Genomic DNA, 144179 nt, shown 5'->3' on the forward strand with positions numbered 1-144179 from the left:
AAATCTTTTTTTAAAAAAAAATTGACAAAATGGTGGGCCCTGTGTATAGCAGAAAAGTATAGAAGACAAACACAAAAAGATTAGTTTAATTATAGTAGACAAAAAGAGAAAACTGCATGCTTAACCAGCAAATCCTATCTGGGGCGCCTGGGTGACTCAGTGGGTTAAAGCTTCTGATTCTGGCTCAGGTTACGATCCTGGGGTCCTGGGATCAAGGCCTACATTAGGCTCTCTGCTCAGTAGGGAGCCTGCTTCCCTCACCCCCCCTGCCTGTTTCTCTGCCTTCTTATAATCTCTCTCTCTGTGTGACAAATATATAAATAAAATCTTTATACAACCAACCCAGTTAATACATTTTGAGATATGCGCTTAAATATTCATGTATTTGTGACGGGTATTTATATCTTCTATGTGTTGTACATTCTGCCTATTTGGTGCTGGAATATTGAAATATATTAGTTATGGTCCTGGAGTTGAGATCCTCAGATGCTGGCCAGGTCCCAGGCAAAAACAATAAAAACAACACCAAATCATAATAAAATGAGGAGTCACATATGAGGTTGCCACAGGAAAATGGATGCAAGGAACGCTTGGGAGTAATGACTCCTTATAATAAACTGCATCAGAGGCTGGCATTTAAAAAATTGAAACTTAAGTAGGACTTGATTAGACGAGCAATAGAAGATCATAGTCAATGATCTTGTCATTAGTATTTACATGTTTGGAAAGAGATAATTATTTGGAAAGAAAGAATGATAGGGAAGTCCATAGCTATGGATTGAGAATTAGAAAAACTAGGTAAAGAAGAGACATCATGTCAAAGTCAGAAGTAACAGAGCTAGGATGTTGCAACCCAATGTCATAGTTTACTGAAATAATTCTTTAATCCTGCACTGCAGTTACGTCCATTGATTATACATACCCTCTTATCACAGAATTCCACTTCCTTTTAATTTTTTTTTAATTTTAATTCCAGTACAGTTAACATATAGTGTTCTATTCCTTTCTGGTGTACGACATGGTGATTCAACATTCTATATGCTACTCAGTGTTCCATCGTGATGAGTATGATAAGTATGCTCTTTCATCCCCATCCTCTTTTAGCCATCTCCCCACCAACCTCCCCTCTGCTAACTACTCTCCTTTATATTCTCTGTTCTCTGCAGTTAAGAGAATTGCTCTTCTAAACACAAAACAAAAAGTGCCCATATGTCCATGTATATATTAGTTCTTATCAATACTCTGCGAAAGCTGGAACCAACTCTGCTCATGGAATAGATATGGAATAGATAAATTTGTAGCGTTATAGTCACTCAACAGAATACAATGATTCTTTTTTTTAAATTTACATTATTGCTTCTGTAATGAGTTTCACAGTGAGGATTCAAACCCAGACAGTCTTGCTCCCGTCCTGAGTTTTAGCCTTCACTACATTAAGTGTCTGAAAGCATGCTGAATTCATATCCTGATTCTGAAGAACATTAAACAAAAATCTTTCCTATCTGTCTTCTTCCAACCTCTGTCCATCACTTTCACTAGGACAGCCAGATTGAACCAGTAATCTCAACTCTGGAAGACTACATCCCATACTATACTCTGTCTTTCACAGAATGATGACGTACTTAATTCTGGTGTTATATGCATGGATGAGTGTATTTATTAACTACCCTCCCCCACCAGAACCTACTAATCTCTCTCTCTCTTTTAAAGATTTTATTTATTTGACAGAGATCACAAGTAGGCAGAGAGGCAGGAAAGAGAGAAAGGAGGAAACAGGCTGTGTGCCGATCAGGGAGCCCAATGCATAACTTGATCCTAGGACTCTGAGATCATGACCCGAGCCAAAGGTACATGCTTAACCCACTGAGTCTCCCAGGTACTCAGAACCTACTGCTCTTTAGAGAAGCATCAAATCTAACTATATTCTCATACAAACACAGTAGCTGGAATGTAAGAAAAGCTGCATATAACAGAACCTTATCCCATCTAAATGTCTGTTCTTTAATTTGTTTAAGTGGACCCCATCTATTTTAGCAATCAGTGAAGTAGAAAAGTAAGGGATGGATATTCCTGGTTGATGTTAGCCAATCCCTGGACTTGCCTCCGTTTCGCTGTACCTGCTGTTTGTTCTCACTCCCAAACAACCTTGGCCCTGTTTCAAATCTTTTATCTGATGTTCAACCTCAAGTAAACATCTGGTTCTATAGCCTTATGATTGTTACGGTCCTTTTACATCTCATAATCGCTTCTGATACTATGTAGGAAACTGCAGAAATGGAAGAAAGTTTAGGCCATTAACCTCCATCACACTGTCTTCTGCACATTTATATTCTGACATTTCAAAGTAATTCACAAATAACTTGAACTATTGGATAAAAATTTAACAAGAATATGAGCCATGAGATTCTGCATGTCAAGTGAGCTATCTCAGACAAAAAACTTTCAGAGGGCGTGAGGGAATTCTTTAACAGCCTCAAGACTCGAACTTCTCTGTGTCTTATTCAGTGGGTTCTGGTGATCTAGAATGGTTGGTGCAGTCTCAGGCATTTATGGAATCTTCAGACTTGAAAGGTCATAACATTTAAAGAAAGTGATGAGTTAATATGATCAGGAGTCATAGATGCTTTTCCCAAGACTTTTACATACCAGAGTCTTCTGACTGGCATTACCTGCAAAAAAGATACACTTAGAGCCCTAAGCCTGAATATTATTTAACAGCATCTTTCAGTGCTTCTCTTTCTTTTTTCTTTTCAGGGGTAGCAGTGCTACTCTTCTTGATGATGGACTACGATGGGATGTTTTTCTTTACTTGTAGGTCTGGCCCTGGATGACCCTTACATTGGCAGTCCCAAGTCACATAAGCTCTAATATCAAGCCTCTCAATTCGCATTTTGATGTTCTTTGTAAGAGATTTAATTTTATATTTGTGCTTCTCTACTGTTTTATTGAGGGGAGGATATCTAATCTTGCATATGCTTTTCATATGTTAACACAAAAGATGTATTTTATAATCAAAATTCACCCAAGGAGACAAGATGGATCAGTCTCTCTGCAACCACTTACTGTTGCTGCCCAATTCTCATCACCACCCATCACAGATATCTGCATAACTTTGGGGGCTGCCTATACTCAGTGATTTGCTTTCTGGGTTTACTATTCAGACTTGGCAATAGAAATAGTCAATAGAAATATTGACTTCGAATGGAATACACGGACACTTCGTTCTAGGACACCTAGATGGAGACTGTTGGAACAGACTTTGTTGAAATCTTGACGAATCGCGGACAGGGCTGTAGTCTCGAACGTCCATACCTGTGACCATAGGAAGGTCTGTGTTCAGTGAAACTTCTTCAGGTTGACGCTTATTTGTGGTCGTATATTCACAGATGAAGAAAGATAGAACAAGGATGGACTCTGGACAGGTTATATACTCTGAGTGAAGTGTAGGCCACAGCCCTTAGGATTCCAAAACATGGAATGGCAGAGCACGACCTTTTGTCATCCATTCTACCTTGTCGAAAACTCTTCAAACATATTGAGGGAAGTGTGCTTTAGGACAGACTCCGACAGTTTTAAGAGGGTTGAAAATGGAAGCTGCTGGAACTGACGGAATAGAAAACATGAATAGTAAAAAGCTACGCCCTGGTCTCCAATGTCCATTCCTGTGACCGTTGCAGGTCTGTGTTCATTGAAACCTCTGAAGGCAGACACCCATTCGTGGGAGTGTCTTCCCAGTGGAGGAAAGAAGATAGAACAAGGACGGACTCTGGGCAGGTTGGATAGTCAGGTGTAAGTGCAGGCCAAGGCCCTTAGGCTTCCAAAGCATGGAGTGGCAGAACATGACATCTGGTCATCCAAACTGTCTACATCTGTTGAAAACGCTTCAAATGTGGTGAAGGAAATGTGCTTTGGGACAGACTCATGACAGTTTTGATGGGGTCGAAACATGGAAGGTATTGGAACTGACTGTGTTGAAAACATGAATAGTCGTGTACAGTGCCATGTCTCTGATGTCCATACCGGTGACAATAGGAAGGTCTGAGTTCAGTGAAACTTCTTCAGGCAGACACCCATTTGAGGCACTGTCTGCTCAGTTGAGGAAAGAAGATAGAATAAGGATGGACTCTGGACAGATTGGATACTTTAAGTTAAGTGCTTGCACTGCACTTCCTCAGGAGAACCCCTGTTACTTCAGGATAGGAGGTGTTTCTGCAGGATTAAGTTGCAGGCAGACCTGTTATCAGCAATTGCTCAGGACACGTGCCATTCACTTTCCCATGCTGTGAGGAGGCAGAGTGTTTGTCGCTTAGGCAGCAGGTATCTCCTGACTGCCAAAAACAAAGAGGGAAAGAGAATGATTCAGCCAGGAAAGGAAAGCTGTGGAAACCCTGTCTACCTTAAGATCAGCAATGGTGGTGAAAGCTCAACATTAAGGGTGTTGGTTTCCTAGGGTTTGCAGCTCCGCCATTTCTTTCTGATGCTGCATTCCCTCAGGAGAACCCTTGTTTCTTCAAGAAATGAGTGTTGCTTCAGGGTGAAGTTGCAGGCGGCCCGGGTTCTTGGCCTTTGCTCCAGGACACGTGCCATTTGCTGTGAGGAGGCACAGTGATAGTGGCTTCGGCAGCAGATGTCTCCTGACTGTCTAAAACAAGCAAAAGGGAGAATGATTCAGCCAAGGGAGTCTTGTAGCCCAGATTTTATTCTACGTTCAGGGCAGAGGACCTGAATGGAATGTTTCCTCACAGAGAGCTTTGCTGAGCACAGAGAGGGAAGACTAGGGCCCCTGTCTCCTGCGTTCACATAGCCTTGGGGAAAAGGTAAGTCGTGGCTTTAGTCATTTAGGGCCCTCTCCTGTTGCTCAAGGAAAGCTTTGGAAACCCTACCTACCCTCAGATCAGCGATGGGGGTGAAAGGCCAGTGGTGAGAGGGTGGTGGTTTCCTAGGATTTACAGCATCGCCGTTTCCTTCTGCGGCCGCACTTCTTCAAGAGAATGCTTCTGTCTTCAAGAAACAAACATCTCCAGGAGGGTTCTGCTCCAGCAGGTCTTGGTTCTCGACTTCCACTAGAGGTCACATGCCACTCGCTTTCCGACACTGTGGGGAGGCACAGAGCTTGTCGCCTCAGGGTCAGATGTCTCTTGACTGATGGAAACAAGCGGGAAGGAGAGTGATGGAGTCTAGAGAGCCTTGTAGCTCCGATTGGAATCTACACTGAGGACAGAAGACGTCAGCACTAAGTTTCCTCACAGAGGGGTTTGCTTTGCATAGTGAAGGAAGTCTGGGTCCCTCATCGATCATTCACAAAGCCTTAAGGTAAAGGTGAGGTCTGGGTTTTGGTCATTTTAGGGTCCTCTCTTGTTGCTTAAGGAAAGCTTTGGAAACCCTGCCTACCATCAGATCAGCGATGGGAGAGGAAAGCCGGCGGTGAGAGGGTGTTGTTTTCCTAGAGTTTGCAGCTTCAACCTTTGCATTTGCATGCTGCATTTGCTCATGAGAACGCTTGTGTCTTCAAGAAATGTGTTGTTGCTGGAGGATTAAGTTATAGGCACACTGGGTTCTCGGCATTCGCTAGAGGCCATGTGCTATTCACTTTCCCAAGCTGTGAGGAGGCACAGTGCTTGTTGCTTCAGCAGCAGATGTCTCCTAAGTGCCTAAAAAAGTGGGAAGGAGAATGATTCAGCCTAGGGAGTATTGTAGCCCAGATTTGATTCTATGTTCAAGACAGAAGCCCTGAGTGGAAAGTTTCTTCACAGAGAGAATTGCTTCGCACAGTGAGGAAATTCCAGGGCCCTTGATTATTTGTTCACCCACACTTAGGCAAATAGTCAAGTGCAGGCTTTGCTCATTTTCGGGCCCTCTCTTGTTGCTTAAGGAAAGCTGTGGAAACCATGTCTACCTTCAGATCAGCAATGGGGAGTGAAAGCTCAACGTTACAGGGTGCTGGTTTCCTAGGGTTTGCAGCGTCGCCCTTTCCTTCTGATGATACACTTCCTCAGGATAACTCTTCTTTCTTCACGAAACAAGTTGTTGCTGCAGTTAATTTGCAGGCAGACCATGTTCTCGGCCTTGGCTCAGGACACGTGCCATTTGCTATCCCATGCTGTGAGGAGGCACAGTGCTTGTCGCTTCAGCAGCAGGTATCTTCTGACTGCCAGAAACAAAGAGGGAAATAGAATGATTCAGCCAGGAGTGTCCCATAGCTCAGATATGATTCTACGTTCAGGACAGAAGCTGTCAGCAGAATGTTTCCTCACAGAGAGGTTTGCTGTGCAAAATGAGGGAAGTCTAGGGCCCTTGCCTTGTTCGTTCACACAGCCTTGGAAAAGGAGAGGCATGGGCAGAGATCACTTTAGGGCCGTCTCCTGTTGCTTAAGGAAAGCTTACCTTCAGATCAGTGATGGAGGTGAAAAGCCGGTCGTGAGAGGATGTTTGGATCCTAGAATTTGCAGCATTGCCCCTTCCTTCTGTGACTGCACTACCTCTAGAGAACACTTGTTTCTTCACGAAACGAGTTGCTGCTGCTGGGTGAAGTTGCAGGCGGACCGGGTCCCTGGCCCTGGCTGAAGGACACGTGCCATTTGCTTTCCCAAGCTGTGAGGAGGCACAGTGCTTGTCTCGTCAGCAGCAGGTATTTCATGACTGCCAAAAACAAAGAGGGAAAGAGAATGATTCAGCCAGGAGAGTCCTGTGACTCAGATATGATTCTACTTTCATGACAAGAGCCGTCAGCAGAACATTTCATCACAGAAAGGTTTGCTGTGCAAAATGAGGGAAGACTAGGGCCCTTGCCTCATTCGTTCACACAGCCTTGGAAAATGGAGGCACTGCCTCCATCAGGAAGGATGAATACCCAACTTTTGTAGCAACATGGACGAACTGTAAAAGATTATGCTGAGTGAAATAAGTCAAGCAGAGAGAGACAAGTATCATATGGTTTCACTTATTTGTGGAGCATAACAAAGAGCATGGAGGACATGGGGAGTTAGAGAGGAGAAGGGAGTTGGGGGAAATTGGAAGGGGAGGCGAACCACGAGAGACTATGGACTCTGAAAAACAATCTGAGGGGTTTGAAGTGGCAGGGGGTTTGAGGTTGGGAGAACCAGGTGGTGGGTATTAGAGAGGGCATGGATTGTATGGAGCACTGGGTGTGGTGCAAAAATAATGAATACTGTTATACTGAAAATAAATTAGAAAAATTAAATAAGAAGGGAGTTGGGGGAAATTAGAAGGGGAGATGAACCATGAGAGACTATGGACTATGAAAAACAATAGGAGGGGTTTGAAGTGGTTCGGGGGGGTGGGAGGTTGGGGGGAACCAGGTGGTGGGTATTAGAGAGGGCACGGATTACATGGAGCACTGGGTGTGGTACAGAAACAATGAATACTGTTATGCTGAAAATAAATTAAAAAATAGAGACAAGATGGCAGGGAAGTAGGAGAGGCACCCTTTCAACCTGTACCCTAAAGTGAGCTGATTACCTTCCAAAGATCTCCAATCACCCAAGAAATCAGCCTGAGATCAGAATTATGCATGTCTGGATCTCTACTGGAGCAGAAGACGCCAGTGTGCAGGTAAAGCGGAGTGGGAAAGTCGGACTGATATCGGAAGATAAACCAAAGGGGGAGGGAGCCACTAGAGGCGACCCGTTGGAAAGTAATATCCCAATACGAGAGTGCCCTGTGCCTGGGGACCAGCATTAACTTGGGAGTCTGGTAGAAAGCACTCAAAAAGAGCAAAGGATCACCGGGGGGGGGGGGGGGAATTGTGGGAATCAGGGTGTTAGGGTCTGGTTTAAGTCGCAGGCCCAGGACAGCCACCCCTGGTGCAGAGCCAGAGAGAGTGCGGCAGAGAAACCAGGTCTCCCTCCCTGAACCACCAGCGCACCTGAGAGTGCATTGCGCCGGGCTCCCATGAGGGGCTGGGAGCCTCGCCAGCCAACAGAAGCACAGCCTTTTTGCAGTCCCCACGCAAGTGCCCTGCCATACCATCAGAGTCCTAGTCGTTCCCCGTGCACTCCCCTGAGAGAGATGCACACAAAAGCCAGCCAGGTGCTCTCGGACCTGAAAGACCAAGCACTCCCATCCCAGGCCAGAGGGAAAATCTCAGTGTGAGATCGCTGCTTGGAACTTCTCTGGCAGTCTGGAGCTGCCCAGACAGTGCCGCTGCCTTGATTTTGGGTACAAGCAAATAATCATGAGTCCCCAGGGACTGCGACTGGGAACCTGCTCTGCCAGTGGCCAAGGGGGGATTTATATGGGCTCTACAGACCGAGGCTTCTCTCTGAGAGGGATGTCAGGGTGCAGTTTGCTTTTCCTCTAAATCTACAAAAACCATCAAAAGCGGGTCAGCACGAGAGATAAACAAAAGTGAACAAATCTAAAAAACCTCCAGAGAACAAAAGCCTGAAAACACCAGTTTCCTCAGAGCCCACCCCCTTAAGGGGGCCGGGGAAAACTTAGCTGAGAGAACTTCAGGACTGGAAACCCACGTGGCAGCCCCCCCCCCCCCCAGAAAACCAACTGGGAAAGAAAGAAAGAAAAAAAAAGACAACAAAGAACAACCACCACTACGTCATAGGACAATTTTTATTATTAATTCGAGTCCCACTATTCTGGCTCTTTTTTTTATATAGTTAATTTTTTATTATTATACAGATAATTTTTAACTTATTTACCATCACAGTGAGATGTCCAGTACATCAAATTACATAATAACCTTCTAACCTGAACGTTCTGATACAAACACCAATGTTTTTCTTTTGCATTTTTATTTTTTTTTAATTCTAGTTTAGTATAGTTTATTTTATTTATTTTATTTTTATTTTCTAATATTCATATAGTTAAACTTCAAGGTAATCTTTCCCCAATCAATGCCACTGCTATAGGTAAACCAATTCCTAAACCCGCTTATCTTAAGAAAAGTTGAGTCCTTTAACAAAGATATCAAAATACATCCAGGAAGAATCAAACAACCTTCCTCACTCACACTGAGAATTTACAACCACTCTCCCATCTTTTTCTTCCACCAGTATTTCTGTGTTTTTGTGTTTGTCCTGATAGAATATAAATCTTACACTCAGGGTTTCTTTTTGACAAGGGTTCTTCCTTTATTTGCATACACACACATATATATATGTATGTATGCAAATAAATATATACATACATATATATATGTATGTATGCAAATATATATGTATTTTTCTCTTGTCATATACTTTTATCAGTCTTTTTGTTTGTCTGTGTCTGTTTGTATACTTCATAAATCTTACCTTGGGGGCCTATTTGGGCTAAACCTTCTCTTTTATCTCACCTTTCTTTCCTGCCTCTCTCCCTCTCTCTTTTTTTCTTTTCCTTTCCTTCTTCCTCTCATTGGGTGGGGAACCCTGATTGCTCAGAAGCATTCCAGGGTGCACCTTGACTGCACCACAGTCGATACACCCAGCTACACCCGTTCAGCCATCTCTCACCAAAAATGACTAGGAGGTGGAATGTCCAACAGAAGAAAAATACAGAGGATGGACCTTCTGCAACAGAGGCTAACAGCTATCAACATAGACAATATGTCGCAAAGAGAATTCAGGCTAACAATTATCCAAGCAATAGCTAGGTTGGAGAAAAGCCATGGGTGACCAAATGGAATTGATTAGGGCCGAACTGAAAACGACCTGAGATCATGTTTTTAATATTAGGGAAGAGCTGAAAGCTACCAGGGATGAGCTTCACAATGCTCTCAATGAGTTCCAATCTAATGTAAATTCTCTCAACGCAAGAGTAACCTGAGACAGAAGATAGAATTAGTGATCTGGAGGACAAACAGATAGAGAGAAACGATCAGGAGGAAGCCTGGAACAAACAGCTTAGAAGCCACAAAAACTGAAATCAGGGAAATAAATGATGCCATGAAACGCTTCACCAACGTCAGAATTATTGGAATCCCTGAAGAGGAGGAGAAAGAAAGAAGTCTAGAAGATATAGTGGGAACAAGTTCTTCATGAAAATTTTCCAAATCTCGTGAATGGAAACCAGCGTTCATGTACTATAGGCTGAAAGGTTTCCCCCCCAAGATTACAGATTCTTGAAAGTCCTTGAGACATCTAATAGTATGAATGAAAGAATTATAATTGTAGGCAGAACCTCTTGAAAGCAACTGGAACAAAGAAGATCCTTATGTACAGAGGAAAGCCAATCAGAATAATGTCAGAACTGTCCACAGAGACCTGGCAAGCCAGAAAGGGCTGGAAAGATATATTCCGGGCACTGAATGAGAAGAACATGCAGCCAAGAATTACTTTATCCAGCAAGACTGACATTCAAAAATGGATGGAGAGATAAAGAGTTTCCAAGACCCGGCAAGGCTTAAAAGACTATGCAACCACCAACCCGATACTGCAGGAAATATTAAGGGGGCTTCTTTAAAGGAGGAAAAAGCCCAAGAATAGCATTGAACAGAAATATAGAGACAATCTACAGAAAGAAAGACTTCAAAGGTAACACGATGTCAATAAAAACGTATCTATCAATAATCACCCTCAATCTGAATGGCCTAAATGTGCCATAAAACGGCACAGGGTTGCAAACTGGATAAAACAACAGGAAACCACCATCCATATGTTGTCTACAAGAGACCCATTTTGAACCTAAAGATACACCCAGACTGAAAGTTAAGGGATGGAGAAGCATCTTTCATACCAATGGGCATCAAAAAAAGGCTGAGGTAGCGATTCTCATATCTGACAAATTAGATTTTAAACTAACGACTGTAGTCAGAGATACAAAAGGACACTACATCATTCTTTATTTTTTCATTTATTTATTTTCAGCATATCAGTATCATTATTTTTTCACCACACCCAGTGCTCCATGCAATCCATACCCTCTATAATACCCACCACCTGGTACCCCGACCTCCCACCCCCGCCATTTCTAACCCCTCAGATTGTTTTTCAGAGTCCATAGTCTCTCATGATGCACTACAATCATTCTTAAAGGGGACTATCCACCAAGATGATCTAACAATTGTAAATATCTATGTCCCCAATATGGGAGCAGCCAATTACATAAGAAAACTGTTAATCAAGATAAAGAGTCATATTGATATGAATACACTAATTATTGGAGATCTTAACACAACTCTCAGAAATAGACAGATCATTGAAGCAGAAAATCAATAAAGAAACAAGAACATTGAATGACACATTGAACCAGATGGACCTCATAGATATATACAGAACATTCCACCCTAAAACAACAGAATACTCATTCTTCTCAAGTGCACATGGAATTTTCTCCAGAATAGACCACATACTGGGTCACAAATCAGGACTCAACCGATACCAAAGAATGAGATTATTCCCTGCACATTCTCAGATCACAATGCTTTGAAAATGGAGCTCAATCACAAGGAAAAGTTCTGAAGGAACTCAAACACCTGGAAGCTAAAGACCACCTTGCTTAAGAATGCTTGAATCAACCAGGAGATCAGGGAAGAACTGAAACAATTTATGGAAAGAAATGACAATGAAGACACTTCGATCCAAAACCTATGGGATATAGCAAAGGCGGTCCTGAGGGGAACTATATAGCCATCCAAGCCTCCCTCAAAAAAACTGAAAAATCCAAAACACAGCAGCTGTCTCTACACCTTAAAGAACTGGAGAATCAACAACAAATCAAACCAACTCCACACATAAGAAGGGAAATAATCAAGATTAGAGCTGAGATCGATGAGGTAGAAACCAGAGATACAGTAGAACGTATCAATGAAACTAGAAGCTGTTTTTTTGAAAGAATCAATAGGATTGATAAACCATTGGCAACACTAATCCAAAAGAAAAAAGAGAAAGCTCAAATTCATAAAATTATGAATGAAAAGGGAGAGATCACAACGAACACCAAGGAAGTAGAAACAATCATCAGAAGTTATGATCAACAGTTATATGCCTATAAGATAAGCAACTTAGATTAAATGGATGCATTCCTGGAAAACTATAAACTCCCAAAATTGAATCAGGAAGAAATTGACAACCTGAATAGACCAATATCTACTAACGAGATTGAAGCAGTGATCAAAAACCTCCCAAAAAACAAGAGCCCAGGACCTCATGGATTCCCTGGGGAATTCTACCAAACTTTCAAGGAAGAAATAACACCTATTCTGAAGCAGTTTCAAAAATTGAAGCAGAAGGAAAACTTCCAGACCCTTTCTATGAAGCCATTATTACCCTGATCCCCAAACCAGGCAAAGACCCTACAAAAAAGGAGAATTTCAGACCAATATCACTGATGAATATGGATGCTAAGATTCTCCACAAGTTCCTAGGAAACAGGATCCAACAGCACATCAAAAACATTATCCACCATGTCCAGGTGGGATTCATCACTGGGCTACAAGGACGGCTCAACATTCGCAAATCAGTCAATGTAAAGAACAAATTAATATGAGAAGAGAGAAGAACCACATGGTCCTCTCAATTGATGCAGAAAAAGCATTTGACAAAATCCAGCATCCATTCCTGATTAAAACACTTCAAAGTATAGGGATTGAGAGAACATTCCTGAACTTCATCATACCTATCTATGAAAGACGCACAGCAAATATCATCCTCAATGGGAAAAAACTTGCAGCCTTCACGTTGAGATCAGGAACACGACAAGGATGCCCACTCTCACCACTCTTGTTCAACATAGTTTTAGAAGTCCTAGCAACAGCAATCAGACAACAAAGAGAAATAAAAGGTATCCAAATTGGCAATGAAGAAGTCAAACACTCTCTTCACAGATGACATGATTCTTTATATGGAAAGCCCAAAAGACTCTACCCCCAAACTACTAGAACTCATACAGCAATTCAGCAATGTGGCAGAATACAAAATCAATGTACAGAAATCAGTGGCTTTCTTATACACTAACAATGAAAATACAGAAAGGGAAATTAGAGAATCGATTCCATTTATTATAGCACCAAGAACCATAAGATACCTGGGAATAAACCTAACCAACGAGGTAAAGGATGTGTATTCGAGGAACTACAGAACACTCATGAAAGAAATTGAAAAAGACACAAAAGATGGAAGACCATTCCATGCTCTTGGATCGGAAGAATAAAATTGTTAAAATGTCAATACTGCCTAGAGAAATCTATACTTTTAATGCTATTCCAATCAAAATTCCACCGGTTTTTTCAAAGAGCTAGAGCAAATAATCCAAAAATTTGTTTGGAACCAGAAGAGACCTCGAATCGCTAAAGAAATGTTGAAAAACAAAAATAAAACGTGGGGCATCACGCTACATGATTTCAAGCTTTACTACAATCTGTGATCACCAAGACAGCATGGTACTGGCATAAAAACAGACACATAGACCAGTGGAACAGAGTAGAGAGCCCAGATATGGACCCTCAACTCTATGGGCAAATAATCTTCAACAAAACAGGAAAAAATATACAGTGGAAAAAAAGCAGTCTCTTCAATAAATGGTGCTGGGAAAACTGGACAGCTATATGTAAAAGAATGAAACTCGACCATTCTCTTACACCGTACACAAAGGTAAACTCAAAATGGATAAAAGATCTCAACGTGATACAGGAATCCATCAGAATCCTAGAGGAGAACATAGACAGTAATCTCTTCGATATCAGCCACAGCAACTTCTTTCAAGATTTGTCTCCAAAGGCAAAGGAAAGAAAAGTGAAAATAAACTTTTGGGACTTCATCAAAATCAAAAACTTCTGCACAGCAAAGGAAACTGTCAACAAAACAATGAGGCAACCCACGGAATGGGAGAAGATATTTGCAAATGACAGTACAGACAAAAGGTTAATATCCAGGATCTATAATGAACTCCTCACACTCAACACACACAAAACAGACAAGCATATCAAAAAATGGGAAGAAGATATGAACAGAAACTTCTCCAATAAAGACATACAGATGGCTATCAGAAACATGAAAAAATGTTCATCATCATAACCATCAGGGAGATTCAAATTAAAACCACATTGAGATATCACCTTATACCAGTTAGAATGGCCAAAGTTAGCAAGACAGGAAACAAAACGTGTTGGAGAGGATGTGGAGAAAGGGAAACCCTCTTACACTGTTGGAGGGAGTGCAAGTTGGTGCAGCCTCTTTGGAGAACAGTGTAGAGATTCCTCAAGAAATTAAAAATAGAACTTCCCTAGGACCCTGCCATTGCACTCCTGGGTATTTATCCCCAAAATACAGATGTAGTGAAAAGAAGGGCCATCTGTACCCCAATATTTATAGTAGCAATGGCCACGGTCGCCAAACTGTGGAAAGAACCAAGATGCCCTTCAATGGACGAATGGAGAAGCAACATGTGGTCCATATACACTATAGAGTATTATCCCTCCATCAGAAAGGATGAATACCCAACTTTTGTAGCAACATGAACGGGACTGGAAGAGATTATGCTGAGTGAAATCAGTCAAGCAGAGAGAGTCAATTATCATATGGTTTCACTTATTTGTGGATCATAACAAATAACATGGGGAAATGGGGAGTTAGAGAGGAGAAGGAAGTTGGGGGAAATGGGAAGGGGAGGTAAACCATGAGAGACTATGGACTATGAAAAACAATTTGAGGGATTTGAATTGGCAGGTGGGTGGGAAGTTGGGGTACCAAGTGGTGGGTATTATGGAGGGCACGGATTGCATGGAGCACAGGGTGTGTTGAAAAAATAATGAATTCTGTTATGCCGAAAATAAATAAAAAATAAATTAAAAAAAATAATACAAAGCAATATTTGTTCTTTCAATCCTTGAGTATGGAACAGTTTTCCATTTCTTTGGGTCATATTTGTTTCATCACTTTGTCACATGTTTCAGTGTACTGGTCTATCATCTCTTTAGTTAGGTTTATTCTTAGGTATCTTATTATTTTGGTTGCAATTGTAAAGAGAATTGATTTTTTTAATTTATCTTTATGCCCCTTTATTTTTGGTTTATTAAATGCAACAAATGTCAGTACAATGATTTTATATCCTGTGATATAAGTGAATATCTAGCTTTTCTTTTTTTTTTCGTGGAGTCTTTCAGGCTTTCTGTATTAGATATCATTGCATCAACAAATAGTGAAAGTCTTACTTCTTTTACTTCTGCCTTACCATTTTGGATACTATTTATTGTCTTATTTCTGTGGCTAGGACATCTAGGACTATGATGAATAAAATAGGCTAGAGTGGAAATCCTTGACTTGTTTCTGACAGTAGAGGAAAAGTTCTCTTTTCCCATTAAAGTTGAATATAGCTGTGGGTTTTTCAGAAATGACCTTTTTTTTTTTTTGAAATGACCTTTTTTAAAGTATGTTACCTCTAACCCTAATTTTTTTTTAATTTATTTGAAGGAGAGAGGAACATATGGATGGATAGAGCACAAGACAGAGAGAGAGGGAGAAACAGACTCCCCACCAAGAAGGGAGCCAGACATGGGGTTTGATCCCAGGACCCCAGGATCATGACTGCAACTCCCGCAGGACAACATACTGTTTAAAATATAACCTATAAGAAATTATACTAGTTACCAAGCATGCTTATATATAGCCTTAATAAAAACATGTACTGGCAACAGGGCTTTATGGTAGAGGAAGTTATACATCCTTGACACAGAGCAGCTGGGATTACCAGCTTGCTCAGGGTGGAATGCTACCTGCTTCATAGAAGTTGAACAGCCACAAATGCCTGGCCGGCTTAGGTTGGAATGCCACCTGCTTCATTTTCCTGTTATCTAACTCCAGAGACCACCTGTGGCTAATTAGATTATCAATTTGAATGGGCTTGCTCAATATAGATCATGGACGATGTGACCAGATATATCTTGCCTTTCTTCTTACTTATCTACAAGACATGTGCTAAAGTAACTTCTTTGGCTCCTTTTTTGATTACTGTCTAATAACTAACAAATATGGGGCTGAGGAATTGTTCAGGGTGACAGCCTTTTCTACTGTGGACCTCTGCTCCCTCTCTCTTGCAGCTGACTTGTTAGTGCCTCATTCTTCTCCTGTTCACTGTCAGGAAGTGGCAATGACCTGAATCAAAGGCAGAAGTTTTAACAACTGAGCCACCCAGACATCCATAACCCTACCTCGTTAAGGACTTTTATCAAGAGTGGATGTTTTACTTTATCAAATGCTTTTTCTGCATATATTGAAATGATCATATGGTTCTTATCCTTTCTTTTATTATTTATTTATTTATTTATTTTCAGCATCACAGTATTCCTTGTTTTTGCACCACACCTAGTGCTCCATGCAATCCGTGCTCTCTCTAATACCCACCAACGGCTTCTCCCAACCTCCCACCCTCTGCCACTTCAAATCCCTCAGATTGTTTTTCATAGTCCATAGTCTCATGGTTTACCTCCCCTTCCTATTTCCCCCAACTTCCTTCTCCTAACTTCCCTTGTCCTCCATGCTGTTTGTTAAGCTCCACAAATAAGTGAAACCATATGATAATTGACTCTCTCTGCTTGACTGATTTCACTCAGCATAATCTCTTCCAGTCCCGTCCATGTTGCTACAAAAGTTGGGTATTCATCCTTTCTGATGGAGGGATAATACTCTATAGTGTATATGGACCACATCTTGCTTCTCCATTCGTCCATTGAAGGGCATCTTGGTTCTTTCCACAGTTTGGCGACCGTGGCCATTGCTACTATAAACATTGGGGTACAGATGGCCTTTCTTTTCACCACATCTGTATTTTGGGAGTAAATACCCAGGAGTGCAATGGCAGGGTCCTAGGGAAGTTCTATTTTTAATTTCTTGAGGAATCTCTACACTGTTCTCCAAAGAGGCTGCACCAACTTGCACTCCCTCCAACAGTGTAAGAGGGTTTCCCTTTCTCCACATCCTCTCCAACACGTTTTGTTTCCTGTCTTGCTAACTTTGGCCATTCTAACTGGTATAAGGTGATATCTCAATGTGGTTTTAATTTGAATCTCCCTGATGGCTATGATGATGAACATTTTTTCATGTTTCTGATAGCCATCTGTATGTCTTTATTGGAGAAGTTTCTGTTCATATCTTCTTCCCATTTTTTGATATGCTTGTCTGTTTTGTGTGTGTTGAGTGTGAGGAGTTCATTATAGATCCTGGATATTAACCTTTTGTCTGTACTGTCATTTGCAAATATCTTCTCCCATTCCGTGGGTTGCCTCATTGTTTTGTTGACAGTTTCCTTTGCTGTGCAGAAGCTTTTGATTTTGATGAAGTCCCAAAAGTTTATTTTCGCTTTTGCTTCCTTTGCCTTTGGAGATATATCTTGAAAGAAGTTGCTGTGGCTGATATCGAAGAGATTACTGCCTATGTTCTCCTCTAGGATTCTCATGGATTCCTGACTCACATTGAGGTCTTTTATCCATTTAAAGTTTATATTTGTGTACATTGTAAGAGAATGGTCAAGTTTCATTCTTCCACATATAGCTGTCCTGTTTTCCAGGCACCATTTATTGAAGAGACTATATTTTTTCCACTGTATATTTTTTCCTGTTTTGTTGACGATTATTTGCCCATAGAGTTGAGGGTCCATATCTGGGCTCTCTACTCTGTTCCACTGGTCTATGTGTGCTGTGTACTTTCTTTTATTAATGTGACATATCATGTTGTTTCATTTGCAAATACAAACTGGAAACCCAGGAATAAATCCCTTTTGATCATGGTGAATTATTTTTTAAATATTTTACTTATTTATTTGATAGACAGATCACAAGTAGGCAGAGAGGCAGTCAGAGAGAGGGGGAAGCAGGCTCCCCACTGAGCAGAAAGCCCAATGCGGGGCTCGATCCCAGGACCCTGGGATCATGACCTGAGCTGAAGGCAGTGGCTTTAACACACTGAGCCACCCAGGCGCCCCACGGTGAATTATTTTTTTAAGGTATTATTGAATTCCGTCTTCTCATGTTTTGCTGAGGATGTTTGTATTTATGTTCATCAGCAATAATTGCCTGCAGTTCCCTTTCTGTCTGTTTTGTTTCTGTTTTTGATATTTGGTGTCCCTATTGCTGTTGTTGCTGCTACAATCAGGGTAATACTGGTCACATATATTAGGAGAAGGCAAGGAAAAGTGAATGGGGGATTTGGAGGGGGAGACGAACCATGAGATACTATGGACTCTGAATAACAAACTGAGGGTTTTTTGAGGGGAGGTTGTGGGGGGATGCGTGAGTCTGGTGGTGGATGTTAAGGAGGGCACATATTGCATGGAGTACTGGGTGTGGTACATAAATAATGAATCTTGGAACACTGGGAAAAAAAAACCCATATAATTAATTTAAAACTTTTCTTTCCTGTTCTAGTTTTTGGAATGGTTTGAGAAGAATCAGTTATCAATTCTTCTTCAACTATTTGACAGAATCCCCTTGAGAATCTATCTGGTCCTGGACTTTTATTTCTGATTTTTGATTACTGACTCAATTACTTTCCTTGTTATCAATCTGTTCAAATTTTCGGTTTCTTTTTGTTTCCATTATGGTAGAATAGATATTTGTAGGAATCCACCCATTTCTTCTGTGCTCTCCATTCCAGTGTTTTGGCATGTAATTTTTTCACAATATTCCCTATGTTTACTTGTATTTCTAGGGTGTTTGCTATTTCTCCTCTCTCATTTGTGATTTTATTTAAGTTTTTTTCTCTTTTGTTCTTGATAAGTGTGGTCAGAGGCTTATCAATTTTCTTGACTTTTTTTTTTTTTTTTTTTTTAAGAACCAACTCCTGGTTTCATTGATCTGTTCTATTGTGCTTTTCTTCTTTTTTTTAATCTGTATAACCTTTATTTTGGCTCTAATCTTTATTATTTCCTTTTTTTTTTTTTTGTCTCTGTCACCAGTTCAGATAAAAGCTGCCTCTGCTATGTTATTCCTATGTTAAGGGCCTCACTCATGTCTTCCACTCTTTTCTCTAGTTCAGTGAGTATCCTTATAATCATCGCTTTAAGTTCTCTTTCAGGTATGTTACTTATATCTGTTTTGCTTATATCTTGACCTGTGACCTTCTCCTGTACTTTTATCTGAGATAAATTTCTCTGTCTCCTCATTTTGTCCATCTCTCTGTGTCTATTTCCATATGTATGGAAGCCATCTCTTCTTCTCTTGACATCAGGGACTTTATGAAGAAGAGGTCCTGGAGTGCCCTGCAGTGCCTTATTCCCTGTTCACCAGAACCTGGCACTCCAGGAAAGTATCCTATGTGTACCTATGTGTCTGAGTCACTTTTCCTTTAAGTGCAGTTGTCTGCACTGCCTTTCTGCATGCTGTGGATGTGCTTCCAATCTGTGATGCTGGTGGGATATAAGGACAGGACAACTCTGAGGTGGTATGTCTATTAAGGCAATTGATAGTGGGGCATTAGTGCTATCAAAATTTGTACTGAGCCATTAGTCCTATGCTAGATCCCCCAAAGCACTGAGGTTGCTGGGGTGGCCAGAGATCCAAACCTGGGTGAGCCTGGGTTTGCACACAATGGTGGCTGGTATCGTGTACCTGGACACAATACGGAGGTTGAACTCCTGTGTTGGGTGAGAGTGGTGTTCAGTTACAGCTGGGCATGTGATAGATTCAATTCAAGAGCATATACTTTTGATGTGCAGAAGCTTTTGATCTTAATGAAGTCCCAAAAGTTCATTTTTGCTTTTGTTTCCTTTGTCTTTGAAGACGTGTCTTGAAAGAAGTTGCTGTAGCTGATATCAAAGAGGTATCTTTGATATCAAAGACACTTGCCTAGGGGCACCTGGGTGGCTCAGTGGGTTAAAGCCTCTGCCTTCAGCTAAGGTCATGATCCTACAGGTCCTGGAATCAAGCCCCATGTCGGGCTTTCTGCTCGGCGAGGAGCCTGCTTCCCTTCCTCTCTCTCTGCCTGCCTCTCTGTCTACTTGTGATCTCTGTCTGTCAAATAAATAAATAAAATAAAATAAAAGATACTTGCCTATATTGTCCTCTAGGATTTCATGGGTTTCATGGTTTCAAAGAGGTATCTTTGATATCAAAGATACTGCCTATATTGGCCTCTAGTGTTTTCATGGGTTCCTGTCTCACATTGAGGTCTTTCATCCATTTAGAGTTTATCTTTGTGTGTGGAGTAAAGAATGGTCAATTTTCATTCTTCCGTATATAACATTTTCCCAGCAGCATTTATTGAAGATGCTGTCTTCATTCCACTGGATATTTTTTCCTGCTTTGTCAAAGATTATTAGACCAGATTTGTGGGTCCATATCTGGGCTCCCTACTCTATTTCACTGGTCTATGTGTCTGTTTTTGTGCCACTATCATGCTGTCTTGGTGATCAGAGCTTTGTAGCAAAGCTTGAAATCAGGCAAGAGGATGCCCCCAGTTCATCAAGATCAAAAGCTTCTGCACAACAAAGGAAACAGTCAACAAAACAAAAAGGCAACCCACAGAATGGGAGAAGATTTTCACAAATGACACCACAGACAAAGGGTTGCTACCCAAGATCTATAAAGAACTTCTCAAACTCATCACACAAAAAACGGATAATTATTTTTAAAAAAATGAGAAGACATGAACAAACATATCTCAAAAAAACATGTACAAATGGCTAATGGACACATGAAAAAATTGTCATTTTCATTAGCCATCAGTAAAATTCAAATGAAAACCACATTGAGATACCACCTTACACCAGTTAAAATGACCAAAATTAAGAAGACAGTAAACAACGAGTGTTGGAGAGGATGTGGAGAAAGGGGAACCCTCTTACACTGTTGGTGGGAATGCAAAGTGGTGTAGCCACTTTGGGAAACAGAGTAGAGATTTCTTAAGAAATTAAAATTAGAGCTTCCCTATGATCCTGCAGTTTCACTATTGGGTATTTACCCCAGAAATACAGATGTAGTGAAAAGAAGAGCCCTCTGTACTCCAGTGTTCATAGAAACAATGGCCACGTCCCAAGCTGTAGAAATAACCAAAATGCCCTTCAACTGATGAATGGATAAAGACGATGTGTTCCATATATACTATGGAGTATTATGCCTCCATCAGAAAGAATGAATACCCAACTTTTGTATCAACATGGGTGGGAGTGAAAGAGATTATGCTGAGTGAAATAAGTCAAGCAGAGAGAGTCAATTATCATATGGTTTCACTTATTTGTGGAGCATAAGGAATAACATGGAACACATGGGGAGATGGAGAGGAGAAGTGAGTTGGGGAAAACTGGAGGGGGAGACGAACCATGAGAGACTGTGGACTCTAAGAAACAAACTGATGGATTTGGGGGGAACGAGGGTGGGGCATTGGGTGAGCCTCGTGGTGGGTATTATGGAGGGCATGTATTGCATGGAGCACTGGGTGTGGTGCATAAACAATGAATTCTGGAACACTGAAAAGAAATTTAAAAAAATAGAGGGAAAAATAAAATAAAATAATTTTTGAAAAAGGAGGGCACGTATTTCATGGAGCACTGCGTGTGGTGCATAAGCAATGACTCTTGGAACATTGAAAAAATAACATAAATGTTAGAAAAAAAGAGCATACACATTAACTCTTTACAAAAACAGGTAATTAGGATACAGATTCATTCTCCAGTTATACGTTGGGTCTACAAGCATCTCTTAGAATTAGCTGATCAATTAGAATAAGCCATAAAACCCCAAAGTAAGATGACTTAATCAGGGTTTAAGAGATAGATTATAGCAAGATACCCATTTTTGTTGGAAGGCATTCTAGCTTATATTTATTCAAATTTTAATAAATTTTATTAATAACCAAATGATCTGAGAAAAATTCATGTAAAATGCAGTGACCTGATATGGTACTTGTATGAAGAATGGCAGACACAAAATAATAAAGAAATAATTTTAACAGCATCATCATCAATGTTCTGACTTCTGTCACTGATGCTCAATTATTTCTACCAAATAGGATAGCCTACTTGTTTTAAGATTTTTGATGAAAGCATCTTATTTGTTTCTACTATTCCACGACTTTCTAATTTTTCAACCTAATCTTAAGGTGAATATTTCTGAAATGCTTATTCTGAAGGCAAACTGTAAATATTTTACTGAAAATGCTATATATGTGGAGTGTGCGTGAGTACTGAACTAGGTACTTCAGAGATATAATAAAGTACTATAGGGAGATAATAAAAGAATAAGACAAAATTTCAAATGTTAATGAGAGTACTATGTTTGTAATGCAAGATAGGAGAACCCTATAAATTAACAGTGTCAGAGGACAATTAATTGGAAAGATCCAGCAAGTTTGGAAATCTGTACACAGAGGTCTGTTCAGATAAAAACTGTAAAAGCTGTGTCTTGCTACATGTAAATTATATCCTTTCTCATAAATCTCACTCTAATCATACAAAATATAAAATCGTTTTAAAATTTAAGAAGTGGTGTGTACCTGAGAATCTATATAACATAATTTTTATTTTCATACCACTTCGCCTAAAGTCCCACATAATAGGAGAAGAAAAATGCATCAATACTTGCAGTATCTCTCCAATTGCTACCTCCACATTTTGGAGATACTATAGTACTTTGTGTTTTTATTGAAAAGACAATGTTTCTTTAAGGCTCATGATGCTTAGCTTTCTGTTCTTCCCTGTCACAGTCATTTCTGTATTTGTTAGAGCTTTTGCTGCATAAGAACAAAAACAGTGAATTTAAATAATTATTACACAATACATAATTCTACAGGGAAACTATTTGGATTGTGCTCAACTGGGTTGTTCTTCTGGACTCAGCTGGACTCACTCTTGCTGCCAGGTCTACAAAGGGATAGGTAGACAAAGATGACCTCAGATGGGATGGAATTTTTCTGACTCATGTTGTTGTTGTTGTTTTTAATTCCCCAGTAGACAGGCATGGACTGGTCAGCATTTTGGCTGGGAAGAACTATTGGGGGACAAATAAAATCAGTGAAGATTTTTGAGCCTGGGGTTCCAAACTGGCACATTATCCTTTATAGTACCTTTCATACATCCACTGATACAAATTATGAGACCAACATAAATTAAAGTGGAAGGGAACAGGCTTCTTTGATGTGAATATTTGAAGAGTTATAATTGACAATGTCATAGATACTGGAAGAAGTGAAGGATTGTAGTCATGCTTGCAATCTCTCTGACCTGATCTGGTTCCTTTCCTTCAGTAACTAAAGACTTTTCCCTGGATTCATATAATCATTGATCATTCTTACTGACATTCATATGTCCATCCAGCACTCAATGTTCCCAGGATCTTAACCTGTTCATCACAAAAAACCTTTACCTCCTTGCCACATTGGTCATATGCTCACTTTCCATATACTGGACCTATTCTCAATGAAACAGATCTACCTCAGAAACAGCAGAAGTAAACACTCCATTTCCTGCCAAAATCTCAATTTTGGATCTCATCATAACCTAAATCTTATTCACTGACATTCTTAGCCTTTCTTGTAGCCCTTTAACACTTCTCCCTGTATATTAGTTTCCCTCCTATTTACTTCCTCTATTTCTTAGATTCTACACTAAATCTTTTTATTCACTATTCTGGTTATGATGGTGGGCATTAAGGATGTGATGTGATGTGATGTGATGTGATGAGTAGTGGGTATTACATACAACTAATGAATAATTGCTACATCAAAAATTAATTGTATAATCTATATTGTCTAATGAATTTAAATTAAAAATGTTAACTGGAGGGGGAGATGAACCATGAGATACTGTGGACTCTGAGAAACAAACTGAGGGTTTTGGAGGGAAGGGTGTTGGGGTATTGGGTGAGCCTTGTGGTGGGTATTAAGGAGGGCACATATTGCAAGGAGCACTGGGGGTATGCATAAACAATGAATCTTGGAACACTGGAAAAATAAAGTTTAAAGAATGTTTATTAGAAAAAAATCAAAAATACATATCAGCAATCTTACAGTCTAGATGTTTTTCCTTAAAAGAATAATGTCCACAAGGAAAACTAATATTCAATAAGACATTAGGGACAAAACTGTACTTGTAAAGCCACACAACCTAAAACATGTCCTATGCAACATCAAAAGAAACCTGAGGCGGCAATCCTTATATCAGACAAATTAGATTTTAAGCCAAAGACCATAAATAAGAGGTGAGGAAGGACAATATATCATACTTAAAGGATCTGTCCAACAAGAAGATCTAACAATTTTAAATATCTATGCCCCTAATATGGCAGCATCCAACTATATAAATCAATTAATAACAAAATCTAAGAAACACATTGACAATAATATGATAATAGTAAGGGAATTTAAAACCCTCTCACTGGGGGGAGACAAGATGACTGGGAAGTAGGGGGAGGCATGGTTTCAACTTGTAGCCTAAAGTGAGCTTATTACCTACCAAAGAACTCTGATCACCCATGAAATCAGCCTGAGATCAGAATTATCCATGTCTGTATATCTACAGGGGCAGAAGACACCAGTGGGCAGGTAAAGTGGAGTGGGAATGTCGGACTGATATCGGAAGATAAACAAAAGGGGAAGGGAACCACCAGAGGCAACCAATTGGAAAGTAATACCCCTAATATGGGAGTGCCTTACATCTGGGGACCAGCATTAACTTGGAGATTGGTTGAAAGCCTCAAGAAAAGCAAAGGATTACTGGGTGGGGGGGTGGATTGTGGGAATCGGGGCAGCTAGAGACAGGGACTTAAGTCCCCAGACCCAGGACAGACTCCCCTGGTGCTGAGCCAGAGAGAGTGCAGCAGAGAAATCAGGTCTTGGTCCCTGAGCTGCCAGCATGCCCGAGAATGTGTGGGGTCCGGTTCCTGTGAGGGGTTGGGGCCTCACCAGATGGCAGAATGCCAAGCCATGCTAACAGCCTGAGATGCCCGCACCCCTCACCCTCCCCTGAGAGAGGTGTGCAAAGGCCCAGCCTGGTGCTCTCAGACTCCTGCCCTGCTATCAGACCCTGAGACGTGTGCGTGACCAACACCCTCTGCTGAGGGAGGTGCGCACAAACCTGGCGCTCTTAGACCCAGAAAGACCAGGCACTCCCAGCCCAGACCAGCAGGAAAACCTCAGTGTGCAATCACTGCTTGGAACCTCTCTGGCGGTCTGGAGCTACCCAGACAGCCACTGCTGCAGTGGTTTTGAGTAAAAGCAGAAGATCCTGCATCTCCAGGGAACGTGATGTGGAACCTGCTCTGCCAGCGGCCAAGGAAATTTATATGGGCTCTGCAGCACCCACAGGGGACCAGGCTGAGGATTCTCTGAGATGGAGGTCGGGGTGCAGTTTGCTTTCTTCTAAACCTACAAAAGCCATCAAAAGCGGTCAAGGCGAGAGGAAAAAAAAAAAAGTAAACAAACATAAAAACCTCCAGAGAACAAAAGCCTGAAAAAAACGTTTTCCTCAGAGCCCACCCCCTTGAGGGGGGCTAGAGGACTTAACTCAGGGAACATCAATGACTGAAAACCCACGTGGCAGACCCCTCCCCCAGAAAACCAACCAGGAAAGGATTAAAAAAAAAAAAAGACTACAAGAGAAAAACCACCACTACTTCATAGGACAACTTTTATTTTTAACTTGTTCCCACTATTCTGGTTCTTTTTTTAATATATAGATTTTTTTTAACCTATTTACCATCACAGTGAGATGTCCAGTACATAAATTCCATAATAACCTTCTAACTTGAACTTTCTGATACCTACACCTGGGTTTTCCTTTTATATTTCTATTTTTTAAATTTTTTAAAAATTTTATTTTAGTTTAGTCTAGTTTATTCCTTTTTAATTTTTATTTCTAATATTCATATAGAGTTAAAATTCAAGGTCATCCCCATTCCCCAATCAATGCTACCCCTATAGATAAACCAATTTTTAATTCCCCTTTATCTTATGAAAGCTGAGTCCTTTAACAAAGATATCATGATACATCCAGGAAGAATCAAAGCAAACTTCCTTGCCCACACTGAGAATTTATACCCACAATCCCATCTTTTTCTTCCACCAGTGTTTCTGTGTTTTTGTGTTTGCTGATAGTATATAAATCTTATACTTGGGGTTCTTTTTGACGAGGTTCTTCCTTTATTTGCATATATATATATATTTTTTTTCTCTCATCATATACTTTTATCAGTCTTTTTGTTTGTCTGTTTCTGTTTGTATACTTCATCAATCTTACCTTGGGGCACATTTGGGCTGAATCTTCTCTTTTAACTTCTTCCCCCCCCCCCTCTTTTTCTTTTTCTTTTCTTTTTGCTCTTCTTTGGGTAGGGAATCCTGATTGCTCAGAAGTGTTCCAGGGTGCACCTTGACTGCACCACGTCCGACACATCTAGCTGCATCTGTTCAGTTATCTCTCACCAAAATGACTAGGAAGAGGAATGCCCAACAGAAGAAAAATACAGAGGTTTTTCTGCAACAGAGCTAATGGCTATCATCATAGACAATATGTCAGAAAGAGAATTCAGGCTAACAATTACCCAGGAAATACCTAGGTTGGAGAAAGCCATGGATGACCAAATGGAATTGATTAGGGCAGAACTGAAAGCCACCAGGGATGATGTTCACACTATTAGGGCAGAACTGTAAGTTACCAGGGATGAGGTTCACATTGCTCTCAATGAGTTCCAATCTAATCTAAATTCTCTCAAAGCTAGCAGGGAGCCTGCTTCCTCCTCTCTCTCTCTGCCTGCCTCTCTGCCTAATTGTGATCTGTCTCTGTCAAATAAATAAATAAAATCTTTAAAAAAAAAAAAAAAGCTAGGGTAACTGAGACAGAACACAGAATTAGTGATCTGGAGGACAAACAGATAGAGAGAAAGGATCAGGAGGAAGCCTGGAACAAACAGCTTAGAAGCCACGAAAACAGAATCAGGGAAATAAATGATGCCATGAAACGTTCCAACATCAGAATTATTGGAATCCCTGATGGGGAGGAGAAAGAAAGAAGTCTAGAAGATATAGTGGAACAAGTTCTTCTTTTTTAAATTTTTTATTTTTTATAAACATATAATATATTTTTATCCCCAGGGGTACAGGTCTGTGAATCGGCAGGTTTACACACTTCACAGCACTCACCAAAGCACATACCCTCCCCAATGTCCATAACCCCACCCCCTTTCTCCCAACCCCCCTCCCCCCAGCAACCCTCAGTTTGTTTTGTGAGATTAAGAGTCACTTGTGGTTTGTCTCCCTCCCAATCCCATCTTATTTCATGTATTCTTCTCCTACCCCCTTAAGCCCTCATGTTACATCACCACTTCCTCATATCAGGGAGATCATATGACAGTTGTCTTTCTCCACTTATTTTGCTAAGCATTATACCCTCTAGTTCCATCCAAGTTGTCACAAAAGGCAAGATTTCATTTCTTTTGATGGCTGCATAGTATTCCATTGTGTATATATACCACATCTTCTTTATCCATTCATCTGCTGATGGACATCTAGGTTCTTTCCATAGTTTGGCTATTGTGGACATTGCTGCTATAAACATTCAGGTGCACGTGCCCTTTCGGATCACTACATTTGTATCTTTAGGGTAAATACCCAGTAGTGCAATTGCTGGGTCATAGGGAAGTTCTATTTTCAACATTTTGAGGAACCTCCAAGCTGTTTTCCAGAGTGGCTGCCCCAGCTTGCATTCCCACCAACAGTGTAGGAGGGTTCCCCTTTCTCCGCACCCTCACCAGCATCTGTCATTTCCTGACTTGTTAATTTTAGCCATTCTGACTGGTGTGAGGTGATATCTCATTGTGGTTTTGATTTGTATTTCTCTGATGCCGAATGATATGGAGTACTTTTTCATGCATCTGTTGGCCATCTGGATGTCTTTGCAGAAATGTCTGTTCATGTCCTCTGCCCATTTTTTGATTGGATTATTTGTTCTTTGGGTGTTAAATTTGCTAAGTTCTTTATAGATTTTGGACACTAGTCCTTTATCTGATATGTCATTTGCAAATATCTTCTCCCATTCTGTCAGTTGTCTTTTGGTTTTGTTAACTCTTTCCTTTGCTTTGCAAAAGCTTTTGATCTTGATAAAATCCCAATAGTTCATTTTTGCCCTTGCTTCCCTTGCCTTTGGCGATGTTCCTAGGAAGATGTTGCTGCGGCTGAGGTCGAAGAGATTGCTGCCTGTGTTCTCCTCAAGGATTTTGATGGAGTCCTTTCTCACATTGAGTCCTTTATCCACTTTGAGTCTATTTTCGTGTGTAGTGTAAGGAAATGGTCCAATTTTTCTGCATGTGGCTGTCCAATTTTCCCAACACCATTTATTGAAGAGGCTGTCTTTTTTCCATTGGACATTCTTTCCTGCTTTGTCGAAGATTAGTTGACCATAGAGTTGAGTGTCTATTTCCGGACTTTCTATTCTGTTCCACTGATCTATGTGTCTGTTTTTGTGCTAGTACCATGCTGTCTTGATGATGACAGCTTTGTAATAGTGCTTGAAGTCTGGAATTGTGATGACAACAACTTTGGCTTTCTTTTTCAATATCCCTTTGGCTATTCGAGGTCTTTTCTGGTTCCATATAAATTTTAGGATTATTTGTTCCATTTCTTTGAAAAAGATGGATGGTATTTTGATAGGAATTGCATTAAATGTGTAGATTGCTTTAGGTAGCATAGACATTTTCACAATATTTATTCTTCCAATCCAGGAACATGGAACATTTTTCCATTTCTTTGTGTCTTCCTCAATTTCTTTCATGAGTACTTTATAGTTTTCTGAGTATAGATTCTATGCCTCTTTCGTTAGGTTTATTCCTAGGTATCTTATGGTTTTGGGTGCAATTGTAAATGGTACTGACTCCTTAATTTCTCTTTCTTCTGTCTTATTGTTGGTGTAGAAAAATGCAACTGATTTCTGTGCATTGATTTTATATCCTGACATTTTACTGAATTCCTGTACAAGTTTTAGCAGTTTTGGAGTGGAGTCTTTTGGGTTTTCCACATAAAGTATCATATCATCTGCGAAGAGTGATAGTTTGACTTCTTCTTTGCCAATTTGGATGCCTTTAGTTTCCTTTTGTTGTCTGATTGCTGAGGCTAGGACTTCTGGTACTATGTTGAATAGCAGTGGTGATAATGGACATCCCTGCCATGTTCCTGACCTTTCTATTTTTTGGAACAGTTTCAGGAGAATAGGAATTAGTTCTTCTTTAAATATTTGGTAGAATTCCCCCGGGAAGCCGTCTGGCCCTGAGCTTTTTTTTTGTTTGGAAATTTTTGATGACTGTTTCAATTGCCTTACTGGTTATGGGTCTGTTCAGGCTTTCTAGTCTTCTTGGTTCAATTGTGGTAGTTTATATGTCTCTAGGAATGCATCCATTTCTTCCAGATTGTCAAATTTGTTGGCGTAGAGATGCTCATAGTATGTTCTTATAATTGTTTGTATTTCTTTGGTGTTAGTTGTGATATCTCCTCTTTCATTCATGATTTTGTTTATTTGGGTCATTTCTCTTTTCTTTTTGATAAGTCTGGCCAGGGGTTTATCAATCTTATTAATTCTTTCAAAGAACCAGCTCCTAGTTTCATTGATTTGTTCTACTGTTTTTCTGGTTTCTATTTCATTGATTTCTGCTCTGATCTTTATGATTTTTCTTCTCCTGCTGGGTGTAGGGTTTCTTTCTTGTTCTTTCTCCAGCTCCTCTAGGTGTAGGGTTAGGTTGTGTACCTGAGACCTTTCTTGTTTCTTGAGAAAGGCTTGTACCGCTATATATTTTCCTCTCAGGACTGCCTTTGTTGTGTCCCACAGATTTTGAACAGTTGTGTTTTCATTATCATTTGTTTCCATACTTTTTTTCAGTTCTTCTTTAATTTCTTTGTTGACCCATTCATTCTTTAAAAGAATGCTGTTTAGTTTCCATGTATTTGGGTTCTTTCCAAACTCCCTCTAGTGGTTGAGTTCTAGCTTCAGAGGACTGTGGTCTGAAAATATGCAGGGAATGTATCCCAATCTTTTGATACCGATTGAGTCCTGATTTAGGACCAAGGATGTGATCTATTCTGGAGAATGTTCCATGTGCACTAGAGAAGAATGTGTATTCTGTTGCTTTGGGATGAAATGTTCTGAATATATCTGTGATGTCCATCTGGTCCAGTGTGTCATTTAAGGCCTTTATTTCCTTGTTGATCTTTTGTTTAGATGATCCCTCCATTTCAGTGAGGGGAGTGTTAAAGTCCCCTACTATTATTGTATTATTGTTGATGTGTTTCTTTGATTTTGTTATTAATTGGTTTATATAGTTGGATGCTCCCACGTTGGGGGCATAGATATTTATAATTGTTAAATCTTCTGGTTGGACATACCCTTTGAGTATGATATAATGTCCTTCCTCATCTTTTATTATAGTCTTTGGCTTAAAATCTAATTGATCTGATATAAGGATTGCCACTCCTGCTTTCTTCTGATGTCCATTAGCATGGCAACTTCTTTTCCACTCCCTCACTTTAAATCTGGACGTGTCTTCGGGTTTAAAATGAGTTTCTTGAAGGCAACATATAGATGGGTTTTGTTTTTTTATCCATTCTGATACCCTCTGTCTTTTGATTGGGGCATTTAGCCCATTAACATTCAGGGTAACTATTGAGAGATATGAATTTAGTGCCATTGTATTGCCTGTAAGGTGACTAGTTACTGTATATTTTCTCTGTTCCTTTCTGATCTACCACTTGTAGGCTCTCTCTTTGCTTAGAGGACCCCTTTCAATATTTCCTGTAGAGCTGGTTTGGTGTTTGCAAATTCTTTCAGTTTTTGTTTGTCCTGGAAGCTTTTAACCGATCCTCTATTTTCAATGATAGCTTAGTTGGATATAGTATTCTTGGCCGCATGTTTTTCTTGTTTAGTGCTCTGAATGTATCATGCCAGCTTTTTCTGGCCTGGCAGGTCTCTGTGGATAAGTCTGCTGCCAATCTCTAATATTTTTACCCTTGTATGTTACAGACTTATTTTCCCAGGCTGCTCTCAGGATTTTCTCTTTGTCACGAAGACTTGTAAATTTTACTATGAGGTGATGGGGTGTGGGCCTATTCTTTTTGATTTTGAGGGGCATTCTCTGCATCTCCTCAATTTTGATGCTTGTTCCCTTTGCCAAATAGGGGAAATTCTCCCCAATAATTCTCTCCAGTATACCTTCTGCTCCCCTTTCTCTTTCTTCTTCTTCTGGAATCCCTTTTATTCTAATGTTGTTTCATCTTATGGTGTCACTTATCTCTCTAATTCCCCCCTCATGGTCCAGTAGCTGTTTGACCCTCTTTGCTCAGCTTCTTTATTCTCTGTCATTTGGTCTTCTATATCACTAATTCTTTCTTCTGACTCATTTATCCTAGCAGTGAGAGTCTCCATTTTTGATTGCACCTCATTAATAGCTTTTTTTATTTCAACTTGATTAGATTTTCGTTCTTTTATTTCTCCAGAAAGGGCTTTTATATCTCCCGAGAAGGCTTCTCTAATATCTTCCATGCATTTTTCGAGCCCGGCTACAACCTTGAGAATCGTCATTCTGAACTCTATTTCTGACATATTACTAATGTCTGTATTGATTAGGTTCCTAGCCCTTGGTACTGCCTCTTGTTCTTTTTTTTTGTGGTGAATTTTTTCGCCTTGTCATTTTGTCCAGATAAAAGTATATGAAGGAGCAAGTAAAATACTAAAAGGATGACAACAACCCCAGGGAAATATGCTTTAACCAAATCAGAAGAGATCCCAAATCGTGAGGTGGGAGAAAGGGGATAAAAAGATGTTCAGAAAGAAAGAAAGAAAAACAAAACAAAACAAAGCAAAAACAATACAAAACAAAAAAACAAAAGAATTAAAAAAGAAAACGAATAAAGAAAAGTATAAAAAAGAAAAAAATATATATATTAGATAAACTAGTGAAAAAACGTTAAAAAAGGGTAAAAGTTAAAAAAAATTAGCAGAAGAAGAGAAGAAAAATGAAGAAAAAAAATTAATTAACTGCAAGACTAAAGAATCATAGGGAGAAATCCATGAGTTCCGTGCTTTGCTTTCTCCTCATCTGGAATTCTGCTGCTCTCCTTGGTATTGAAACTGCACTCCCTGGTAAGTGAATTTGGTCTTGGCTGGATTTCTTGTTGATCTTCTGGGGGAGGGGCCTGTTGTAGTGATTATCAAGTGTCTGTGCCCCAGGTGTAATTGCACCGCCCTTACCAGGGGCCAGGCTGAGTAATCCGCTTGTGTTTGCTTTCAGGAGCTTTTGTTCCCTGAGCACTTTCCATAGAGTTCCAGGGGATGGGAATACTAATGGCAGCCTCCTGGTCTCCGGCCCGGAGGAGCCGAGAGCCCAGGTCCCCACTCCTCAGTGCACCCGCAGAGAACAGCTCCCAGTAACTCCCGTGTGACTCACCTCCAGCCGCGCTCTGAGCTCACCGAGCCCGTGACCCGTTCAAGGTAACCCCAAGCTCTGAGCTCACTGTCAGCTCAGTCTCTGTAGCTGGCTTCCTCTTCCTAATACCTGTTAGCTCTGCGACACTCAGACACCCCCGATACTTCTGTGACACTGCAGGACCTGAGGCCACGCTGACCCCACGTGGGTTTCACCCCAGTTTAGCCTGTGATGTCCCTCAGCAGAACAGACTTTTAAAAGTCCTGATTTTGTGCTCCATTGCTCCGTTGCTTTCCGGGAGCCAGACGTTCCCCCCGGGGTCTATCTTCCCGGCGCTTTGGATTCACTTCTCCGCCAGTCCTATCTTTCAGAAAGTGGTTGTTTTTCTGTTTCTAGAATTGCTGTTCTTCTATTCAATCTGCCGATGTATTTGTAGGTGTTTGCAATGTTTAGATAAGCTATTTAGCTGATCTCCTGCTAGCTGAAGTAGTCTCAGCCTGATACTTCTCCGCCATTTGATTCCTCCTCCGTGGAATAAGTTCTTCATGAAAATTTTCCCAATCTCGCTAATGGAACCAGCATTCATGTACTAGAGGCTGAAAGGTCTCCACCCAAGATTATACATTCCAAAACATCATCAAGCCAACTGATAGTGAAACTGAGGAATCATAATTGTAGATACAATTTCTTGAAAGCCTCTAGGACAAAGAGGCTCCTTACTTACAGAGGAAAGTCATTCAGATAACATCAGACCTGTACACAGAGACCTGGCAGGCAGAAAGGGCTAACAAGATATATTCAGGGTGCTAAATGAGAAGAACATGCAGCTAAGAATACTTTATCAAGCAGGACTGACATTCAAAATGGATGGACAGATAAAGAGTTTCCAAGACTGGCAAGGCTTAAAAGACTATGCAACCACCAAGCTGACACTGCAGGAAATATTAAGGGAGGTTCTATTAAAGAGGAAAAATCCTAAGAATAGCATTGAACAGAAATATAGAGACAATATACAGAAAGAAAGACTTCAAAGGTAACTCGATGTCAATAAAAATGTATCAATCAATAATCACTCTCAATGTGAATGGCCTAAATGTGCCCATAAAATGGCATAGGGTTGCCGATTGGATAAAATGACAGGACCCATCCATATGTTGTCTTCAAGAGACCAATTTTGAACCTAAATATATACCCACACTCAAAGTGAAGGGATGGAGAAGCATCTTTCATGCCAATGGGCCTCAAAATAAGGCCTGGGTAGCGATTGTCATGTCAGATAAATTAGATTTTACTAAAGACTGTAGACAGAGATACAAAAGGACACTACATCATTCTTAAAGGGACTATCCACCAAGATGATCTAACAATTGTAAATATCTATGACTCCAATATGGGAAGAGCCATTACATAAGAAAACTTTTAATCAAGATAGTCATATTGATATGAATACATTAATAGCAGGAGATCTTAACACGCCTCTCTCAGAAATAGACAGATTATCGAAGCAGAAAATCAATAAAGAAACAAGAGCATTGAATGACACATTGGACCATATGGACCTCATAGATAGATACAGAACATTCCACTCTAAAACAACAGAATACACATTCTTCTCAAGTTCACATGGAACCTTCTCAAGAATAGACCACATACTGGGTCACAAATCAGGACTCAACTGATACCAAAAGACAGAGATTATTACCTGCACATTCTCAGATCATAATACTTTGAAACTAGAGCTCTATCACAAGGAAAAGTTTGGAAGGAACTCAAACGCCTGTAAGCTAAAGACCACCTTGCTTAAGAATGCTTGGATCAACCGGGAGATCAAAGAAGAACTGAAACAATTGCTGGAAACCAATGAGAAGGATGACACTTTGGTCGACAACCTATGGGATACAGCAAAGGCAGTCCTAAGGGGGAAATACATTGCCATCCAAGCCTCCCTCAAAAAAATTGAAAAACCCAGAACACACCAGCTGTCTCTACACCTTAAAGAACTGGAGGATCAACAACAAATCAAACCAACTCCACACATAAGAAGGGAAATCATCAAGATTAGAGCAGAGATCAATGAGGTAGAAACCAGAGATACAGTAGAACGTATCAATGAAACTAAAAGCTGGTTTTTTTTGAAAGAATCAATAAGATCTATAAAACATTTGCCACAGTAATCCAAAAGAAAAGAGAGAAAGCCCAAATTCAAAAAATTATGAATGAAAAGAGAGAGATCACAACTAACACCAAGGAAGTTGGAACAATCATCAGAAGTTATTATCAACAGTTATATGTCTATAAGCTAAGCAGCCTAGATGAAATGTATGCATTCCTGGAAAACTATAAACTCCCAAAATTAAATCAGGAAGAAATCAACAAACTGAATAAACCAATATCTAGTAACGACATTGAAGTAGTGATCAAAAACGTCCCAAAAAACAAGAGCCCAGGACCTGACGGATTCCCTGGGGAATTCTACCAAACTTTCAAGGAAGAAATAATACCTATTTTCCTGAAGCTGTTTCAAAAAATTGAAGTGAAAGAAAACTTCCAGACTCCTTCTATGAATCCAGCATTACCCTGATCCCCAAACCAGGCAAAGACCCTATCAAAAAAGAGAATTTCAGACCAATATCACTGATGAATATGGATGCTAAGATTCTCCACAAGATCCTAGCAAACAGGATCCAACAGCACATTAAAAAGATTATCCATCATGACCAGGTGGGATTCATCCCTGGCTACAAGGATGGTTCAACATTTGCAAATCAATCAATGTGATAGAACAAATTAATATGAGAAGAGAGAAGAACCACATGGTCCTCTCAATTGATGAAGAAAAAGCATTTGACAAAATCCAGCATCTGTTCCTGATTAAAACGCTTCAAAGTATAGGGATAGAGGGAACATTCGTGAACTTCATCAAATATATCTATGAAAGACCCACAGCAAATACCATCCTCAATGGGAAAACGCTTGCAGCCTTCCCATTGATATCAGGAACATGACAAGGATGCCCACTCTCACTTCTCTTGTTCAACATAGTATTAGAAGTCCTAGCAACAGCAATCAGACAACAAAGAGAAATAAAATGTATACAAATTGGCAATGAAGAAGTCAAACTCTCTCTCTTTGCAGATGACATGGTTCTTTATATGGAAAAATCAAAAGACCCCACCCCCAAACTACTAGAACTCATACAGCAATTCAGCAACGTGGCAGGATACAAAACCAATGTACAGAAATGACTGGCTTTCTTATACACTAACAATGAAAATACAGAACGGGAATTTAGAGAACCCATTCTATTTACTATAGCACCAAGAACCATAATATACCTGGGAATAAACCTAACCAAAGAAGTAAAGGATGTGTACTTGAGGAACTACAGAACACTCATGAAAGAAATTGAAAAAGACACAAAATAATGGAAGACCATCCGATGCTCTTGGATCGGAAGAATAAACATTGTTAAAATATCTATACTGGCGAGAGCAATCTAAACTTTTAATGACATTCCGATCAAAATTCCACCAGTATTCTTCAAAGATCTGGAGCAAACAATCCAAAAATTTGTATAGAATCAGAAGAGACCCTGAATCGCTAAGGAAATGTTGAAAAACAAAAATAAAATGGGGGGCATCACGTTACCTGATTTCAAGCTTTATTACAAAGCTGTGATCACCAAGACCGCATTGTACTGGCATTAAAACAGACAGATAGACCAGTGGAACAGAGTAGAGAGCTCAGATATAGACCCTCAAATCTATGGTCAAATAATCTTTGATAAAACAGGAAAAATATACAGTGGAAAATAGTCTTTTCAATAAATGGTGCTGGGAAAACTGGGCAGCTATATAGAAGAATGAAACTCGACCATTCTCTTACACCATAAACAAAGATAAACTCAAAATGGATAAAAGTCATCAACATGAGACAGGAATCCATCAGAATCCTAGAGGAGAACATAGGCAGTAATCTCTTCGATATCAGTCACAGCGACTTCTTTCAAGATATGTCTCCAAAGGCAAAGGAAACAAAAGTGAAGATGAACTTTTGGGACTTCATCAAAATCAAAAGCTTCTGCACAGCAAAGGAAACAGTCAACAAAACAAAGAGGCAACCCACGGAATGGGAGAAGATATTTGCAAATGACAGTACAGACAAAAGGTTGATATCCAGGATCTATAATGAACTCCTCAACCTCAACACACACAAAACAGACAATCCTATCAAAAAATGGGCAGAAGATATGGACAGACACTTCTCCATTGAATACATAAAAATGGCTATCAGACACATGAAAAAATGTTCATCATCACTAGCCATCAGGGAGATTCAAATTAAAACTACATTGAGATATCACCTTACACCAGTTAGAATGGCCAAAATTAGCAAGAGAGGAAACAACATGTGTTGGAGAGGATGTGGAGAAAGGGGAACCCTCTTACACTGTTGGAGGGAGTGCAAGCTGGTGCAGCCTCTTTGGAGAGCATTAAAAATAGAACTTCCCTAGGACCCTGCTATTGCACTCCTGGGTATTTACCCCAAAGATACAGATGTAGTGAAAAGAAGGGCCATCTGTACCCCAATTTTTATAGCAGCAATAGCTATGGTCACCAAACTGTGGAAAGACCCAAGATGCCCTTCAACGGACAAACGGATAAGGAAGATGTGGTCCATATACACTATAGAGTATTATGCCTCCATCAGAAAGGACGAATACCCAACTTTTGTAGCAACATTGACGGGACTGGAAGAGATTATGCTGGGTGAAATAAGTCAAGCAGAGAGTGAATTTTCATATGGTTTCACTTATTTGTGGAGCATAACAAATGGCATAGAAGACATGGGGAGATAGAGAGGAGAATGGTGTTGGGGGAAATTGGAAGGGGAGGTGAACCATGAGAGACTATGGACTCTGAAAAACAATCTGAGGGTTTTGAAGGGGCGGGGGGTGGGAGTTCGGGGTACCAGGTGGTGGGTATTATAGAGGGTATGGATTGCATGGAGCACTGGGTGTGGTGCAAAAATAATGAATACTGTTATGCTGAAAATAAAAAAATAAATTAAAAGAAAAGAATTTCTTTTATAAATAATAAATTGAAAAAATTGTTTTATAAATAGTAAATAAAATAATGTAGAGCTACATAATAAAAAATTTAAAAAATAATTTAAATTAGTTAATAAACAGTGTAATATGAGTTTTAGGAGTAGAATTTAGGGATTCATCACTTATGTACAACACCTAGTACTCATCACATCTTTCTCCTTAATACTTCTTCCTCTTTCCAGCCTTCCCTCATCCACCTCCCCTCCAGAAACCTTCAGTGTTTTCACTATAGTTAACAGTATGTTTATTGCTTGCCTCTCTCTTTTTTCCCACTATGCTCATCTGTTTCTTAAATCCCACATATGAATGAAAGCTAAGATATTTATCTTTCTTTGACTATTTCACTTACCATTATACTTTCTAGCTGAATCCATATTGTTGCAAATGGAAATATTTCTTTCCTTTTTAAGGCTGAGTAATATTCCACTTTATATATACAATATCTCTTCTTTATTCATTAGTTGATGGACATTTTCACTCTTTCTATAATTTGGCTATTGTTGATAATGCTGCTGTAATTATTGGGGTGCATGTATCTCTTTGGCTCAGTATTTTTTTTTTTACTTTAGGTAAATACCTAGTAATGCAATTGATGGATCATAGGTTAATTCTATTTTTAACTTTTTGAAGCTTCTCCATTCTGTTTCCCAGAGTGGTTCCACCAGTTTCCTTTCCCACCAACAGTGTAACAGGGTTCCTCCTTCTCCACATCCTTGCCAACATCTGTTGTTTCCTCTGTTGTTAATGTGAGCCATTCAGGCTGATGTAAGGTGATATCATTGTAGAATCTATATTTCTCTTATGATGAGTGATGTTGAGCATTTTTTTCATGTTTCTGTTAGCCATTTGGAAGCTGGATTATTTGTTTTTTGGGTGTTGAGTTGGTAAGTTCTTTATAGATTTTGGATACTAACCTTTATACTTTTACCAGACATGTCCTTTGTAAATATCTTCTCCCATTCCATGGTTTTCCTCTTAGTTTTGTTGACTGTTTCGTTTATGTGCATAAGCTTTTTATCTTGATGAAGTCTCAATACTTCACTTTGCTTTTGTTACTTTTGCCTGTGGTGATATGCCCATCAAGAGGTTGCTATGCCTGATGTCATAGAGGTTGCATCCTATGTTCTTCTCTAGGATTTTGATGATTTTTTGCCTCACATTTAGGTCTTTCATCCACTTTTACTTTATTTTTTGTATGGTGTAAGAAAGTTATCCAGTTTTATTCCTCTGCATGTTGCTGTCCAGTTTTCTGAATACCATTTGTTGAAGAGACAATCTTTTCCCAGGGGATATTCTTTCCTGCTCTGTCAAAGATAACTTGACCATATACTTGTAGCTTCCTTTCTGGGTTTCCTGTTATATTCCATTGATCTGTGTTTCTTTTCTGTGACAGTACAACACTGTCTTGGTGACTGTAGCTTTGTAATATAGCTTGAAGTACAGAACTCTAATGCTTCCAACTTTGTTTTTTCAAGATTGCTTTGGTTATTTGGGGTGTTTCGTGGTTCCATACACATTTTAGGATTGTTGTTCTAGCTCTGTGAAGTGTGATGATGGTATTTTGATAGAGAATGAATTAAATCTATAGATTTCTTTGGATAGTATAGATATTTTAACAATAATTTTCCTCAATCCATGAGCATGGAATTATTTTTCATTTCTTTCCTCAATCCATGAGCATGGAATTATTTTTCATTTCATTGTGTCATATTCAATTTTTTTTCATCAGTGTTTTATAGTTTTCAGAGTATAGGGGCTGAAAGCAGAGGGTTAACCCACTGAGCCACCCAGGCAACCCAAGTCTTGTATATAAGTAAGACAAAAGGCAAAATATATCTGGTCACATAGTATATGACCTACAACGAGCAAACTCAAACAGAAGGATTGTCTGACTAACTGCAGGTGCTCTTTGGGGAAGGGAAGATAACAGAAAAATGAGGCAGGTGGCATTCCACCCTGAGTGGGACAGGTATTTCCAGCTGCTTGTCTTCAAGGACATATATTGTCCTCTCCCCCAGAGGCCTATTGCCAGTACATGTTTTGCTTAAAGCTACATACAAGCATGCTTGGTAACTAAGATAATTTCTCATGGGTTATATTTTAATCAGTAAGTTGTTCTGAGGGAGAGTTATATTTCCCCCTTTTTGTTTATGCAGAAGCAGGAAAGTTGACTTCACAATTTCTCGATGCATCAGTCATCAGAAAGATTTTTCCATGTATCTGAAGGCTAAGCATAAAAGGATTATAGCAATAAAAAGAATTATTATGCCACCTATAATGCCCAAACCAATTTGTTTGATCCAAATAAAGGGGTTTAGATCAGACAGAATATCATTAATCCTTTGTGCAAAACTCACTCCTGGAACTAACTGTAATGATGAATGAGTAATGCCTGAAATAGTATCTTGCAGCTGTTTAATATCTAAAGTTGAATTATTGTCATAATGATTGGTAATATAACAGTGAATCTTGCTCCACGATATTTTTGATTCATTATAGGCATAAGAAGTAACACAGAAGGAGAAAACATTCCAATAACATAAAAGATGAAGCCTAAACTTTATATTTTGAAGATCATCTCATATTCTGATGACTGATGCCAATATTCATTGGCTAGAAGTCCTTTAGTGGAGAGTAAATTTAACAGAACTTTAGTCAGACTATTGATAGTAGGAAAGTCCACCAACTATCTTTGATCATCAGGGATAAGACAACTGGAATGATTGCCAATATATATTGGTCTATTTTGATATCCCAGTGTAAGATTAATATTTGTGCCTTCCTTGTGAGGCAATAATGGCCATCTACAATCCAATATTCCAGGTACCCACTTTGAGGCATTCAAATAAATTGGTATTATATCTTCTCCCCACATTAATGGATGGGGAAAAGGAGGATTAGGTTAAAAAGCCCAATAAGTAAAGTTATTTATTTGTGCATAAAATCCAGGAAGACTTATGGCTACCATGATGAGGAACATCAGAGTTACCACTATATTGTTAGGGATGAAATGATGCTGCTCATTCTCCAGAACTTCCTCTGCTTTCTTGGTCAGCTTCTTTATCTGGCCCCAAGTTGGAATCTTTGCTTGGTCCATCCCAGGCATCATGATTCGGGTGTCCTTCAAAGTGAGACCCTCAAAGCCGATATCAGTGGAACAACTTCGAATCCATATCTTTTCCTTTTGCTCATGAAAGACCTTTATGAAATGAGAGGATACCCATATGGGCTTGACAGCCTCATTTGGTAATACACATTCATATCCTTTTACTCAGATAACCAAGTTATCAGTGAGCCATTGATTAGATGTGATATTTTTCTACCAGGTTGGAGGATATACTTTGTCCTGTTTATGTGTAGTGAGATGTCTTTCTACTGCTACAGTGCTTTTATCATCATGATACAGAAAATTAATAGTAAATAAGTGCTGTGCTAATATTTCTTGAGGAGGACCTTGTATTCTCCATTTTTGTTTATTAAGCTGTAATTTTAACATTTGATTAGCCCTTTCTACTATTCCTTGTCTTTGAGGATTATATGGGATGCTAGTAGAATGTTCAATATTCCATGACTTAAAGAAGAATTGTTGCTTATTGAAAACATAAGCAGGTGCATTATTGGTTTTTATAACTCTGGTCATCCCCATGATTGCAAAGGCAGTCTGGAGATGTCTGATAATTTGTGCAGCAGTTTCCTGTTTGGGCTGTGGCCTATATAAAGTGAGAATATATGTCTATAGTAACATGAACAAAAGATTGCTTCCCAAATGAAAGAATGTAAGTGACATCCATCTGCCATATTTCACTGGCTGATAGGCCTTGGGGGTTGACCCATTGACTGTGTAGGCAGATTTATGGCAACACAAGAAGGACAGGATTGAACAATAGAATTAGCTTGCTTTTTAGTGCTAGGGAATTTGTGTTGAAGTCCTTTTTGATTTATATGTGTAAGAGAATGAAAATCAGATGCTTCCTGAAAAGTGAGAAAATGAGAGAGTCAGCTATTTTATTACCTTTGGTTAATGGCCCAGGAAGGCTGGTGTGACTTCAGGTGTGTGTAGCATAGAAAAGGGCAGAACCTTGATGAATGGGGGGTTGTAAATAATGAAATAATGAGTGGAAGGAGACATCATATGTAGAGATAGTGGCAGTTTTGATATGCTGTAAAACATACTCTGAATATAAATAATCAGATAACAGATTAAATGTGGAAGAAACATTTTGAAATAATGTAATAACAGCCATTAATTCTGATTTCTGTGCTGAAAGTTCTGTAGTAGATATGATCTTCAAGGCAGGACCAAAATAACAGGCTTCACCTTTGGCAAGTCATCAGAAAAGTAAGTAGGGGCATTTGTTATTGGATTTTTAGTAGAAATTTTTGGAAGGACAAAAGCATTATGTTTTAAAAGGGAAACAACAGGTAAATAAGGATAATGAGAAGTGATTCCAGTAAAGCCACTAAGGGCAATTTGGCAATTCAAGTTCTCTGGAATCTTGTTTCAATTCGTGTCTTATTTAGAGGCAGAACTATAACCTTCAGATCATATCCCTGTATTTGGCAAGTTATTTTTCTTTCTAATTGAATAATGCTGCCAATATGGTCTGTATAAGTAGTGAGGGTTTTAACAGTATTATTTGAAGAAAAATCCATTCTATGATTAGTTCTTTTGTATAATTAATCCAGTGGGTGTACGTGGGGTATGAAAAATAAGAAGAACTGACAGTATTTCAGGTTGGACTCTATCCGTTTGCATTGATTGAATCTGGGTTTTGACAAATTGTAATTATTTTAAGGCCTCCTTTGATAGGATCCTTGGACTGTTTAAATTAGGATCTTCCTCCAAAGAGGCAAATAGATGTTGTAAATCATAAGTGGGAATTCCAATCCTAAGTCTTATCCAACTAATATCTCCTAATAAATTTTGAATATCATTTAAGTTTATAATTCTATCTCTATGGATCTGAACCATCTGTGGTTTAGTGAGGTCCTATCCAAAATGAACCCCAAATATGAGAAAGGTGTGGTGGTTTGTATTTTGTCTGCAGCTATAATTAGTTTTTGTTTTCCACATTGTAATTGAAGCTTTTTTTTCATTTATTTATTTTCAGAATAACAGTATCATTATTTCTTCACTACACAAAGTGCTCCATGCAATCCATGACCTCTATAATACCCACCACCTGGTACCCCGACCTCCCACCCCCCCGCCATTTCAAAGCCCTCAGATTGTTTTTCAGAGTCCATAGTCTCTAATGATTCACCTCCCCTTCTCTCTAACTCCCCATGCCCTCCAGGCTATTTGTTATGCTCCACAAATAAGTGAAACCATATGATAATTGACTCTCTCTGCTTGACTTATTTCACTCAGCATAATCTCTTCCACTCCCGTACATGTTGCTACAAAAGTTGGGTATTCGTCCTTTCTGATGGAAGCATAATACTCCATAGTGTATATGGACCACATCTTCCTTATCCATTCATCCGTTGAAGGGCATTTTGGTTCTTTCCACAGTTTGGTGACCGTGGCCATTGCTTCTATAAACATTGGGGTACAGATGGCCCTTCTTTTCACTACATCTGTATCTTTGGGGTAAATACCCAGGAGTGCAATGGCAGGGTCATAGGGAAGTTCTATGTTTAATTTCTTGAGGAATCTACACACTGTTCTCCAAAGAGGCTGCACCAACTTGCACTCCCACCAACAGTGTAAGAGGGTTCCTCTTTCTCCACATACTCTCCAACATATGTTGTTTCCTGTCTTGCTAATTTTGGCCATTCTAACTAGTGTAAGGTGATATCTCAATGTAGTTTTAATTTGAATCTCCTTGATAGCTAGTGATGATGAACATTTTTTCATGTGTCTGATAGCCATTTTTATGTATTCAATGAAGAAGTGTCTGTCCATATCTTCTGCCCATTTTTTGATAGGATTGTCTGTTTTGTGTGTGTTGAGGTTGAGGAGTTCATTATAGATCCTGGATATCAACCTTTTGTCTGTACTGTCATTTGCAAATATCTTCTCCCATTCCGTGGGTTGCCTCTTTGTTTTGTTGACTGTTTCCTTTGCTGTGCAGAAGCTTTTGATTTTGATGAAGTACCAAAAGTTCATCTTCACTTTTGTTTCCTTTGCCTTTGGAGACATATCTTGAATGAAGTTTCTGTGGCTGATATCGAAGAGATTACTGCCTATGTTCTCCTCTAGGATTCTGATGGATTTCTCTCTCACAGTGAAGTCTTTTATCCATTTTGAGTTTATCTGTGTGTACAGTGTAAGAGAATGGTCGAGTTTCATTCTTCTACATAGAGCTGCCCAGTTTTCCCAGCACCATTTATTGAAGAGACTCTTTTTTCCACTGTATATTTTTTCCTGTTTTGTTGAAGATTATTTGCCCATAGAGTTGAGGGTCCATATCTGGGCTCTCTACTCTGTTCCACTGGTCTATGTGTCTGTTTTTATGCCAGTACCATGCTGTCTTGGTGATCACGGCTTTGTAATAAAGCTTGAAATCAGGAAACGTGATGCCCCCCAGTTTTATTTTTGTTTTTCAACATTTCCTTAGTGATTCGGGGTCTCTTCTGATTCCATACAAATTTTAGGATTATTTACTCCAGGTCTTTGAAGAATACTGGTGGAATTTTGATTGGAATAGCATTAAAACTATAGATTGCTCTAGGCAGTATAGACATTTTAACAATGTTTATTCTTCCCATCCAAGAGCATGGAATGGTCTTCCATCTTTTTGTGTCTTCTTCAATTTCTTTCATGAGTGTTCTGTAGTTCCTCGAGTACAGATCCTTTACCTCTTTGGTTAGGTTTATTCCCAGGTATCTTATGGTTCTTGGTGCTATAGTAAATGGAATCGATTTTCTAATTTCCCTTTCTGTATTTTCATTGTTAGCGTATAAGAAAGCCGCTGATTTCTGTACATTGACTTTGTATCCTGCCACGTTGCTGAATTGCTGTATGAGTTGTAGTAGTTTGGGGGTGGAGTCTTTTGGGTTTTCCATATAAAGAATCATGTCATCTGTGAAGAGAGAGTGTTTGAGTTCTTCATTGCCAATTTGTATACCTTTTATTTCCCTTTGTTGTCTGATTGCTGTTGCTAGGACTTCTAATACTATGTTGAACAAGTGTGGTGAGAGTGGGCATCCTTGTCGTGTTCCTGATCTCAACGGGAAGGACGCAAGCTTTTTCCCATTGAGGATGATATTTGCTGTGGGTCTTTCATAGATAGATTTGATGAATTCAGGAATGATCCCTCTATCTCTATACTTTGAAGCGTTTTAATCAGGAACGGATGCTGGATTTTGTCAAATGCTTTTTCTGCATCAATTGAGAGGACCATGTGGTTCTTCTCTCTTCTCTTATTAATTTGTTCTATCACATTGATTGATTTGCGAATGTTGAACCATCCTTGTAGCCAGGGATGAATCTCACCTGGTCATGGTGGATAATCTTTTTAATGTGCTGTTGGATCCTGTTGGCTATGATCTTGTTGAGAATCTTAGCATCCATATTCATCAGTGATATTGGTCTGAAATTCTCCTTTTTGGTAGGGTCTTTGCCTGGTTTGGGGATCAGGGTAATACTGGCTTCATAGAAAGAGCCTGGAAGTTTTCTTTCACTTCAATTTTCAGAAACAGTTTCAGGAGAACTGGTGTTATTTCTTCTTTGAAAGTTTGGTAGAATTACCCTGGGAATCCATCAGGTCCTGGGTTCTTGTTTTTTGGGAGGTTTTTGATCACCGCTTCCATCTCGTTACTAGATATTGGTCTATTAAGGTTGTCAATTTCTTCCTGATTCAATTTTCTGAGTGTATAGTTTTCCAGGAATGCATCAATTTCATCTAGGTTGCTAGCTTATAGGCATATAACTGTTGATAATAACTTCTGATGATTGTTTCTACTTCCTTGGTGTTAGTTGTGATCTCTCCCTTTTCATTCATAATTTTATGTATTTGAGCTTTCTCTCTTTTCTTTTGGATTAGTGTCACCAATGGTTTATCGATCTTATTAATTCTTTCAAAAAACCAGCTTCTAGTTTCTTTGATACGTTCTACTGTATCTCTAGTTTCTACCTCACTGATCTCAGCTCTATTCTTGTTTATATCCCTTCTTATGTGTGGATTTGGTTTGATTTGTTGTTGATTCTCCAGTTCTTTAAGGTGTAGAGACAGCTGCTGTGTTCTGGATTTTTCAATTTTTTTGAGGGAGGCTTGGAGGGCTATATATTTTCCCCTCAGGACCGCCTTTGCTGTATCGCATAGGTTTTGGATCAAAGTGTCTTCATTGTCATTGGTTTCCATGAATTGTTTCAGTTCTTTCTTGATCTCCTGGTTGATCCAAGCATTCTTAAGCAAGGTGGTCTTTAGCTTCCAGGTGTTTCAGTTCCCTGGGAATTTTTCCTTGTGATTGAGCTCTAGCTTAAAGCATTGTGATCTGAGAATGTGCAGGGAATAATCTCAGTCTTTTGGTATCGGTTGAGTCCTCATTTGTGACCCAGTATGTGGTCTATTCTGGAGAAAGTTCCATGTGCACTTGAGAAAAATGAGTATTCTGTTGTTTTAGGGTGGAATGTTCCGTTTATATCTATGAGGTCCATCTGGTCCAATGTGTCATTCAATACTCTTGTTTCTTTATTGATTTTCTGCTTCTATGATCTGTCTATTTCTGAGAGAGGCGTGTTAAGATCTCCACCGCTTAGTGTATTCATATCAATATGACTCTTTATCTTGATTTACAGTTTTCTTAAGTAATTGGCTGCTCCCATATTGGGAGCATAGATATTTACAATTGTTAGATCATCTTGGTGGATAATCCCTTTAAGAATGATGTAGTGTCCTTCTGTATCTCGGACTACAGTCTTTAGTTTAAAATCTAATTTGTCAGATATGAGAATCGCTACCCCGGCCTTTTTTTGAGGCCCATTGGCATGAAAGATGCTTCTCCATCCCTTCAATTTCAGTCTGGGTGTATCTTTAGGTTCAAAATGGGTCTCTTGTAGACAACATATGGATGAGTCCTGTCATTTTATCCAGTCTGCAACCCTGTGCCATTTTTTGGGGGCATTTAGGCCATTCACACAGAGGGTGATAGATACGTTTTTATTGACATTGTGTTACCTTTGAAGTCTTTCTTTCTGTAGATTGTCTCTATATTTCTGTTCAATGCTATTCTTGGGCTTTTTCCTCCTTTAAATAATCCCCCTTAATATTTCCTGCAGTATCTGGTTGGTGGTTGTGTAGTCTTTTAAGCCTTGCCTGTCTTGGAAACTCTTTATCTCTCCATCCATTTGAATGTCAGTCTTGCTGGATAAAGTTCTTGGCTGCACGTTCTTCTCATTCAGTGCCCTGAATATATCTTGCCTGCCCTTTCTGGCTTGTGAAGCTCATCCCTGGTAGCTTTCAGCTCTTCCCTAATATTGTCTCTGTGGACAGTTCTGACATTATTCTGATTGGCTTTTCTCTGTACATAAGGATCTTCTTTGTTCCAGTTGCTTTCAAGAGGTTCTGCCTACAATTATAATTCTTCATTCGTACTATTAGGGTCTCAAGGACTTTCGAGAATCTGTAATCGGGGTGAAACCTTTCAGCCTCTAGTACATGAATGCTGGTTCCGTTCACGAGATTTGGAAAATTTTCATGAAGAACTTGTTCCACTATATATTCTAGAGTTCTTTCTTTCTCCTCCCCTTCAGGGATTCCAATAATTCTGACGTTGGAGCATTTCATGGCATCATTTATTTCCCTGATTCAGTTTTTGTGGCTTCTAAGCTGTTTGTTCCAGGCTTCCTCCTGATCGTTTCTCTCTATCTGTTTGTCCTCCAGATCACTAATTCTATCTTCTGTCTCAGTTACTCTAGCGTTGAGAGAATTTACATTAGTTTGGAACTCATTGAGAGCATTGTGAAGCTCATCCCTGGTAGCTTTCAGCTCTTCCCTAATATTGAAAACATGATCTCTGTTAGTTTTCAGTTCAGCCCTAATCAATTCCGTTTGGTCACCCATGGCTTTCTCCAACCTAGCTATTGCTTGGATAATTGTTAGCCTGAATTCTCAACATATTGTCTATGTTGATAGCCATTAGCTCTGTTGCAGAAGGTAAATCCTCTGTATTTTTCTTCTGTTGGGCATTCCTCCTCCTAGTCCTTTTGGTGAGAGATGGCTGAATGGGTGTAGCTGGGTGTATCGCCTGTGGTGCAGTCAATGTTCACCCTGGAATGCTTCTGAGCAATCAGGATTCCCCACCCAAATGAGAGGAAAAAGAAAAGGAAAAGAAAAAAAGAGAGACTGAGAGAGGCAGGAAAGAAAGGTGAGATAAAAGAGAAGGTTTAGCACAAATGGGCCCCAAGGTAAGATTTATGAAGTATACAAACAGACACAGACAAACAAAAAGACTGATAAAAGTATATGACAAGAGAAAAAAAATTATATATATATATATATGCATATATATATATATATTTGCATATATATATATGTGCAAATAAAGGAAGAACCTCGTCAAAAAGAACCCTGAGTGTAAGATTTATATACTATCAGGACAAACACAAAGACACAGAAATACTTGTGGAAGAAAAAGATGGGAGATTTGTAATTTCTTCATGTGAGTGAAAAAGGTTGTTTTGATTCTTCCTGGATGTATCTTGATATCTTTGTTAAAACTCAGCTTTCCTAAGATATGGGGGGATTAAGAATTGGTTTACCTATAGGGGTGGCATTGATTGGGGAAAGGGGATTACCTTGAATTTTAACTGTATATGAATATTAGAAAATAAAAATTAAAAAAAGGAATAAAATAAACTAAACTAAAATTAAAAAAAAAGAAATTTAAAAAAATGCAAAAGGAAAACAGGTGTATGTATCAAAAAGTTCAGGTTAGAAGGTATTATGGAATTTGATGTGCTGGACATCTCACTGTGACGGTAAATAGGTTAAAAAATTATATAATAATAAAAAATTAACTACATAAAAAATGAGCCAGAATAGTGGGATCGAATTAATAATAAAAATTGTTCTATGAAGTAGTGGTTGTTGTTCTCTTGTCGTCTTTTTTTTTCTTTTTTCCTTTTGGGTTGGTTTTCTGGAGGAGGGGCCTGCCATGTGGGTTTTCAGTCCCTGAAGTTCTCTCAGCTAAGTCCTCCCGCCCCCCTCAAGGGGGTGGGCTCTGAGGAAACTGATTTTTTCAGGCTTTTGTTCTCTGGAGGTTTTTATATTTGTTCACTTTTGTTTTTCTCTCTCGCCTTGACCGCTTTTGATGGTTTTCGAAGGTTTAGAGGAAAGCAAACTGCACCCTGACATCCCTCTCAGAGAGAAGCCTCAGTCTGGCTGCAAAGCCCATATAAATCCCTCCTTGGCCAATGGCAGAGCAGGTTCCCAGTCGCGGTCCCTGGGTACTCACGATTTTTTTGCTTGTACCCAAAACCACGCCAGCGGCTACTGTCTGGGCAGCTCCAGACTGCCAGAGAAGTTCCAAGCAGTGATCACGCACTGAGATTTTCCCGCTTGCCCAGGCTGGGAGTGCCTGGTCTTTCAGGTCTGAGAGCTTGGGCTGGCATTTGTGTGCACCTCTCTCAGGGGAGGGCGCGGGGCACGACTCAGACTCTGATGGCATAGCAGGGCACTTGCGTGGGGACTGCAAATAGGCTGTGCTTCTGTTGGCTGGCGAGGCTCCCAGTCCCTCACGGGAGCTGGGCGCCACACACTCTCAGGTGCGCTGGTGGTTCAGGGACTGAGACCTGGTTTCTCTGCCCCACTCTCACTGGATCTGCGCCAGGGCTGGCTGTCCTGGGTATGGGGACTTAAGCCCAGGCCCTAACACCCCGATTCCCAGTTTCCCCCCAGTGATCCTTTGCTCTTTTTGAGTGCTTTCTACTAGACTCCCAAGTTAATGCTGGTCCCCAGGCACAGGGCACTCTCGTATTGGGGATATTACTTTCCAACGGGTTGCCTCTAGTGGCTCCCTCCCCCTTTTGTTTATCTTCCAATATCAGTCCGACTTTCCCACTCCGCTTTACCTGCTCACTGGCGTCTTCTGCTCCAGTAGAGATCCAGAAGTGTATAATTCTGATCTCAGGCTGATTTCGTGGGTGATTGCAGATCTTTGGAAGGTAATCAGCTCACTTTAGGGTGCAGGTTGAATGGACGCCTCCTCCTACTTCCCCACCATCTTGTCTCCCCCTAATTGAAGCATTTTAAATGTGTCCTGCAATTGTGCATTATCAGGGGCTGCACATAATATATCATCCATATAATGGATAAAATAAACTTATGGAAACTGATCTCTGATGGTTGTATAACTTTGGCCACATATTCATGACAGATAGTAGAGCTATTTAACATTCCCTGTGGTAAAACTTTCCATTGATATTGTTTGGCTGGCTCTTTTAAATTCACATTGGGAATGGTGAAAGCAAAATGGGGACAATCTTCCTTAGCAAGTGGTATATATATAAAAGCAATCCTGTAAATCTATGATAATTACTGGTCAATCATGTGGAACTAGATTAGGTGAAGGCAGTCCAGGTTGGAGAGACCCCATGGGTTCAATAACAGAAATAACTACATAAAGGGCTGTTAAAAGTCTCCATTTTCCTATTTTTTTCTTAATAGAAAAGACCGGTGAATTCCAAGGACGGTGAGATTCCTCAATATTCCCTTACCTCCTCTTCAACCAAGGTTTGTAAAGCAAGTATTTTCTTGTGTGTTAAGGGTCATTGTTCCGTGCAAATAGATTTGTCACTGTTCCAATTTAATTTAATGGTTTCAGGAGCGAACCCATCAGTGAAAAATCTGAGTATCCTCCTTAGGGGAAGGTATAACTAAAAATGCTCCCCATTGACTTAGTAAATCTCACTCCATAAGGTTAATGGGCAAGTCTACAATATAAGGTTGCTGATAATCCTTTTGACCCTTGGGCCCTTCACAGAAAAGAATATTTGAACTCTGACACATATTGCTGGCCTGTCCCAATCCCGTAATAGTAATAGAAACCAAATTTATTTGGCCATTTTATAGGCCAGTGTAATGAGCTTATAATAGAGACATCATCTTTGTATTTTAACATGACAGATTGGTTTATCTTGATAGATTTTCTCAGTTAAATATGTCCCAGTTTTTCCAGTGCTCCCAGACTCATTAGAATTTCTTTGCTTGTTTTTAAATTGACCCTGTAAATAGGGTAAAAGCAGCAACTTGGCAATGCAGTCTCCTTTTTGAAAATGGTATGGAGCTGCTGTAGTTAACATCACGAAAGTTTCACCAGTATAATCCAAATCAATAATGCCAGTATGAACTAGTACTCTCTTTGAAGTAAGGCCTGATCTTCCCAAAAGTAACCCAGTGGTTCCTTTCGGTAAAGGGCCAAAAATATTAGTTTTAATTTTAGTGGGAAGCTTGGCAGGCATTAAAAGATGGTCTTTGGGAATTGGAATATCTAATCCAGCACTACAAGGTGTAGCATGTAATAAATTTAAAATTGTACATTTATCTGAAAGCTGGTTGTTAAGGGAGAATTGGCCCCCTTGCTTTTCAGGGCTGAAGTCTTGCCCTGAAATAAGTTTCCCTGAAGGGGGGACCAATCCTTGTAAAATTTGGAATGACGTTGATTTGCCCAGTGGTTTCCTTTCTTATATTTAAGACAAAGACCTGGTTAAATATATTTTTGTCTTTCATGGAGAGAATTTTCCTTCTTGTCCACAGTGAGCTTTATTATGCCCTGCCCACCCCAAGGTAAAACATTGTCCTTTAAATTTTCCTGTGGTCAGAGTAGTTATTGCTTGAGCCAACAAATCAGCTTTATAGGTCTCTGTTCCCACTCCTTGGCATAGCTTAATATAATCTGCCAATGTTCTCCTGCCTTTAAAGGGTATTATCAAATTCTTCCAATCCACATTGGCATTTTCATAGACCAACACTGAAGAATAGTATTAGTAGCCTTGAGATTATTTATCTGTCTCTTAATAGCTTCTTGTAATCTCTCAATAAAATCACTGTAGGGTTCTTTTTAACCCTGTACTACCTTTTGAAAAGAAGAGCAATTCTTTCCTTGGGATTCTATTTTCTCACAAGCTTTCAAACAACAACACTGGAGCTGCTCAATAGCTTGATCATTCATTTGTACCTGATCTTGTACCCAGACACATGGCCCAATGCCCATGAGCTGCTCCATGGAAATAGGAACATTATTAGCTGTTATGGACAACTGTTGTTTCCACATGATCTTGCCACCATGTTTTCAATTGCAAGAACTCACTCAAAGATAGAACTGTTTTTGCTAAGAACGACCAATCAATTGGAATAAGTCGATTGCCTTCTGAATGCTTTGAATGATTTCCATTGTAAATGGAGAATTAACTCCACAATTTTGCACTGTTTTATTTTAACTCCTTCATTAATCTGAAGGGAAATGGCTCATGTACAGACTTGTAGATACCATTAGAGTTGTTAGGATCGTGTCCTGGAGTGACATGTTCTCTAATGATAACTGGGAACTTAAATGTAAGGCATCTAGATCCCCTGCTCACTTTGCTTCGATGACGCCTTTTTGATTGGTTGATAGTATGGATTTTTCATCCTTTTACTAAATGGCGCCTTTTCACAGGATGGCGGAGCTGGTTGTGGTGGTCCAGCAACAATTGTTCCCACCTTTTGCTTTGTTACTGGAGGAGGGAGGGGGGGAGATTCTTCCTTTATGTATCCCTTCACAATTACTTTAGTAGTTTCTTTTCCCTCCAAGATAGCATATTCAGGTTCCTCCTTTTTAGTTCCTCCTGAACATTCATTATCGTTATCCAAATCAAGGGTTTGTAAAGCCTCTAAAAGGGAGTGAATAATGGTACAAGTAGGCCATATAGTAATCGGAATTGATTTTCCTTTAGCATGCAAAAGTTTTAACTCACAACCTACTTTCTCTCATGTCTGTGAATCTAAAGTCCCCAATGTAGAGAACCAGGAGCAATGTTCTTTAATTATTTTTAAAGTCTCCAAAAGTTGGCCCTCTCTGACTTTTGCTACTCCCACCTTTAGGAGCCGTCTCAATAACACACATACGGGCGATACTCGTTTGTGCTCTCTAGATTACCCATACTCTGGGATAAGTTCCCACAACTCACCAGCAGGTAAAAGGCAAGGACATGCAAAAACTCATGTTGGGGTTTCTCCTCCTGTTGTGTCTCTCATCCCATTTGGGTGCCACTCACTGCTTCCCGATAGGGCAGGGGAGAAGAATGAGGCACCAACAAGTCAGCTGCAAGAGATTGGGAGCTGGGGATGACAGTAGAAAAGACTGTCATCCCGAATAACTCCTCAGTCTCTTATTTATTTGAAAGTGGGTAACAATCAACAAAGAAGCCAGAGTGTATTACACATTGACCATGAGTTTTGTAGATAAGTAAGAAGAAAGGCAAAATATGTCTTGTCACATAGTACCTGGCCCATAGTGAGAAAGCCCAAACAAAAGTATTGTCCGACTAACTGCAGGTGCTCTCTGGGGAAGGGTAGATAATGGAAAAATGAAGAAGGTGGCATTCCATCCTGAGTGGGGTGGGCATTCCCAGCTTCTTGGCTTCCATGAAGCAGGCAGCATTCTGCTCTGAGAAAGCAGGGCATCCCCAACTGCTTGGCTTCCAGGGCGTATATCATCCTCTCCCCAGAGGCCTATTGCCAGTACATGGCTTTCTTAAAGCTACACCTAAGCATGCTTGGCAATTAGTATAATTTCTTATGGGTTATATTTTAAGCAGCCCCTTGTTCTGAGGGATGGTTACATTTGATAAATCTTCTACAGATTTTGGGTACTAGCTTTTTATCTGTTAAGTCATTTGCAAATATCTTCTCCCATTCTGTAGGTTGCAGTTTGGTTGTGTTGATTATTTCCTTTGTTGTGAAAAAACTCCTCATCATTGCTGTGGCTGAGGTCAAAGAGGTTGTTGCTGTGTTGTACTCTATGGTTTTAATGTATTCCTATGTCACATTTAAGTCTTTCATTTATTGAGCTTATTTTTGTGTATGGTGTTAGAAAGTGGTCTTATTTATTTATTTATTTATTTATTTATTTGCATATGACTGCCCAATATTCCCAACACCATTTGTTGAAAAGACTCTTTTTTCCATTTGATTTTTTTTTTTTTTTTGCTTTGTTGAAGATTAGTTGACCATAGAGTTAAGTTCCTTTTCTGTTTTCTCTATTCTGTTCCATTGATCTGTCTGTTTTTGTGCCAGTACCATACTGTCTTGATGATTGCAGTTTTGTAATAAAGCTTGAAGTCCTGAATTGTGATGTTTCAACCTTTGGTTTTCTTTTCCAGCATTCCTTTGCTAATTGGGGTCTTTTCTGGTTCCATGCAAATTTTAGAATTGTTTGTTCCATCTCTGTGAAAAATGATGATGATATTTTGATAGGGGTTGCATTGAATGTATAGATTGCTTTGGATAGCAATATCTTAACAATATTTGCTTTTCCAATCCATGAGCATGGAATGTTTTTCCATTTCTTTGTGTCATCCTCAAATTCTTTCATAAATGTTCAATAGATTTCATTGTATAGATAATTAATCTCTTTTGTTAGGTCTATTGCTAGGTATCTTATGGTATTGTGTGCAATTGTAAATGGGATTGATTGCTTCATTTCTTTTTCTTCTCCTTCATTGTTAGTTTATAGAAATGCAACTATTTCTACACATTGACTTTGTATCTTGCCACTTTGCTGAATTCCTGTACAAGTCCTAGCAGGTTTGGTTTTTTTGTTTTTTGTTTTTTTTTTTTGGTGGAGTCTTTTGAATTTTCAACATAGAGTATTAAGTCATCTGTGAGGGGTGAAAATATGAATACTTCTTTGCCAATTTAAAAGCATTTTTTTTTCTTTTTATTGTCTGATTGCTGAGGCTAGGACTCCCAGCATTATGTTGAACAACAGTGGTGAGAGTAGACATCCCTGTCTTATTACAGACTTATGGGAAAAGCTCTCAGTTTTTTGTATGTGGCTTTTAAGAGATTGAAACATGCCTCCTTTATCCCTATACCACAGGGAGTTTTTAACAAGAAAGGATGCTGTGTTTTGTCAAATGGTTTTTCCTGAATCTGTAAGAGAACCATATAGTTCTTGTCCTTTCTTTTATTAATATTGTATATCACATTGATTGATTTGTGCGTTTTGAACTATTTTTGGAGACAGGGGATAAATTCTATTTCATCGTGGTGAATAACCTTTTAATGTACTGTTGGATGCTATTAGCTCGTAACTTGGTGAGAATTTGTACATCCATTTTAATCAAGAATATTGGTCTGTAATTCTCCTTTTTAGTGGGGGTCTTTGGTTTTGGGAACATGGTGATTCTGGCTTCATTAAAATGAATTTGGAAGTTTTCCTTCCATTTCTGTTTTTGAAACAACTTCAAAAGAATAAATATTAATTCTTTAAATGTTTGGTAGTATTCTGCTGGGAGACCATTTGGCTCTGAACTCTTGTTTGTTGGGAGATTCTTGATTACTGATTTAATTTATTTGCTAGTTATGGGTCTGTATAGGTCTTCTATTTCTTCCTGTGTCAGTTTTGGTAATTTGTATGTTTCTAGGAATGTATCCATATCTTCCAGATTGCCTAACTTTTTGGCTTATAATTGTTCATAATATTCTCTCATAATTGTTTTTATTCCCTTAGTGTTGGTTGTGAACTCTCCTCTATCATTTATGATTTTATTTATTTGAGTACTTTCTCTTCACTTTTTGATAAGTCTAGATAGGGGTTTTTTGGGATAGGGGGTTATTGATAGGGGGTTATTGATCTTGTTAATTCTTTCAAAGAACCATATCCTAGTTCCATTGTATCTGTTCTTTTTTTAAATTTCTAAATCACTTATTTCTGCTCTTATCCTTATTATTATTTTTCTCCTGACAGATTTAGGCTTTATTTCCTGTTCTTCCTCCAACTCTTTTAGATATAAGTTTAGGTTGTGTATTTGAGACTCTTTTTGTTTCTTGAGAAAGGTTTTATTGCTATACACGTCCCTTTTTTGACTACCTTTGCCGAATCCCAAATGTTCTGAACTATCATGCTTATATTTTCATTTGCTTCCATGTTTGTTTGTTTGTTTTTAATTCTTCTTTAATTTGTTGGTTGGCCCATTCATTATTTAGCAGGATGCTCTTTAACCTCCATGCATTTGTGTTCCTTTGAAATTTTTTCATGTGATTGAGTTCAAGTTTTAAAGCACTATGGTCTAAAAACATGCATTGAATATTTCAGTCCTTTGGTACCAGTTGAGACTTGATTTGTGACAGAAGTCCATCTGTTTCAGTGTGCCATTCAAAGTCCTGTTTCCTTTTTGATCTTCTGCTTAGATAATTGATCCATTGCTGTGACTGGGCACTTAGAGTTCCATACTACCATTGTATGATTATTAATGTGCTTCTTTAATTTTGTGATTAATTGCTTTATATAATTGCCTGCTGCCACATTAGGGACAAAAATATTTACAATTGCTATATCTTCTTATAGGTTAGGACCTCTTTTATGATATAGTGTCCTTCTTCATCTCTTATATAGTCTTTGGCTTAAAATCTAGTTTGATAAAAAGGTGGCTACTCCAGCATTCTTCTGAAGTCTGTTAACATGATAAATGGTCTCTGTCCCCTCACTTTGACTCTAGACATTTCTTTGAGTCTAAAATGAGCCTCTTGTAGACAGCATATTAGTGGGTCTTTTTTTTTTTTTAATCCAATCTAATACTCTGTGTCTTTTGATGGAGCAGTTAGCCCATTTACATTCAGAGTAATTATTGAAAGATATGAATTTGGTGCCATTTTGTTACCTATTAAGTCACTGTTTCTGTAGATTGTTTCTATTCCTTTCTGGTCTTTGTTTCTTTTGGGCTCTCTTTTCACTCAAAGGGATTCCTTTAATATTATATGCAGGGCTGGTTTAGTGATCACAAGTTCTTTTAGTTTCTGTTTGTCCTGGAAGTTCTTTATCTCTACTTATATTCTGAATGAAAATCTTGCTGGATAAATTATTCTTAGCTGCATAATTTCCCCATGTAGTACATTGAATACAACATGCCAGTACTTTCTGCCAGGTCTCTGTAGGCAAGTCTACTGCAAACCTTATGTTTTATCCTTGTAACTTATGGAGTTCTTGTCCTGAGCTGTTTCAGGATTTTCTCTTTATCTCTGAAGTTTTCAAGCTTCAGTATTATATACCAAGGTGTTGACTTATTTTTTTTTTTGAGGGGAGTCTCTGTGTCTCCCAAAGTTGAATTCTTGCTTCTTCCCCCAATTAGGGAAGTTTTCAGGTATAATTTGTTCAAATAAACCCCTGACCTTCACTCTCTCTCTTCATCATCTGGCATCCCAATTTCCCAGATATTATTTTGCATTATGGTATTGCTTAGTTCTTAAAGTCTCCCTTTGTGATCCAGTAGTTGTTTTTCTCTTTTAGCTTCCTTATCTTTTCCACCATTTTATCTTCTATATCAATGACTCTCTCTTCTGCCTCATTTTTAAAAAAGATTTTATTTATTTATTCAACAGAGAGAGAGATCACAAGTAGGCAGATAGACAGGCAGAGAGAGAGGGGAAGCAGGTTCCCTGCCAAGCAGAGAGCCTGATACAGGACTTGATCCCAGGACCCTGAGATTATGACTTGAGCCGAAGGAAGAGGCTTAACCCATTGAGCCACCCAGGTGCCCCTCTTCTGCCTCATTTATCCTCCCTGCTGGAGACTCCAATTTTGACTTTAATTATAAAAAATAGCTTTTTAAAATTTGATTAGCTTTTAGTTCTTTTATTTCTATTGTAAGGGAATCTCTAGTGTTTTCTATGTTTCTTTCCAAGCCCAGCTAGTATCTTTATAATCATTGTTTTGAATTCTAGTTCCAACATCTTACTTATATCCATCTTGATTAAATCCATGGGAGTGAGTACTTCCTCCTCTTTTGATTTGGGGTGATCACCATCTCATGATTATGTCCAGAAAAGAATAGAAGAAAGAGAGAGAAAAGACAAAAATAACAGTAGTAACAGAAAATTACAAATAATACAACCCCCCCGAAACAAAAACAAAACAAAATTAGCAATATCAAACAACAAGTAAAACAGAACAAAACAATAAACTAGATACTGGGTGTATTTTATTTTGTTTATTAAAAGAAACTAGATCCCAAAATAGGAAAGAAAGAAAAAGTATATATGTGATTACAATTTATATATACAATTTATTTTATATGTTATATATATTTATATATTATATATACAGAAAAATAAGATGAAATACAATGAAAGGAAACAAAATAAAATATATACATGTATAGCATATATATAAATACAAATTTTAAAAAATGAAAACATAAAAAAATAGCTGAATAAAAATAAAACTGAAGCATTATAGAATATTAATTGAAAAACCACGAATGCTATATAGTGCTTTCTTCAAGAGCTGAAATTGAAGTTTTTATGCTCTGTTGTTGGTGCTAGCTGACTGTTCCTGCTGGTCCCCTGGAGGTGGGGTCTGTTGTGCTGACTGTCAGGTGACTTTGCCCTAGTGGAATTGTTCTCCCTTGTTCAGGTGCTGGACTCAGTTTAAGTGGCTCTAGATAGCACTATTTGGCACTGTTTTGCTCCCTGGAGGCTTTCAGTACCCCTTGGGGGCATAAAGATGGTGATGTCCTGTCTTTATCTGTGGAACTGAAAATTTGCACTCCTCACTCTTCAGTAAGCCCTCTCAGAAAGTCAACCACTCTTGTCTCCTGGGTTTCTGTCTTAACTCTGTTCACCCAGCTTATGACAGAGCATTTTTATCTCAGACACGCAACCCAATTATAATTCTTCAAATTGTACAAACTTCTGCAGCATTGACCAGGACTTTCCTCCCAAGAGAGGGAGGAGGACTTTGTCACAGGACAGTGCAAGTTTGTGGAAACACTGAAAAGAAAAGCAGTGTCTAGAGTCACTGTTTTCAGCCAGCTTCCCTGTATAATGCCTAGAATTCTGCCACATTTAGGAACTCCCACTCTTTTTGAGACCCCGAGTATCCTGAGACCATGCTATCCCACTTTGGATTCTGGTCCATTTTGCTATCTGAACACCTTTAAGCCAAGGATGTCCCCCACTGTAGCCAACTTCTAAAAGTTCCAATTTTGCACTCTACTGCTTATAATACTTGCAGTAGCCACCTTTAGCAAGCTCCCTAAATTCCTCCATATCCTTCAATATATTGCCCTAGATTCATGTCTCTGTCACCTTCTACTCTCCCCAAAATGGTTGCTTTTCTATTTGTAGATTTACAGTAATTCCTTTCTCAAATCTCTCATTGATTTTGCCGGTGTTCAGAATGATTTGATAACTACCTAACTGAATTCCAGAAACCAGATGAAATAAGGGTCCCCTACTCCTCTGCCATCTTAACTCCTTTTTATTTTTTGCAATTTTTGGTAAATATTGTAAGTTCTATTCATAACTTTATCTCAGCTGGCTCAGCACCAAACACCTTAGCAGTTTCCTATAGTCACATGCCCATTGATTGAATAAAAGATGTTCTTTTCCTTGTTACTCTGATACTTTAGGCATGTAGTTCCATTTCATCTCATCTTTGAAATCCTTGATTACTTAACAGGAAAAATTTTTGACATACCTAATATTTTAAACCAAATCCAACAGATGTTATTTTGTTTTCTCACTAGTCATGTCATTTTGCTGAAAATTGCTCACTTTAGATTCCTCAGGAAGGACCCAGAAGAAAGAATATTCTCTGATATTTGCAATCCAAAACAGTTATTTCAAACAGGTGGGCTAAATATAAAATACAAACACATAATTACTTTCCATGAGTATTTTTATTGTTAAGAGGAATGGTAAAAATATAATTTTCTTTCACTTTTACCTAACTTGGTGGGTTTTGTTTGTTTATTTTTTGCCTGGACACCATATGATTCTGTCTTTGTCTTTAAAGTTTTATTCTTTCTATTATATAATTTTTCAGTGTTGGCTCTAGTAGTCAATTTTCCCAGGAATACACTGTGTTCTTTCACTGTATGTTTTCAAGTTACCTTTATTTTTGGCCAGTTTTATTAAACTACAATTTTTAGAATTTGTCCTTATTAATTGTTTTAGTTTTTTTTTTTTTCTCTAGGATCTCCTATAGACAAATGTTATTACATCTTCATATACCTTTTGTCTCTAACACTTTCTCAAACCCTCTTATTTTGAGTTTAAATAGCATTCCTATATATTTATACATCATATGGCATTGTTTGTTGTATTACTTATTTTCCTGCTATTCCTAGTTTAATCATTTCTGATTTTTTTTGTTACATTCTTGGAAACCTTTCTAATTTTGTTACTAATTTTTAAATTTTGTTGTAAATTCTTTCCTTCAAGCAGATTGTTTAATTTTTTTCTAATTATTATTGATATTTTTTATCTCATTTATTTGTATATTTTTATTGAAATTCTTATTTTTTAACATTTTCTTGACTTATTTGGATCACTTTAACTTATTAGGTTACATTTTTTACCATTTAAGAAACTATGCATTTCTACTATGTCTATAGAGATAATATTATGCTCCTTTTATTTTTCTTATATAATAAATTTATATGGATGTTAACTTATACCCTTTTGGTGCACTATTATTTTAATGAGATGAGTTTTCTTCACATTTTAGAAGGGTGGGTGGGATCATGAGAAAAATTCTACCTTTATTTCTAGAGTTCCCTCTCTTAATTACAATTTTTTTAAGAAAAAGTGTTAAAATATGACCTAATGCTTCATGAAATTTGACTTCATGTTAACTTTTTTCTAAAATTTCTCTTTCCTTTGACCCATGTTATTCCTAAGTTACTCAATTTGTGTTCAATTTCCAGATCTTTCTGTTGAATACATGGCTTTGTTTTGGAAAAAAGATTGGTAACTTCTAAAATCCATACTCTCTGGTAACTTCAGCTGTCCATCTTAGTCTCCTTATACTAAACTGAAGTGTGTATACTAGTCAAATCCCTTCCTTTTCTTTGTGTTTGCAGATTGACTTGTTGTTGTTTCCAATGAATACTTATGGGAAAATGTATTGTTGTACTGTCTTAGGGCCATAGGAAGCACTGATTCTTTTTTATGCTTTCCTCCATACAATAGATGATACTAAATGCTGTAGCTGTTGGTGGTTTGCAGTTTGGGACTCAGGAGAAATTGTGTGTGTGTGTGTGTGTGTGTGTGTGTGTGTGTGTGTGTGTGTATTTTATTATTCTCTATGAATTTTATATATAATATATTTATATATAATCATATATTTATATATTTTTATATATTTATATATAATATGTATTTATATTTTTATATAATATATAATATATAATATATTACATATATTTATACAATATATGAAATATATTTTATTATATATATTATATATATATATTATTTATAGTGTTTTAAAAAATTTGTTATTGCTGTTACTCTGTTGCTGCCCACCATCATTCCCTATCCTTCATTAAAAAAAAATAATTCACTTGAGTCTCTTCAAGGGTAGTTTCATATCTCTCCAAAACTGTTTACCAGTCTTAGAACAGCAGTTTCTAAGTATCATTATGCTTTTTTTTTTGTAAGCAGTAATTAGGAATTGGCTTCATTTTCACAAGGGAAAAGTACCTTTTTTAATAGAAACATTTTGTACAATTTTGGAGTGTGACCACAATTAATTAGACCACTTAATTAATCAAAAATGTTTTTTTCAAAAAAAATAACAAAAAGGAGAGAAGGAAATAAATTACACTGGGCAGTGATGGAGAATTTAATTTGGGAACATAAACACTTAAAAATAATTTCAGTTTAATGCTTAAATATTATGCACTATATTCAGGAAATAAAAAATCTACAATACTAACAATGTCATTGTTCTTTACATACTCAACATAAAACGTTTGCTCTGCCTGTCATGGTTGCAACTAAAGTCACAAGTTCAAAATGATCATATAACTTATAAAGTCCCTGATAAAAATAGAACATTCAAAAAATTAGTAGCCAGAGAAATGAAAACCCAGCTCTCTACTCACCTCTATCCTTTTTGTATTAATTTTAATGAATGGACTACAGTGGGGATTAATAGATAGTTCAGTATAGTTTCATGATGGCAAAGACATTTATTTTCTATGAGCTTAATTCATTTTCCAACAATAACAAAATATTTCTCAACAGTGGAGAAGCAAAACACAAGGGTTCTTTATAGGCAAGATTTTTGTGTCTGTTTTTTTCAGGGAGGATTTTTGGGTCTGTGCTCCTTTCAGCTAACTGAAATTAATTTTGCTTGACAGCTTTAAGAAGGGAGTGATGATTAAGCTAGACAAGTTGTGAGAATAAAATTGAGTTGTCCTTTATGGATAATTAGAACTGTGGTAAATTTTGCACTTGACATTTGACATAGTCTGTTGGACAGAAAATGACTGGGTTTGAAATACATGATCTTGAGGAAAGGATAATATTTTGTTTACCTTTCAATACTCAGTATCAAACAAAAACCCTGTCATAAAGTAAAAACTAAAAATATTTGTTACATTCAAGGATATATAAGTGAATGAATAAATGAATAAATGAATGAACAAATAAACAGAATTCAATCTTCATAAAGGAAATATTACATTTACACCTATCCTGATATTGAACACAGTCCTTGGCAACTTGTTATCTCATATCCAAAATACAATCAGTTAAAGTGGAATAGTCTTTCTTTTATGACAGTGAATTTTGTGCTTAAAATGAAAATAAACAACCCCTTTAAGATGCTGTGCCTAAGACACTGTGCCAAAGACACTGTGCCACCAATAAAACAGAAAATAATAATGTGGAAAATATTTTGCTCCTGAATGTTTCCTGTACTATACTCTATTTTAGACCATAGATGATGACCAACTTTGCTGAAAAAGTTAAAATACATAATTTGACAATTCAGTTTCTCCTATTTTTTCCCAATATATGGTTTCCTTTCTATTTGAAATGTCTTTATTTCTTCTTTGTTGGATAAAATGCAGTGGAGAAAGATTCTATTTTTCTTTTTATCTCTTGACTTTTAGTATTGCAAAATTACTAATGAGAAACTTAATACACAGGGAAAATTAGATAAAAAAGAGTACTATGTTTTAGTTTAATTAGAATGGCAACCAACATTCTGCGGTTATATCAGCTTTGTACAAATCCAAATGATCTGGAGGAGATGACTTCATGAATTAATGAGATTCACTAAGTTTCCCAAATCTTCTATCCATCCAAAAGTTCAAGTACCTCAAAAGGCTGTCAAAAAGACACACATATTATAAATGCAAAATGTTATTTTTTGTTTATGCATTTAAGCTAACTAGTATCAAAAACACAAAAGATTAAAAAAATTTAAAAAGACAACAAATTAAGTTGATATTCTATTTGAGTAGCAAAGGAGTTAACCACAGTCAGGTGTTGAAATTTATTGTCCCCTAGGTAATAATTTAAACATAAAATTATAATGGAAAAGAGAGTAAAATAAGTCAAGAAAAAAACAATAATATCCACAGCAACAGTGATAACCAAGTCAGTTAATATATAATCTACATAATTTCACAAGGTCTTTAATGTGTTCATTACATTTAAAAAATACTTAGTAAACCTAATGTACTTTATGACATGTATACATAAAAATAAGATAATAGATTTTTCATTTTGTGTATTTTAATTCAATAAAAATTTTTAATAAAAAATAAAAATACATAACCTCCATAATGTTACACTGTCTTTGATTTTACAAGAAAACTATATTTTCCTTTACATTCCTTATTTTCCTTTAAATCTTATTGTTTTTCTGAACTCCTTTTATTTTATTTTATATTTATTTATTTATTTTAAATTAAATTTATTTATTTTCAGCATAACAGTGTTCATTATTTTTTCACCACACCCAGTGCTCCATGCAATCTGTGCCCTCTATAATACCCACCACCTGGTACCCCATCCTCCCACCACCCTGCCACTTCAAACCCCTCAGATCTTTTTTCAGAGTCCATAGTCTCTCATAATTCACCTCCCCTTCCGATTTACTCCAACTCCCTTCTCCTCTCTAACACCCCTTGTCTTCCATGATATTTGTTATGCTCCTCAAATAAGTGAAACCATATGATAATTGATTCTCTCTGCTTGACTTATTTCACTCAGCATAATCTCTTCCAGTCCTGTCCATGTTGCTACAAAGTTTGGGTATTCATCTTTTCTGATGGAGGCATAATACTCCATAGTGTATATGAACCACATATTCCTTATCCATTCGTCTGTTGAAGGGCATCTTGGTTCTTTCCATACTTTGGCGACCATGGCCATTGCTACTATAATCATTGGGGTACAGATGGCCCTTCTTTTCACTACATCTGTATCTTTGGGGTAAATACCCAGGAGTGCAATGGCAGGGTCATAGGGAAGTTCTATTTTTAATTTCTTGAGGAATCTCCACACAGTTCTCCAAAGAGGCTACACCAACTTGCATTCCCACCAACAGTGGAAGAGGGTTCCCCTTTCTCCACATCCTCTCCAACACATGTTGTTTCCTGTCTTGCTAATTTTGGCCATTGTAACTGGTGTAAGGTGATATCTCAATGTAGTTTTAATTTGAATCTCCCTGAGGGCTAGCGATGATGAACATTTTTTCATGTGACTGATAGTCATTTGTATGTCTTGATTGGAGAAGTGTCTGTTCATATCTTCTGCCCATTTTGTGATATGATTGCCTCTTTCGTGTTTTCGAGTTTGAGGAGTTCATTATAGATCCTGGATATCAACCTTTTCTCTGTACTGTCATTTGCAAATATCTACTCCCATTCCGTGGGTTGCCTCTTTGTTTTTTTGACTGTTTCCTTTGCTGTGCAGAAGCTTTTGATTTTGATGAAGTCGCAAAAGTTTATTTTCGCTTTTGTTTCCTTTGCCTTCGGAGACATAACTTGAAAGAAGTTGCTGTGGCCAATATCGAAGAGATTACTACCTATGTTCTCCCCTAGGATTCTGATGGATTCCTGTCTCACATTGAGGTCTTTTATCCATTTTGAGTTTATATTTGTGTACGGTGTAAGAGAATGGTCGAGTTTCATTCTTCTACATATAGCTGCCCAGTTTTCCCAGCACCATTTATTGAAGAGACTGTCTTTTTTCCACTGTACATTTTTTTCTGTTTTGTTGAAGATTATTAGCCCATAGAGTTGAGGGTCCATATCTGGGTTTTCTACTCTGCTCCACTGGTCTATGTGTCTGTTTTTATGCCAGTACCATGCTGTCTTGGTGATCACAGATTTGTAATAAAGCTTGAAGTCAGGTAACGTGATGCCCCCAGTTTTATTTTTGTTTTTCAACATTTCCTTAGAGATTCTGGGTCTCTTCTGATTCCATACAAATTTTTGGATTATTTGCTCCAGCTCTTTGAAGAATACTAGTGAAACTTTGATCGGAATACCATTAAAAGTATATATTGCTCTAGGCAGTATAGACATTTTAACAATGTTTATTCTTCCCATCCAAGAGCATGGAATGGTCTTCCATCTTTTTGTGTCTTCTTCAATTTCTTTCATGAGTGTTCTGTAGTTCCTCAAGTACAGGTCCATTACATCTTTGGTTAGGTTTATTCCCAGGTATCTTATGGTTCTTGGTGCTATAGTAAATGGAATCGATTATCTAATTTCCCTTTCTGTATTTTCATTGTTAGTGTATAAGAAAGCCACTGATTTCTGTACATTGACTTTGTATTCTGCCACATTGCTGAATTGTTGTATGAGTTCTAGTAGTTTGGGGGTGGAGTCTTTTGGGTTTTCCATATAAAGAATCATGTCATCTGTGAATAGAGAGAGTTTCACTTCTTCATTGCCAGTTTGGATACCTTTTATTTCTCTTTGTTGTCTGAGTGCTGTTGCTAGGACTTCTAATACTGTGTTGAACAAGACTGGTGAAAGTGGGCATCCCTGTCTTGTTCCTATTCTCCATGGGAACGCTGCAATGTTTTTTGCATTGAGGATGATATTTGCTGTGGGTCTTTCATAGATAGATTTGATGAGGTTCAGGAATGATCCCTCTATCCCTATACTTTGAAGCATTTTAATCAGGAACAGATGCTGGATTTTGTCCAATGTCTTTTCTACATCAATTGAGAGGACCATGTGGTTCTTCTCTCTTCTCTTATTAATTTGTTCTATCACATTGATCGATTTGTGAATGTTGAACCATCCTTGTAGCCCAGGGATGAATCCCACCTGGTCATGGTGGATAATCTTTTTAATGTGCTGTTGGATCCTGTTTGCTAGGATCTTGTGGAGAATATTAGCATCCATATTCATCAGTGATATTGGTCTGAAATTCTCCTTTTTAGTAGGGACTTTGCCTGGTTTGAGGATCAGGGTAATGCTGGCTTCATAGAAAGAGTCTGGAAGTTTTCTTTCTGCTTCAATTTTTTGAAACAGCTTCAGGTGAATAGGTGTTATTTCTTCTTTGAAAGTTGGGTAGAATTCCCCAGGGAATCTGTCGGGTCCTGGGCTCTTGTTTTTTGGGACGTTTTTGATCACTGCTTCAAACTTGTTACAAGATATTGGTCTATTCAGGTGGTCAATTTCTTCCTGGTTCAATTTTGGTAGTTTATAGTTTTCCAGGAATGCATCCATTTCATCTAGGTTGCTAAGCTTATTGGCATATAACTGTTGATAATAACTTCTGATGATTGTTTCTACTTCCTTGGTGTTCATTGTGATCTCTCCCTTTTCATTCATAATTTTATGAATTTGGGCTTTCTCTCTTTTCTTTTGGATTACTGTGACCAATGATTTATTGATCTTATTGGTTCTTTCAAAAAACCCACTTCTAGTTTCACTGATACATTCTACTGTATCTCTGGTTTCTACCTCATCAATCTCAGCTCTAATCTTGATGATTTCCCTTCTTATGTGTGGAGTTGGTTTGATTTGTTGTTGATTCTCCAGTTCTTTAAGGTGTAGAGACAGATGCTGTGTTCTGGATTCTTCAATTTTCTTTGAGGGAGGCTTGGATGGCTATGTATTTCCCCCTTAGGACCACCTTTGCTGTATCCCATAAGTTTTGGACCGAAGTGTCTTCATTGTCATTGGTTTCCATGAATTGTTTCAGTTCTTCCTTTATCTCCTGGTTGATCCAAGCATTCTTAAGCAAGGTGGCCTTTAGCTTCCAGGTGTTTGAGTCCCTTCTGAACTTTTCTTTGTGATTGAGCTCCAGTTTCAAAGCACTGTGATCTTTGAATATTCAGGGAATAATCTCAGTCTTTTGGTGTTGGTTGAGTCCTGATTTGTGACTCAGTATGTGGTCTATTCTGGAGAAGGTTCCATGTGCACTTGAGAAGAATGAGTATTCTGTTGTTTTAGGGTCGAATGTTCTGTTTATATCTATGAGGTCCATCTGGTTCAATGTGTCATTCAATGCTCTTGTTTCTTTATTGATTTTCTGCTTCGATGATCTGTCTATTTCTGAGAGAGGCGTGTTAAGATCTCCACCGATTAGTGTATTCATATCAATATGACTCTTTATCTTGATTTACAGTTTTCTTAAGTAATTGGCTGCTCCCATATTGGGAGCATAGATATTTACAATTGTTAGATCATCTTGGTGGATAGTCCCTTTAAGAATGATGTAGGGTCCTTCTTTATCTCTGACTACAATCTTTAGTTTAAAGCCTAATTTATCTGATATGAGAATCGCTACCCCAGTCTTTTTTTGAGGCCCATTGGCATAAAATATGCTTCTCCATCCCTTCACTTTCAGTCTGTGTGTATCTTTAGGTTCAAAATGGGTCTCTTGTAGACAACATATGGATGGGTCCTGTTTTTTTATTCAATCTGCAACCCTGTGCCATTTTATGGGCGTATTTAGGCCATTCACACTGAGAGTGATTATTGATAGATTTTATTGACATCGAGTTACCTTTGAAGTCTTTCTTTCTGTAGGTTGTCTCTATATTTCTGTTCTCTGCTATTCTTAGGATTTTTCCTCTTTTATAGAACCTCCCCTTAATATTTCCTGCAGTGTTTGCTTGGTGGTTGCATAGTCTTTTAAGCTTTGCCGGTCTTGGAAACTCTTTATCTCTCCATTCATTTTGAATGTCAGTCTTGCTGGATAAAGTATTCTTGGCTGCATGTTCTTCTCATTTTGTGCCCTGAATATATCTTGCCAGCCTTTTCTGGCTTGCCAGGTCTCTGTGGACGCGTCTGATGTTATTCTGATGGGCTTCCCTCTGTAAGTAAGGAGCCTCTTTGCCCTAGTATCTTTCAAGAGATTATACCTTCAATTATAATTCCTCAATTTGACTATCAGGTGTCGTGATGTTTTTTTGGAATGTATAATCTTGGGTGGAGACCGTTCAGCCTCAGTACATGAATGCTGGTTTCATTCGCAAGATTGAGAAAATTTTCATGAAGGAGTTGTTCCACTATATATTCTAGAGTTCTTTCTTTCTCCTCCCCTTCAGGGATTCCAATAATTCTGACGTTGGAATGCTTCATGGCATCATTTATTTCCCTGATTCTGTTTTCATGGTTTCTATGCTGTTTGTTCCAGGCTTCCTCCTGATCCTTTCTCTCTATCTGTTTGTCCTCCAGATCCCTAATTCTATCTTCTGTCTCAGTTACCCTAGCTTTGAGAGAGTTTAGATTAGATTGGAACTCATTGAGAGCATTTTGAACCTCCTCCCTGGTAGCTTTAAGCTCCGCCCTAACATTGTGAACATCTTGTCTGTTCGCTTTCAGTTCGGCCCTAATCAATTCCATTTGGACACCCATGGCTTTCTCCAACCTAGCTATTGCCTGGATGACTGTTAGCCTGAATTCTCTTTCCGACATATTGTCTATGTTGATAGCCATTAGCTCTGTTGCAGAAGGTCCATCCTCTGTATTTTTCTTCTGTTGGACATTCCTCCTCCTAGTCATTTTGGTGGGAGATGACTGAACCGATGTAGCTGGATATAGCAACAGTGGTGCAATCAAGGTACACCCTGGAACACTTCTGAGCAATCAGGATTCCCCACCCAAACGAGAGACAAAAGAAAAGAAAAGGAAAAAGAAAAAAAGAGAGAGAGAGAGAGAGGAAAGAAAGGGTAGATGAAAGAGAAGGTTCAGCCCAGATGGGCCCCAAGGTAATATTTATGAAGTAGACAAACAAAAAGACTGATACAAGTACATGAGAAGAGAAAAAAAAATATATGCAAATAAAGGAAGAACCTCGTCAAAAAGAACCCCAAGTGTAAGATTTATATGCTATCAGGACAAACACAAAAACACAGAATCACTGGTGGAAGAAGAAGATGGGAGAGTGGTTATAAATTCTCAGTGTGTGCGAGGAAGGTTGTTTTGATTCTTCCTGGATGTATCTTGATATCTTTGTTAAAGGACTCAACTTTCCTAAGATAAAGGGGATTAAAAATTGGTTTACCTATAGGAGAAAAAAGATTACTTTGAAGTTTAACTCTATATGAATATTAGAGAATAAAAATAAAAAGTAATAAACTAGATTAAACAAAAATAAAATTAAAAAAAGGAATTCAAAAATTACAAATGCAGAAGAAAAACATAGGTGTATGTATCAAAATGTTCAGGTTAGGAGGGTATTATGGAATTTGATGTACTGTACAGCTCGCTGTGATGGTAAATAGGTTAAAAAATTACCTATGTGTAAAAAAATAAATAAATAAATGAACCGGAATAGTGGGAACAAGTGAACAATAAAAGTTTTCCTATGAAGTAGTGCTTGTTCTCTTGTAGTCCTTTTTATTTTTTCTCTCTTTTTTTTTTTCTTTCTTGGTTTGTTTTCTGGGGGAGGGACCTGCCACGTGGGTTGTCAGTCAATGATGTTTCCTGAGTTAAGTCCTTCCGCCCCCCTCAAGGGTGTGGGCTCTGATGAAACTGTTTTTTTTTCAGGCTTTTGTTCTCTGGCTGTTTTTATATTTGTTAACTTTTTTTTTTTCTCTCACCTTGACCCCTTTTGATGGTTTTTGTAGTTTTAGAGGAAAACAAACTGCACTCTGATCTCCTCATAGAGAAGCCTCAGCTTGGGTGCAGAGCCTAAATAAGATCCCCCTTGGCCGCTGGCAGAGCAAGTTCCAAGTTGCAGACCCTGGGGACACAGGATCTTTTGCTTTAACACAAAGCCAAGGCAGTGGCGACTTCTGGGAGCTCCTGACCGCCAGGGAGGTTCCAAGCAGCAATCACACACTGAGATTTTGCTGCTGGCCCGGGCTGGGAGTGCCTGGTCTTGCTGGGTCTAAGAGTGCCCGGCTTGCATGCACCTCTTTCAGGGGCGGCTATGGGTCGCACGCGCATCTCAGGCACTGAGAACGGGGCACAGGTCCAAAAACACAAGGCTGGGCTTTTGTGAACCTCTGTCAGTGGAGAGATCGGGATGCACATCTTGGGCTCTGAAACAATGGCGTGGTCAAAGAGCGCCGGCCGGGCCTTTGTAACTCTCTCAGGGGAGTATGAGGGACGTGCACGCATATCTCAGGCTTTGTGGCAGGGCTCGGTCATTCTGCTAACTGGCGTGGCTCCCATCCCCTCACAGGAGCTAGAACCCATGCATTCTCGGGCGTGCTGGTGGATTAGGGACCAAGACCTGGTTTCTCTGCCTCACTCACTTTGCCTCAGCGCCAGGGAGGCTGTCCTGGGACTGGGACTTAAGCCCCTATCCCTAGCCGCCCCGATTCCCACAATTTCCCCCCACGATCCTTTGCTCTTTTGGAGTGCTTTCAACCAGTCTCCAAGTTAATTCTGGTCCCCAGACGCAGGGCACTCTCGCTCATAGTGGGGTATTACTTTCTGCCTCTGGTGGCTCCCTCCGCCTTTTGTTTATCTTCTGATATCAGTCCGCCATTCCCAGTCTGCTTTACTGGCCCACTTGTGTCTTCTGTCCCCGTAGAGATCCAAACGTGTATAATTCTGATCTCAGGCTGATTTCATGGGTAACAGAGTTTTTGGTAGGTAATCAGCTCACTTTGGGGTACAGGCTGAAAGGGCGCCTCCTCCTACTTCCCCGCCCAATTTTTTATTTTTTATAAACATATAATATATTTTTATACCCAGGGGTACAGGTCTCTAAATCGCCAGGTTTACACACTTCACAGCACACATCATAGCACATACCCTCCCCAATGTCCATAACCCCACCCCCTTCTCCCAACCCCCCTCCTTCCAGCAACCCTCAGTTTGTTTTGTGAGATTAAGAGTCACTTATGTTTTGTCTCCCTCCTAATCCCATCATGTTTCATTCATTCTTCTCCTACCCCCTTAACCCCCATGTGGCATCTTCTCTTCCTCTTATCAGGGAGATCATATGATAGTTGTGTTTCTCTGAATGTCTTATTTCGTAAGCATGATACCCTCTAGTTCCAAGATTTCATTTCCTTTGGTGGCTGCATAGTATTCCATTGTGTATATATACCATATCTTCTTTATCCATTCATCTGCTGATGGACATCTAGGTTCTTTCCATAGTTTGACTATTGTGGACATTGCTGCTATAAACATTCGGGTGCACGTGCCCCTTCGGATCACTACGTTTTATCTTTAGGGTAAATACCCAGTAGTGCAATTGCTGGGTTGTAGGGTAGTTCTATTTTCAACATTTTGAGGAACCTCCAAGCTGTTTTCCAGAGTGGTTGCACCAGCTTGCATTCCCACAGTGTAGGAGAATTCCCCTTTCTCCGCAATCCTCGCCAGCATCTGTCCATTTCCTGACTTGTTGATTTTACCCATTCTGACTGGTGTGAGGTGATATCTCATTGTGGTTTTGATTTGTGTTTCCCTGATGCCGAGTGATATGGAGCACTTTTTCATATGTCTGTTGGCCATCTGGATGTCTTCTTTGCAGAAATGTCTGTTTATGTCTTCTGCCCGTTTCTTGATTGGATTATTTGTTCTTTGGGTGTTGAGTTTGCTAAGTTCTTTATAGATTTTGAACACTAGCCCTTTATCTGATATGTCATTTGCAAATATCTTCTCCCATTCTGTCAGTTGTCTTTTGGTTTTGTTAACTCTTTCCTTTGCTGTGCAAAAGCTTTTGATCTTGATGAAATCCCAATAGTTCATTTTTGCCCTTGCTTCCCTTGCCTTGGGCGATGTTCCTAGGAAGATGTTGCTGCGGCTGAGGTCGAAGAGGTTGCTGCCTGTGTTCTCCTCAAGGATTTTGATGGATTCCTTTCGCACATTGAGGTCCTTTATCCACTTTGAGTCTATTTTCGTGTGTGGTGTAAGGAAATGGTCCAATTCCATTTTTCTGCATGTGGCTGTCCAATTTTCCCAACACCATTTATTGAAGAGGCTGTCTTTTTTCCATTGGACATTCTTTCCTGCTTTGTCGAAGATTAGTTGACCATAGAGTTGAGGGTTTATTTCCGGGCTTCCTATTCTGTTCCACTGATCTATGTGTCTGTTTTTGTGCCAGTACCATGCTGTCTTGATGACGACAGCTTTGTAATAGAACTTGAAGTCTGGAATTGTGATGCCACCAACATTGGCTTTCTTTTTCAATATTCCTTTGGCTGTTCAAGGTCTTTTCTGGTTCCATATATATTTTAGGATTATTTGTTCCATATCTTTGAAAAAGATGGATGGTACTTTGATAGGAATTGCATTAAATGTGTAGATTGCTTTAGGTAGCATAGACATTTTCACAATATTTATTCTTCCAATCCAGGAGCATGGAACATTTCCCCATTTCATTGTGTCTTCCTCAATTTCATTCATGAGTACTTTATAGTTTCTGAATATAGATTCTTAGCCTCTTTGGTTAGGTTTATTCCTAGGTATCTTATAGTTTTGGGTGCAATTGTAAATGGGATTGACTCCTTAATTTCTCTTTCTTCTGTCTTGTTGTTGGTGTAGAGAAATGCAACTGATTTCTGTGCATTAATTTTATATCCCGACACTTTATTGAATTCCTGTACAAGTTCTAGCAGTTTTGGAGTGAAGTCTTTTGGGTTTTCCACATATAGTATCATATCATCTGCGAAGAGTGATAGTTTGACTTCTTCTTTGCCGATTTGGATGCCTTTAATTTCCTTTTGTTGTCTGACTACCGAGGCTAGGACTTCTGGTACTATGTTGAATAGCAGTGGTGATAATAGACATCCCTGCTGTGTTCCTGACCTTAGCGGAAAAGCTTTCAGTTTCTGCATTGAGAATGATATTTGCGGTGGGTTTTTCATAGATGGCTTTGATAATATTGAGGTACATGCCCTCTATCCCTACACTTTGAAGAGTTTTGATCAGGAAAGGATGGTGTACTTTGTCAAATGCTTTTAAAGCATCTATTGAGAGTATCATATGGTTCTTGTTCTTTCTTTTATTAATGTGTGGTATCACATTGGTTTGCAGATGTTGATCCAACCTTGCAGCCTGGTAATAAATCCCACTTGGTCGTGGTGAATAATCCTTTTAATGTACTGTGAATCCTATTGGCTTAGATTTTGGTGAGAATTTTCGCATCTCTGTTCATCAAGGATATTTGTCTGTAGTTCTCTTTATTGATGGGATCCTTGTCTGGTTTTAGGATCAAGTTTATGCGGGCCTCATAAAATGAGTTTGGAAGTTTTCCTTCCATTTCTATTTTTTGGAACAGTTTCAGGAGAATAGGAATTAGTTCTTCTTTAAGGTGTTTGGTAGAATTCCCCCGGGAAACCGTCTGGCCCTGGGCTCTTGTTTGTTTGGAGAGTTTTGATGACTGTTTCAATCTCCTTAACTGGTTATGGGTCTGTTAAAGCATTTCTTCCTGGTTCAGTTGTGGTAGTTTTTATGTCTCTAGGAATTGCATTCATTTCTTCCAGAATGTCAAATTTGGTGGCAAAGTGTTGCTCATAGTATGTTCTTATAATTTTCTGTATTTCTTTGGTGTTAGTTGTGATCTCTCCTCTTTCATACATGATTTTATTTATTCGGGTCCTTTCTCTTTTCTTTTTGATAAGTCTGGCCATGGGTTTATCAACCTTATTAATTCTTTCAAAGAACAAGCTCCTAGTTTCGTTGGTTTGTTCTATTGTTTTTTTGGTTTTATTTCATTGTTTTCTGCTCTGATCTTTATGATTTCTCTTCTCCTGCTGGGTTTAGGGTTTCTTTCTTGTTCTTTCTCCAGCTCCTTTAGGTGTAGGGTTAGGTTGTGTACCTGAGACCTTTCTTATTTCTTGAGAAAGGCTCATACCACTATATATTTTCCTCTCAGGACTGCTTTGTTGTGTCCCACAGATTTTGAACTGTTGGGCTTTCATTATCATTTGTCTCCATGATTTTTTTCAATTTTTCTTTAATTTCCTGGTTGAACCATTCATTCTTTAGAAGGATGCTGTTTAGTCTCCATGTATTTGGGTTCTTTCCAAATTTCCTCTTGTAATTGAGTTCTAGCTTCAGAGCATTGTGGTCTGAAAATATGCAGGGAATGATCCTAATCTTTTGATACCAGTTGAGACGTGATTTAGGACCAAGGATGTGATCTATTCTGGAGAATGTTCCATGTGCACTAGAGAAGAATGTGTATTCTGTTGCTTTGGGATGAAATGTTCTGAATATATCTGTGATGTCCATCTGGTTCAGTGTGTCATTTAAGGCCTTTATTTCCTTGTTGATTTTTGCTTGGATGATCTGTGCATTTCCAGCGAGGGGAGTGTTAAAGTCCCCTACTATTATTGTATTATTGTTGATGTGTTTCTTTGATTTTGTTATTGATTGGTTTATATAGTAGGCTGCTCCCACGTTGGGGGGATTGATATTTAAAATGTTAGATCTTCTTGTTAGACACATTCTTTGAGTATGATATAGTGTCCTTTCTCATCTCTTATTATAGTCCTTGGCTTAAAATCTAATTGATCTAATATAAGAATTGCCACTCCTGCTTTCTTCTGATGTCCATTAGCATGGTAAATTTCTTTCCACCCCTCACTTAACTCTGGAGGTGTCTTCGGGTTTAAAATGATTTTCCTGTAGGCAACATATAGATTGGATTTTGTTTTTTTTTATCCATTCTGATACCCTGTGTCTTTGGTTGGGGATTTAGCCCATTAACATTCAGGGTAATTATTGAGAGATATGAATTTAGTGCCATTGTATTGCCTATAAGGTGACTGTTATTGTATATTGTCTCTCTTCCTTTCTGATCTACTACTTTTAGGCTCTCTCTTTGCTTAGAGGACCCTTTTAATATTTCCTGTAGAGCTGGTTTGGTGTTTGCAAATTCTTTCAGTTTTTGTTTGTCCTGGAAGCTTTTAATCTCTCCTTCTATTTTCAATGATAGCCTAGCTCGATATAGTATTCTTGACTGCATGTTTTTCTCTTTAGTGCTCTGAATATATCATGCCAGCTCTTTCTGGCCTGCCAGGTCTCTGTGGATAAGTCTGTTGCCAATCTAATACTTTTACCATTGTATGTTATGGAGTTCTTTCCTGGGCTGCTTTCAGGATTTTCTCTTTGTCACTAAGACTTGTAAATTTTACTGTTAGGTGATGGGTTGTGGACATACTCATTGATTTTGAGGGGGGTTCTTTGCACCTCCTGGATTTTGATGTTTGTTCCCTTTGCCATATGGGGGAAATTATCTCCAATAATTCTCTCCAGCATATCTTCTGCTCCCCTCTCTCTTTCTTCTCCTTCTGGAATTCCAATTATTCTAATTTTTTTTGTCTTATGGTGTCACTTATCTCTCGAATTCTCCCCTTGTGGTCCAGTAGCTGTTTGTCCCTCTTTCCTCAGCTTCTTTATTCTCTGTCATTTGGTCTTCTATATCACTAATTCTTTCCTCTGCCTCATTTATCCTAGCAGTGAGAGCCTCCATTTTTTACTGCAGCTCATTAATAGCTTTTTCTATTTCAACTTGATTAGATTTTAGTTCTTTTATTTCCCCAGAAAGGGCTTTTATATCTCCTGAGAGGGTTTCTCTAATATCTTACATGCCTTTTTCTGAGCCCGGCTAGAACCTTGAGAATCGTCATTCTGAACTCTAGATCTGACATATTACAGATGTCTGTATTGATTAGGTCCCTAGTCTTTGGTACTGCCTCTTGTTCTTTTTTTTTGTGGTGCATTTTTCCACCTTGTCATTTTGTCCAGATAAGAGTATATGAAGGAGCAAGTAAAATACTAAAAGGGTGGTGACATCCCCAGGAAAATACGCTTTAACCAAATCAGAAGAGATCCCAAATCATGAGGGGGGAGAAAGGGGATAAAAAGAGGTTCAGAAAGAAAAGAAAAGAAAAGAAACAATTAAAAAAAGATAATGAATGAAGAATTATAAAAAAGAAATATATATGTATATATATTAGATAAACTAGTTAAAAAAACTTAAAAAATAAAAGGGTAAATGTTAAAAAAAATAGCAGCAGAAGAGAAAATAATTGAAAAAGAAAAAAAAATTAAATTAACTGCAAGACTAAAGAATCATGAGGAGAAAGCCATGAGTTCCGTGCTTTGCTTTCTCCTCCTCTGGAATTCCGCTGCTCTCCTTGGTATTGAAACTGCACTCCTTGGTAGGTGAACTTGGTCCTGGCTGGATTTCTTGTTGATCTTCCGGGGGAGGGGCCTGTTGTAGTGATTCTCAAGTGTCTTTGCCCCAGGCAGAATTGCACCACTCTTACCAGGGGCCAGGCTGAGTAATCCACTCGGGTTTGCTTTCAGTAGCTTTTGTTCCCTGAGCGCTTTCCATAGAGTTCCGGAGGACAGGAATGAAAATGGCGGCCTTCCAGTCTCCGTCTGGGAGGAGCCGAGAGGTCGAGGCCCTACTCCTCAGTGCGCCCTCAGAGAACAACGCCCATTTACTCCCTTCACCCTGGCCTCCGGCTGCGCTCTGAGATCACCAAGCCTACGACCGGTTCAAGGTAACCCCGAGCTATGAGTCACTCCTCAGCACTGTGTCTATAGCTGGCTTCCCTGTTCTAATACCTGCAAGCTCTGCAACACTCAGACACCCCTGATCCTTCTGTGACCCTGCGGGACCTGAGGCCAACGCTGACCCCCACGTGGCCTTCACCCCAGTTTAGCCTCTGGAGCAATGTCCCTCAGTGGAACAGACTTTTAAAAGTCCTGATTTTGTGCTCTGTTGCTCTGCTGCTTTCCGGGAGCCGCCCTCCCTCCATGGTCTATCTTCCTGTCGCTTTGGATTCACTTCTCCACCAATCCTACCTTTCAGAAAGTGGTTGATTTTCTGTTTCTAGAATTGCTGTTCTTCTTCTCTTCAATCTGCCATTGGATTTGTAGGTGTTTGCAATCTTTAGATAAGCTATCTAGCTGATCTCCTGCTACATGAAGTAGTCTCAGCTTGCTACTTCTCCACCATCTTGACCTCTCCTCCCTGAACTCCTTTTTAAATGTATTCCAGCTATGTCAGAATTTAAAACAAAACAAGACAAAAATCACCTAAAAAGCATCAGGATAGGTAAATACTAGAAAAAATATTAAAGAATACAATCTTCTTTTGTGTGTAGGAAATCTGTTTCACCTCCTGACAATTTCTATTACTGCTTTCCCAGATTCTGAGGTATAGAGGCAATATACCATGATTACTTTACATTACATACACTAATATAGTGTATTTATTTGTTTAAAAAGGCTAACCACTCAGATAATTCACATATAACACTAAGTCAGCTACCAAATGTATTCAGAGCAGATAACACGCTTACTTTATATCTCAACTTTACTATAATATGTAAAACTCCTTAAATTGGGAACTTCAAATTTAAGAATAGTTACCTAACCCCTCAGATTGTTTTTCAGAGTCCATAGTCCTCTCATGATTTACCTCCCCTTCCAATTTACCCCAACTCGGCGGGCGGGTGGGAGGTTGGGGTACCAGGTGGTGGGTATTATAGAGGGCACGGATTGCATGGAGCCTGGGTGTGGTAAAAAAAATAATGAATACTGCTTTTCTGAAAATAAATAAATTAATTTTAAAAAAGAATAGTTTATCTACACAAAGCTAGTAACCAGAGCATTAAAGTATAATATTTTGCCCACAAACCCTCTATTGTGATCACTATGGTGACTGCCATTTTTCTTTAGCTTTCTTTTTCTTCTTAATCTATAACATGTTTCCTTTAAAAAATAAAAAGATCTACTTATTTATTTATTTATTTAGAGAGAGAATGGGAGACAGTGAGCACAAATGAGGGGAGGAGCAGAGGGAAAGAGAGAGAATCCAAGCTGAGTGCTAAGCATGATGTGGGGTTCAATCCCAGGACCCTGAAATCATGACCTGAGCCAAAATCAAGTGGTTTCTTTTTAAAACAACTGAGCCACACAGATGCTGCTCGCATACTTACATTTTAAATGTAATATCTTGTTATATGGGCTTATTAATAAATAAATAATCCACAATCAGGTACTTTTACTAATTTTATAAGAATTGAAAAGACATGAATGCCTGGATGCCTCTGTTGATTAAGCATCTGCCTTCAGCTCAGATCATGACCCCAGGGTCCTGGGATCAAGTACTAAGTCAGGGTCTCTGCTCATTGGGGAATCTGCTTCTCCTTAATTCTTTCCACAGATTGTGCCTTCTCTCTCTCTCTCTCTCTCATGCTCTCTTTCTCTGTCTCAAATAAATAAATAAAATCTTTTTTTTTTAAATGAAAAGACATAAGAAAAGTCAGAGCTAGTGCTATCAATATATATAATTCTCAGGTAAATATCAACATTCATACAGAAGTGATATAGTCATTGTTCTGATTGTATGCAGGGATTTATGAGAAAATTAACTAAATACTTATGGAAAAAACTGCCTGTTGGCAAGTGAAAAAATATCAGTATATGTCACTTGTTTTAGACATTTAGAATAGTGCAATTTGTAATTCAATCATTTGCCTTTGTGGGATCAATATTTTTATTCATTCAATAGTAAATTACTCCAAAATTTGTTGTGGACTTAATATGCACACAGAATTATTGATGGCAGAGAATACAAATAAAATGCACCATCTTATTGTCAGTCTGTTGAAGCATGAGTATATTAGGTGAGTATTGAGGTGCAAATAGGGTAGAATGTCTAGATTGCAAAGATCCCGTGTTGAGGAATAGGCTATTGGGGGAAATATAAGCAACTTTTGAGGCTGATGGACAGAATATAATATGAGAGTATGAAAAGTCCAGATATGGGAAAATAATCCAGATAATTAAGGACATATTAATATGAAAATTTAGATTTTATTTTTGAAAAAAAAAAAAGGAAATATATTAGAAAAAATTTGGAACAGGGCAGTGACATATACTAAGACATACTAATTCAAAACAAAATACGTGGCATCTAGAACATAATAATTTATTTAGAAGAAGAGTGTGAAATGTATTTGGATATAAATAACGATGTCCACTGCCAACCTATTGCAGCAGTTAAAAGAATACATTTTTTATCACTTGTAGCAGCAATTAAATTGGAACAAATTCACATTTTAGCACTTCCTGAAGTAGTTGTGGTACTGTAACTAAAAAAAAGTCTAAAGTTCAGGTTAAAAAGTTACTATGGAATATGTTTAATACAACTTATATTATTATATATATTAATATATAGCTTCTATTATCCATAGTAACTTATTAATTTCAAAACCATTTCATACATACATTTTTTTCCTTCTCTTTATATTATATGTATATATGTGTGTGTGTATATATATATATATATAGAGAGAGAGAGAGAAGCTTCAATGTATTCCTTTATTCCCTATTCAATACTACATTTATATATACACTAGTTTTAATTTTCCTAGTATCTCTGGGAAGTAGAGTTCTCAAATATACCAAAATACATCGAGAAGAACTAAAATACCCCTCTTCACCCATATAAAGGCATTATAACCACTTTCTCATCACCTACCCCATCTTTTTATTTTGGGTCCCTTTTGTTTTTCTTTATCAGTTTTGCGTTTGTACTTTATAATCTTAACTCCTGGGACTCATTTTGCTGGTGTTTTTTGGGGTGTGTGTGTGTGTGTGTGTGTGTGTGGTGTGTGTGTGTGGTGATTTCTGATATGCTCTGAACCTTCCCCAGGGTACAGCTTCCCTGGATAGTGGTTGAGATTTTCAGCTGTAGCATCCTTCAACTATGACTCAACAAAAATGACTAGAATGAGGAACTACCAACAACAAAAAAGACCAGAGACCAATGACCTTTCCAACTGACCTAATGGGTGTGGATATAGATGGTCAGAGATATGTTTCAGGGTAGCAATTATGAAGGCAATAGTCTGGCTGCATGAAACTATTAATGGCAACATAGGTTCATTAAGGGCAGAAGTGAGATTGGATCTGGCAGAAATATAAAAATGCTATATAATCTAGATTGTCTAACAGTTAGAGTAAATGAGGCAGAAGAAAGAATTAGTGATCTTGAAAACAAACTGATATAAAAGAAGGAACGGAGGAGATCTGAAAGAAAACAGCTTGAATCCATAAAAACAGAATTAGAAAAATAAATGACACCATGACAATTTCCAAAATCAGAATTAGTGGGAACCCTGAGGGATAGAGAGAGAGAGAGAGGACTAGAGAATATATTTGACCAAATCATAGTCGAGAATTTCCCTAATCAGGAAATGAAACAAGCAATCATGTCACACAGCCAGAGAAAACACCCCCACTCATCCAAGGTCAGTGAGAGCAGACAAATACCCAGGTGTGTTATAGGAAAACTGGCAAATCTTAGAACCAAGGAAAACCACTTAAGGGCTCTTAAGGGAAAGAGATTCCCCTTAAGGGGAAGAGAGGAACATCAAAATAATGTCAGACCTGCCCACAGAGACCTGGCAAGCCAGCAAGTGATGGCAAGTCCATATTCAGGGCCCTAAACGAGAAAAGTTATGCAGCCGAGAATACTTTATCTGGCTAAGGCTGTCATTCAGAATGGATGGAGAGATAAGCTTCCAGGACTGGCAGAGACTGCAAGAATATGTGACCACTCAGCAAGCCTAGAAGAAACTTTAAGAAGAGGCTCTATAAAAGGATAAAGACCCTAAGAATGATATAGACCAGATATACAGAGACAATCTATAGAAACAAGGACTTCACCAGCATCATGTTGACAATAAAAACATCTTTCTATAAATACTCTCAATGTGAATGGCCTAAATACTCCCATTAAATGGCACAGGGTGGTAGATGGGATAACAAGGCAGGAATTATCCATATGCTGTCTACAAGAGACTCCTTTTGATCCTAAAGATACATCCAGACTGACTGAAAGGGAAGGGATGGAGAGCCATCTTTCATGCCAAAAGGCCATCAAAAGAAAGCTCAGTAGTGATTCTCATATAAGACAAATGAAATTTTATGCAAAAGACTGTAGTCAGAGATACAGAAGAACACATCATTCCTAAAGCATCTATCCAAAAAGAAGACCTAACAACTCTAAATACTTATGCCCCCAAGATGGGATTAGCCAACTACCTAAGCCAACTGTTAATCAAAATAGAGAGACACATTGATAAGAATATGTTAATAGTAGGGGATCTTAACATGCAACTCTCAGCAATAGACAGGTCATCTAGTCAGAAAACAAAATAGTGGGAGCTTTGAATAACACTTTCGACCAGATGGACCTTAGATACGGAACACTCACCCTAAAACAACAGCATACTCGTTCTTCCTCAAACTTGCTTGGAACTTTCTCCATAATAGAATGCATACTGGGTCAAAAAATCAGGTCTCAACCAATACCAAAAGTTAGAGATTATTCCCTGCATATCCTCAGAACACAATGCTTTGAACTGGAACTCAATCACAAAAAGAAATTTGGAAGAAATTTAAACACTTAGAAGATAAAGACCACCCAGCTCAAGAATGTTTGCATCCACCAATAAATCAAAAAAGTACTTAAACAATTCCTGGAAACCAATGAGAATGAAGACACATAGATCGAAAACCTATGGGATATGGCAAAGGCACTCCTAAGGGGGAAATACATAGTCATCCAAACATCACTCAAAAAAAAAAAATCCTGAATACAAACTCTCTCTTTATACATTAAAGAACTGGAGGATCAACAACAAATTAAGCCTTCCCCATGCATGAGTAGGGAAATAATTAAGATTACAGCAAGAAATTCAATGTGTTAGAAACCAGAGATACAGTAGAATTCCTCACTGAAAACTAGAAAGGTGGTTCTTAGAAAGAATTAATAGATTGATAAAACCACAGGCCAGACTAATCCAAAAGAAAGGAGAAAGGACCCAGTCAAGGAAAATTAGGAATGAATGGGGAGAGGTCACAACACTAAAGGAAATAGAAACACTCATCAGAAATCATCAATAACTATATGCCAATAAGTTAGGCAATCTAGAAGAAATGAAAGCCTTCCAGGAAACCTATAAACTTCCAAGACTGAAACAGGAAGAAATTGACCACATGAATCAACCAATAACTAGTAACGAGATTGAAGCAGCAATCTAAAACCTTCCAAAAAACAAGAGTCCAGGAGCTGATGCATTTCCTAGGGAATTCTACCAAACACTGAAAGAAGAAATAATACCAATTCTCCTGATGCCATTTCAAGAAAGTGGAAACAGAAGGAAAACTTCCAGACTCTATGAAGCCAGCATCACCTTGATTCTCAAACCAGTCAAAGATTCCATCAACAGGGAGAATTTCAGACCAATATCCCCAATGAATATGGATGCCAAGATTCTCAACAGGTCCTAGCTAATAGGATCCAATAGTACCTTAAAAAGATTATCCACCATGACCATGTGGGATTTATCCCTGGGATGCAAGGGAGGTTCAAACATTCACAAAACAATCAAGGTGATGGAACAAATCACTAAGAGAAGACACAAGAACCACAAAGGCCTCTCAATTGATGCAGAAAAGGCATTTTACAAAACACAACATCCTTTCCTTTTCAAAACTCTTCAGAGTATAGGGGACAGAAGGAACATTCCTCAACTTCATAAAAATCCATCTATGAAAAACCCACAGCAAGTATCATTCTTGATGGGGAAGAGCCAAGAGCCTTCCAATTGAGATCAGGAACACGACAAGGATGCCCACCCTCACCACTATTGTTCAACATAGTACTAGATGCCCAACAACAGTAATCAAACAAAAAGAAATAAAAGGATGTTCAGATTGGCAGAAAAGAAGTCAAACTCTCTCTCTTCCCAGATGACATGATACTCTTTTGGGGAAACCCAAAAGGCTCCACCCCCAAAATACCAGAACTCATACAGCAGTTCAGTAATATGGCAGGATACAAAATCGATGCACAGAAATCACCTGCTTTCTTATACACTAACAATGAAACTGTAGAAAGGAAAATTAGAAAATCCATTCCATTTACAATAACACCTAAAACCATGAGATACCTTGAAATAAACCTAACCAAAGAGGTAAGGATCTATACTTTAGGAACTACAGAAAACTCATGAAAGAAACTGAAGAAGACCCCAAAAGATGGAAAAACATTTATGCTCATGCATTGGAAGAATACACATCATTGAAACATCTATGTGTAAGGGCCTATTTAGCCAGAGTGGCTCCATCTGTTTAAAAACAGTGATTCTGTTGTTTATGCAGTAAAACTAAAACTGACCCTGCCCTCACCCCCCCCCCCAGGGGAACTTACTTAAAAGCAAGTCTGGGAAACCAGTAGAATGTGGTCGAACCAGTCCCTAGATAACAGAGCCCAAATAGAAGAGTGGGTCAGGCCAGGTGGAGACATCCAATCAGTGGGAGCGTGCATACTGTCTCCCTAGCTACCAAGGAGTGTGGGCCCCACCTTTGGGTGCCTTTTGGGAGCCATTTGTGACCAAGGTGATAGGCTAGTTCAAATAGTTAGTGTAGGGTGAATTGTAATTCAGTTGGCCACCCATGTGTAACCTAGCATGACTGCAGCTTTCTCTGTGTGTTGCAATCTCATTGCCACCTGTGTGTGGCCAGGCTCAACCACATGGCCTTTGTTGTATAAAAGTTAGGTCTGTGAGGCTGAGGATGGTCGCCCACTCTGTACGAGGAGGCCCCAACCGGTTGGTTTTGATTCTCGATGCTTGGTGTGAAATAAAGCTTTGCTTGACCTTCACTTTATATCAGTCTCGCTCCTTTGATTGAGGACCCATCATATGTTGCCCAGAGCAGTCTATACATTCAACACCACCCTGATCAAAATACCAATGGCATTTTCAAAGTGCTGGAAACAAACAACCCTAAATTTTGCCTGGAACCAGAAAAGATCCTGAATTGCCAAGGAAATGTTGAAAAAGGAAAAAATCAAGCTGGGGGATAGGTTGTCTGACTTCAAACTGTATTACAAAGCTGTGATCACCAAGACAGCACAAAAACAGACACATAGAACAATGTAACAGAATAGAGAACCCAGATATGGACTCTCAACTCTATGGTAAACTAACCTTCAACAAAGCAGGGGGAAAAATATCCAAAGGAACAAAGACAGTCTCTTCCATAAATGGTGCTGGGAAAAGTGGACAGCTATATACAGAAGAATTAAAATCAACCATTCTCTTACACCATACTGAAAGATAAACTCTAAATGGATGAAGAACCTCAATGTGAGACAGGAATCCATCAAAATCCTACAGGAAAACATAGGCATTAACCTCCTCGACAACAGCCACAATGTCTTCTTTTAAGACACGTCTCAAAAGCAAGGAAAACAAAAGTGAAAATGAACTTTTGGGACTTCATCAAGCCCAAAAGCTTCTGCACAGCAAAAGAAACAGTCAACAAAATAAAGAGGCAACCCACGCAACGGGAGTAGATTTTTGCAAATGATACTATAGCAAGTGCTGATATCTAAGATCTAAAAAGAACTTCTCAAACTCAACACCCAAAAACCCTCCAGAAAATTCTGGTCAAAACATTGCCAGAAAACATGAACTGACACTTCCCCAATGAAGACATAGAAATGGCTAACAGATATATGAAAAAGTGTTCATCATCATCAGCTCTCAGGGAAATCCGAATCAATAAGACATTGAAATACCACCTTACACCAGTTAGAATTGCAAAGATTAACAATGGAGAAACTAAAAATGTTGGAGAGGATATGGAGAAAATGGAACTATCTTACATTGTTGTTGGGAATGCAAGTTGGTGCAGTCTCTTTGGAAAACAGTGTGGAAATTTCTCAAAAAATCAAAGATTAAGCTACACCTATGCCCTAGAAATTGCAGTACTGGGTATTTACCCCAAAGATTACAGATGCATGAAAAGGAGGACTATATGTACCCCAGTGTTCATAGCAGCAATGGCCATAATAGCCAAACTATGGAAAAAGCCATGATGTCCTTCAATAGACGATGGATAAAGCAGTTGTGGTCCATGTACACATTGGAATATTACTGGCCAATCAGAGAGAATGAATACCCAACTTTTTGTACCAACATGTTGGGACTGGAGGAGGTTATGCTGAGTGAAATAAGTCATGTAGTGAAAGTCAATTATCGTATGCTTTCACTTGTTTTGGAACATAAGGAATAATATGGAGGCCCGTCGGAGAAGGAAGGGAATAATGAAAGGGAGAATTCAGAGTGCGAGAGGAATCATGAGAAACTATGGACTCTGGAAATCAAGCTGCGGGTTTTAGAGTATAGAGGGTGTGGGGGGAATTCATGAACCCTATGATGGGTATTAAGGAGATATATATTGTTGTATTGCATACAGCATACATGTACACATACATATATATTCTATGTATTGCATAAGCACTGTGTGTGATATGCAAACAATTAATCATGGAACACTACATCAAAAGCTAATGATGTACTGTATGGTGGACTAACATAACATAATGAAAAAAAAAAAAACAACAAAAAACCCCCCACCTATTCTCTTTTTTGTAACCTTTTTTTCTGTTTGCTGCCCAGCTTGGTTACTTTCCATTATTCTGTCTTCAGTTCACTGATTGATTCTTTGCTTTCTCTAGTCTTTTTATTTTTAAAAGACTTTATTTATTTATTTGAGGGAGAGAGAAACTCAAGTTGGTAGAAGGGGTAGAGGGAGAGAGAGAAGTAAGCTCCCCTCTGAGCAGGGAGCCCAGCATGGGACTTGATGCCAGGAGCCTAGTATCACAAACTGAGCTGAGGCAGATGCTCAACCCAACTAAGCCACCTAGGCACTTCTCTAGCTTAATATTTTTTCCCTCCAGTGCATTTTTTAATTTTAGTTATTGAGTTCGTTATCTCTGACTGACTTTTTATATTTCTCTTTGTTTAAAATCTCCCTGAGATCCTCCACTCTGTTCTCAAGTCCAGTAACGTATCTTTATGACCATTTCTTTAAACTCTTAGGTGTATTGTTTATCTCCATTTCATTTAGCTCATTTGGTGTGATTTTTGTCCCTTTTTTTTTCATCTAGGACATATTCCTCTGTCTCCTCATATTGTCAAACTCTTTGTGTTTTCTATGTCTTAGAAAAGCAGCTATGTCTCCTCCTCTGGAAAGTAGTAGCTTTATGGAGAAGAGGTCCTATAGTGCCCTGAGTCTGCTCTGAGTCCCCTATTCAACAAAACTAGATGCTTTGATGGTGTCTCCTATCTGTGCTGCAGCCACTATTGTGGCTGAATTGTATTTGCCTTCAGTCCAGTCAGCTTCAATTTATCACTTTGTATGTTTTGGGAAAAATTTGGTCCCTGTGCTGTTAAGGGACCAGTCTGAGGCCACTTTGAGTTGTAATTGGGTGATACTAGATTCTTACCCCAGACTTTTTGCTTGGGCTGTATTTGCAGGGAACTCCAGGTCTCTCTCTTCTGGCATATCCCTCTAAGGTTTTGGTTGCTGGGTGGTGTCAGTAGTCAGATCAGATGTCTGCCCCTGTCCACTGCTATGGCTGTAGTGGGACTGATGTGTTTGGTTATCTTCCCCTCTCCCAGGGCATGTGTCATTTTGCAGTGGCACTTTTCACTGCCATAATTCCTTATAGAATTAGAAATGTCAGGAATTGCTTTGAAGGAGAACACAGAGGCAGGACACATGATGTTAGCAGGGTCAGTAGAGATTATGCTGCTAGTCAGTAGAGACTATGCTACCAAGCCTGTTTGCAGGATGGGACTTAGCAGGTGGTTTTTTTGGTAGGGATGCCTGCCAACTGGGGAGGGGTTGTATGAGGTGGGGTCACAAGAAAATGCAGAAACAAGGCATGTTGTGTTAGTAAGCTACCTGGAGAATGTTCCTGTTGGTTCCCACAGGTGTCTGGTTACCTATGCTGAAGGTGGAAGGGAGAAATTATGCCTGCCAGTTTTTGTTATTGTTGTTGTTTTTCTTGTTATTGTTTTTATAAGGAAGTCTCCTAAATATCCCTCTTCCTTTAATGCGTGCTCTGAGATTAGTAAATAAATCTCCCACCTGTATATCCTAGGCACGTTTCAAACTGTTGCTCCTATGCTGTACCTTGGCAGGGTTTTTGTTATGCTGTTTTTTAAAATGTGGGAGCTCAGTCTTCTATAACCCTCCAGCTCTCCCAGAGCTAATCCTGCTGAGTTAAGTGAAGTTAACTGAACAGGTCGTACAAAATCAGAGTTAAGTCCCACCAGTTTTCAAAGCCAGATGTTATAGGAACTGATCTTTCCAGGTCATCCCTATCTGGGTGCTTGATGTGGGGTCTGTTCTTGTCTCTTCCTTGTGTGTGTAGTGTCCCTCCTGTTTATGGTTAGTCTCTTCAGGAGTTTGGTTCCAGACTGCATCTGTGCCACTCCTACCCTTTTTCATGTGGCCTTCTCTCTATGATTAACTATGGGGAGTTTATTCTGTCATGCTTTGGGTTGTTCTCTGGGTGAGTTGCACTGATGCAGCTGTTATCTAGATGTACTTGTGGGATGACTTGAGCTTAGGGTCCTTCTACTGCCATCTCCCCAGGCTCCCCTCTCTGTATGATAGTTTCATTGTTTTATTAGGGTCTGCAGTATCCTTGTTTTCTGCAATTACCCAATGGTTTAAATTATGATTCAAACTAACTTTTTGATTGCCTCTAATAAAGTTGGCATTGTTGAGGTAGGGATGGGTTTGGAGTAATGAAAATACATAGATAGTAAATCATGTCAAAAAATGGGCAGAAGAGGCGCCTGGGTGGCTTAGTGGGTTAAAGCCTATGCCTTCAGCTCAGGTCATGATCCCAGGGTCTTGGGATTGAGCCCCGCATCAGGCTCTCTGCTTAGCAGGGAGCCTGCTTCCTCCTATCTCTCTCTCTGCCTGCCTCTCCGCCTACTTGTGATCTCTGTCTTCCAAATAAATAAAATCTTTTTAAAAAGTGGGCAGAAGACATGAACAGACACTTGACTAATGAAGACATACAAATAGCTAGCAGACACGTGAAAAAAATGGTCATCATCCTTAGCTGTCAGGGAGATTCAAATCAAAACCACATTATGGTACCACCTTACAACAGTTAGAATGGCCAAAGTTAAAAAGACAATAAACAACAAGTGTTGAAGAGGATGTGGAGAAAGGGGAGCCCTCCTACTCTGTTGGTGGAAATGCAAGTTGGTGTAGGCACTTTGGAAAACAGTGTGGAGAGTCCTCAAAAAATTAATAATATAGCTAAGCTATGACCCTGCAACTGCACTACTGGGTATTTAACCCAAAGATACAGATAAAGTGGAAAGAATGGCCATCTGTACCCCAATGTTTACAGAAGCAATGTCCACAATTGCCAAACTGTGGAAAGAGCCAAGGTGCCCTTCAACAGACGAATGGATAAAGAAGATGTGGTCCTATATACAATGGAATATTATGCCTCCATCAGAAAGGATGAATACCCAATTTTTGTATCAACAGGGATGGGACTGGAGGAGATTATACTGAGTGAAATAAGTCAAACAGAGAAAGTCAATTATCATATGGTTTAGCTTACTTGTGGAGCATAAGGAATAATATGGAGGACACTAGGAAAAGGAAAGGAAAAGTGAATTGGGAGAAATCAGAAGAGGAGATGAAGCATGAAAGGGTGTGGACTCTGGGAAACAAACTGAGGGTTTTGGAGGGGTGGGGGTGGGGTAGGTGAACCTAGTAGTGGGTATTAAGGAGGGCATGTATTGAATGGAGCACTGGATGTAGTGCATAAACAATGAATCTTGGAACACTGAAAAAGTAAAATAAATTAAAAAAAAAATTTTAGAAATAAATATTTCTATGTAAAGGCAATTTACAAATTATAAATATTCAAATCATCAATGTACCCTTTGTGTGATTGTGAGGTAGCATCCTTTCAAACTTAAAAACCTCATTCTCTGTGAAATAAAATATGTACAATATCTAAGATAGAAATAAATGAGAGTGATGCCACAAATGACTACTTTTTCACACTTTCTCTGACAAGGATTTTTTTAAGGTATTTACCCCACCCTACATCCATACCCATCCATACCCATACACACAACTGGGATTTACCAGGAAGTTTTAATCCAGTCAGTCTGCTATTGGCTTAGGAGTCACTTTTTGTTACTTCCTATGCAAGTAATTACAACATAAGTGGATCATATTTTGAAAAAATGCCAACCCAGAAATCAGTTTGGTTCAGATAATGTCCATTACTGTAGACACTATTCTTAGGTTGATATTGAGAAATATGGTGATTAAAAAGACTCTTAATTTGAGAAGAAGTGGAACTTCTCTGTTTAAAATAGTCAATAAAGCACAAAGGCTTATATTATAGCCCATTTCTCTTTTTTAACATTTTATTTATTTACTTGAGAGAGATATATATAGAGAGAGATCGTGAGAAGGAAGATGGGATTAGGGGTAGAGAGAAACAGACTCCCCAGTGGGCAGGGAACCCAATGCAAGGCTGAGCTCCAGGATGCTGGGATCATCACCTGAGCTGAAGGTAGATGCTTAACTGACTGAGCCACCCAGGCACCCATATTGTAGCCCATTTCTAAGCTATATTTTTGTTCTTTCATTGGAATCTCATTTGTTTACCATATTATAGTTATTTTTAAAGGGCATATTTCTGTTGATTTGATCACTGACCCTATAGTGAATCCATCAAAGGATGGTGGAGTAAGCATTAATAGATGACCATTCCTTTCAAGATAGCTCATTTCAGAAGCTGAATAAAAGTTCATAATTAAAAGGCACCAAGTAATAAAGTGAAAGCAATGGGAGAAAGTATCATTTTGTTTTATTTTGTTTTGTTTTTTGATTTGGCTTAGACAATGATGCTTAGGTGTCTTGTTACTAAGAAGAACAATACAATAAAGGAAAATAACTATTTTTTAAGGATATGTGATTTGATTAATTCTGATCTTATAGTATAGGGAAGAGAAAGTTTAAGTAAGTACTGGAAAATTTATGTTCAAACTGAACATAAAATTTATGAATACCCAACTTTTGTAGCAACATGGATGGGACTGGAAGAGATTATGCTGAGTGAAATAAGTCAAGCAGAGAGAGTCAATTATCATATGGTTTCACTTATTTGTGGAGCATAACAAATAGCATGGAGGACATGGGGAGTTAGAGAGGAGAAGGGAGTTGGAATTTGGAAGGGGAGGTGAATCATGAGAGACTATGGACTCTGAAAAACAATCTGAGGGGTTTGAAGTAGCGGGGGTGTGGGAGGTTGGGGTACCAGGTGGAGGGTATTATAGAGGGTACAGATTGCATGAAGCACTGGGTGTGGTAAAAAAATAATGAATACTGTTATGCTGAAAATAAATAAATTTAATTTAAAAAATTATTAGCACTGTGACCTGGATAAAAGGATGATTTTTTATGAACCTAAGTTTTCTTCTCTGTTTTAAGGGCTTTATTTGTTTACCCAGAAATTTAAATGAAATAATGATGTTTGAGGTAAAAGAATAAAGTGCATTTATTTTTAAAAGTGAAATAACTGACTGGTAGCATGTAGCATCCGATGTAGAAAACTAAATACATTTTTTACTTGCATAACCAGAAGATTTGATGAGTCTAAGAATTTCAACACATTCAATTATGGGTGAGGTAACTTGGGTTGTCATTCTGTACCTCTTAAATGCCATATTTTACCACTTGGCCTCCATAAATAGAAACTCATTCTCAGGATTTGTGTTTTTGTATAGGTTGTTAGTACTTTGTTCCTCTATTTCTGAGAAGTTAAAAATGACTATGGGCTCAGGAAATATCCAGGGATTTACTGTGCTCTTCTAGGTTTCTCCAAGTAGGTGAGGTAACATAGCATTATAGGAGGCTTAGGAGGGTGAAGTGGGAACCATCAAATATTGCCAGTAAAGTTTCAAATTAATGTGCCAAAAGATCACAGGAAAAGTTTTATTTCCTATGTCTTTTGGTAAATATACTTACTCTTCTTTTGCTTTAATAATCTCCTGGTTGAGCTAAAATAGAATAAACAAACAAACAAAAAAATACTTCCATATACTCTAAAACAGTAACAACTGTGAGGCAGAGGTCAATGAATGAACTGCAAAGCAGAAGAGAGCTAAATCTGCATCAGACATTTTTTTTAAAAAATTAACATATAATGTATTATTTGTTTCGGGGGTACAGATCTGTGATTCATCAGTCTTACAAAATTCACAGCACTCAGCATAGCACATACCCTCCCCAGTCTCCATCACACAACCACCCCATCTCTCCCAACCCGTTACCTTCAGCAACCCTCGGTTTCAGTCCTGAGATTGTCTCTTATGGTTTGTCTTCCTCTCTGGTTTCATCTTGTTTCATTTTTCCCTCCCTTATGATCCTCTGTCTTGTTTCTCAAATTCCTCATATCAGTGAGATCATATGATAATTCTCTTTCTCTGACTGACCTAATTCCCTTAGCATGATACACTCTAGTTCCATCTATGTCATTGCAAATGGCAAGATTTTGGTTTTGATGGCTGCATCCATGAAGAAAATGGATCCTTTTTCTTCATCCATTCATCTGTTGATGGTCATCTAGGCTCTTTCCATAGTTTGGCTATTGTGGATACTGCTGCTATGAACATTCAGGTGCACTTGCACCTTTGGAACACTACATTTGTATCTTTAGGGTAAATACCCAGTAGTGCAGTTGCTGGGTCATAAAGTACGTCTATTTTCAACTTTGGAGGAACCTCCATATGTTTTCCAGAGTGTCTGCACTAGCTTCTATTCCCACCAAAAATGTAAGAGGGTTCCCTTTTCTCTGCATCCTCGCCAACACCTGTCATTTACTGATTGGTTAATTTTAGCCATTCTGACTGGTGTGAGGTAGTGTCTCACTGTTGTTTTGATTTGTGTTTCCCTGATGCCGGGTGATGTTGAGCACTTTTTCATGTATCTGTTGGCTATTTGGATGTCTTCTTCGCAGAAATCTGTTCATGTCTTCTGCCCATTTCTTGATTGGATTATTTGTTCTTTGGGTGTTGAGTTTGATAAGTTCTTTGTAGATTTTGGATACTAGCCCCTCTTGTGATATGCCCTTTGCAAATATCTTTCCCCATTTTATCAGTTGTATTTTGGTTTTGTTGACTGTCACCTTTGCTGTGCAAAAGCTTTTTATCTTGATGAAGTCCGATAGCTCATTTTGGCCTTTTCTTCCCACGCCTTTGGCAAAGTTTCTAGGAAGAAGTTGCTGTGGCTGACATCGAAGAGATTGCTGCCTGTATTCTCAAGGATTTTGATGGATTCCTGCCTCACATTGAGTTCCTTTATCCATTTTGAGTGTATTTTTGTGTGTGGTTTATGGAAATGGTCCAGTTTCATTTTTCTGCATGTGGCTGTCCAATTTTACCAAAACCATTTGTTGAAGAGACTTTTCCCACTGGACGTTCTTACCTGCTTTATCAAAAATTAGTTGACCAGAGTTGAGGGTCCATTTCTCGGCTCCTTATTCTGTTCCATTGATATATGTGTCTGTTTTTGTGCCAGTACCATACTGGCTTGATGATCAGAGCTTCATAACAGAGCTTTAATTCTGGAATTGTGATGCTTCCAACTTTGGCTTTCTTTTTCAACATTCCTCTGGCTATTCAGGGTCTTTTCTGGTTCCACATAAATTTTAGGATTATTTGTTTCATTTCAGTGAAAAAAAGTTCATGGTATTTTTATAGAGATTGCATTAAATGTCTAGATTGCTCTAAGGGAACACAGACATTTTCACAATATTTGTTCTTCAATCTAAGAGCATGAAATGTTTTTCCATTTCTTTATGTCTTCCTCAACTTCTTTCATGAGTACTCTATAGTTTTCTGAGTACAGATTCTTTGCCTCTTTGGTTAGGTTTATTCCTAGTTACCTTATGATGTAGGGTGCAATTGAAAATGAGATTGACTCCTTAATTTCTCTTTCTTCTGTCTTGTTTTGTTTATAGAAATGCAACTGATTATGTAGTTTGATTTTATATCCTGAACACTTAGTGAAGTTCTCTATGAGTTCTAGCAGTTGCGGAGTGAGTTTTTTGGGTTTTCCACATAAAGTATCATATCATCTGCAAAGAGTAGGAGTTTTACTTATTCTTTGCCTATTAAGATGCCTTTTGTTTCTTTTTGTTGTCTGACTGCTGAGGCTAGGACTTCTAGTACTCTGCTGAATCAGTGGTGATAGTGGACAGCTCTGTCATGTCCCTGACCTCAAGGGAAAAGCTCTCAGTTTTTCCCCATTGAGAATGATATTTACTGTGGGGTTTTTCACTGGTGACTTTTATGTTATTGAGGTATATAACCTCTATCCCTACACTTTGAAGAGTTTTTTTTAAAGGTTTTATTTACTTACCCGACAGACAGAGATTACAAGTAGGCAGAGAGGCAGGCAGAGAGAGAGGAGGAAGCAGGCTCCCTGCTGAGCAAGAGCCCAATGCGGGGCTCGATCCCAGGATTTCTGAGATCATGACCCGAGCCAAAGGCAGAGGCTTTAACCCACTGAGCCACCCAGGCACCCCCACTTTGAAGAGTTTTGATCAAGAAAGGATGCTGTCCTTTGTCAAATGCTTTTGAGCATCTATTGAGAGGATCATATTGTTGTTGTTCTTTCTTTTATTAATATATTATATCACATTGACTGATTTGTAGATGTTGAACCAATCTTGCAGCCCAGGAATAAAATCCCACTTAGTCTTGGGGAATAAGCATTTTAGTGTACTGTTGGATCCTATTAGCTAGTATTTCAATGAGAACTTTTACACCCATATTCATCAGGGATATTGGTCTGTAATTCTCCTTTCTTGATCAGGTCTTTGTCTGGTTTGGGGATCAAGGTAATGCTGTCCTCATAAAAATGAATTTGGAAGTTTTCCTTCCATTTCATGTTTTAATAGTTTCAGGACAGTAGTAATTCTTCTTTAAATATTTGCTAGAAATTTTCCTAAGGAGCTCTCAGAGGCCCTAAGTGCTCTTGTTTGTTGGGAAATTTTTAATTACTACTTCAATCTGTTTACTGGTTATGGGTCTGTTCAAGTTTTCTATTTCTTCCTGGTTTAGTTTTGGTAGTTTACAGGTCTCTAGGAATGCATCCATTTCTTCCAGATTGTCAAATTTGGAGGCATATAGTTGCTCATAATATGTTCTTATAATTGTTTGTATTTCTTTGGTGTTGGTTGTAATCTCTCCTCTTCCATTCATGATTTTATTTATTTGGGTCCTTTTTCTTTTCTTTTGGATAAGTCCATCTAGGGTTTATCAATCTTACTAATTCTTTCAAAGAACGAGCTCCTAGTCTCTTTGATCTGTTCTACTGTTCTTTTGGTTTCTATTTCATTGATTTCTTCTCTGATCTTTATAATTTCTCTTCTCCTGTGCCTTTAGGCTTTATTTCCTATTCTTTCTCCAGCTCCTGTAGGTGTAGGGTTAAGCTGTATATTTAAGACCTTTCTTGTTTCTTGTGAAAGGCGTGTATTGCTATATACTTTCCTCTCAGGACTATCTTTGCTGCATCACAAAGATTTTGAACAGCTGTGGTTTCATTTTCAGTTGTTTCCATGAATTTTTAAAAATTCTTCTTTGATTTCATCATTGACCCATTCATCCTTTAAGTAAGATGCTCTCTAGTCTCCATGTATTTGAGTTCTTTCCAATTGTCCACTTGTGGTTGGGTTCTAGTTTCAAAGCACTGTGGCTTGAAAAAATGCAGGGAATGATCCCAATCTTTTGGTAGTGGGATGAGACCTTATTTGTGACCCAGGTCGTGACCTGATATTCTGGAAACTATTCCATGTGCACTTGAGAAGAGGTTGTATTCTGTTGTTCTAGGATGGAATATTCTGAATGTATCTGTGATGTCTATCTGGTCCAGTATGTCATTTAAAATCTAATTTACTTTTTGATCTTTTGCTGAGATGATTTATTTCAGTGAGGGGGGGGTTATTTTATTTATTTATTTATTTTTAATTTCTTTTCAGAGTAACAGTATTCATTGTTTTTGTACCACACCCAGAACTCCATGCAAACCATGCCCTCTCTAATACCCACCACCAGGTTCCCCCAACCTTCCATCCCCCACCCCTTCAAAACCTTTAGATTCTTTTTCAGAGTCAATGGTCTCTCACGGTTCATCTCCCTTTCCAATTTCCCTCAACTCCCTTCTCCTCTCCATCTCCCCTTGTTCTTCATGTTATTTGCTATGCTCCAGAATTAAGTGAAATATATGATCATTGACTCTCTCAGCTTGATTATTTCACTCAGCATAATCTCTTCTAGTCCCGTCCATGTTGCTACAAAAGTTGGGTATTCATCCTTTCTGATGGAGGCATAATACTCCATCGTGTATATGAGCCACATTTTCCTTATCCATTTGTCTGTTGAAGGGCATCTGGGTTCTTTCCACAGTATGGTGACCGTGGCCATTGCTGTTGTAAACATTGGGGTACAGATGGCCCTTCTTTTCATGACATCTGTATCTTTGGGGTAAATACCCAGGAGTGCAATTGCAGGGTCATAGAGAAGTTCTATTTTTAATTTCTTGAGGAATCTCCACACTATTCTCCAAAGTGGCTGCACCAACTTCCATCCCCACCAACAGTGTAAGAGGGTTCCCCTTTCTCTACATTCTGTCTAACACATATTGTTTCCTCTCTTGCTAATTTTGGCCATTCTAAGTGGTGTAAGGTTGTATCTCAATGTGGTTTTGATTTGAATCTCCCTGATGGCTAGTGATGATGAACATTTTTTCATGTGTCTGATAGCCATTTGTATGTCTTGGTTGGAGAAATGTCTGTTCATATCTTCTGCCCATTTTTTGATATGATTGTCTGTTTTGTATGTGTTGAGTTTGAGGAGTTCTTTATAGATCCTGGATATCAACCTTTTGTCTGTACTGTCATTTGCAAATATATTCTCACATTCTGTGGGTTGCCTCTTTGTTTTGTTGACTGTTTCCTTTCCTGTGCAGAAGCTTTTGATGCCAGTACCATGCTGTCTTGGTGATCACAGCTTTGTAATAAAGCTTGAAATCAGGTAACGTGATGCCCCCAATTTTATTTTTGCTTTTCAACATTTCCTTAGCGATTTGGGGTCTCTTCTGATTCCACACAAATTTTTGGATTGTTTGCTCCAGATCTTTGAAGAATACTTGTGGAATTTTGATCGGAATGGCATTAAAAGTATAGATTGCTCTAGGCAGTATAGACATTTTAACAATGTTTATTCTTCCGTTCCAAGAGCATGGAATGGTCTTCCATCTATTTGTGTCTTCTTCAATTTCTTTCAGAGGGTTCTGTATTCCTCGAGTACAGATCCTTTACCTCTTTGGTTAGGTTTATTCCCAAGTATCTTATGGTTCTTCGTGCTATAGTAAATGGAATTGATTCTTTAACTTCCCTTTCTGTATTTTCATTATTAGTTTATAGAAAGCCACTGATTTCTGTACATTGACTTTGTATCCTGCCACATTGCTGAATTGTTGTATGAGTTCTAGTAGTTTGGGGGTGGAATCTTTTGGGTTTTCCACATAAAGAATCATGTCATCTGTGAGGAGAGAGAATTTGACTTCTTCCTTGTCAATCTGGATACCTTTTATTTCTCTTTGTTGTCTTATATCTATTGCTAGAACTTCTAATACTATTTTGAACAAGAGTGGTGAGAATGGGCCTCCTTGTCATGTTCCTGATCTCAACGGGAAGGCTGCAAGCTTTTTCCCATTGAGGATGATATTTGCTGTGGGTCTTTCATAGATAGATTTGAGAGGTTCAGGAATGTTCCCTCTATCCCTATACTTTGAAGTGTTTTAATCAGGAATGGATGCTGGTTTTTTTCAAATGCTTTTTCTGCATCAATTGAAGGACCATGTAGTTCTTCTCTCTTCTCTTATTAATTTGTTCTATTACGTTGATTGATTTGCAAATGTTGAACCATAATTGCAGCCCAGAATGAGTCCCACCTGGTCATGGTGGATAATCTTTTTAATGTGCTGTTGGATCCTGTTTGCTAGGATCTTGTTGAGAATCTTAGCATCCGTATTCATATTTGATATTGGCCTGAAATTCACCTTTTTGGTAGGGTCTTTATCTGGTTTGGGGATCAGGGTAATGCTGGCTTCATAGAAATAGACTGAAAGTTTTCTTTCTGCTTCAATTTTTGAAACAGCTTCAGGATAATAGGTGTTATTTCTTCTTTGAACGTTTGGTAGAATTCCCCAGGGAATCCGTCAGGTACTGGGCTCTTGTTTATTGGGAGGTTTGTGATCACCGCTTGAATCTCATTACTACATATCGGTCTATTCAGATTGTCAATTTCCTCTGGTTCAATTTTGGGAGTTCACCCTGGAACGTTTCTGAGAAATCAGGATTCCCCACCCAAATGAGGGAAAAAGAAAAAGAGAGAGAGAGACACAGGAAAGAAAGGGAAGATAAAAGAGAAGGTTCAGCCCAAATGGGCCCCAAATTAAGATTGATGAAGTATACAAACAAAACCGACAAACAAAAAGACTGATCAAAGTATATGACAAGAGAAAAAAGTATATATATGCAAATAAAGTAAGATCCTCGTCAAAAAAAACCCCAAGTATAAGATTTATATACTAGCAGGACAAACACAAAAACACAGAAACACTGGCGGAAGAAAAAGATGGGAGAGTGGTTATAATTTCTCAGTGTGGGCCAGGAAGGTTGTTTTGATTCTTCCTGGATGGATCTTGATATCTTTGTTAAAGGACTCATCTTTCCTAAGATAAGGGGGATTAAAAATTGGTTTACCTATAGGGGTGGCATTGATTGGGGAAAGGGAATTACCCTGAAGTTAAACTCTATATGAATATTAGAAAATAAAAATAAAAAAGGAATAAAATAACTAAAATTTAAAAAGAAATTTTAAAAAAATAGAAACGCAAAAGGAATTACACAGGTGTAGGCATCAAAAAGTTCAGATTAGAAGGGTATTATGGAATTTGATGTACTGGACATCTCACTGTGATGGTAAATAGGTTAAAAAATTATCTATATATATATTTAAAGAAATGAACAAGAATAATGGGAACGAGTTAAAATAAAAGTTGTCCTAGGAAGTAGTAGTGGTTCTTCTCTTGTAGTCTATTTCTTTTTTTTTTTTTTTTCCTGGTTGGTTTTCTGGGGGAGGGGCCTGCCACATGGGTTTTCAGTAATGATATTCCCTGAGTTAAGTGCCCCCCCCACTCAGGAGGTGGGCTCTGAGGAAACCGGTTTTTTCAGGCTTTTGTTCTCTGGAGGTTTTTATGTTTATTCATTTTTTTCTCTTGCCTTGACCGCTTTTGATGGTTTTTGTAGGTTTAGAGGAAAGCAAACTGCACCCTGACCTCCCTCTCAGAGAGAAGCCTCTGTCTTGACCCCTTGTGGGTGCTGCATAGCCCATAATAAATTTCCCCCTTGGCCACTGTTAAGCAGGTTCCAAGACGCGGTCCCTGGGGTCACAGGATCTTCTGCTTGTACCCAAAACCACAGCAGCAACAGCTGTCTGGGCAGCTCCAGACCCCCAGAGAGGTTCCAAGCAGCGATTGCACACTGAGATTTTCCCGCTGGCCTGGGCTGGGAGTGCCTGGTCTCTCTGGGTCTAAGAGTGCCCGGTGTGGGCGCACCTCTCTCAGGGGAGGGTCTGGAGTGCGTGTGCGTCTTGGGCTCTGATACAACGGCACAGGTCTAAGAGCGCCAGGCTGGGCCTTCACGCACCTTTCTTAGGGGAGGGTGAGAGGCACGTGCATCTCAGTCTCTGTTAGCACGACTCAGCGTTCTGCTGTCTGGTGAGGCTCCCAGCCCCGCACAGGAGCCAGACCCCACGCATTCTCGGGCACGCTGGCAGCTCAGGGACCAAGACCTGGTTTCTCCGCCACACTGTCCTCTGGCTCCGCACCAGGAGAGGTTGTCCTGGGTCCAGGGACTTAAGCCCCTGCCCCTAGCTGCCCCGCTTCCCACAATTTCCACCCCGTGATCCTTTGCTCTTTTTGAGTGCTTTCAAACAGTCTCCAAGTTAATGCTGGTCCCCAGATGCAGGGCACTCTCATATTAGGGGTATTACGTTTCAATCGGTCACCTCTGGTGGCTCCCCCCACCACTTTTGTTTATCTTCCGATATCAGTCTGACATTCCCATTCCACCTCCCCTTCCAATTTCCCTCAACTCCCTTCTCCTCTCTAATTCCCCTTGTCCTCCATGCTATTTGTTATGCTCCACAAATAAGTGAAACCATATGATCATTGACTCTCTTTGCTTGACTTATTTCACTCAGCATAATCTCTTCCAGTCCCATCCATGTTGCTACAAAGATTGGGTATTCATCCTTTCTGATGGAGGCATAATACTCCATAGTGTATATGGACCACATCTTCCTTATCCATTTGTCCGTTGAAGGGCATCTTGGTTCGTTCCACAGTTTGGCGACCGTGGCCATTGCTGCTATAAACATTGGGGTACAGATGGCCCTTCTTTTTGTTACATCTGTATCTTTGGGTAAATACCCAAGAGTGCAATGGCAGGGTCATAGGGAAGCTCTATTTTTAATTTCTCGAGGAATCTCCACACTGTTCTCCAAAGAGGCTGCACCAACTTGCATTCCCATCAACAGTGAAAGAGGGTTCCCCTTTCTCCACATCCTCTCCAAAACATGTTGTTTCCTGTCTTGCTAATTTTGGCCATTCTAATTGGTGTAAGGTGATATCTCAATGTGGCTTTAATTTGAATCTCCTTGATGGCTAGTGATGATGAACATTTTTTCATGTGTCAGATAGCCATTTGTATGTCTTGGTTGGAGAAGTGTCTGTTCATGTCTTCTGCCCATTATTTGATATGATTGTCTGTTTTGTGTGTGTTGAGTTTGAGGAGTCCTTTATAGATCCTGGATGTCAACCTTTTGTCTGTACTATCATTTGCAAATATCTTCTCCCATTCCGTGGGTTGCCTCTTTGTTTTCTTGACTGTTTCCTTTGCTGTGCAGAAGCTTTTGATTTTGATGAAGTCTGTAAAGTTTATCTTTGCTTTTGTTTCATTTGCCTTTGGAGACATATCTTGAAAGAAGTAGCTGTGGCTGATTTCAAAGAGGTTATTGCCTATATTCTCCTCTAGGGTTCTGATGGATTCCTGTATCACATTGAGGTCTTTTATGCATTTCGTGTTTATCTTTGTTTACGGTGTAAGAGAATGGTTGAGTTTCATTCTTCTACATATAGCTCTCCAGTTTTCCCAGCACCATTTATTGGAGAAACTGTCTTTTTCCCACTGTATATTTTTTCCTGTTTTGTCCAAGATTATTTGACCATAGAGTTGAGAATTCATATCTGGGCTCTCTACTCTGCTTCACTGGTCTATGTGTCTGTTTTTATGCCAATACCATGCTGTCTTGGTGATGAAAGCTTGGTAGTAAAGTTGAAATCAGGTAATGTGATGCCGCCAGTTTTATTTTTGTTTTTCAACATTTCCTTAGCGATTCGGGATCTCTTCTGATTCCATACAAATTTTAGGAATATTTGATCCAGCTCTTTGAAAAATACTGGTGGAATTTTGATCAGAATGGCATTAAAAGTATAGATTGCTCTAGACAGTATAGATATATATTTTTTTGCATTTTTAATTTTTTTCATTTTTTATAAACATATATTTTTATCCCCAGGGGTACAGGTCTGTGAATCACCAGGTTTACACACTTCACAGCACTCACCAAAGCACATACCAGTATAGATATTTTAACAATGTTTATTCTTCCGATTCCAAGAGCATGGAATGGTCTTCCATCTTTTTGTGTCTTCTTCAGTTTCTTTCATGAGTGTTCTGCAGCTCCTCGAGTCCAGTTCCTTTACCTCTTTGGTTAGGTTTATTCCCAGGTATCTTATGGTTCTTGGTACTATAGTAAATGGAATCGATTCTCTAATTTCCCTTTCTGTATTTTCATTGTTAGCATATAAGAAAGCCATTGATTTATGAACGTTGACTTTGTATCTTGAAACATTGCTGAATTGCTGTATGAGTTCTAGTAGTTTGAGGGTGGAGTCTTTTGGGTTTTCCACATAAAGAATCATGTCATCTGTGAAGAGAGAGAATTTGACTTCTTCCTTGTCAATTTGGATACCTTTTATTTCTCTTTCTTGTCTGATTACTGTTGCTGGTACTTCTAATGCTATGTTGAACAAGAGTGGTGAGAGTGGGTATTCTTCTCGTGTTCCTGATCTCAATGGGAAGAATGCAAGCTTTTTCCCATTGAGGATGATATTTGCTGTGGGTCTTTCATAGATAGATTTGATGAAGTTCAGGAATGTTCCCTCTATCCCTATAATTTGAAGCGTTTTAATCAGGAACAGATGCTGGATTTTGTCAAATGCTTTTTCTGCATCAATTGAGAGGACCATGTGGTTCTTCTCTCTTCTCTTATTAATTTGTTCTATCACGTTGATTGATTTGCGAATGTTGAACTGTCCTTGTAGCCCAAGGATGAATCTCACCTGGTCATGTTAGATAATCTTTTTGATGTGCTGTTGGATCCTGTTTGCTAGGATCTTGTTGAGAATCTTAGCATTCATATTCATCAGTTATATTGGTCTGAAATTCTCCTTTTTGGTAGGGTCCTTGCCTGGTTTGGGGATCAGGGTAATGCTGGCTTCATAGAGAGAGTCTGGAATTTTTCCTTCTGCTTCAATTTTTTGAAACAGCTTTAGGAGAATAGGTGTTATTTCTTCTTTGAAAGTTTGGTAGAATTCCCCAGGGAATCCGTCAGGTCCTGGGCTCTTGTTTTTTGGGAGGTATTTGATCACTGCTTCAATCTCGTTACTAGATATTGGTCTATTCAGGTTGTCAATTTCTTCCTGGTTCAACTTTGGGAGTTTATAGCTTTCCAGGAATACATCCATTTCATCTAGTTTGCTTAGTTTATAGGCATATAACTGTTGATGATAACTTCTGATGATTGTTCCCACTTCCTTGGTGTTAGTTGTGATCTCTCCCTTTCATTCATAATTTTATGTATTTGGGATTTCTCTCTTTTCTTTTGGATTAGTGTGGCCAATGGTTTATTGATCTTATTGATTCTTTCAAAAAAACAGCTTCTAGTTTCATTGATACGTTCTACTGTATCTCTGGGTTCTACCTCATTGATCTCTGCTCTAATCTTGATGATTTCCCTTTTTATGTGTGAGGTTGGTTTGATTTACTGTTGATTCTCCAGTTCTTTAAGGTGTTGAGACAGATGCTGTGTTCTGGATTTTTCAATTTTTTTTTTTTTTTGAGGGAGGCTTGGATGGCTATGTATTTCCCCCTTAGGACCGTCTTTGCTGTATCCCATAGGTTTTGGAACAAAGTGTCTTCATTCTCATTGGTTTTCATGAATTGTTTCAGTTCTTCTTTGATCTCCCCGTTGATCCAAGCATTCTTAAGCAAGGTGATTTTTAGCTTCCAGGTGTTTGTGTTCTTTCAGAACTTTTCCTTGTGATTGAGCTCCAGTTTCAAAGCATTGTGATCTGAGAATATGCAGGGAATAATCTCAGTTTTTGGTATCGGTTGAGTCCTCATTTGTGTCCTAGTATGTGGTCTATTCTTGAGAAGGTTCCATGTGCACTTGAGAAGAATGAGTATTCTATTGTTTTAGCATGGAATGTTCTGTATATATCTATGAGGTCCATCTGGTCTAATGTGTCATTCAATGCTCTTGTTTCTTTATTGATTTTCTGCTTCAATGATCTGGCTATTTCTGAGAGAGGCGTGTTAAGATCTCTTGCTATTAATGTATTCATATCAATATGACTCTTTATCTTGATTTACAGTTTTCTTAAGTAATTGGCTGCTCCCATATTGGGGGCATAGATATTTACAATTGTTAGATCATCTTGGTGGATAGTCCCTTTAGGAATGATGTAGTGTCCTTTTGTATCTCTGACTACAGTCTTTAGTTTAAAATCTAATTTATCTGATATGCGAATCGCTACCCCAGCCTTCTTTTGAGGCCCATTGACATGAAAGATGCGTCTCCATCCCTTCACTTTCAGTATGGGTATATCTTTAGGTTCAAAATGGGTCTCCTGTAGACAACATATAGATGGATCCTGTAGTTTTATCCATCTGAAACCCTGTGTCATTTTATGGGCATATTTAGGCCATTGACATTGAGAGTGATTATTGATAGATATGTTTTTATTGTCATCATGTTACCTTGAAGTCTTTCTTTCCGTTGCTTGTCTCTATATTTCTGTTCAATGCTATTTTTAGGATTTTTCCTCTTTTATAGATCCCCCCTTAATATTTCCTGCATTGTCACCATAGTCTTTTAAGCCTTGCTGGTCTTGGAAACTCTTTATCTTTCCATCCATTTTGAATGTCAGTCTTGGTGGATAAAGTATTCTTGGCTTCATGTTCTTCTCATTTAGCATGGTGAATATATTTTCCACCCCTTCTGGCTTGTCAGGTCTCTGTGGACAGGTCTGACATTATTCTGATGGGCTTTTCTCTGTAAGCAAGGAGCCTCTTTTTCCTAGCGGCTTTCAAGAGATTGTATCTACAATTATGATTCCTCAATTTCACTATCAGGTGCCTTGATTTTTTTTTTTTTTTTGAATCTACAATACTGAGTGGAGACCGCTCGGCATCTTGTACATGAACACTGGTTACATTTGCGATATTGGGAATATTTTCATAAAAAAAACTTGTTCCACTATATCTCCTAGATTTCTTTCTTTCTCCTCCCCTTCAGGGATTTATATAATTCTGACGTTGGAACGTTTCATGGCACAATTTATTTCCCTGATTCTGTTTTTGTGGCTTCTAAGATGTTTCTTCCAGGCTTCCTCCTGATCCTTTCTCTCTATCTGTTTGTCCACCAGATCACTAATTCTATGTTCTGTTTCAGGTACCCTAGATCTGAGAGAATTTAGATTAGATTGGAACTAATTGAGAGCATTTAGAACCACATCCCTGGTAGTTTTAAGTTCTGCCCTAACAGTTGAATATCATCCCTGGTGGCGTTCAGTTCTGCCCTAATTAATTCTATTTGGGTATCCATAGCTTTCTACAACCTAGCTATTGCCTGTACAATTGTTAGCCTGAATTCTCTTTCCAACATAATGTCTTTGTTGATAGCCATTTCTGTTGCAGAAGGTCCATCCTCTGTATTTTTCTTCTGTTGGGCATTCCACCTCCTAGTCATTTTGGTGAGAGATGACTGAACGGGTATAGCTGGATGTATTGACCATGGTGCAGTGAATGCGCACCCTGGAACCCTTTTGAGAAATCAGGATTCCCCACCCAAATGAGAGAAAAAAGAGAAGAAAAAGAAAAAGAGAGAGAGACAGGAAGAAAGGTGAGATAAAAGAGAAGGTTCAGCCCAAATGGGTGCCAAATTAAGATTGATGAAGTATACAAACAAAAACCGACAAACAAAAAGACTGATCAAAGTATATGACAAGAGAAAAAAGTATATATATGCAAATAAAGGAAGATCCTCGTCAAAAAAAACCCCAAGTATAAGATTTATATACTAGCAGGACAAACACAAAAAACACAGAAACACTGGCGGAAGAAAAAGATGGGAGAGTGGTTATAATTTCTCAATGTGGGCCAGGAAGGTTGTTTTGATTCTTCCTGGATGGATCTTGATATCTTTGTTAAAGGACTCATCTTTCCTAAGATAAGGGGGATTAAAAATTGGTTTACCTATAGGGGTGGCATTGATTGGGGAAAGGGAATTACCCTGAAGTTAAACTCTATATGAATATTAGAAAATAAAAATAAAAAAGGAATAAAATAACTAAAATTTAAAAAGAAATTTTAAAAAAATAGAAACGCAAAAGGAATTACACAGGTGTAGGCATCAAAAAGTTCAGATTAGAAGGGTATTATGGAATTTGATGTACTGGACATCTCACTGTGATGGTAAATAGGTTAAAAAATTATCTATATATATATTTAAAGAAATGAACAAGAATAATGGGAACGAGTTAAAATAAAAGTTGTCCTAGGAAGTAGTAGTGGTTCTTCTCTTGTAGTCTATTTCTTTTTTTTTTTTTTTTTCCTGGTTGGTTTTCTGGGGGAAGGGCCTGCCACATGGGTTTTCAGTAATGATATTCCCTGAGTTAAGTCCCCCCCCCACTCAGGAGGTGGGCTCTGAGGAAACCGGTTTTTTCAGGCTTTTGTTCTCTGGAGGTTTTTATGTTTATTCATTTTTTTTCTCTTGCCTTGACCGCTTTTGATGGTTTTTGTAGGTTTAGAGGAAAGCAAACTGCACCCTGACCTCCCTCTCAGAGAGAAGCCTCTGTCTTGACCCCTTGTGGGTGCTGCATAGCCCATATAAATTTCCCCCTTGGCCACTGGTTAAGCAGGTTCCAAGACGCGGTCCCTGGGGTCACAGGATCTTCTGCTTGTACCCAAAACCACAGCAGCAACAGCTGTCTGGGCAGCTCCAGACCCCCAGAGAGGTTCCAAGCAGCGATTGCACACTGAGATTTTCCCGCTGGCCTGGGCTGGGAGTGCCTGGTCTCTCTGGGTCTAAGAGTGCCCGGTGTGGGCGCACCTCTCTCAGGGGAGGGTCTGGAGTGCGTGTGCGTCTTGGGCTCTGATACAACGGCACAGGTCTAAGAGCGCCAGGCTGGGCCTTCACGCACCTTTCTTAGGGGAGGGTGAGAGGCACGTGCATCTCAGTCTCTGTTAGCACGACTCAGCGTTCTGCTGTCTGGTGAGGCTCCCAGCCCCGCACAGGAGCCAGACCCCACGCATTCTCGGGCACGCTGGCAGCTCAGGGACCAAGACCTGGTTTCTCCGCCACACTGTCTCTGGCTCCGCACCAGGGGAGGTTGTCCTGGGTCCAGGGACTTAAGCCCCTGCCCCTAGCTGCCCCGCTTCCCACAATTTCCACCCCGTGATCCTTTGCTCTTTTAGAGTGCTTTCAACCAGTCTCCAAGTTAATGCTGGTCCCCAGATGCAGGGCACTCTCATATTAGGGGTATTACGTTTCAATCGGTCACCTCTGGTGGCTCCCCCCACCACTTTTGTTTATCTTCCGATATCACTCTGACATTCCCATTCCGCTTTACCTGCCCACTGGCATCTTCTGCCCCTGTAGAGATCCAGACATGTATAATTCTGATCTCAGGCTGGTTTCATGGGTGATCGGAGTTCTTTGGTAGGTAATCAGCTCACTTTAGGGTACAGGTTGAAATGGCGCCTCCTCCTACTTCCCTGCGATCTTGTCTCCCTCATGATCATAGGAATTAACTGAGAGTATCACCATTTCCAGTGTCCTCTGGTTTGGAATGCCTTTCTCTCCTGCAGAGTTCTACATATAAAAACTAAATTTGAAGCTGGCTAAATATAAGAATAAGTAAATTAAGAAGTATTTGCATGACTATAGTCTATTGAGAGGAGATTGTATCTGTGTTCTAAGATAATTTAAATATCAATATAGTCAGAAAAATAAAAGACATTGTAGGATTAAAATCATGTTTAAAGGAAGTCCCCAAATAACTTTACATTTGAGGTTTCCTAGCTCAAGATGTCTGACTCAACCTATACATTTTTTCTGACCTCCAATGAGACACTATTAAAGTGACAATAAATGAATTAAAGGTTATAAACCATTAATGACAAAAGAAAAAGAAAGAAGGAATCATTGGAAACGATGAAAAGTCGATAAAAGGACGGAAATGATTAAACTAGAGATAGAATGCAAATTTTATAACAAGAGGTGGAAACTAAACAAGTCTACATGTTAAATGAGACTCAGAAGAACAAAAAATGGGAGTGAAAATAACATGAAAAATTAAAGGGTAAATTAGTTTCTTTAAAATATAAGTGGAGGGGGCGCCTGGGTGGCTCAGTGGGTTAAAGTCTCTGCCTTTGGCTCATGATCATGAGGTCATGATGCATCGCATCGGGCTCTCTGCTTGGCAGGGAGCCTGCTTCCTCCTCTCTCTCTACCTGCCTCTCTGCCTACTTGTGATCTCTGTCTGACAAATAAATAAAAAATAATCATAAATAAATACAATAAAATACAAGTGAAATCATAGATTCCCTATCATTTCATGCCTCATTCCATCTCCTTGTGCAGAGCAGAGAGTACAGGTTGAACAGCATTTTGGAGAGTTGTTCTCTATAAAATGCCAAATAGTTTGGGAAAACTAGGGCACTTAAAACAGATATTAGCATCCTAGAATAAAGGAATAATGATTCTGGGATTTCAGAGAACCTTTCTGATAAAGGGCAGCTTCTTGCTCACTCATGCTAAAGCACTTTTTGAACATCTCCAAGCTTGTTGACTATCCTAGCCTCTCAATATAAATTATGAAAGAAAAAAATAAAGACAACTAGATATTTGAAGAATGCCTCCAGCATAAATAAAGACCTAGATAAAACTAACCTCAAAAGAAGCAAGTATCCATGTGAAAAAAAAGACATTTAGAAAAATCAATAAAACCGCACCTCCCCTTAATAAGTTTCAGTAAGTATTTTGTGATAGAGGAAAAAATCAACATCAGAAACAACCAAAAGAAAATTATATGAAATAAGCTAGTCTTAGAAAAAAAGAGGGGGGGTACAATGGATTAAATTATGAAAATCAATAGATCTATGAGAAAATAAAATTGGACTTTTCCAAGAACTTAAACTAAAGGACATAATTTATTAATCTAGAAAATTCAGTATCTGACTAGGTAACTTTCAAAAAAAAAAAAAAAAAGAATGTAGGGGAAAAGAAAGGGAAACTATCAAAAAATAATGGAAGAAATTTTCCCCAAGCTGAAATAGGACAGATTATTTTAAAAATGTTGCATATTTAAAGAGCCCTCTAAGTACCATTTTATTTTATTTTTATTTTTTTCTATTTATCTATTTTCAGAAAAACAATATTCATTATTTTTTCGCCACACCCAGTGCTCCATGCAATCTGTGCCCTCTATAATACCCACCACCTGGTACCCCAACCTCCCACACCCCTGCCACTTCAAACCCCTCAGATTGTTTTTCAGAGTCCATAGTCTCTCGTGGTTCACCTCCCCTTCCAATTTACCCCAACTCCCTTCTCCTCTCTAACACCCCTTGTCCTCCATGCTATTTGTTATGCTCCACAAATAAGTGAAACCATATGATCATTGACTCTCTCTGCTTGACTTATTTCACTCAGCATAATCTCTTCCAGTCCGGTCCATGTTGCTGCAAAAGTTGGGTATTCATCCTTTCTGATGGAGGCATAATACTCCATAGTGTATATGGACCACATCTTCCTTATCCATTCGTCCATTGAAGGGCATCTTTGTTCTTTCCAAAGTTTGGCGACCGTGGCCATTGCTGCTATAAAAATTGGGGTACAGATGGCCCTTCTTTTCACGACATCTGTAACTTTCGGGTAAATACCCAGGAGTGCAATGGCAGGGTCATAAGGAAGCTCTATTTTTAATTTCTTGAGGAATCTCCACACTGTTCTCCAAAGAGGCTGCACCAACTTGCATTCGCACCAATAGTGTAAGAGGGTTCCTCTTTCTCCACATCCTCTCCAACACATGTTGTTTCCTGTTTTGTTAATTTTGGCCATTCTAACTGGTGTAAGGTGATATCTCTATGTGGTTTTAATTTGAATCTCCCTGAGAGCTAGTGATGATGAACATTTTTTCATGTGTCTGATAGCCATTTGTATGTCTTGATTAGAGAAGTGTCTGTTCATATCTTCTGCTCATTTTTTGATATGATTATCTGTTTTGTTTGTGTTGAGTTTGAGGAGTTCATTATAGATCCTGGATATCAACCTTTTGTCTGTACTGTCATTTGCAAATATCTTCTCCCATTCCATGGGTTGCCTCATTTTTTTGTTGACAGTTTCCTTTGCTGTGCAGAAGCTTTTGATTTTGATGAAGTCCCAAAAGTTCATCTTCGCTTTTGTTTCCTTTGCCTTTGGAGACATATCTTGAAAGAATTTGCTGTGGCTGATATCGAAGAGATTACTGCCTATGTTCTCCTCTAGGATTCTGATGGATTCCTGTTTCACACTGAGATCTTTACGATTTCTCTTCTCCTGCTGGGCTTAGGGTTTCTTTCTTGTTCTATCTCCAGCTCCTTTAGGTGTAGGGTTAGGTTGTGTACCTGAGACCTTTTTTGTTTCTTGAGAAAGGCTTGTACCGCTATATATTTTCCTCTCAGGACTGCTTTTGTTGTGTCCCACAGATTTTGAACCGTTGTGTTTTCATTATCATTTGTTTCCATGATTTTTTTCAATTCTTCTTTAATTTCCCGGTTGACCCATTCATTCTTTGAAGGATGCTGTTTAGTCTCCATGTATTTGGGTTCTTTTCAAACTTCCTCTTGTGGTTGAGTTCTAGCTTCAGAGAATTGTGGTCTGAAAATATGCAGGGAATGATCCTAATTTTTGATACCGGTTGAGTCCTGATTTAGGACCGAGGATGTGATCTATTCTGGAGAATCTTCCATGTGCACTAGAGAAGAATGTGTATTCTGTTGCTTTGGGATGATATGTTCTGTATATATCTGAGCTGTCCATCTGGTCCAGTGTGTCATTTAAGACCTTTATTTCCTTGTTGATCTTTTGCTTGGATGACCTGCCCATTTCAGTGAGGGGAGTGTTAAAGTCCCCTACTATTATTGTATTATTGTTGATGTGTTTCTTTGATTTTGTTATTTATTGGTTTATATAGTTGGCTGCCAAGCATCTCTGTCACTGGCACACAACCCTGCCTGGAGTCTCCAAACCCCGCAGATCCCTGAGCTCTTCCAGGGGTGTCTCCCCACATCTTGTGGGGTCTCCTCACAGAGCAGTGGCCTTTGCCATGGACCACAATTTAAGGTGACCCGGAGTTGAGAGCTCACTCCTCGGCTCCATCTCTGTAGCCGGCTTCCCTGCTCTAATACCTGTGAGCTCTGTGACACTCAGACACCCCCAATCATTATGTGACCCCGCGGGACCTGAGACCACGCTGCCCCCGTGTGGGCTTCACCCCAGCTTAGCCTCTGGAGCGATGTCCCTCAGTGGAGCAGACTTTTAAAAGTTCTGATTTTGTGCTCCATTGCCCCGCTTCTTGCTGGGAGCTGGCCCCTCCCCCCAAGGTCTATGTTCCTGTTGTTTTGGATTCACTTCTCTGCCTGTCCTACCTTTCAGAAAGTGGTCAATTTTCTGTTTCTAGAATTGCTGCTGCTCTTCTCTTTGATCTTCTGTTGGATTTGTAGGTGTTTGGAATTGTTTGATAAGCTCTCTAGCTGATCTCCTGCTACCTGAGGTCATCTCAGCCTGCTACTTCTCCGCCATCTTGACCCTATCTCCAATATGTGCCCTCCTTAAAAGTCACTTCCAAGCTCACCTAATCCCCCGCCCCCTCCCACAACCCTCGGTTTATCAGAGTCCACAGTCTCTTATGATTCGTCTTCCCCTCCAGTTTCCCCCAATTCACTTTTCCTTTCCTTCTCCAAATGTCCTCCGTGTTATTCCTTATGCTTCACAAGTAAGTGAAACATGTGATAATTGACTTTCTCTACTTCACTTATTTCATTCAGCATAAAATCCTCCTGTCCCATCCCTGTTGATACAAAAGTTAGGTATTCATCCTTTCTGATAGAGAAGTAATATTCCATTGTATGTATGGACCATATCTTCTTTATCTATTGGTCTTTTGAAGGGCATCTTGGCTCTTTCCACTGGTTAGCAATTGTGGCCATTGCTGCTATGAACATTGGATACATATGGCCCCCCTTTTCACTACATCTGTACCTTTGGGGTAATTACCCAGCAGTGCAATTGCAAGGTCATACGGTAGCTCTATTTTTAATTTTTGGAGGAATCTCCACCATGTTTTCCAAAGTGGCTGCACCAACTTGCATTGCCACTAACAGAGTAAGAGGGTTCCCCTTTCTCCACCTCCTCTCCAACACATGTTGTTTCCTGTCCTGTAAATTTTGGCCATTCTAACTGGTGTGAGGTGGTATCTCAATGTGGTTTTGACCTGAATTGCCCTGATGGCTAATGATGATGAACACTTTGTCAGGTGTCTGTTAGCCATTTTTATGTTTTCTTTGGAGAAGTGTCGGTTCATGTCTTCTGCTCATTTTTTGACATGATTATCTGTTTTTTTGAGTGTTGAGTTTGAGGAGTTCTTCATAGATCTTGGATATCAGCCCTTTGTCTGTAGTGTCATTTGCAAATATCGTCTCCCATTCCGTGGGTTGCCTCCTCTTTTTTTGGCTGACTGTTTCCTTTGCTGTACAGAAGGTTTGGTCTTGATGAAGTCCCAGAAGTTCATTTTCGCTTTTGTTTCATTTGCTTTTGGAGACATATCTTGAAAGAAGTTGCTGTGGCTGATGTCAAAGAGGTTACTGCATATGTTCTCCTCTAGGATTTTGATGGATTCCTGCCTCATGTTGAGGTCTTTTATCAATTTCGAGATTATCCTTGTGTATGGCGTAAGAGAATGGTCATGTTTCATTCTTCTATAAAGAGCTGTCCAATTTTCCCATCACCATTTATTGAAGACACTGTCTTTTTCCCACTGGATATTTTTTCCTGCTTTGTCGAAGATTAGTTGACCATAGAGTTGAGGGTCTATATCTGGGCTCTCTACTCTGTTTCCCTGGTCTATGTGTTGGTTTTTGTGCCAGTACCATGCTGTCTTGGTGATCACAGGTTTGTAGTAAAGCTTGAAAACAGGCGATGTGATGCCCCCAGCTTTGTTTTTCTTTTTCAAAATTTCCTTGGCGATTCAGGGTATTTTCTGGTTCCGTACAAATTTTAAGACTGTTTGTTCCAGCACTTTGAAAACTGCTGGTGGAATTTTGATCGGAATGGCATTGAAAGCATAGGTTGCTCTGGGCAGTACAGACATTTTAACAACGTTTATTCTTCTGATCCATGAGCATGGAATGCTTTTCTATCTTTTTGTGTCTTCTTCAATTTCCTTCATGAATATTTTGTAGTTCCTTGAGTACAGATCCTTTACCTCTTTAAGTTTATTACAAGGTATCTTATGGTCCTTGGTGCTATAGTAAATGGAATTGATTCTCTAATTTCCCTTTCTATATTTTCATTAGTGTATAAGAAAACAACTGATTTCTGTGCATTGATTTTGTATCCTGCCACAATACTGTATTGCTGTATAAGTTCTAATAGTTTGGGGATGGAGTATGTTAGGTTTTCCACACAAAGTATCATGTCTGCAAAGAGAGAGAGATTGACTTCTTCTTTGCCAATTTGAATACCTTTTATTTCCTTTTGTTGTATGACAGCTGTTGCTAGGACTTCTGGTACTATGTTGAACAAGAGTGAAGAGAGTGGGCATCCTTTTGTGCTCCTGATCTCAAAGGAAAGGTGACCGCTTTTCCCCATTGCAAATGATAGTCTCTGTGTGTTTTTCATAGATAGATTTTATGAAATTGATGAATGTTCCCTCTATCTCTACCCTCTAAGGAGTTTTATTCAGGAATGGATGCTGCCTTTTGTCACATGATTTTTCTGCATTAATTGAGAGAACCATGTGGTTCTTCCCTCTTCTCTTACTGATTTGTTCTATCACATTGATTGATTTGCAAATGTGTACCACCCGTACATCTCAAGGATGAATCCCACCTGGTCTTGGTGGATAATCCTTTTAACGTACTGCTGGTCCCTATTAGCTAAGATCTTGTTGAGAATCTTGGCATCCATATTCATCAGGGGTATTGATCTGAAATTCACCTTTTTCATGGGGTCTTTGGCTGGTTTGGGGATCAAGGCGATGCTTTCTTCATAGAAAGAATCTGGAAGTTTTCCTTCTGTTTCTATTTTTCGAAACAGCTTCAGGAGGACAGGTATTATTGCCTCTTTGAATATTTGGTAGAATTCCCCAGGGAATCTATCAGGTCCTGGGCTCTTGTTTTTTGGAAGGTTTTTGATCACTGCTTCAATCTCATTATTAGATATTGGTTGATACAGATTGTCAACTTTTTCCTGTTTTGGTCTTGGAAGTTTACAGGTTACCAGGAATGCATCCATTTCTTCTAGGTTGCTTGACTTATTGGCATATAGCTGTTTGCAATAAAATCTAATGATTGTTTCTATTTCCTTGGTGTTAGATGTGATCTCTCCGTTTTTGTTCATAATTTTATTAATTTGGGTCCTCCCTCTTTTCTTTTGGATTAGTTTGGCCAGTGGCTCATCAGAGTTATTGATTCTTTCAAAGAACAAGCTTTGAGTTTCACTGGTGTGTTCCCCTGTGTCTCTAGTTTCTAACTCAATGATCTCTGCTCTAATCTTGATTATTTCCTTTATTGTGCATTTGTTGACTTAATTTGTTGTTGACTGTCCAGTTCTTTAAGGTGTAAAGAGAGCTGGTGCATTCTGGATTTTCCAATTTTTTTGAGTGAGGCTTGGGTGGCTATGTATTTCCCCCTTAGGACCGCCTTTGCCATATCCTAGAGGTTTTGGAGCAATGTGCCTTCATTCTCATTGGTTTCCATGAATTGTTTCAGTTCTTCTTTGATTTTCTGGCTGATCCAAACGTTCCTGAGCAGGATGGTCTTCAGCTTCCAGGTGTTTGAATTCCTTCCAAACTTTTTGTTGTGGTTGTGTTCCAGTTTCAAAGCAAATTCTCAAAGTCTGAGAATATGCAAGGAATAATCTCAGTCTTCTGGTATTGGTTGAGCCCTGATTCGTGACCCAGTATGTGGTCTATTCTGAGAGAAAGTTCCATGTGCACTCGAGAAGAATGAGTATTCTGTTGTTTTAGGGTGGAATGTTCTGTATATATCTATGAGATCCATGTGGTCCAATGCGTCATTCAAAGCTCTTGTTTCTTTATTGATTTTCTGCTTAGATGATCTATTGCTGAGACTAGTGTGTTAAGATCCCCTACAATTAATGTGTTCATATCAATATGACTCTTTATTTTGATTAACAGTTGTCTTATGTAGTTGGCTGCTCCCATATTGGGGGCATAAATATTTACAGTTGCTCGATCTTCTTGTTGGATAGACCCTTTAAGAATGATGTAGTGCCTTTCCATACATCTGACTACAGTCTTTAGCTTAAAATCTAATTTGTCTGATATGAGAATTGCTACCCCAGCTTTCTTTTGAGGCCCACTGGCATAAAAGATGCTTCTCCTTTGCTTTACTTTCAGTCTGGATGTATCTTTAGGTTCAAAATGTGTCTCTTTTAGACAGCCTATGGATGGGTCCTGTTGTCTTATACAGACTGCTACTCCGTGCTGTTTTAAGGGAGCATTTATACTATTCACATTGAGAGTGATTATTGAAAGATACGTTTTATTGACAACCTGTTGCTTATGAAATTCTTGTTTCTATATATTGTCTCTGTAAATTTTTTTCCTCCATGTCACTCTTGGGTTCTTTCTTCTTTTATAGATCCCAGCTTAATATTTCTTGTATTGCCAGCTTGGTGGTCACATAGTCTTTGCAACACTGCCATCTTTATCTCTCCATCCATTCTGAATGTCAGCCTTGCTGGAATAAGTATTCTTGGCTGGATGTTCATCTCATATAGTGCTCTGAATATGTATTGCCAGGTGTTTCTGGCAACTTTCTGGAGATGTCTGACATTATTCTGGTTGTTCTTTCTCTCTATGTAAGGAGTCTCTTCCCCCTAGCAGCCCTTAAGTCCTCCTGTCAGAATTTAGGATTCCTGATTTTCACTATTAAGTGTCTGGATGTCCTTCTCGACTTATTGATTTTGGGGGGTGTCCTCTCTGCCTCTAGGGCATGAATACTTGTTCTATTCTCAGATTAGGGAAATTTTCATCCTGTATTTGTTTAACTGTATCTTCTAGTCTTCTCTTTTTCTCCACTCCCTCAGGGATCCCAATAATTCTGACTTTGGAATGTTTCATGGTATCATTTATTCTCCTAATTCTGTTTTCACGACTTCTAAGTTGTTTGTTCCAGGCTTCCTTCAGATCCCTCTTTTCTATCCATTTTTCCTCTAGATCACTATTTCTATCTTCTGCCTCAGTTACCCTAGCTGTTAGAGTATTTACATTAGACTAGTTCTTATTGATAGGATTTTTAACTTCTGCCAGATCAGCTCTCACTTCTGCTCTTAGAGATTCTACGTTACCATTAATGGTCTTCTCCAACCTGGTCATTGTCTGGATAATTGTTACCCTGAATTCCATTTCTGACATAATATGTATGCCCGTATCCAGTAGTTCTATGGCAGAGGTCACAATCTCTGAATTTTTCCTCCATTAGGTGTTCCTCCTCCTAGTCATTTTGGTGAAAAGTGGTTTCTGGGGAACTATAGCTGAATATATCAACTATGACCCAGTCAAGGTGCCCACTGGAATGTCTTGGAGCAATCAAAAATCACCACCAAAAAGAAAGAATGAAGAGAAAAGAGAGAGAGAAAGAGAAAAACAAAACAAAACAAAACAAAACAGCCAAAATGAGCCCCCAAACTAAGATTTATAAAGTACATAAACAAAAATGAACAAACAAAAAGATTGATGGAATTAAAAGAGACAAAGAAAAAAAAAAGAAAATCCCAACCAAAGTGAACCCCAAGAATAAGATTTATATAGTACAAAAATGAACAAACACACAGAAACACTGAGAGAAGAATCAGATGGGAAAGTGGTTATAAGCCCTTGATGTGGACAAGGAAGTTTATTTTAGTATTTCCTGTGTGCTTCTTGTTATCTTAGTTAAAGGACTAAGCTCTCCGTAGATACAGAAAATTAAAACTTGTTTATATATAGGGGCAGTATTGAATAGGGAAAACAGATTACCTTGAAGCTTGTATCTATATGTGTATTAAAAAGAAAAAGAAACAAAGGTATAAGTATGAAAAAAGTTCAAGTTAAGAAGTTGTTATGTAATGTGTTGTATTAAACATCTACTTGTAATGATAAGTAGGCTTAAAAAATAAAAGAAGAATCATGAGGACGAATTTTTTAAAAAGGTGTTATCTATGAAATATGTAGGTTTGGGGCAATACAAGGGCCTTAATATATTATTTTCCCCTGATATGACGGTTTTACAGTTTTATGGGGATCCTGTGGATATTTTTCTCTTATTTTTTTGGCTTGTCTTCTGGGGGAGGTCCTGCTGCATTGTTTTTCAGTCAGTCTTTCTTGGGCTGAGTCACCCTACCTCCTATTAAGTGGCTGGGCTCTGTGGAAACTGGTTTTGGGGGCTTTTGATCTCTGGAGGCTTTTGTTCTTTGGTGGCTTTTTATGGGTTTTCAGAGGATTAGTGCAAAGTAAACTGTCCGCAACCAGTTCTTGGCATCAGAGAGAAGCCTCTATCTGCTCTCTGGATGGTCCAGAACACACAGATTCTGCCCCTGCAAACTCCTCTGAACAGCATAACTTCCCACAGAAGCTGTGCACACCCAGGCACCATCTCAGTGGTCACCCGAGGGCCCTGCTTGTCTCTGAACCCCTGTGCCACCAAAACCACAAGTTATATTGGTCCAGGGAGCCCGATCCTGACAGCTGCCATTGACAGGACTGCTGTCTGGGGTCCATGCCTATGACTCACCTGGCAGCAGCGCAGGTCATGGAAGGCTGTGTGTCCAGTGACTTCTGGCAGGAGCCTGAGCCAGGCTTTCTCAGGCATGGGTGTGGGTGCATGCATCCCCAGAGGTGGTGCAAGCTGCAGAAAGCCATGGGCTCAGGGACCACTGACTGGGGCCCATGCCTTGCTCTCTCAGACATGGGTGGGCACCAGCTGTGACCGCCCTGGGACTTTGGGTTTATATCCAAAGTGGATATGCTTGTGGCTGCCTGATTCCACCAGTTACCCCTTAAGACCCTTAGCTCTCTTTGAGTGCTTTTAACCAGACCCCAAGTTAATGCTGGTCCCCAATCACAGGGGACTTTTGTATTGAGGTATTACCTTCCAAGAGGTAACTTCTGGTGTCTCCCTCCCCATTCTGTTTATCTTCCAATATCAGTCCAATTGCTGACACTCGGCTGACCTCTCCACTGATGATCTTCTGGTGCTGTAGAGATCCAGAAGTGTATAACATTACATCTCAGGCTGATTTAATGGATGTTCAGAGTGTTCTGGGAGATATTTAGTGCAATTCAGGGGACCAGTTGAAACAGTGTCTCCTACTTCTCTGCCATCTTGCCCCTCCTCATTGAACTTGAGTTTTCTGCCAGTGGAGGCATTTTTTTTATTATTACTTTAAGATTTCATCCACTAATTTGAGAGAGAGAGCCAGAGCAGTGGGGGAGAGTCACTCAGACTCCCTGCTGAGCTGGGAGTCCCATGTGAGCCTTAATACCAGGACCCCAAGATCAGGACCTGAGAGGAAGGCAGATGCTTACCTGACTGACCACCTCACAATCCCAGGTAAATATAATACTGAGCAATCAGTGTGGTATTGTTATTTTCCCTTCTTTTCTGCTGTTAAGACCTCATGCCATACCCCAAAACTGATATCTCTAACATCAAATAAATTATATTTCCCTTTCATTCTTGTCTATTAAGTGGTTATAATAAGACACATTCTATCTTGCTTTAAACTTAGTTATTATCTTTCTTGGGCACGTTTTTGTTTTCCTGCAATTTGAGATTGCTTTCTATTTTTCTTATTGCGATATAAAATCAATACCATATTTATTTTAACATCTTGCAAATTTTTATATTTTAATCTTTCTTTGTACTATTCTTTTATATTGCATGCAACGTCTTTTTTTTTTTTTTTCTTTCCTGTTTTCCATCCTGGTTTTGTGAATGTACAATTTTAAATTCTTCCTCATGGAGAATGCTTTTAGGATAAAGTTAATGAATTTGTTATCATATACAAGATTTATTCATACTTAGACTTGATCATATCTTGACTAAAACCATAATTTTAGTTTCTTAAATATACACTTCAATCTTATAAAAATTCTATTCTCTGTGTTGTAGGATATATTGTTTTTGTAAAAAAAAAACAGATGCAAAACTGATTTTGTTTCATGTTTTTAAGAGATTTATTTATTTATTTATTTATTTATTTATTTATAGAGAGCAGGGTGAGAGCCAGGGTTGGGGGAGAATTACAAGCAGGCTCCATACTGAGTAGGGAATTCCACTTGGGGCTTCATCTTATAGCCCCAAGATCATGATTTAAGCCAAAACCAAGAGCTGGATGCCCAACCAACTGAGTTCCCCTAGGCACCCCAGTGATTTCTGTTTCATTATAGAAGATATTTTATTTTGTTTTCCTCTACAGAATGTAGACTCTTGTTTATATATATTCAATACTTCAATAATTGATAATTTTCCTGTGTGTAGATCTTTTTCAAATTCTTTTAAAATGGTACTTAGAGAGGGGGACAAGATGGCGGGGGAGTAGGAGGAGGCGCCTTTTCAGCCGGTACCCCAAAGTGAGCTGATTACCTACCAAAGAACTCCGATCACCCATGAAATCAGCCTGAGATCAGAATTATACACATCTGGATCTCTACAGGGGCAGAAGATGCCAGTGGGCAGGCAAAGCAGAGTGGGAATGGTGGACTGATATCAGAAGATAAACAAAAGGGGGAGGGAGCCACCAGAGGTGACCGGTTGGAAAGTAATCCCCCAATACGAGTGAGAGTGCCCTGCGTCTGGGGACCAGCATTAACTTGGAGACTGGTTGAAAGCACTCCAAAAGAGCAAAGGTTCACGGGGGGAAATTGTGGGAATCAGGGTGGCTAGGGACAGGGGCTTAAGTCCCCCATTCCAGGACAGCCTCCCTGGCGCTGAGGCAGAGAGAGTGCGGCGGAGAAACCAGCTCTTGGTCCCTAAGCCGTAGCGCACCCGATAATGCGTGGGTTCTAGTTCATGTGAGGGGATGGGAGCCACGCCGGTCAGCGGAACGCGCGAGCCCTACCACAAAGCTTGAGATACGTGTATGCTCCTCTGAGTTACAAAGGCCCCGCCGGCGCCCTTTGACCCGCGCCATTGTTTCAAAGCCTAAGCCATGCGCCCCAAACTCTCCCCTGACAGAGGTGCGCAAAAGCCCAGCCTGGTGCTTACAGACCAGCGCCCAGTTCTCAGTGCCCAAGACGTGCACCGCCTCTGAAAGAGGTGCGTGCAAGCCGGGCACTCTCAGCCTGGGCCAGCGACAAAATCTCAGTGTGCGATCGCTGCTTGGAACCTCTCTGGTGGTCGGGAGTTCCCAGACAGCTGCCACTGCCTTGGCTTTGGGTACAAACAAAAGATCCTGCGCCCCCAGGTCTGCAACTTGCAACCTGCTCTGCCAGCGGCCAAGGGGGAACTTATTTAGGCTCTGCAGCCAGACTGAGGCCTCTCTCTGAGAGGGAGATCAGGGTGCGATTTGTTTTCCTCTAAAACTACAAAAACCATCAAAGGCGGTCAAGGTGAGAGAAAAAAAAAAAGTGAACAAGCATAAAAACCGCCAGAGAACAAAAGCCTGAAAAAAACCAGTTTCCTCCGAGCACCCCCCTTTCGGGGGGGCGGGAGGACTTAACTCAGGAAACATCATTGACTGACAACCCACGTGGCAGGCCCCTCCCCCAGAAAACAAACCAAGAAAGAAAAAAAAAGAAAGAAAAAAAAAAAGACTACAAGAGAACAACCACTACTTCATAGGAAAACTTGTATTGTACACTTGTTCTCACTATTCCGGTTCATTTTTTTTTTCTTACACATAGGTAATTTTTTTAACCTATTTACCATCACAGGGAGTTGTACAGTACATCAAATTCCATAATAACTTTCTAACCTGAACTTTTTGTACATACACCTATGTTTTTCTTTTGCGTTTTATTTTTTGAATTCCTTTTTTAAAATTTTAGTTTAGTTTAGTCTAGTTTATTCCTTTTTATTTTTATCCTCTAATATTCATATAGAGTTAAACTTCAAAGTAATCCCCTTTCCCCAATCAATACTACCCGTATAGGTAAACCAATTTTTCATCCCCTTTATCTTAGGAAAGTTGAGTCCTTTAACAAAGATATCAAAATCCATCCAGGAAGAATCAAAACAACCTTCCTCGCAGACACTGAGAATTTATAAGAACTCTCCCATCTTCTTCCACCAGTGTTTCTGTGTTTTTTGTGTTTGTCCTGATAGGATATAAATTTTACACTTGTGGTTCTTTTTGACGAGGTTCTTTCTTTATTTGCATGCATATATATATATATATATATATATATTTTCTCTTGTCATATACTTGTATCAGTGTTTTTATCTCTTTTTGTTTGTCTACTTCATAAATCATACCTTGGGGCCCATCTGGGCTGAACCTTCTTTTTAATCTTCCCTTTCTTTCCTGTCTCTCTCTCTCTCTGTCTTTTATTTTTTCTTCTTTTTCTTTTTCTTTTTCTTTTCTTTTGTCTCTCGTTTGGGTGGGGAATACTGATTCCTCAGAAGTGTTCCAGGATGCACCTGGACTGCACCACAGTTGATACATCCAGCTACATCTGTTCAGTCATCTCCCATCAAAATGACTAGGAGGATGAATGCCCAACAGAAGAAAAATACAGAGGATGGACCTTCTGCAACAGAGCTAATGGCTATAAACATAGACAATATGTCGGAAAGAGAATTCAGGCTAACAATTATCCAGGCAATAGCTAGGTTGGAGAAAGCCATGGGTGTCCAAATGGAATTGATTAGGGCCAAACTGAAAGCGACCAGACAGGATGTTCACAATGTTAGGGCGGAGCTTAAAGCTACCAGGGAGGAGGTTCAAAATGCTCTCAATGAGTTCCAATCTAATCTAAACTCTCTCAAAGCTAGGGTAACTGAGACAGAAGATAGAATTAGTGATCTGGAAGACAAACAGATAGAGAGAAAGAATCAGGAGAAAGCCTGGAACAAACAGCTTAGAAACCACGAAAACAAAATCAAGGAAATAAATGATGCCATGAAACATTCCAATGTCATAATTATTGGAATCCCTGAGGGGAGGAGAAAGAAAGAAGTCTAGAAGATATAGTGGAACAAGTCCTTCATGAAAATTTTCCCAATCTCACGAATGGAACCAGCGTTCATGTACTAGAGGCTGAACAGTCTCCACCCAAGATTAATCATTCCAAAAAAAAAATCATGACACAAGATAGTCAAATTGAGGAATTATAATTGTAGGATCCAACAGCACATTAAGAAGATTATCCACCATGATCAGGTGGGATTCATCCCTGGGCTACAACGTGGTTCAACATTCAAAAATCAATCAACGTGATTCAACAAATTAATATGAGAAGAGAGAAGAACCACATGGTCCTCTCAATTGATACAGAAAAGACATTTGACAAAATCCAGCATCCATTCCTGATTAAAACGCTTCAAAGTATAGGGATAGAGGGAACATTCCTGAACTTCATCAAATCTATCTATGAAAGACCCACAGCAAATATCATCCTCAATGGGAAAAAGCTTGCAGCCTTCACGTTGAGATCAGGAACACGACAAGGATGCCCACTTTCACCACTCTTGTTCAACATAGTATTAGAAGTCCTAGCAACAGCATTCAGACAAGAAAGAGAAATAAAAGGTACCCAAATTGGTAATGAAGAAGTCAAACTCTCTCTATTCACAGATGACATGATTCTTTATATGGAAAACCCAAAAGACTCCACCCCCAAACTACTAGAACTCATACAGCAATTCAGCAACGTGGCAGGATACAAAGTCAATGTGCAGAAATCAGTGGCTTTCTTATACACTAACAATGAAAATACAGAAAGGGAAATTAGAGAATCGATTCCATTTACTATAGCACCAAGAACCATAAGATACCTGGGAATAAACCTAACCAAAGAGGTAAAGGATCTGTACTCGAGGAACTACAGAACACTCATGAAAGAAATTGAAGAAGACACAAAAAGATGGAAGACCATTCCATGCTCTTGGATGGGAAGAATAAACATTGTTAAAATGTCTATACTGCCTAGAGCAATCTATACTTTTAATGCTATTCTGATCAAAATTCCACAAGTATTCTTCAAAGAGCTGGAGTAAATATTCCAAAAATTTGAATAGAATCAGAAGAGACTCCAAATCACTAAGGAAATGTTGAAAAACAAAAGTAAAACTGGGGGCATCACGTTACCTAATTTCAAGCTTTACTACAAAGCTGTGATCAACAAGACAGCATGGTACTGGCATAAAAACAGACACATAGACCAGTGGAACAGAGTAGAGAGCCCAGATATGGACCCTCAACTCTATGGCCAAATAATCTTCGACAAAACAGGAAAAAATATACAGTGGAAAAAAGACAGTCTCTTCAGTTAAAGGTGCTGGGGAAACTGGGCAGCTATATGTAGAAGAATGAAACTCGACCATTCTCTTACACTGTACACAAAGAAAAACTCAAAATGTATAAAAGACCTCAATGTGAGACAGGAATCCATCAGAATCCTAGAGGAGAACATAGGCAGTAATCTCTTCGATATCAGCCACAGCAACTTCTTTCAAGATATGTCTCCAAAGGCAAATAAAACAAAAGCAAAGATGAACTTTTGGGACTTCGTCAAAATCAAAAGCTTCTGCACAGGAAAGGAAACCGTGAAAAAAACAAAGAGGCAACCCACAGAATGGGAGAAGATATTTGCAAATGACGGTACAGAGAAAAGGTTGATATCCAGGATCTATAATTAACTCCTCAAACTCAACACACACGAAACAGGCAAACATATAAAAAAATGGGCAGAAGATATGAACAGACACTTCTCAAATCAAGACATACAAATGGCTATTAGACACATGAAAAAATGTTCATCATTATTAGCCGTCAGGGAGATTCAAATTAAAACCACATTGAGATATCACCTTACACCAGTTAGAATGGCCAAAATTAACAAAACAGGAAACAACATGTGTTGGAGAGGATGTGGAGAAAGAGGAACCCTCTTACACTATTGGTGCGAATGCAAGTTGGTGCAGCCTCTTTGGAGAACAGTGTGGAGATTCCTCAAGAAATTAAAAATAGAGCTTCCTTATGACCCTGCCATTGCACTCCTGGGTATTTACCCGAAGTTACAGATGTCGTGAAAAGAAGGGCCATCTGTACCCCAATTTTTATAGCAGCAATGGCCACGGTCGCCAAACTTTGGAAAGAACCAAGATGCCCTTCAATGGACGAATGGATAAGGAAGATGTGGTCCATATACACTATGGAGTATTATGCCTCCATCAGAAAGGATGAATACCCAACTTTTGCAGCAACATGGACCGGACTGGAAGAGATTATGCTGAGTGAAATAAGTCAAGCAGAGAGAGTCAATGATCATATGGTTTCACTTATTTGTGGAGCATAACAAATAGCATGGAGGACAAGGGGTGTTAGAGAGAAGAAGGGAGTTGGGGTAAATTGGAAGGGGAGGTGAACCACGAGAGACTATGGACTCTGAAAAACAATCTGAGGGGTTTGAAGTGGCAGGGGTGTGGGAGGTTGGGGTACCAGGTGGTGGGTATTATAGAGGGCACAGATTGCATGGAGCACTGGGTGTGGCGAAAAAATAATGAATATTGTTTTTCTGAAAATAGATAAATAGAAAAAAATAAAAATAAAATAAAATGGTACTTAGAGGGCTCTTTAAATATGCAACATTTTTAAAATAATCTGTCCTATTTCAGCTTGGGGAAAATTTCTTCCATTATTCTTTGATAGTTTCCCTTTCTTTTCCCCTACATTCTTTTTTTTTTTTTTTTTTGAAAGTTACCTAGTCAGATACTGAATTTTCTAGATTAATAAATTATGTCCTTTAGTTTAAGTTCTTGGAAAAGTCCAATTTTATTTTCTCATAGATCTATTGATTTTCATAATTTAATCCATTGTACCCCCCCTCTTTTTTTCTAAGACTAGCTTATTTCATATAATTTTCTTTTGGTTGTTTCTGATGTTGATTTTTCCTCTATCACAAAATACTTACTGAAACTTATTAAGGGGAGGTGCGGTTTTATTGATTTTTCTAAATGTCTTTTTTTTCACATGGATACTTGCTTTTTTTGAGGTTAGTTTTATCTAGGTCTTTATTTATGCTGGAGGCATTCTTCAAATATCTAGTTGTCTTTATTTTTTTCTTTCATAATTTATATTGAGAGGCTAGGATAGTCAACAAGCTTGGAGATGTTCAAAAAGTGCTTTAGCATGAGTGAGCAAGAAGCTGCCCTTTATCAGAAAGGTTCTCTGAAATCCCAGAATCATTATTCCTTTATTCTAGGATGCTAATATCTGTTTAAGTGCCCTAGTTTTCCCAAACTATTTGGCATTTTATAGAGAACAACTCTCCAAAATGCTGTTCAACCTGTACTCTCTGCTCTGCACAAGGAGATGGAATGAGGCATGAAATGATAGGGAATCTATGATTTCACTTGTATTTTATTGTATTTATTTATGATTATTTTTTATTTATTTGTCAGACAGAGATCACAAGTAGGCAGAGAGGCAGGTAGAGAGAGAGGAGGAAGCAGGCTCCCTGCCAAGCAGAGAGCCCGATGCGATGCATCATGACCTCATGATCATGAGCCAAAGGCAGAGACTTTAACCCACTGAGCCACCCAGGCGCCCCTCCACTTATATTTTAAAGAAACTAATTTACCCTTTAATTTTTCATGTTATTTTCACTCCCATTTTTTGTTCTTCTGAGTCTCATTTAACATGTAGACTTGTTTAGTTTCCACCTCTTGTTATAAAATTTGCATTCTATCTCTAGTTTAATCATTTCCGTCCTTTTATCGACTTTTCATCGTTTCCAATGATTCCTTCTTTCTTTTTCTTTTGTCATTAATGGTTTTATAACCTTTAATTCATTTATTGTCACTTTAATAGTGTCTCATTGGAGGTCAGAAAAAATGTATAGGTTGAGTCAGACATCTTGAGCTAGGAAACCTCAAATGTAAAGTTATTTGGGGACTTCCTTTAAACATGATTTTAATCCTACAATGTCTTTTATTTTTCTGACTATATTGATATTTAAATTATCTTAGAACACAGATACAATCTCCTCTCAATAGACTATAGTCATGCAAATACTTCTTAATTTACTTATTCTTATATTTAGCCAGCTTCAAATTTAGCTTTTATATGTAGAACTCTGCAGGAGAGAAAGGCGTTCCAAACCAGAGGACACTGGAAATGGTGATACTCTCAGTTAATTCCTATGATCATGAGGGAGACAAGATCGCAGGGAAGTAGGAGGAGGCGCCATTTCAACCTGTACCCTAAAGTGAGCTGATTACCTACCAAAGAACTCCGATCACCCATGAAACCAGCCTGAGATCAGAATTATACATGTCTGGATCTCTACAGGGGCAGAAGATGCCAGTGGGCAGGTAAAGCGGAATGGGAATGTCAGACTGATATCGGAAGATAAACAAAAGTGGTGGGGGGAGCCACCAGAGGTGACCGATTGAAACGTAATACCCCTAATATGAGAGTGCCCTGCATCTGGGGACCAGCATTAACTTGGAGACTGGTTGAAAGCACTCTAAAAGAGCAAAGGATCACGGGGTGGAAATTGTGGGAAGCGGGGCAGCTAGGGGGCAGGGGCTTAAGTCCCTGGACCCAGGACAACCTCCCCTGGTGCGGAGCCAGAGACAGTGTGGCGGAGAAACCAGGTCTTGGTCCCTGAGCTGCCAGCGTGCCCGAGAATGCGTGGGTCTGGCTCCTGTGCGGGGCTGGGAGCCTCACCAGACAGCAGAACGCTGAGTCGTGCTAACAGAGACTGAGATGCACGTGCTCTCACCCTCCCCCTAAGAAAGGTGCGTGAAGGCCCAGCCTGGCGCTCTTAGACCTGTGCCGTTGTATCAGAGCCCAAGACGCACACGCACTCCAGACCCTCCCCTGAGAGAGGTGCGCCCACACCGGGCACTCTTAGACCCAGAGAGACCAGGCACTCCCAGCCCAGGCCAGCGGGAAAATCTCAGTGTGCAATCGCTGCTTGGAACCTCTCTGGGGGTCTGGAGCTGCCCAGACAGCTGTTGCTGCTGTGGTTTTGGGTACAAGCAGAAGATCCTGTGACCCCAGGGACCGCGTCTTGGAACCTGCTTAACCAGTGGCCAAGGGGGAAATTTATATGGGCTATGCAGCACCCACAAGGGGTCAAGACAGAGGCTTCTCTCTGAGAGAGAGGTCAGGGTGCAGTTTGCTTTCCTCTAAACCTACAAAAACCATCAAAAGCGGTCAAGGCAAGAGAAAAAAAATGAATAAACATAAAAACCTCCAGAGAACAAAAGCCTGAAAAAACCGGTTTCCTCAGAGCCCATCTCCTGAGTGGGGGGGGGGGACTTAACTCAGGGAATATCATTACTGAAAACCCATGTGGCAGGCCCCTCCCCCAGAAAACCAACCAGGAAAAAAAAAAAAAAAGAAATAGACTACAAGAGAAGAACCACTACTACTTCCTAGGACAACTTTTATTTTAACTCGTTCCCATTATTCTTGTTCATTTCTTTAAATATATATATAGATAATTTTTTAACCTATTTACCATCACAGTGAGATGTCCAATACATCAAATTCCATAATACCCTTCTAATCTGAACTTTTTGATGCCTACACCTGTGTAATTCCTTTTGCGTTTCTATTTTTTTAAAATTTCTTTTTAAATTTTAGTTATTTTATTCCTTTTTTATTTTTATTTTCTAATATTCATATAGAGTCTAACTTCAGGGTAATTCCCTTTCCCCAATCAATGCCACCCCTATAGGTAAACCAATTTTTAATCCCCCTTATCTTAGGAAAGATGAGTCCTTTAACAAAGATATCAAGATCCATCCAGGAAGAATCAAAACAACCTTCCTGGCCCACATTGAGAAATTATAACCACTCTCCCATCTTTTTCTTCCGCCAGTGTTTCTGTGTTTTTGTGTTTGTCCTGCTAGTATATAAATCTTATACTTGGGGTTTTTTTTGACGAGGATCTTCCTTTATTTGCATATATATACTTTTTTCTCTTGTCATATACTTTGATCAGTCTTTTTGTTTGTCGGTTTTTGTTTGTATACTTCATCAATCTTAATTTGGGACCCATTTGGGCTGAACCTTCTCTTTTATCTCACCTTTCTTCCTGTCTCTTTCTCTTTTTCTTTTTCTTTTCTTTTTTCTCTCATTTGGGTGGGGAATCCTGATTTCTCAAAAGGGTTCCAGGGTGCGCATTCACTGCAACCATGGTCATACATCCAGCTATACCCGTTCAGTCATCTCTCACCAAAATGACTAGGAGGTGGAATGCCCAACAGAAGAAAAATACAGAGGATGGACCTTCTGCAACAGAAATGGCTATCAACAAAGACATTATGTTGGAAAGAGAATTCAGGCTAACAATTGTACAGGCAATAGCTAGGTTGTAGAAAGCTATGGATACCCAAATAGAATTAATTAGGGCAGAACTGAACGCCACCAGGGATGATATTCAACTGTTAGGGCAGAACTTAAAACTACCAGGGATGTGGTTCTAAATGCTCTCAATTAGTTCCAATCTAATCTAAATTCTCTCAGATCTAGGGTACCTGAAACAGACATAGATTAGTGATCTGGTGGACAAACAGATAGAGAGAAAGGATCAGGAGGAAGCCTGGAAGAAAACATCTTAGAAGCCACAAAAACAGAATCAGGGAAATAAATTGTGCCATGAAACGTTCCAACGTCAGAATTATATAAATCCCTGAAGGGGAGGAGAAAGAAAGAAATCTAGGAGATATAGTGGAACAAGTTTTTTTTATGAAAATATTCCCAATATCGCAAATGTAACCAGTGTTCATGTACAAGATGCCGAGCGGTCTCCACTCAGTATTGTAGATTCAAAAAAAAAAAAAAAATCAAGGCACCTGATAGTGAAATTGAGGAATCATAATTGTAGATACAATCTCTTGAAAGCCGCTAGGAAAAAGAGGCTCCTTGCTTACAGAGAAAAGCCCATCAGAATAATGTCAGACCTGTCCACAGAGACCTGACAAGCCAGAAGGGGTGGAAAATATTCACCATGCTAAATGAGAAGAACATGAAGCCAAGAATACTTTATCCACCAAGACTGACATTCAAAATGGATGGAAAGATAAAGAGTTTCCAAGACCAGCAAGGCTTAAAAGACTATGGTGACAATGCAGGAAATATTAAGGGGGGATCTATAAAAGAGGAAAAAATCCTAAAAATAGCATTGAACAGAAATATAGAGACAAGCAACGGAAAGAAAGACTTCAAGGTAACATGATGACAATAAAAACATATCTATCAATAATCACTCTCAATGTCAATGGCCTAAATATGCCCATAAAATGACACAGGGTTTCAGATGGATAAAACTACAGGATCCATCTATATGTTGTCTACAGGAGACCCATTTTGAACCTAAAGATATACCCATACTGAAAGTGAAGGGATGGAGACGCATCTTTCATGTCAATGGGCCTCAAAAGAAGGCTGGGGTAGCGATTCGCATATCAGATAAATTAGATTTTAAACTAAAGACTGTAGTCAGAGATACAAAAGGACACTACATCATTCCTAAAGGGACTATCCACCAAGATGATCTAACAATTGTAAATATCTATGCCCCCAATATGGGAGCAGCCAATTACTTAAGAAAACTGTAAATCAAGATAAAGAGTCATATTGATATGAATACATTAATAGCAAGAGATCTTAACACGCCTCTCTCAGAAATAGCCAGATCATTGAAGCAGAAAATCAATAAAGAAACAAGAGCATTGAATGACACATTAGACCAGATGGACCTCATAGATATATACAGAACATTCCATGCTAAAACAATAGAATACTCATTCTTCTCAAGTGCACATGGAACCTTCTCAAGAATAGACCACATACTAGGACACAAATGAGGACTCAACCGATACCAAAAACTGAGATTATTCCCTGCATATTCTCAGATCACAATGCTTTGAAACTGGAGCTCAATCACAAGGAAAAGTTCTGAAAGAACACAAACACCTGGAAGCTAAAAATCACCTTGCTTAAGAATGCTTGGATCAACGGGGAGATCAAAGAAGAACTGAAACAATTCATGAAAACCAATGAGAATGAAGACACTTTGTTCCAAAACCTATGGGATACAGCAAAGACGGTCCTAAGGGGGAAATACATAGCCATCCAAGCCTCCCTCAAAAAAAAAAAAAAATTGAAAAATCCAGAACACAGCATCTGTCTCAACACCTTAAAGAACTGGAGAATCAACAGTAAATCAAACCAACCTCACACATAAAAAAGGGAAATCATCAAGATTAGAGCAGAGATCAATGAGGTAGAACCCAGAGATACAGTAGAACGTATCAATGAAACTAGAAGCTGTTTTTTTGAAAGAATCAATAAGATCAATAAACCATTGGCCACACTAATCCAAAAGAAAAGAGAGAAATCCCAAATACATAAAATTATGAATGAAAAGGGAGAGATCACAACTAACACCAAGGAAGTGGGAACAATCATCAGAAGTTATCATCAACAGTTATATGCCTATAAACTAAGCAAACTAGATGAAATGGATGTATTCCTGGAAAGCTATAAACTCCCAAAGTTGAACCAGGAAGAAATTGACAACCTGAATAGACCAATATCTAGTAACGAGATTGAAGCAGTGATCAAATACCTCCCAAAAAACAAGAGCCCAGGACCTGACGGATTCCCTGGGGAATTCTACCAAACTTTCAAAGAAGAAATAACACCTATTCTCCTAAAGCTGTTTCAAAAATTGAAGCAGAAGGAAAAATTCCAGACTCTCTCTATGAAGCCAGCATTACCCTGATCCCCAAACCAGGCAAGGACCCTACCAAAAAGGAGAATTTCAGACCAATATAACTGATGAATATGAATGCTAAGATTCTCAACAAGATCCTAGCAAACAGGATCCAACAGCACATCAAAAAGATTATCTAACATGACCAGGTGAGATTCATCCTTGGGCTACAAGGACAGTTCAACATTCGCAAATCAATCAACGTGATAGAACAAATTAATAAGAGAAGAGAGAAGAACCACATGGTCCTCTCAATTGATGCAGAAAAAGCATTTGACAAAATCCAGCATCTGTTCCTGATTAAAACGCTTCAAATTATAGGGATAGAGGGAACATTCCTGAACTTCATCAAATCTATCTATGAAAGACCCACAGCAAATATCATCCTCAATGGGAAAAAGCTTGCATTCTTCCCATTGAGATCAGGAACACGAGAAGAATACCCACTCTCACCACTCTTGTTCAACATAGCATTAGAAGTACCAGCAACAGTAATCAGACAAGAAAGAGAAATAAAAGGTATCCAAATTGACAAGAAGAAGTCAAATTCTCTCTCTTCACAGATGACATGATTCTTTATGTGGAAAACCCAAAAGACTCCACCCTCAAACTACTAGAACTCATACAGCAATTCAGCAATGTTTCAAGATACAAAGTCAACGTTCATAAATCAATGGCTTTCTTATATGCTAACAATGAAAATACAGAAAGGGAAATTAGAGAATCGATTCCATTTACTATAGTACCAAGAACCATAAGATACCTGGGAATAAACCTAACCAAAGAGGTAAAGGAACTGGACTCGAGGAGCTGCAGAACACTCATGAAAGAAACTGAAGAAGACACAAAAAAGATGGAAGACCATTCCATGCTCTTGGAATCGGAAGAATAAACATTGTTAAAATATCTATACTGGTATGTGCTTTGGTGAGTGCTGTGAAGTGTGTAAACCTGGTGATTCACAGACCTGTACCCCTGGGGATAAAAATATATGTTTATAAAAAATGAAAAAAATTAAAAAATGCAAAAAAATATATATCTATACTGTCTAGAGCAATTCTATACTTTAATGCCATTCTGATCAAAATTCCACCAGTATTTTTCAAAGAGCTGGATCAAATATTCCTAAATTTGTATGGAATCAGAAGAGATCCCGAATCGCTAAGGAAATGTTGAAAAAACAAAAAATAAAACTGGCGGCATCACATTACCTGATTTCAACTTTACTACCAAGCTTTCATCACCAAGACAGCATGGTATTGGCATAAAACAGACACATAGACCAGTGAAGCAGAGTAGAGAGCCCAGATATGAATTCTCAACTCTATGGTCAAATAATCTTGGACAAAACAGGAAAAAATATACAGTGGGAAAAAGACAGTTTCTCCAATAAATGGTGCTGGGAAAACTGGAGAGCTATATGTAGAAGAATGAAACTCAACCATTCTCTTACACCGTAAACAAAGATAAACACGAAATGCATAAAAGACCTCAATGTGATACAGGAATCCATCAGAACCCTAGAGGAGAATATAGGCAATAACCTCTTTGAAATCAGCCACAGCTACTTCTTTCAAGATATGTCTCCAAAGGCAAATGAAACAAAAGCAAAGATAAACTTTACAGACTTCATCAAAATCAAAAGCTTCTGCACAGCAAAGGAAACAGTCAAGAAAACAAAGAGGCAACCCACGGAATGGGAGAAGATATTTGCAAATGATAGTACAGACAAAAGGTTGACATCCAGGATCTATAAAGGACTCCTCAAACTCAACACACACAAAACAGACAATCATATCAAATAATGGGCAGAAGATATGAACAGACACTTCTCCAACCAAGACATACAAATGGCTATCTGACACATGAAAAAATGTTCATCATCACTAGCCATCAAGGAGATTCAAATTAAAGCCACATTGAGATATCACCTTACACCAATTAGAATGGCCAAAATTAGCAAGACAGGAAACAACATGTTTTGGAGAGGATGTGGAGAAAGGGGAACCCTCTTTCACTGTTGATGGGAATGCAAGTTGGTGCAGCCTCTTTGGAGAACAGTGTGGAGATTCCTCGAGAAATTAAAAATAGAGCTTCCCTATGACCCTGCCATTGCACTCTTGGGTATTTACCCCAAAGATACAGATGTAACAAAAAGAAGGGCCATCTGTACCCCAATGTTTATAGCAGCAATGGCCACGGTCGCCAAACTGTGGAACGAACCAAGATGCCCTTCAACGGACAAATGGATAAGGAAGATGTGGTCCATATACACTATGGAGTATTATGCCTCCATCAGAAAGGATGAATACCCAATCTTTGTAGCAACATGGATGGGACTGGAAGAGATTATGCTGAGTGAAATAAGTCAAGCAGAGAGAGTCAATGATCATATGGTTTCACTTATTTGTGGAGCATAACAAATAGCATGGAGGACAAGGGGAATTAGAGAGGAGAAGGGAGTTGAGGGAAATTGGAAGGGGAGGTGAACCATGAGAGACTATGGATTCTGAAAACATTCTGAAGGTTTTGAACGAGCAGGGGGTGGGAACCAGGTGGTGGGTATTGGAGAGGGAAGGGATTGCATGGAGTACTGGGTGTGGTGCAAAAACAATGAATACTGTTATACTGAAAATAAATGAATAAAAAAAATGAAAAAACATTCCAGGAGAATTGCATTTCCAGACAATAGTAGTTATTTACAGAGTTGAATGGTCTAGAATTGGAATTATTTTTTTTTTCCTTTTTATGAATAACTTTTATTTTTTTATTGTTTTATTTTGTTTTAATTTGATTTTATTTTTTCAGTGTTCCAAGATTCATTGTTTATGTACCAAATCCAGTGCTCCTGCAATACATGCCCTCCTTAATATCCACAACCAGGCTCAAAACCCTCCAAAACCCTCGGTTTGTTTTTCAGAGTCCATAGTCTCTCATGGTTTGTCTCCCCCCCATGATTTCCCCCATTCACTTTTCCTTTCCTTCTCCTAATGTCCTCCCTATTATCTAATTGCTTGTGGCTGCATGGTTAACACAGGAGGAGATGCTATCAGTGGTGTTTTTAAACATTCATATAAGCCTACCCCAGGGGATGTCAGCCTTGAAAGACATATCACCCTTTTAGGCTGCCCCTTATCTAACTTTAATTAACTGCCCTAGAGGGAGATCAAGAAGGCCTTATGGAAAGAGATAGTCAGATTTCTTTCATTGCTTTCTTTTCCCTGGTCACTTCTTAAGGTAACATATGTTAAACACATTTATTAAAGTTGTAAATAAGTAAGCAAATGCAAACACAGTCCTTTGGCTTCAGTCCTCCCCTTCTACCCTTTCTCATGAAGGGAGTGTTGCATGCACGGAAATGTGTGGCTGGACAAAAGCCCAGAAACCTGGAAAGTGTATTATGTGGGATTCCCCACAGAGAAGCACTTGGCTGCCAGCAGCTCTAGTTCTAGGTTTCCACACACCATCAATCTGGTGCCTGGCAGTCACTGCTCCCCTCCTCACCTCACCTCATGCAGAGAACTGACAGAGTGCAACTATTTGTCTCATGTTGCAGCAGCCAAGCTATTTATGGAAGTTAAAGAGAGAGAGAGAGAGACAGACAGAGACAGAAACAGAGACAGAGACAGAAAGAAAGGAAGGATAATGGGGAGGGAAAAATAACTTTCAAACAGTGCTTACAACTCCATTTTAATGTCAGATTTCTTGTTCTTGTTACCAGCTTTAACATAGACTTTCTGATGTAGACCATAGGAGGAAACAAAGGGAATTGACTTATAGTGAAAGGGCCAGTATTTTGGTCAGCCTTCAGGAATTCTTTCACAGTTGAACTAAGTGAAACTTCAGGTATTCCCAGAAAGGAAGGGAAACAGTGTCTGAAGACACTTTGCAAGTGAAAACAGAAGCTAAACTTTTCACAAAACCCTCTCTGATTCTGATTTACATCCTTTGTACAGAACAGGAAACTGAGGCATGCAGAGGTCAATTCAGCCCTGAAAATCACACACATAGTACCAGGGCCAATAACATATATGTTAGTCATCCTGTTGTTAGAGTGAAATGCATGTGCTTTCTTAAGCTCCTGAAACTGCCTTGACATTTCAAAAAAGCAATAAGGAAAATATTCCTGTAAAAGGAAAATTTCCTTAAACCTTATGATGTCTATCATTTGGAAAGTTCTTCTGGTTTTGTCAGAGGAGTGCTCTGTATGTTTGTGCCTTTTTAACTGCTATTTCAACAATGGCTAACAAACAAACAAACAAAAACCCATAATATGATCCAGAGAACTTGAGGACATATAAACTCCTGCTTTCACTTGCTTCAACTTTGACCTTAACCATGAGTCCTAATATTTCTTACAGTAGAAAGGGACACAAACTTGCTTAATCAGTTTTTCTATATCTGCTCTAAGGCCTGAGACCTGAAATATAAAGCATACTTGACTAGTGAGTAGAGTTACTTTTTAACCATGATGAGTGCAAGTTATAATAGTAAAGAAATTTGGAATAAATACAGACACTTCTAATAACAAAAGATAAACATTTGTATATACTTTAATTTCCTTTATTCATATTAGAGGTTTGTGTCAGAGACTAAACATTTTCAGTGACTGCAAGGAACGCATGAAAGCATAGATTGGTCCCTGAATAAAATATTATTTCATGTAAATGTATGTTCAAATATATTTTTTTGCTAAAACTCTTGAGTTTTTCCTTTCTAGACATAGCCTATGAGTGTTTGTTCTATCTCCAAAACTCAGCTACTCAGATTTTCTTAATCTTTCATTAATGCCAGCCTCACCTTCTTTGGAGACTCTAATTTCATACAGATGGATGTGGGTGAAATTTCACTGTTGGCAGAAAACAACTTTATTCAGCATATGGCTATTTAGTATCTCATGAGATTAAGAAAATTACAATACTTGGCCTAAATAAATAAATGCTTGATTCACTGAACTCACATGTTTTAGCTTCCAAAAATATTATAGAGGATTATTTATAATTATAATTATTTTTATTTTTAGAAGATTTATTATACTTTGAAGCTTGGCAGTACTGTACTTTATGTACAGAAGCTTTCAACCTGGCTGTGGATCTGGAGCTAATGAAAGTATGAGAATAACACAAAATAGGAAATGGTTCATTGGTTTTAAGACTTCATTTATTAAAAAAAAACACTGATATTGTAAAAAAGGTAAACAATATTTGTGTTAGAGCAATTGTAAAAATTTTATCTTCCATACACAAGTAAAATGGGAATGAAAATTAGCGTAACTTTAAAAGAGAAAAAATAATTTAGCCAGCAAGCCTGTTTTAGTTCTTTGATAAAGATATTTTAACATTTTACAGTGCTTTACACTGAAATAATCAGTCTAAATATTTTGTCTTATAATCAAGATAGTAAAACATTACTTCTTTATTATCAAATGATCAAGATTAGCAGTTCAAAAGTGAAGATATTTACTTATTACCAATAAAATTATTATAACTCCTTCTTTCAACTCTAGTTTGTCAATCCTTTTCCACGAACTTTTCAAAATCTGAGCCTCTGTTAATATTTTGTCTCATCACATTACTTTTCTTTATCATTTCCTAACTTAAGGAAGACACTTTTGGTGCCTAATTCAATAGATTTGAACTCCTCCATCATACCTGTGGGACTTTAAATGAGTCAGACTCAGACAAAATGACTAGTAATAATTTCCTTTTTTTGTTTTTAAGGGTCAGGGGTGTGGAGGTAGAAAGCAAACTGAAATAAAATAAATAAATCTCAGCTTTGTGAGGTTTGCTTGGGAAAACATAATTATTACAAAAGTCCATGTCAGAAGCATTTATTATGATAATTCTGTATGTGTTTGATTCTAATCAATAGAATCTATGAGATCAAAGATCCCTAAGACTGTGTCTTTTGTTTCTAAATGACAAGCACCTAGGTCATAAGCTGTTTCCTTTTCACTCTTCAGTGACTATTAATTAATGTTTCTCTGACTGAATACATGTTTGAATTTCTTATACACATGCAACCCACAAGGAAAGAGTAATCAGTCAACAAATATTTACTAAATGTATCATCTATTAGTGTTCTTGAAAGTTACCGTTAAGTCAGCAATACTAGTATTAATTTCAAAGAGTACATTCTGGGTTTGGTTGTGATACGTAAGAAAAAGCTCAGCCCTTGATATGAAATCTCCCCAAACTTAGCCTAATGACTTGATAAAGTTAGGGTGGCAGTCATAAAAAAAAAAACAGAAATAGGTTCCTTCACAAAAAGTTTTAAATCACAGTTTTGACATTTCTACCTATAACTAGTTCTATTTTAGAGAAAAATTAAAGGAAAACTTGTATTGCTCTTCAAGAAGTTCACTGCAAATGTTTAGATTAATTTTAAAAGCTTAATAATTAGAAGTAATAGAAAAGTTTTCTTTGTCCTTAAATAAAGCACCTTGATCTTCAAATAGGGTAGCCTAGAATTACCACTTTTTTATTAACAGGTTAAACAGTTCATTTTATTTGAGGTGATTGAATTGTCCAAGTGTAGTTTTTTTCTCTAATTTATGAGCTTAGCATGAGGAAGATAAATAATACCCACACTGCTCTGTATTCAGGAGTTAGCCTTGGTGTATAGAAATACCTGGTTTAATTTGACATGATTGATTCTTTTATTTCAGAATCTAGTAAAGAAAGCTGGGCTTTTTCCTCATCGCATTTGATAGCCTTTATTTTAAAAAAATAGTTGTTGAGTACTTGAACTTCATAGTAGATGCTTATAAAGTGGTGATTCTTTCTTTTCTTTTTTAGATTATGTTTATTTATTTGACACAGAGAAAGAAAGAGTACAAGCAAGGGGAACAGCAGACAGAGGGAGAAGGAGAAGCAGTCTCCCTGTTGAGAAGGGAGCTGGATGAGAGGCTGGATTTCAAGACCCTGAGGTCATGACCTGAGCTGAAGGCAGACAATTGACTAAGTCACACAAGTGATGATTTTATTGATATGGAGAAGAGGACTTAGGACATACTGCAAATACTTAAATTGCTTTTACTGGTTTGTTTTGACATCTGAGGAATGTAGAATGTCAGTAGTGAAATTTGTACCTAATATCATGATTTTTTACTTACCTTGATAATGTTTGTACTGATTTGTGTATCAAGAGTTAGAAAGTAAGGACAAAAGGATTCCTGTGAAGAGAGGATTGTAATGTCACAGCGTTATTATCCAAGTTATCATTTGGCCAAGGCATCATTCTTAGAGTTTTGTATGTGTAACTGTATACTCCTAAAATTCCGGTTAAGAAGTCATATGGGGATATTTGGCACCTTTTTTTAAAAAAAGATTTTATTTATTTATTTGACAGACAGAGATCACAAGTAGAGAGGCAGGCGGGGGTGGGGGGTGGGAAGCAAGCTCCCTGCTGAGCAGAGAGCCGGATATGGGGCTCAATCCCAGGACCCTGAGATCATGACTTGAGCAGAAAGCAGAGGCTTAACCCACTGAGTCACCCAGGTACCCTGGCACCCTGGCATCTTTTTTAATTTAATAAGTCAATACAGTAAAGGAAACTGCAACAACCATAAGGGAACAGAATGAATATTTTACATATTAAGCCTCTCATAACCACAACTGGTTGTCCCCCAGTGGTACTACTCCAGATCCTTTTCAACTCCCCTTGGAAGTTGAGCTTCAACATTTTAGCCTTTGGCTGTCATTAACTTCCAAAAAGATCAACTTTAGGGAGTTGAAATTAGAAACAAACATGTATATTTGACTCACTCAGTTTCCCACTCACTCATTCATTTATTCTTTTTTCTTGGTGTATTCAATTTTATTAAATATATGAATGCCACAGATATTGTAATATGCATATACAGGATGAATAGCCTACCATCTTTCTTTAAGGTGATTACATTCTAGTGAAGATGATTAAATAATAGAAATATAACAATATAAAGAACAAATAAGATGATATAATTAAAATGAAACACAAGAGATAGCTTACCTAACTTGTTTTATGTGAGCAAAGAGGTCTTTTTTAATACTGTTAACATCTGAGATCATGTTTGAAAAATGTGTGGAAATATCCTAGGCTTTCATGTCTACAAGGACATTTCGACATAGAGAGAAATATTTAGTATGAATTAAATAGCAAGGGCACCTGTGTGTTTCAGTTCGTTAAGTGACTGCCTTTGGTTCAGTTCATGATCCTGGAGTCTTAGGATCTAGTCCTGCATTAGACTCCCTCCTCAGCGGGGAGTCTGCTTCTCTCTCCGACCCTCCCTGCCTCATACTCTCTCTCAAATAAATAAAATCTTAAAAAATAAATCAAATAGCAGGATATGTATTCTAAGAAATATAGGTAGTCTGATACACATGGAATGTACAATGCTTGTTTGGCTTTTGATATGACTCTAAAGATATGTTTGGAGAGGTAAACATAAACTAAATGATGAAAGCCATATAGCCGTATATGCCAAAATAAACAGTAATATTTTGTCCTCCTTCTTGAGAAAGAGATTTAATTATTTAAGCAACAGAAAATGTTGAATAGGTAAAGAATGTGGCACTATTGAGGGAGAATAAAACTGTTCTGCATGATTGTAATTATGAATAATGACATATTTGTCAAAACCTATTAAAGGAGATAATGAAACTTAATGTATGCATTTTTTTTTACTGTATCCATTATTTTTAATGTCCAGTGTTTATAATACAAGGCCAGAGCTCTCTCCCCACCTCAAGTTTATAAGTTTTTGATTGGCTTGTGAGGCCAATAGGTATACTTCTTCTTGTCTAATCTGGTTTCTGGGAAGGCTTCATTTAGGTCCTCAATGGTCATCTGATCAAACAGAATTATGTTCCTTAGCTTCTCCAGCTGTTTTTTGTATTCCATAATCCTGGCCTTTGAGAGAGACAAAAACTCAGCACAACTTTTCACATCTTCTTTTTCTTCAGCGTCCACCTGAACAGTGTATTTATCCTCTGGCACAGGAATCTTCAGGGCATTGAAATTCTTCTCAAAGTCATCTACCAAGCCAGCCTTCACCACATTGGTCTTGTAGTAAGCTCAGTTAATAGCAGGGAATTTCTTAGGGAGAGTATCCAACTTGGAGGTAAGTGTCTCATACCAAGATTTCAGGAAGTTAGCAATGGCCTTCTGGTTTTGGGGTATGATCTCACCAAAAACTACCTAGTCAATGGTTTTTAGAGCAAGTTTTCACCCAGCCATCTTGAGATCCTTCACTGACCCCAGCTGCCCAGAGTCCACAGCAGCAAGGAACGGAACCCAATGCATGCAATTTTTTAAAATTATGTACAACTTCAATGGGTCTTATGAGGGGTTGCAAAAACAAACTAACAAACATTCTAAGTGTACTACAGATGTATGAAACTATCTTACCAAAACAGTAGGGAATAGTTGTTGACTTAAGTAATTTTGGAAGTTAGTAGATTCTATAAAATCAAGGCAAAAGGAGCTATACATAAGCACAATACTTTAGTTGACTGATTAAGTGAGTAGGTTAGAGACACACAAAGGGAGAAAACTAGAATGATCCATGAGTAATGGCTTAAAATTGGAGACATCAAAATAAATGCATGTTTAGCCTAATATAGATACAGATGGTTACATATAGAAATACATATAGTTACATGTATATATATGACTTAGTATATATATACATCTTTATCAGCTGAGAAGGTTATGATACTCGAGTAGATATGAACACAAAGAATCCATTACTTGATTTCTTTTTTTTTTAAAGATTTTATTTATTTACTTGACAGACAGAGATCACAAGTTGGCAGAGAGGCAGGCAGAGAGAGAAGGGAGGAAACAGACTCCCTGCGGAGCAGAGAGGCCAATGCAGGGCTTGATCCTAGGACCCTGGGACCATGACCTGAGTCAAAGGCAAAGGTTTTAACCCACTGAGCTACCCAGGCGCCCCATTACTTGATTTCTAATATCGTTCATAGACAAAGGAAGCAAAGCTTCTTGGAAATATGGCAGATTCCAGGACTGGAGCAGGAAGTACACAAGATGAGCCTAAAACATTTTGTAGTGCCAGAAAGTAAGGAATGTTAAAACAAAACAAAACAAAAAATACAACAAAAATATAAAAATACTGGTAGGCATATCATAAAAGGACACAAAATCCAAATAAAGAAGTTTCTAGTTGCTAAATGTCTTAGAATTAATCAAGTATCAAAATAAATAATAAAAATAATGATAGTATATTTTGTATGTTTTCTAATAGTCCTTCTACATATCATTTAGAAGACATATGTTATGTATGATATGAATTACATGTTTGGTCGAAGTACTGAGTACTCTCCAAACATGATCATATCAGTTGGGATAAAAATCTAGTAGAATATGGGTGACATAGAAAATAGTAACCTTTGGGACAATTAAATATATAGACAATGTATAGACAGAAACACAAATTTTCCACTGAGAGATGACCATTATCATGCATTAGATTGTCCTGAATTAACAAATTATATACTACATCATGACAAAGATGTTATTTCTTAAATAAGCCAATGTTTGTGAAGAAAGCATAGCTTGGATAATTTTTTCCCCAGACTAAATTGGATTGAAATATTGGAGAAATTTTTCTCCAAATAGTTTAAAATTTTTCTTATCCTTAATATTTTTCAATGACATTTATAGTTTTAAATTATAACTAGAAGAAAAATGGCAGATCTATACCTAAAGAAGGCCAATTTATTAAAGATTACTTTTCAATATTTAAAGAGTATGTGGTTAAATATATCAAATATATACAATTTTATATAAAATTATCAAAATATATCAAATTGAAAATAACAATTTATTTTAAATTTTAATAGAAAAATATTTTTCTATTGTTTTCTCTCTGTCTTTTGTCTTTACTTGCGTTTATTGTTCTGGGTAGATTCTTACAGAAGATCAATCATTTCTGAGTTAGTGTTTTGTTTCCTATACAAGTTAGAACCATCCCTGTGTCACTGATGTTACCAAATTCAGAAGCATATGAAGAAAAAAGAAATGAATCTAAAGAAATAACTTTCCTATCTTCTCCACCTGAATCCACATTACAATGTTTCTGTTTACACTGTCTGCACAGAAAACTAGTAAGATGGTAAATCAACTTACTGACATATTGAGTCCTTGGCTAGAAATTTCACACATCCATACATAATTTATTAAGACTGGATGGCTCAGTTGTTTAAGCAAACAATGCTTGATTTTGACTCAGGTCATGATCTCAGGGTCCAGGGATTAAGTCCCATATTGGGATCTGTGCTCAGTGCTGAGTCCACTTGAGGATTCTCTCTCTCCCTCTGTCCCTCACCCCACTCTCTATCAAATGAATATATAAATCTTGAAAAAAAATTAATAAGAATGAAGCAGAATAATGCCTCATACCTAACATTAAATTTTCCTTACTTTCTCATTTGTTTCTGGATTCTTGATTAAGCTTTTTTGGACTCTGTAGGCCATCATCATCTTACTGCACATGTTTCCAGATATTCCTGATATATCACCCAAAGGACATTTCCGGATATTCCTGATATATCACCCAAAGGACATTGTGTTCTAAATTTTTTTTAAGATTTTATTTATTTATTTGACAGAGATCACAAATTGGCAGAGAGGCAGGCAGAGATAGGAAGGGAAGCAGGCTCTCTATTGAGCAGAGAGCCCTAAGTGGGGCCCAATCCCAGGACCCTGGGATCATGACCTGAGCTTAAGGCAGAGGTTTTAACCCACTGAGCTACCCATACATCCCAGGACATTGTGTTCTGACATCCCCTGGCATTATCATCTGAGGCAGATAAATGAATATCTTTTTAATTGACAATAATCTTGAAAATAAACTGAAAATAACAATTTAGTCTTGGATCTTAGGACCAAGTTTCAGCACCAAAGCCAATTTTTAAGTCAATTTCTAAATCTCTGAAAATGGAGGTCAAAGGAAAGAAAAGAAACCAAAATGCTAACTCCATTTTGATTCACCCAAACAAAGCTACACATATAGATTGAAATGTAAAAATTCCCCTCTCGTAAACTGTCTTCCTACAAAAAGTATTTGTTTAATAGTCATGCAAAATATGTTTTGATCTACTTAACAATATAAGTTGTATGAACTGACTCAACAATTTGATATATTTAACTACATACTCTTTAAACATTGAAAAGTAATCTTTAATAAATCAGCCTTCTTTAGGTGTAGATCTGCCATTTTTCTTCTAGTTATAATTTAAAAAAATAAACATCATTGTAAAAATATTAAGGATAAGGAAAATTTTAAACAATTTTACACTGAATAGTCAATACTTGCTCCTTAGATTCTACCAATAATATTAAAATGTGTTTGCTCATCACTAGCCATTAGGGAGATTCAAATCAAAACCACACTGAGATATCACCTTATACCATTTAAAATGGCCAAAATTAACAAGACAGTAAACAACATGTGTTGGAGAGCATGTGGAGAAAGGGGAACCCTCTTACACTCTTGGTGGGAATGCAAGTTGGTGCAGCCACTTTGGAGAACAGTGTGGAGATTTCTTAAGAAATTAAAAATAGAGCTTCCCTTTGACCCTGCAATTGCACCTTAGGGTATTTACCCCAAAGATATAGAGATAGTGAAAAGAAGGACCATGTGTACCCCAATGTTCATCGCAGCAATGGCCACAGTTGCCAAACTGTGGAAAGAACCAAGATGACCTTCAACAGATGAATGGATAAAGAAGATATGGTCTATATATACAATGGAGTATTATACCTCCATCAGAAAGGATGAATACCCAACTTTTGTATCAACATGGATAGGACTGAAAGAGATTATTCTGAGTGAAAGAAGTCAAGCAGAGAGAGTCAATTATCATATGGTTTCACTTATTTGTGGAGCAGAAGGAATAATACAGAGGGCATGGGGAGATGGAGTTGGGGGAAATTGGAGGAGAGATGAACCATGAGAGACTGTGGACTCTGAGAAACAAACTGAAGGTTTTGGAGGGGATGGGGGTGAGAGGTTGGGTGAGCCAGGTGGTGGGTAATAGGGAGGGCACATATTGCATGGAGCACTGGGTGTGGTGCATAAACAATGAATTCTGAAATACTGAAAAGAAATAACATAAATAAAAATTAAAAAACATGTTTGTTCTATCACAAAATTGCATATCAATCAGTGCATACATTTACTGCATTTTTGACACAAATAGGTTGCAGACATTAGTACCATTTTCTTAAACACTTTAAAACAAATACCATTAAGAAGAATTCTGTAATTGTTCATTTATTTCTTTGAGATGAAATTTATATACAATGAAATACAAAAATCTTAAACATACTATCTGATGGTTATTGAAAAATGTTTATTCCTGAACATGTCATGATGACATTGATATTAATTCAGATAATAATGCTGTGTCCTTTCTTTCTCCAAATAGGCTGCACACCCTGCATGGAGCCCAGTGTGGGTCTTGAATTCTCAGCCCTGAGATCAAAGGCTGAGCAGAAATCAAGAACTAGATGCTTAACTGACTGAGCTACCTAGGCACCCCTGTTGTCTCAATCATAATTTTTAGTTTATAGAAATTTAAGTGAACATTACATAGTGAAGATGCCTTCTCCTACCACCTTATTGATTTTGTAAAAATAGCAAATCAGAAATTATTTTATGAATTCAGTAAATAAGAGTAACTGTGTTTGAAGAAGATAATATTAAACAAGAAACCTCAATTCATTCTTCTTGGTACAAATAGAGAAAATGTAACTACAAATAGAGTGGAAAGTTTCTTATTTCTTGAACAGAATTGCTTTATACCTGATAATCATCAAAGAAAGAACTACTTATTATTTCCCCAGATTTTCTATCCTGGCTCAAGAAAACAAAGTGTTAGTTATTCTTGGAAAAGTATTTTGTATTAATCTTTGTTGATGATTTAAAAATTGAAAATATTATCTTTTATGCCTTGTGGAAAAATTTTCTTATAGATTATTATCCAAGCAAATAGCCAGTGTTTTAAAACAGAAAAATTTATGAAATAACGCTAACCCATACATATATATAAAAAAATCAAGCCTTCTTTAGATTTAATTAAATGTTAGAAATGTTGTGAAAAGTAAGTGCAACTCTTTTTATTAAAACGTCAAGCTTTTAAACTATTGGACAGTGAATGCCATGTTATTGAGTGGATACTAATTTTTACAAATATTACTCAATGTATTCAGGCTTATGATTGGATGGTTAAGGTTCTCAGACTGGGAGATACTTAGTCATTCAAGCTAAATCTTAGACTTCTTGAAGTTTATCTCTTTTTTTTAAAGATTTTAATTTAACTTAATTTATTTATTTGACAGATGGAGATCACAAGTAGGCAGAGAAGCAGACAGAGAGAGAGGAGGAAGCAGGCTCCCTGCTGAGCAGAAAGCCTGATGTGGGGCTCCATCACAGGACCCTGGGATCATGACCTGAGCTGAAGGCAGAGGCTTTAACCCACTGAGCCACCCAGGTGCCCCTTGAAGTTTATCTCTTAGTTAACACATTATAAGTTCAAAAGTCTTGTTCCTGGGAAATTCTTTAAGGAAAATAGGTAGGTTTGCCAATGACTAAAGAATAGTTTGAAGAATAAAAATTTTCACCTTAAAGATGTCTTTACTTTAAAATAATGAGAAATATTAAGAGCTATCTATTTTTCCCAAAACTTTTTTTGAAGATTTTATTTATTTGAGAGAGAGTATGTGCATGTGCTCCTGCAAGTGGGAGGAGAAGCAGAGGGGAAGGGAGAGGGACAGGCAGACTCTGCCTTGAGTGTGGAACCCAATACAGGGTTAAACCCCAGGACCCTGAGATCATGGTCTGAGCAGAAACCAAGAGTGGGACACTTAAC

At 38.6% G+C, this 144179-nt stretch overlaps 1 pseudogene; it reads right to left on the reverse strand.

The window, feature by feature from the left end:
• Window positions 1-138036: 138036 nt before the first annotated feature.
• Window positions 138037-138522, reverse strand: LOC116592508 (annotated as a pseudogene).
• Between the last annotated feature and the right edge of the window lie 5657 nt (window positions 138523-144179).

The sequence above is a fragment of the Mustela erminea genome, chromosome 6 (genome assembly GCF_009829155.1).
Source record: "Mustela erminea isolate mMusErm1 chromosome 6, mMusErm1.Pri, whole genome shotgun sequence".
NCBI lineage: Eukaryota > Metazoa > Chordata > Mammalia > Carnivora > Mustelidae > Mustela > Mustela erminea.